Raw genomic sequence first — 144179 nt, forward strand, 5'->3', positions numbered from 1 at the left:
TGGAAATGGCTCTTGGTTGGGCTGAGGGGCAAATAAGGAGCTGTGATGTTCCTTCAATACACCAGGGTGATTCCACACAAAAATATGTAACCCTTCCCTGGTGCAGAGCTGAAGGGATTGGATACTGTAGCCTAGAGGTTAATTCTCTGCCTTACAAGGCAAAAGTTGCAGGTTTAAGTCCCAGTGAGGGTATAGCTAGCTGATGAGGCCAAAATAAGGCCGAAATAGATCTATCTTAGTCTCCCTTAATTTTCAAATTCAGCACTTTTGTAACAGAGCCAGGCTATTGCCCCCACAATCCGGGTCCTCATTTGACCCACCTCGGAAGGATGGAAGGCTGAGTCCGCCTTGAGCCGGTGTTGAGATTTGAACCGCTGACTTGCAGATCTAGCAGTCAGCTTTAGTGGCCTGCGGTACAGCACTCTACCCGCTGCGCCACCCCGGCTCTCTTTTTCCCACTTTTGAGCATTGCAGCATCACCTTCGTCACATGATCAAAATGGGCAAGTAGCAGGTTCCTGGGTCAAGTAATTCTCTTTTGCAACCTTCCGACAAGCAAACTCAGAGCCAGATTCACGTAACTGTGTTCCTCAATTAGCAACCGCAGTGATTCGCTTAAGAACGGCGGCAAGAAAGGTCGTAAAATGGAGCAAGATTCACTGCCTCACTTAGCAACGGAAATGTTGGGCTCAACTGTGGCCATAAATTGAGGACTACCTGTATCGTCTCACTATACAGTGTTACCTCCATTTTCGCGGGGTTTGAACTTCGCGAATAGCCTATACTACGGTTTTTAAAAATATATTAATTAAAAAATACTTCGCGAGTTTTTTTCTATACCACGGTTTTTTCTGCCTGATGACATCTTATCTCATCATCAAACTAATAATTTTTGCAAATAAATAACAAAAAAATAATTATTGTTAATAAATAATTATGTTTATAAATATCAGGATCACTAAGTGTCCTATTCAACGGTGAGTACCAGTAATAATGGTGAGTAAATGGTTGTTAAGGGAATGGGAAATGGTAATTTAGGGGTTTAAAGCGTTAAGGGAAGGCTTGTGATACTGTCCATAGCCAAAAATGGTGTATTTACTTCCGCATCTCTACTTTGCGGAAATTTGACTTTCGCGGGCAGTCTTGGAACGCATCCCCTGCGAAAATTGAGGGAACACTGTATTTGAGTCTGCAGAGAGGGGCCGCATACAAATCCAATCAATAATAATAATAATAATAATAATAATAATAATAATAATAATAATAATATTGAAGCCGACAATCTGCTAATCTGCACCAAGGTGAAGAGGCACAACGCAAATCCTGCTGTGAAATATTTTTTTAAAAAAATATTAAAATAAAATAAAATTGCACTCTGCACACGGTCAAGGGAATTCAGCATATGTTATTCCTGGACATCAGAAATAGAAGCAGATTGCAAGGGAAGATTTTTGGGGGAGGCGTTTGATTTAAGGACAACCCAGACCTAGAAAAAAATAATAAAATAAAATAATAAATAAATAAATAAATAAAAATAAATAAAAAAATAAAAAAGTAAAAAACAAAATAAAATACTAAAACAAAAAAAATAAAAAATGAATGATAAAATAAATAAAAATGAAATAAAATGAAATAATAAATAAAATAAAATTTGGAGGTTATTCTTCCGTTTCCTGATCTTTCTGTTGTGTGATGTCTCTATGTATATCTTGCCATGGTGACCTGTTTAGGTTTGAAACCAGCATTTTCCGTGATTCGTTTTCCTTGATTCTATCTTGCTCTCTACCTGGCTAAACCCCAGAGTCCAATTTGCATGGATGCAAATATTTTACTATTCCCCGAGAAAATCACCTTCACTTTCTTTCCACTGCACCACAAACACACAAGGACGTAGCTAACCAGATGTAATTCTGCATACGTGCAGGTCAGCAGCCGTATGAATTAATCTCCTTTTCTTCTCTGGGTCATTTTTGTAGTGTGTGTGGGGAAAAAAAACAGCCTAATTGCACAAATATTTCCTCCCTTGTTGTGACAACACAGAAGCCCCGAGATGCAGAAATTTAAAAAATAGGCAGAAATTGAAGTTTTAAAGTTTTTTGGGTGACTTATATAACATACTCTAGTGCAGTATTTCTCTTTTTTGGGGAGAAGGGGGTATAAATTTTTATTGTTTTTCAACATTTTCAAATTCACATACCTCAAATTAGAATACAATACAATATAATACCAAATGTCAAATTCTTAATCCAAATTTCCTAATTATTTATCCAATTTATTCTGGTACATATCTTTCATCCTGTGCTACCTCCTTTTCAAATCCTATCATCCGGATTTCAGATATTCTCCCTCGCCCTGATTTGAATTCAAAGTGCCTTTAGCTATCTCAATTTCTTGTGGCTATTTGCTGTTTGTCTACCAAAACTGTGCCGTCGTGCTATAATCCATTTCTTATATTCTTAAATTCATGCATACTTTTTGAAAACCCTCATCTTATCGAAACTGCCCTTAACAAAAGAAATTTCCAGATTTACTTCTCTTTATATCCCAGGAAGGAAAGATAATGCAGTGTTTCTCAACCTGGACCTCTTTAAGATGGGTGGACTTCAACTCCTAGAATTTCCTAGCCAGCCGTGCCAAATCAGCTTTCTCATTGCCTCAATCCATTATCCATCCATCCATCCATCCATCCATCCATCCACCCATCCACCCATCCACCCATCCATCCATCCATTTGTTCAATTCAGCTATGGACATTTGGTTTCTTGATACAGCTAGTCTTCAACTTACAACAGTTCATTTATTTTATTTATTTTTTATTTATTCATTTGTCCAATACACAAATACATAGGAAGAAAAATAGACATGTGATAATATAAAAGAGGGTGAAAGTGAACTTAGAGGAGAGGATATATGAAAGGAAAAGAATATATAAGATAGGTGAAAGAAGGAAAGACAATTGGACAGGGGACGAAAGGCACACCAGTGCACTTATGTACGCCCCTTACCGGCCTCTTAGGAACCTGGAGAGGTCAATCATGGAGAGTCTAAGGGAGAAGTGTTGGGGGTTAGGGGTTGACACAATTGTGTCCGGTAATGAGTTCCACGCTTCCATAACTTGATTGCTGAAATCATATTTTTTACAGTCAAGTTTGGAGCGGTTCGTATTAAGTTCGAATCTGTTGCGTGCTCTTGTGTTGTTGCGGTTGAAGCTGAAGTAGTCATTTAAGCAATATTCACTTACCAGTAGTTAATAGCGAGTGTCTGGCGGAAACGTAACAGATATTATCACCGATCCTTCTATGAATTATGTTGACTATCCTATTATTTTCACTAACTGTTGTATCTCATGTTTTATGTCCCAAATATGTTTTTTTTTCCCAAAGAGGCAAACTGGACATTCTGTATTTTTTTTTGAAGACGTCTCGCTCCCCTCCCAAGAGCCGAGGAAGCTTATTGAATGGGAAGTGAAACCTCTTCAAAGAAAAAACCCCCCAGCAAGCCCAGGTTGCCTCTTGAAAAAAACACCTTTGGGACATAAAGCATTAGATTCAACCAGTTGGGTGTTCCACTTACAGGCTGCTACCGGTATGCCCTCCGGGATTGTCGCGGGGACGAAATCTCAGGCAAGGATGCTCGTGAGATTTCACCAATTTCCGTGCATGCACAGAAGCAAAAAACCCTGAAAATCAGAATATTATGTGCAAGAGCATCCTCACATAAGATTTCGCTTGCTGCGCATGGGCAGAAGCCAAATATCATGCAGGCAACATGCGTGTCGTCAGGCATGGGGCAATTAGATCAAGCCCCTTTCCCCTGTTTATAAGTTGTAATGTGTGATTGTGTTGGCTGACTGATTTTAATATATATGGGATATCAGTAGTAATTTTTAATTCATTAGATTTATTGTTGTGTTGTTTTGTGTATTCTGTGAGCCGCCCCAAATAATAATAATAATAATAATAATAATAATAATAATAATAATAATAATGAAAAGACCAGGTCATGGCTTACAAGTGGAACACTCAGAAAGGAGACAGAAGGACAAATACTGGTGGCACAAGAACAGGCCATTAGAACAAATGCTATCAAAGCCAGAATTGAAAAATCAACAGACGATCCAAAGTGCAGACTCTGAAAAGAAACAGATGAAACAATTGATCACATACTCAGCTGCTGCAAAAAGATTGCACAGACTGACTACAAGCATAGACATGATGCTGTGGCACAGATGATCCACTGGAACTTGTGCCGGAACTACCATTTACCAGTGGAAAAGAACTGGTGGGATCATAAGCCTGAAAAAATGGTCGAAAATGAGCAAGCAAATCTACCGTGGGACTTCCGACTTCAGACTGACCGAATTCTGAAGCATAACACATAAAAAGAAAGTATGGATCATCGACATCGCAATCCCAGGAGACAGCAGAATTGAGGAGAAGCAGCTAGAGAAATTAGTGAAATACGAAGATCTAAAAATCGAGCTGCAACGACTCTGGCATAAGCCTGTGAAAGGGGTCCCAGTGGTACTTGGCACGCTGGGCGCAGTGCCAAAGGATCTCAGCGGACATTTGAAAACCCTTGGAATTGACAAAATCTCCATCTGTCAATTGCAAAAGGCGGCTTTACTGGGATCGGCAAACATAATTCGCCGCTACAACACATGGTCCTAGGTGCTTGGGAAGCGCCCGGCTGGTGATGAAATACGAAATCCAGCAGAGTGATCTCATTTGCTGTGTTGTACTGACAATAATAATTGTAGATAATCTAAGATAAAGATTTTGGAACTAGGAGTAGAAACCACAGAGTCAGGTAGTGCATTCCAGGCGTCGATCACTCTATTGCTGAAGTCGTATTTTTGGCAGTCTAGTTTAGAGCGATTGACATTTAGTTTAAATCAGTTACGTGCTCGTGTGTTGTTGCGGTTGAAGGTGAAGTAGTCACTAAGTGGAGATCCTCATTTTTATCATCAGAGTCAGGCTGAAGCATCTGATAACTGCAGCGGTGGAATGCCTGCTGACTCACCTGAATCTTCCTGGAAAAGGTGATATAATTAGACGAGGAAACCCGGGGTTCCTAAACCACAAGGAAATCCCTTTCCGAGAGGGCATTCCCAGGTTCCCCTCACTGCTTATTGTCAGGTGTGAATGTTGTTGCTAGGACACCTGCCAATAGACCTGGGTTTGCTGTTGTTGCTTCCTCTTCCCTATTGTTCCCCTTGGCAACCCTGATGCGGTTGTTGTTTACATTGGGATTCCTGCCAGAGCAGGGGGTTGGACTAGAGCAGTGATGCCGAACCTTTTTTCCCTCGGGTGCCAAAAGAGCATGTGCGTGTGCTGTTGTGCGTGTGCCAGTGCCCACACCCATAATTCAATGCCTGGGGAGGGCGAAAACAGCTTCCCCTGCCACCCTGGAGGCCGAAAATGGCCTGTTTCCCAACTTCTGGTGGGCCCAGTAGGCTCGTGTTTTGCCCTCCCCAGTCTTCAAAGGCTTCCCTGGAGCCAGGGGAGGGTAAAAACGCCCTCACAGAGCCTCTGTCCAAGCCAAAAATCAGCTGACCGGCACACACATGCATGTTGGAACTGAGCTAGGGCAACAGTTCACATGCCAGCAGGTATGGCTCCGCGTGTCACCTGTGGCACCCATGCCACAGGTTCACCATCAATGGACTAGAGGACCACTAAGGTCCCTTCCGACTTTGTTATTCTTTTACCCTAACAGTCGGTCCTTTCTTTATCCCATTTTCATCCATTAAAAACCACCACAGGTACAGGAAGTTCTCAACCTACAACCAAATTGAGCCTAATTTTTTTGTTGCCAAGGCAAGCGTTAAGTGGAGGACTATTCCTTTGCAACCACAACGGTCAAGGGCCTCTATATACAGCCCTTGACTTGCAACAGTTTCGTTTAATGACCATAAGAACTTACAGCAGTCCTGAGAAAAGTGATGCATGGCTGTTTTTTTCATACTTATGACCGCCACAGCTTCCCACATGATCAAAATTCGGACACTTGGCAACGGGCTCGTATTTGCGATGGTCTCAGTTCTGCGCATGAGCAGCAAGCAAAATCTCACGTGAAGATGCTCGCGTGGGCGAGATTTCAATGATTTTTGGTGATTTTTTGCTTCTGTGCATGTGTGCAGGTCTTCAGAGAAGGACGGCATACAAATCTAAATAATAATAATAATAATAATAATAATAATAATAATAATAATAATAGTAGTAGTAGTCAGGGCCACCATCAGGAATTTTGGGGCCCCATACAGCCTAAGTGTCTGGCCCCCCCCCGGCCATTTTAAAACTCCCGTGCCATGCCCACCATGGCCACACACCCTGGGCAAGCCCTCCCCCGGCCCTCTGAGGTCAAACACAGCCCTGATGTGGCCCTCAATGAAATTGAGTTTGACACCCCTGGCCTAGAGGCTAAATCCTATGAACAAGGGCTAAGAGAATGAGTATGTTTAGCTGAACGAATAGAAAACTGAGGGGGAATATAATAGTATTCCCAATCCTTAAAGGGCTGCCACAGAGCAGATGGCATCTATTTATTCTCCATGCCACCTGAAGGTAGTACAAGAAGCAATGGGCGGAACCTCACCAAGAAGAAATGCAATCCGGAAATAAGGAAAAACATGGGACTGGGCGGCATAGAAATAAATAAATAAATAATAAATAAATAAATAAATCCCTTCTTTTTTATTAAAAGAAATTAATAGAAACATAGAAACATAGAAGACTGATGGCAGAAAAAGACCTCATGGTCCATCTAGTCTGCCCTTATACTGTTTCCTGTATTTTATCTTAGGATGGATATATGTTTATCCCAGGCATGTTTAAATTCAGTTACTGTGGATTTACCAACCACGTCTGCTGGAAGTTTGTTCCAAGCATCTACTACTCTTTCAGTCAAATAATGTTTTCTCAGATTGCTTTTGATCTTTCCCCCAACTAACTTCAGATTGTGTCCCCTTGTCCTTGTGTTCACTTTCCTACTAAAAACACTTCTCTCCTGGACCTTATTTAACCCTTTAACATATTTAAATGTTTCGATCCTGTCCCCCCTTTTCCTTCTGTCCTCCAGACTATACAGACTGAGTTCATTAAGTCTTTCCTGATACGTTTTATGCTTAAGACCTTCCACCATTCTTGTAGCCCGTCTTTGGACCCGTTCAATTTTGTCAATAATAATTTAAAAAAACCAAAATCCATTACTATTAAAACTAAAACAACCAGCAAAACTATTAATAAAAACAGGTGAGGGCTGGGTTTTTTTCTCTGTTATTATTTAAGTGCTTTTACCATATGCTTTAAATCAAGAATCACTTCTCTCTCTGTTTCTCTCTCTTTTCTGTCATTCTCTGCCTCAATCATTTTCTCATTTCTCTTTTTTTCTCCCCTTTTTTCTATCATTTCTCTCTCTCTTCCTTCCACTCTTCTCCCTCTCTCTTTCTTCCTCTCTTTCACTCTCTTCCTTCCTCTCTCATCTCTTTCTTTCTTTCTCTTTCTCTCTCTTGCTTTCTTTCTCTTTCTCTCACTCTCTTCCTTCCTCTCTCATCTCTTTCTTTCTTTCTCTATCTTGCTTTCTTCCTCTCTCTTCCGCTCTTCCTTCCTCTCTCATCTCTTTCTTTCTTTCTCTTTCTCTCTCTTGCTTTCTTTCTCTTTCTCTCACTCTTCCTTCCTCTCTCATCTCTTTCTTTCTTTCTCTATCTTGCTTTCTTCCTCTCTCTCACTCTCTTCCTTCCTCTCTCATTTCTCTCTCTCTCTTTCTATCTCTCTCTCTCTTTCTCTATCTTGCTTTCTTCCCCCCCCCTCTCTCTTTCTCTCTCTCTCTATCTTACTTTCTTCCACTCTCTGACTCTCTTCCTTCCTCTCTCATCTCTCTCTCTCTCTCTCTTTCTCTCTCTCTCTCTTTATCTTGCTTTCTTCCTCTCTCTCTCTCTTCCTTCCTCTCTCATCTCTTACTTTCTTTCTCTCTCTCTTTCTCTATCATAGAAACATAGAAACATAGAAGTCTGACGGCAGAAAAAGACCTCATGGTCCATCTAGTCTGCCCTTATACTATTTTCTGTATTTTATCTTAGGATGGATATATGTTTATCCCAGGCATGTTTAAATTCAGTTACTGTGGATTTATCTACCACGTCTGCTGGAAGTTTGTTCCAAGGATCTACTACTCTTTCAGTAAAATAATATTTTCTCATGTTGCTTTTGATCTTTCCCCCAACTAACTTCAGATTGTATCCCCTTGTTCTTGTGTTCACTTTCCTATTAAAAACACTTCCCTCCTGGACCTTATTTAACCCTTTAATATATTTAAATGTTTCGATCATGTCCCCCCTTTTCCTTTTGTCCTCCAGACTATACAGATTGAGTTCATTAAGTCTTTCCTGATACGTTTTATGCTTAAGACCTTCCACCATTCTTGTAGCCCGTCTTTGGACCCGTTCAATTTTGTCAATATCTTTTTGTAGGTGAGGTCTCCAGAACTGAACACAGTATTCCAAATGTGGTCTCACCAGCATTCTATATAGCGGGATCATAATCTCCCTCTTCCTGCTTGTTATACCTCTAGCTATGCAGCCAAGCATCCTACTTGCTTTCCCTACCGCCTGACTGCACTGTTCACCCATTTTGAGACTGTCAGAAATCATTACCCCTAAATCCTTTTCTTTTGAAGTATTTGCTAACACAGAACTGCCAATACAATACTCAGATTGAGGATTCCTTTTCCCCAAGTGCATTATTTTACATTTGGAAACATTAAACTGCAGTTTCCATTGCTTAGACCATTTATCTAGTAGAGCTAAATCATTTACCATATTACAGACCCCTCCAGGAATATCAACCCTATTGCACACTTTAGAGTCATCGGCAAATAGGCAAACTTTCCCTACCAAACCTTCCCCTATGTCACTCACAAACATATTAAAAAGAATAGGACCCGGAACAGACCCTTGTGGCACACCGCTTGTAACCTGACTCTGCTCAGAATACTCGCCGTTAACAATAACTCTCTGATGTCTATGCTTCAGCCAGCTGCAAATCCATTGAACTATCCAGGGATTAAGTCCAATCTTCACTAATTTATCTATCAGCTCTTTATGTGGAACCGTATCAAAGGCTTTGCTGAAGTCCAGGTAGGCAATATCCACGGCACCACCTTCATCCAACACCTTTGTGACATAGTCAAAGAAATCAATGAGATTAGTCTGACATGATTTGCCTTCAGTAAAGCCATGCTGATTTGGGTCCAATAAGTTATTGTTTTTTAGGTGCTGATTTATCCTCTTTTTGAGTAGAGTCTCCATCATTTTAACTACAACTGATGTCAAGCTAACTGGCCTGTAGTTACCAGCTTCTTCTCTACTGCCCTTCTTGTGAATAGGCACAACACTGGCCATTCTCCAATCCTCAGGAACTTCTCCTGTTAACAAGGATTGGTTAAACAAATCAGTCAGGGGGATAGCAATGACAGATCTGAGTTCTTTAAGAACTCTGGGGTGGATGCCATCTGGACCCATTGCCTTATTTATCTTTAATCGTTCAAGTTCTTCTAAGACATCGGCTTCTAAGATCACTGGAGCTGAATCCGTACAGCTGGAAGCAATGCTATATCCCTCTATAGTATTATTTTGTACGGTGTCTTTTGAGAAAACTGAACAGAAGTAGCTATTGAAATGGTCAGCGATCTCCTTATTCCCATTAATGCATGTATTATTCCCGGTACTAAGCTTCGTGATGCCGCAGTTTTTCTTCTTCCTATCACTAATATATCTGAAGAAGGTTTTATCCCCCTTCTTTACAGATTTGGCAATTTCTTCCTCTTTTGAGGCTTTAGCAGCATATATTATCTGTTTCGCCTCCTTCTGTCTCATTTTATACACCTCCCTATCAGCTATCTTGCTTTCTTCCTCTCTCTCACTCTTCCTTCCTCTCTCATCTCTCTCTCTTTTCTTTCTCTCTCTTTCTCTATCTCTCCCCCTCTTTCTCTCTCTCTCTTTTTCTCACTTTCCCTCTCTTGTTTTCTTTCTCTCTCTCTTGCTTTCTCTCTCACACTCTTTCTCTCTCTCGTTCTCTTTCTCTTGCTATCTCTTTCTCTCCCCCTATTTCTCTCTCTCTCTCTCACTCACTTTCTCTCTATCTTGTTCTGTCGTCACTCTCACTCTCTCTCGTTCTCCGGAGGCTGGCGAAAGTAATTTTCAATGTCGGGCGAGCGGGCTGACGCGCGCTCTCCCCACCCCTGCTGCCAGCCCAACCCGGAAAATTCAAAGTAAGAAAAACTTTCGCTCTTACTTTGAATCTTCCGGGCAGGCTGGCAGGGAGATGGAGAGAGCGCGCGTCAGCCTGCACGTCCGACATTGAAAATCGCCTTCGCCGGCCGGCGGCCCGCACTGTGAGAATGCCTGCAGAGAAGAAAGAGAGGCGGAGCGGGCGGGCGGGCGAGGGCAGCAGCGAGTAGCCACGGGGGCGCGAGGGGGCTAGAGGTGCGGGGTGGGGGTGGGGGGCAGCCGCGGCTTCGTGCGCGCCCTTGGAAAAGGGTGCACGGGGGGGCCTTTTGGGGGATGCTGGCGCACGCATGCGAAGCCTACAACTTGCGCTTGTGTTAAATTTTGTTTCTTTCCTAAGCAGCCTTCTGTGTAAAAAAATCCATTTGGGAACGACTCGTTCCCAAATGGATTTTTTTACACAGATGGCTGCTTAGGAAAGAAACAAAATTTAACACAAGCGCAACTAACATAAGCGCAGCCGCCACCCCGAAGGGGCTCCTACCTTCGCCGCATGCTTTATTCTGGGACTGGAGGACCGCGCTGCCAAAGGCTCCGTCGGGGCTTCGAGTCCTGCCTCGCGATGGCCAAGGGCCCGCCTTTTTCGCTGGTGAGGCAGGCGGCCGGCAAGAGAGGGCCGGTACTGCGCATGTGCGAGGAGCTGCTCACTGGGCATAAATTACTGTAGGTGCCAGGAGGCCGGCGGGCAAAACCGGGGGCCCCTCATTGTTCAATTTGGCCGGGCCCGTGACCAGTGTTCCCTCTAATTTTTGGGCGGTGTGGGCGGAAAAGTATAGTGTCTGAGCGGCAGTCCCTTTGGGACTGGGCGGCACAGAAATAATAAATAAATAAATAAACATACAAACAAACAAACAAACAAAAAACCCACCCTGTTTTGCCTGAGAGAATTTCAAAATAAAATACTGTACTGCGTGTCTATAACAGTGAGCTCATAATAGGGCAACTCTATCAATATCAAAATGCCAGTTAAATAGTTGAGCTAGTTTCAAACTAGATTTTGATTTTCTTTCTCTCTTCCTTACTCCCATTCTTTTTCTTTCTCTTTTCCTTCCTCTCTTTTTTCTATCTGTTTCTCTCTCTTCCTCTCTCTCTCCTTCCCTCTCACTCTTTCCCTCTCGGCTTCTGGGCAGGTTTGGAAAACTCTGAGCTGATGATGATTTTTAAGTGAGCGATTGCTCACTGCTCAGCTTAGAGGGAACTATGCCCGTGACAACACTCCCAGTAGTACCGCCCTATCGGCGGCCCTGGTAGTAGTAGTAGTCTGTTGCTGAAGTTGTATCTTTGGCAGTCTAGTTTAGAGCGGTTGACATTTAGTTTAAATTTGTTACGTGCTCGTGTGTTGTTACGATTGAAGGTGAAGTAGTCGCTAAGTGGAGATCCTCATTTTTATCACCAAGGTCAGGTTGAAACCATCAGTTTTATCACCAAGGCCAGGCTGAAGCATCTGATAACTGCAGCGGTGGAATGCCTGCTGACTCACCTGAATCTTCCTGGAAAAGGTGATATAATTAGACGAGGAAACCCGGGGTTCCTAAACCACAAGGAAATCCCTTTCCGAGAGGGCATTCCCAGGTTCCCCTCACTGCCTATTGTCAGGTGTGAATGTTGTTGCTAGGACACCTGCCAATAGACCTGGGTTTGCTGTTGTTGCTTCCTCTTCCCTATTGTTCCCCTTGGCAACCCTGATGTGGTTGTTGTTTACGTTGGGATTCCTGCCAGAGCAGGGGGTTGGACTAGAGCAGTGATGCCGAACCTTTTTTTCCCTCGGGTGCCAAAAGAGCATGCGCAACAGTTCGCATGCCAGCAGGTATGGCTCCGCGTGTCACCTGTGGCACCCGTGGTGAAGGAGAAAATCCCTCCGTTTGAAAGCAAATTCTTTCATTTGCAAAACAAAGTATGGAAGGAGCAGATCTCCCCCTCCCCACACGCCAGGGGGTTCCCTTCCCAACCCCCCCATTTCAAATTCCATCAAGGTTTAGATGGAATTCTTTTTTTTTAAAAAAAAGAACCCTATTTCCCCCCCCAGAAAGGGCTATCCCGCCTCCTTTGCAAATCACCTTAACCACAGTTCATTTGCCAAACGTGGAAAATTCTGACCATAAAATAAGGATTCCCAGCGCAGAGCTGAAAGGACTCACCTGAGAGGCCCGAGAGAGAGACAGGAGCTTCCGCACCATGCAACACCTGTGGCTGGTAAGTCCTGGAAAGCTCTCCGTGGGCCTGGCAGGCCAGCCGGGTTGGGCTGCCTCTGAGCTTGGCACTTGGTGGGCAGAGGGCAGGGGACCAGGTTTGGTTGTGTTGCATCCTTCCTTCCTTCCTTCCTTCCCATCCTTTCCTTCGTTTCCTCTCTTTCTTTGCTTCCTTCCTCCATTCCTATCTCCTTTCTTCTTTCCCTCCTTCATTCTCCTCATTCCCATCTCCTTTTCTCCCTCTCCCCTCCCTTCCCTCCTTTCTCCCTTCCTTCCCCCATTGCTCCTTCTTCTTTTCCCTCCTTCCTTCTCCTAATTCTCACCTCCCTCCCTCTCTTCCTCCCTCCCTCCCTCCCTCCCTCGCTTCTCCCTTTCTATCTCCTTTCTTCTTTCCCTCCTTCCTCCTCATTTCCATCTTCCTTTCTTCCTCCCTCTCCCCTCCCTCCCTCCCCCATTCCTTTCTTCTTTCCACCCTTCCTTCTCATTTTCACCTTCCTTCCATCCTCCCTTCCTCCCTTCTTTTCCCCATTTCTATCTCCCTCTTTCTTTCCCTCCTTCCACTCCCTCATTCCCATCTTCCTTCTTTCCTTCCTCCCTCCCCCTCATTTTTATCTCCTTTCTTCTCCTCATGTCCTCCTTTCCTTCCTTCCTTCCCTCCCTCCTTCCTTCCTTCCTTTCTTCTTTCCTTCCTTCCTTCCCTCTTTCCTTCCTTCCTTTCTTCCCTCCTCCCTCCCTCCCTTTTCCCCTTCTTCCATTCCTATCTCTTTTATTCATTCCCTCCTTCTCCTCCCTTCCTTTCTTCTCCACATTCCCATCTCCCTCCCTCCTTTCTTCCCCATTCACATGTCCTTCCTCTCCTCTCCTCTCCCCTTCCTTTTCTTTCCTTCCCCAAGTCAGTCTTGATCCCAGCAACTCTCAGTTAATCCCTGAAATGGATTATTCCCAAGTCAGCTTTCGTGGGTACTTTAGTATCCAACTTTGGCCACTTGAACACCTGTGTATTTCAAGCGATCAAGGTGAGGCATCCTTTCTTTAGATTCACGGGGGCTCTGTCTTTTCCAAACCCTTTTGCCCCAGTGTGCTGTGGAAAGGGATTGGAGTGTGGCTGTTGACCAGGGTTGTGAGTGTGTCAGTGAATGACTGCAACCCAAACCGAACACAGCGAGCCAGCCTGTGTTTGTAAACTCCTGCAAAAACGTTCATTCGGTGAAATGGGTGTTTAGCTGCGATCTTCCTTTCTTTAAGATGGAGGCACCCAAGAGAGGTGAAATGCTATCGGTTCAGACCAGTTCACCCGAATCGGTAGTAAAAAAATGCTACCAGTTTGGGTGAATCGATATATCCAACGATCAGCTGTGCAACGATCAGCTGTGCTACAGCATCTAGATCAGTGGTTCTCAACCTGGGAGGTCAAACGATTGTTTCACAGGGGTCACCTAAGACCATGGGAAAAGACAAATTTCCCATGGTGTTAGGAACTAAAGCTTCTATTCTGGCGCCTTGGGACCAGGGGTGGGCTACCGCCTGGACCGGGATAGGTGGGGTGGGAACCCAGTGGGGTTAAAAAAATGGAGCTCCACCCAGAGTACCCAATTTGCACTGAAAGATGTTGAAAGAAAATGCATAAGTCATGCCCACAGTGTGGTTGTAAAAATTTTGGTAGCCCTTCACTGCTTGGAACATATTTTCACCATCCGACCAATCAGGTGTTAACAGTGGAGGTATCCCTCTGACCTTCCTGCCAATCAGCTTAAAGCTCTGTTGGGAGAATTGGCGCTAGACTTATGGTTGGGGGTCATCACAACATGAGGAACTGTATTAAAGGGTCACGGCATTAGAAAGGTTGAGAACCACTGATCTAGATTATCAAGAAAGCAGGATTTGCTCTTCCTTTGCTTTCTTGCTACCTGCCATTGCAGACTCTGACGGCTTCAAAATGCTTCTTTTTCCATGCTGCATCAGTGGTGGGCAGCTGCTGGTGAGCCCAGGTGCAGGGCTCCAGTAGGTTGCCAAATAAAAGGAGTTTTTATGCATATGCTCTGGGAATGTGTTGAAGTTCCAAAACTTTGGAAGGAAGTACAGAATGAAATAAATAATATGCTAAACATTAATTGGATAATTACGAAAGAATTAGCAATACTAGTTAAATATGGGGAATTACGAGACTTTAAAGAAATCAAAACAGCAGCTTTGGAAAGCGCTGAAAGTAGTGGTATTAGGGTGGAAAGATAGCAATAAATGGACAATCCAGGATTGGTATGGGTACATGGTGGACCACATTCATTTCAAAATTATGGAAATAAGACTAAATAACTTTGATGCAAATAAATTGGAGAAGCTGATGGCACGATGGAATAAAGTGAAAAATTATATCTTAAGTACAATTTATGACGACAATGTGAAAAATAAATTCCAATCACTTTTTGCATGAAATGTAAACCGGAGCTAAGGAAGAAATTGAAACTTATTGTAAAAAATATAACCCCCTAAATGGTGGGGGGGGGGGTTATTGGTGTTGGGCACGTCTTCTTTTATGCATTTTTTGTTTGTTGTTAATTTAGTAAATAAACCAATTAAAAAAAATTTAAACAGTAGGTCAGCAGCCATGCACATGTGCAACCGAAATATTGGTGATTTTCGGCTTTTTTCCCCCACCGCGTTTTTGCTTCCATCCATGTGCGGAAGCAAAAAGGTGGTGAAAATTGACACAATCTCACACGAGGACACTTGTGTGTGAGAAATTTGGACGATTTTTGGCTCTTTTTTGGCTTCCGTGCATGTCTGAAAGCAAAAAAAGCCCAAATCTCCGACACACGAGCCCATGCGCCAGATGTGCACACGCATGAAGCGCATCATCATCATCAGCAGTGGCAGCCCATCACTGCACTGCACGGTTGCAGACTTCAGAGGATTTCACCCCTGGTGTTCAACGGTGGCGTCTTTAAGACTTGTGGACTTCAACTCCCAGAATTCCCCTCATCAGCAAGAGTTTACCAGCATTCAGCATGGATAGGATAAGAAGAAACATGGGTAGACTATTCTATTCTTTGATGTGGGTAACTTTCATAATAGATAGAGGGAATGCGGACGACGTAATATATCTTGACTTCAGAAAAATGGGAATGGTTAGGGAATTCTGGCAGTTGAGGTCCATGAGTCTTAAAACTCAGCAACGCCTTTGGAAGAGTCAGGAAAACCTCAAACCTCTGGAAAAAACCCCGATTTGCAGACTGGGACCCCTGCCCCATTGCCAGCCTGCCCTCCACTGCCCCCACCTCCAATCCTCTTCTTCCTCTTTCAGGCCGTCTTCACCGTCCTGTTCTCAGTGCCCCTGTTACGCCAAGCGCATGGGTGCTTTTCAAAGCATGACTGTTGCAATCACAACCGGATTGACCAATTGGGGGCGGGCCTCCGAGTGCCAGAACCAATCCCCACCCCTCCCTCCCCAACGGATTCAGCCACGGGTTGCCGAGCGACGTCGAGCGGCACCGAGGCCCAACGATCCACCTCTCCTTGGAGTTACAAGTAAGGAAAAAAACCATCCATATAATTGAGATCCATTGGGAATGGGGAGTTTTGCCCCATTTGTTAAGTGAGGGACATGGTTATTATTATTATTATTATTATTATTATTATTATTATTATTATTAATTAGATTTATATGCCAACGTGAGAAAATATTATTTTACTGAAAGAGTAGTAGATGCTTGGAACAAACTTCCAGCAGTCGTGTTTGGTAAATCCACAGTAAGTGAATTTAAACATTCCGGGGATAAACATAGATCCATCCTAAGATAAAGTACAGGAAAATAGTATAAAGGCAGACTAGATGGAGACTAGGAGGTCTTTTTCTGCCATCAATCTTCTATGTTTCTATGAATTACCGGTAAATTGCTAAAACTCCATTCATTTTTCTAAGACAGCCTTTGGATAGAGCAGGTTTGATTTCAGTGCAATTCCTCACGAAGCTGTCATCGAAACCTCATCTTCTACTAAACCTAGCTGCGTGTTTTTTTCAAACATGGCCCCTTTAAGATGGGTGGACTTCAACTCCCAGAATACCCCAGCCAGCATGAATTCTGGGAGTGAAAGTTCACCCATCTTAAAGGGGCCATGTTTGAAAAATATTAACCTACATAAATTGGTGCAATCTCTTCTGGGGGTCTCTCCTTCTTCTCTGTCCCCACCTCTAGGGGTCTCCTGCTTGAGCAGGGGGTTGGACTAAAAGACCTCCAAAGTCCCATCCAACTTTCTCATTCAGTTGATTAAATTCTTACCCATCCCGAAAAACCGAACGGGATCCATCTTGAAATTATTATTATTTTTATTATTTTTATTATTTTTATTATTTTTATTATTTTTATTATTTTTATTATTTTTATTATTATTATTATTATTATTATTATTATTATTATTATTATTATTATTATTATTATTATTATTATTATTATTAATTAGATTTGTATGCCGCCCCTCTCCGTAGACTCGGGGTGGCTCACAACAGTGATAAAAACAATACATGGTAACAAATCTAATAATTAAAACCTAAAATAACAGTTTTACATTAAAAAGTCTAAAAAGAAAAAAAACCCCAATAGATAAAATAAATACACACAGGCATATAATGCACAAAATTACATAGGCAAGGGGGGATGTCTCAGTTCCCCCAAGCCTGACGACAGAGGTGGGTTTTAAGGAGTTTATGAAAGGCAAGGAGGCTGGGGGCAATCCTAATCTCTGGGGGGAGTTGATTCCAGAGCGTCAGGGCCGCCACAGAGAAGGCTCTTCCCCTGGGTCCCGCCAGACGACATTGTTTAGTCGACGGGACCCAGAGAAGACCAACTCTGTGGGACCTAATCGGCCGCTGGGATTCGTGCGGCAGAAGGCGGTCTCGCAGATATCCTAGTCCGGTGCCATGAAATCCCTAAGGTGCTATTTTTGCAATAGGCAATTTGGACTTTTTTGTTTGTGTTTGAAGATGTTTTGCTTCTACTCCAAAAAGCTTTGTCAGCTCTGACTGGATGGTGGGGAATGGAAAGATTTTTTGGACTTCTTTTGCTCTTTTGTAATTTTTATTGTTGTAAGCTGCCCCGAGTCTTTCATGATTGGGCGCCATAGAAGTCAAATAAAATAAAATAAACAAATGTGCGCACAGCCACGTGGTGTGGGACGAAGCGAACCGACAGTGAGGTAAGTTAGAACCAATCCGTGAGCAAAACATCTTGAGGGAAAAAAACGAGGAAGTCCAATTGCCTCTTGAAAAAAAAACCCAGCACTTTTGAGACAAACATGAATTGGGTGACTGCAAATCTCCGCAGGCCTCCATCTTGGAAAGGAGGGCACCACTTCCCACAACCTCAGCTGGGCTTCTGGTGTGGTTGTTACCTGACTCTCCTTGTCTCCCCCAGGAAGGATTTCATCCCGACACGTTACCCGCAGAACCTCTGGCAGGCGTCTTGCTCCTGCGACCATTGTCTGTCCCTCAAGCCTTCCGTGCCACACCAGAAAATGAAGACCTACAACTCTTTGGACCCGAGGGGCAACTCCGTCACGGTGACGAGTAGCATTCTTGTCTTCTATCGGGTACAGTGTCCCGACCATCTGGGCTTGTATTATCTGCAACCTCAGAATTACGTGGTCAACGTCTCTTGCGCTTGCGTGGTTCCCATGTACTCGAGCAAAGGGCAGGAGATTGTGAGGTCTTAAGAAATGAGAACAGGACCCGTCGCTTATGAACGGACTCCACCATTAGCAGCTCTTCAAATTTAGAATGGCGCTGAAAACAAGCCACTTACAACTGGTCCTCACATTTACATCCCCAATGTCGCCCAAGGTCAAAATTCATGCACAGGTCATCCTCAACGTATGCATGAAAGCAACACAGCCGGAGAACAGCTCTAACCAGTGAAGGACTGCAATGTTTTTTACTCCCATTCTGTGGCCGTGGCTTATTTTGTGGGCGTGGTTTGACAACCATGTGACCAGGTAGGAGTGGCTTGACGATCATGTGATTGGGGGGTAGCTTAAAGATCATGTGACTGGCTTAAAGGTGACTCAGTCAAGGGTTTGCGCTAGAGTTAGGGTGCCTGGCCTCTCCTCGCCTCAAAGAGATACAATTTCCCTCTCTATTTATTATTACGGAACATCCAAAATATGCTATTTAATTCCATGTATATACAGTATACCATATGTGTTCGTACATATTACACACAGGCACACAAAAATATACATTATTTACTATATAAACTGTATGTGTATATACAGTACACACACACACACGCGCACAGCTTTTCTAAAATTATACACATTCAACTCCATTTACTGTGATAGGAAAAACATACCTAGAGCCTAGAAGGGGGAAAAAAAGGAAAAAAAAGGAAATGTTTTTCTACTGGTACTGTGTACCTGATCAATTTTTTTCTACCAGTTCTGCGTACCTGACCTGTACCTGTAGCAGCCCATCACTGGGTCTAGCCAAACTCCCCTTTATTGCTCCAACTTTTATTTTATTTATTTTTATTGATTGATTGATTTTGTCCAATACACAATGAGGGTTTTAGTGCTCCCAAACATCCCCATGTTTACTACAAGTCCTGGAGCAAAGCTCACAGACGAAACCTTCCTCAGCCCTCTGGCTGGCAGTAATCGAGTAAGCCAGGTTTGCAAAACAGTAACCAAGGCTAGAAGTCCAGTAAGCCAGGTTTGCAAAATGGTAACCAGGGCAAGAGGTTCAGCCACGCAGGCAAATCGGGCATAGCATCACAAAACAGCGCATCATCTCCCGGTGTCGGCAAGTACACACAAGGCTCCACAGATGCCCCTCCTATTGGACTAACGGCGTAGCTAAATTTTATATTTTATATATAATAAAATACGCGACTCATACAGTCTGCAGTATGATCGCAAAGGAGATGAATTAGAAATACCTGTGAATTTGAATAATATTTGAAGTATGATCACAAAGGAGATAGTGGTTTAAATGTATTAGAAATATCTGAATAATTTTTGTGGTTGGACACCCGGAATTGTAATTGTATATTGTTATGATGATGTGATGCCATATTTATTTATTTTTTGCTTTCAATTTATTTTATGTAGTGACTTTTTATGTTACTGATGTTACTTATCTTGGCTAATGAAATTTCTTCGGCTAAGATTCGAGAGCACCCTTTTTATACGTTCCTTTTCCCCATTCTTTTTGATAATGTATTTCCAAGAATATTTTCTTTGCACATTGCTCCTTTTCTTCTTCTTTTTTGGTTATTAATGAAACAGCAATAAAATATAACTAAATTAAAAAGCAGCTTGTTCCTTCCTTGGCAACCTTCTTAGACAGACCAGATAGGAAATGAGACCTAATGAACGAATTCTAAATTTATTATATTCACTGCAAAATTTTGGAGAGAATTCCTCAAATCGGTCAGATCCACACAGGGACATATATATATATATATATATATATATATATATATATATATATATGTCACATGTTTAAGCTGAATTTGAAAATTAAGGGAGACTAGGATAGATCTATTTCGGCCTTATTTTGGCCTCATCAGCTAGCCATACCCACTGGGACTTGAACCTGCAACCTTTGCCTTGTAAGGCAGAGAATTATCCTCTAGGCTACAGTATCCAATCCCTTCAGCTCTGTACCAGGGAAGGGTTACATTTTTGTGTCGAATCACCCTGGTATATTGAAGGAACATCACAGCTCCTTTTCTGCCTCTCGGCCCAACCCAGGGCCATTTCCAAGGCAGTTAATATAGATAGATAGATAGATAGATAGATAGATAGATAGATAGATAGATAGATAGATATAGATAGATAGATAGATAGATAGATACATAGATAGATAGATACATAGACAGAGATAGATACATAGATAGATAGATACATAGATAGATACATAGATACATACATAGATACATAGATACATAGACAGATATAGATACATAGATAGATACATAGATACATAGATACATAGATACATAGACAGAGATAGATACATAGATAGATACATAGATACATAGATAGATATACTGTAGATAGATAATTGAAATGAAATGAAATAATGAAATAAAATAAAATAAATAAATAAATAAATAAATAAATTTTGCAAGTCTCAAAGTACAAATCTCCTCTTTTATGGCCTGAGATGTTCCTTCAGAACATCTTTATCCATCCATGAGGCAGCTCTGGGCTAGGCTGTCTCTTATTTTATTGCAAAGAAGGGCAACTAAAAGCATTAAAGGCCTGGGGATTAAAACACACAAAGAATGGGTTTGACCAGTCTAGAGAAAAGAAGGATTTAGGGGTGACATAATAATAATAATAATAATAACAACAACAATAACAACAACAACAACAACAACAACAGTAGTAGTAGTAGTAACAACAACAACAACAGAGTTGGAAGGGACCTTGGAGGTCTTCTAGTCCAACCCCCTGCTTAGCCAGGAAACCCTACACTACTCCAGACAGATGGTTTTCCAACATCTGCTTAAAAACTTCCAGTGTTGGAGCATTCACAACCTCTGGAGGCAAGCTGTTCCACGGATTAATTGTTTTGATTGTCAGGAAATTTCTTCTTCATTCTAAGTTACTTCTCTCCTTGTTTAGTTTCCACCCATTGCTTCTTGTTCTACCCTCAGGTGCTTTGCAGAATAGCTTGACTCCCTCTTCTTTGTGGCAACCCCTGAGATATTGGAAGACTGCTCTCATGTCTCCTCTGGTCCTTCTTTTCATTAAACTAGCCATGCCCAGTTCCTGCAATTGTTCTTCATATGTTTTAGCCTCCAGTCCTCTAATTATCTTTGTTGCTCTGCTCTGCACTTTTTCTACAGTCTCAATATCCTTTTTACACCGTGGTGACCAAAACTGCAGTACTCCAAGTGTGGCCTTACCATGGCCTTATAAGTGATATTAATGCAATCCATTCCATTCCATTAATGGATTGATGAAATTTTAGAGGTTAATCTAGAAAAAACGCCGCAATGTTTTCTATTAGGTATTATTCGCCAACATTTAAATAAAAATTATAGTATATACTTGATCATTCACATAACCACCGCAGCAAGACCAGCCTTTGCCCAAACCTGGAAAAAAGAAGAAATCCCAAAAGATGAATTAGTACTAGGAAAAATCATACAATTTGCAGAAATGTCCCAATTGACCCTAGAAATAAAAGGTAACGAGGTTGGAATTTATTCTATTACTGGCTCGAAAATAGAAACAAAACTCGCTAAGAATACCATAAAACATCTAACTATGTAAAAAAAATTACACCTGGTGAAAGCTTATTGGATTATATAAGATAAAGTTATGAATTATTAATTAAGACTACTGTTTGTATCTCAGGCTACACATATCTTTGCTTCTATTCTTTGTAAACCTTATAAGCTATATAGAATTTCGAAGTTAGCCATAACCTGGCTAAGGAGAATATACATAGTTCAGAATAATATATAGACTTGTTGAGCACTCGCCCATATTTTATTATGTGTTTTTTCCCCCTTTTTAAATTGATGTATTGTTTTCTTTTTTCCTTTTCTTTTTAGTATTGTCCTTTGTATTGTTCTTTTCTGTATTTTTGTATTTATAATTGTAAATAAAAACTTTATTTTAAAAAATATAAATAAATAAATAAAGTGGTCTCCTCTGGCCTCTACATCACCATGTTTTTGAAGCCATCTGTGCTCCAAGGTCCCTTCTAGTTTTATTCTGATGGATTGATCAATCCATTATCTGACATTTCTCCAAGCAGCATTTACGGCAAGAAAGGTCATAAAAATGGACATGTTTTGCTTAGGAACAGAAATTCTGGTCCCCATTGCGGTTGTAATTCGAGGACAACCTGTAAAAGACATCTCTGATCATGTGCAAAGTTCCTTCTCTTGTAAGTCGATGATCCCACGCCTGCTGAAATCTAACTTTCATACTTACAACCGGTTCTGAAGTTATGAAAAGGACCCCCTTGGAAATATATAGGATCATATTTTGGGAACCTGGCGACTAGTCTGTATTTACAGATGCTTGTAGCATCCTATGGCCTTGTGTAACTGATTTATGACAGTTCCCCCTCCCCACTTATTTATTTTCAGGTTTTGGGAAAAATACCCATAGGAAACATTGGGTAGCTTAACAACTGCAACAAAGAAGATCCTGAACTCAGGTCTGATCATATGACTTGTTTTATGACTCTCATTCCAGAATATCATTTCATTTATGATACACCATATGTGACAGATAGATAGATAAATAGATAAATAAATAGATAGATAGATAGAGAATAATAAATTGATAGATACAGTAGAGATAGATAGATAGATAAATAGATAAATAAATAGATAAATAGATAGATAATAATAAATTGATAGATATAGTAGAGATAGATAGATAGATAGAAAGATAGAAAGAGAAAGATAGAAAGATAGAAAGATAGATAGAGAATAATAGATAGATACAGTAGGTAGGTAGGTAGGTAGATAGGTAGATGGATGGATAGATAGATAGATAGATAGATAGATAGATAGATAGATGATAGACAGTCAGAGAGAGACTGATAGATAGGCAGCTAGCTAGCTAGCTAGACAAATGATAGATGATAGACAGACATAGATAGAGATAGATTATAGATGATAAATGATAGACAGATAATAAGGCAGCCAGTCAGGCAAGAAAACAGACAGATAGAGATTGATTAGGTATAGATTCGGTAAAGAGGTAGACAGGTGGATACATAGGTAAGAAATAATATTTAAAAATAGCGGCGCCCCCTCTTGGAAGCGAGGGAAAGCGCAGGCGCTCTGGCTCGCTCCCCGTTGCCCTCGGGCGCCCCCTGCCGGCTGCCGGCTCGCCTCTCCTTCCCCTCTCCCCGCTATCCTTCGTCCAGCGTCGGGACAATCGAGCGCTTGTTCTCCGGTCGTCGGTCGCCTCCTGGCCCGGCCGGACAATCCTCTTTTGTCCGTCCCCGGTCGGGATGCCAGGGCGAAAGTGCAGGGGAAGGCGGCGGGGCTGGGTCGGAGCCCGTGGCTTCTCCTCCTCCGAGGATTTGCCCGGCCCGAAGCCCCCCGAGGCGGCAGGATGGGCGAGCGGGAGCCGGCGAACGTCGAGGATGGGGGCTTCGCGCTGGACAAGGACTTTCTGCGCTCCCCCAAAGGGGTCCTGATGGGGGCCGAGCTGGTAAATCACCCAAAGGACCCCCCCTCCGAAACCCTCCCCCCATTCTTTTTCCAAACTTTGCCGGCGGTCTCTTTTGGGCTTTTTTTTTGCCTTCATCCCTTCGCTTGACTGAGAGCATCCTTCCTTCTCCTCCTTCCTGCCTTTTTCTTCTTCTCCTTCAATTTTCCTTTTTTCCTTTCTCCCTCCCTCCTTCCTCTACTTCCATTTATTCCTTCTTCTTACTTTTTCCCCATCCTTTCTCTTTCAATCTTCCTTCCTTCCTTCCTCCCTTCCTTCCTTTTTCTTTCTTCTTTCCTTTTCCTTTCTTCCTTTTCCTTCTTCCCTCCCTTCCTTCCTATATACCTCTCCTTCCATTTTCTTCCTTCTTCCTTCCTTTTCCTTTCTACCTTCTTCAATTTTCCTTCGTCACTGCCTCCCACTCCCTCTCCTTGTTTTCCTTCTTCTATTTTCTTCTTCCCTCTTCCTTTCCTCATTTCTTTTCTTCCTTCTTTTCCCTTCCTCCTTTCTGTTTTTCTTTCTTCTATTTTCACTTGTTCCACTTTCACATTTTTCTTTTGCTTTCTTTTCTTTTCTTTATTATTTATGTTATTAATTAGATTTGTATGCCACCCCTCTCCGTAGACTCTATCTATCTATCTATCTATCTATCTATCTATCTATCTATCTATCTATCTATCTATCTATCTATCTATCTATCTATCTATCTATCTATCTATCTATCTATCTATCTATCTATCTATCTATCTATCTATCTATCTTTATATTTATAAATATAATATTTATATATTATATAATATTTATAGTTATAAAACCTATATTCCCTAATTCTTGGTTGCTTGGAAAATGCGTGGACTTCAGTTTCCAAAATTTTCCCCATCCTGAACAAAACCAGGTAAGTTCAGCTGGAGAAAGCTGCTCCTGTTGAACATCTGCCTGTCCTTAAAGCTCTAAAAAGCACAGGTGACCAACAGAGAGGTTAAAAATGTGTGGACTTCAAATCCCAGAATTCCTCAGTCAGCCATGAGAGACCTTCACAGTCATTCAAGGCAACCAGATTTCCTGGGGAATTCTGGGAGTTGAAGTCCACCATCCATAAATGATTATGATTATTTCTTGATTGATTTTGTCCATTACAAAAGAGTCGGGGTGGTGCAGCAGGTGGAGTGCTGTGCTGCAGGCCACTGAAGCTGACTGTAGATCTGAATGTCAGCGGTTCAAATCTCATCACCGGCTCAAGGTTGACTCAGCCTTCCATCCTTCCGAGGTGGGGAAAATGAGGACCCGGATTGTGGGGGCAATAGGCTGGCTCTGTTAAAAGTGCTATTGCTAACATGTTGTAAGCCGCCCTGAGTCTAAGAAGGGTGGCATAAAAATCAAATAAGTAAGTAAGTAAGTAAGTAAGTAAGTAAGTAAGTAAGTAAGTAAGTAAACAAACAAACAAACAAACAAAAACAAACAAATTAAACAATGAGGGTTATAGTGGATATACATATAGTAAATATATAATGAAGGTTATAGAGGATATATTCATAGAAAGATATATCTAAGAAAGAATAGAAGATATAGGAATAGAACATATCAAGGAAAGAATAGAAGAAGAGATATAGGAATAGAAGAAAGGAATAGGAGATATAGGAGAGCAATAGGACAGGGGACGGAAGGCACTCTAGTGCACTTGTGCTCGCCCCTTACTGACCTCTTAGGAATTTGGATAGGTCAGCCGTGGATAGTCTAAGGGTAAAATGTTGGGGGTTTGGGGATGACACTATGGAGTCCGGTAATGAGTTCCACGCTTCGACAACTCGGTTACTGAAGTCATATTTTTGACAGTTAAGTTCGGAGCGGTTAATATTAAGTTTAAATCTGTTGGGTGCTCTTGTTGTAACTTGTTGTTGTTGTTGTCGTAACTTTGAAAAACGGTCACCTAACTTAGACACCTTTTCCCATGCTGTTGTAACAATCACTAAATTAAATGACAGAGTAATTTTGGGCTGGGGAATTCTGGGACTTGAAGTCCACATATCATCAAGCATCCAAGGTTTTGTAGCGTTTACGGTGAGTTCCAGTGTTGGATTGCTACCGGTACAGATCATGACGTTGCACCGTTAGTGAAAGCTGTGCTGCGCACACAGCTTCTGTTCTCCCGTGTACGTGTGCGCACATGTACATATTTTGTTTCTGTATACGTGCAAGAAGCAAAATCGGTTTGCGTGAGAGATATTTTGGTGATTTCTTGCTTCTACGCATATGCAGCAGCAAAAAAATTGCCGAAATCTCTCTCTCTCGTGCGTCTCCTCATGAAATTTTGCTCCCTGAGCATACGCAGAAACAAAAAATTGCCAAAATCTCTCTTGCGCACGCATCCCCTCTTGAGATTTTTTTTTTTAAAATAAATTTTACTAAACATTGAAAACATTAATTCACATAATTCAGACTTATATGAGATTTTCATACGCACGGGAATTCATTAGACTGCCATTTCGTATGTGCAGGAAGCAAAAATCTCACGAGGGGACACATGCGCACAAGAGAGTTCAGTGATTTTTTGCTTCTGTGCATGCGCAGCAGCAAAAAAATTGACAAAAATCTCTTTCTGCATGTGCCCGCAACAAAAACACGCCGAGATTTATTTATTTATTTATTTATTTATCTATCTATCTATCTATCTATCTATCTATCTATCTATTTATTTATTTATATTTATCAGATTTGTATGCTGCCCCTCTCCGCAGACTCGGGGCGGCTCACAGCAATAAAAACAAATCTAATATTTAAGTTTAAGTTAATTTAAAACTCCAATTTAGAAACCAATCATACATATTAGCATACCATGCATAAATTTTATAAGCCTATCGGGAGGGAAAGTATCAATTCCCCCATGCCTGATGACAGAGGTGGGTTTTAAGGAGCTTATGAAAGGCGAAGAGGGTGGGGGCAACTCTGATATCTGAGGGGAGTTGGTTCCAGAGGGCCAGGGCCGCCACAGAGAAGGCTCTTCCCCTTGGTCCCGCCAAACGAAATTGTTTAGTTGACGGGACCCGGAGAAGGCCAACTCTGTGGGACCTAATCGGTCGCTGGGATTCGTGCGGCAGAAGGCGGTCCTGGAGATATTCTGGTCCGGTGCCATGGAGGGCTTTATAGGTCATAACCAACACTTTGAATTGTGACCGGAAACTGATCGGCAACCAATGCAGACTGTGGAGTGTTGGTGTAACATGGGCATACTTAGGGAAGCCCATGACTGCTCTCGCAGCTGCATTCTGCACGATCTGAAGTTTCCGAACACTTTTCAGAGGTAGCCCCATGTAGAGAGCATTACAGTAGTCGAGCCTCGAGGTGATGAGGGCATGAGTGACTGTGAGCAGTGATTCCCGGTCCAAATAGGGCCGCAGCTGGTGCACCAGGCTGTGCGTGCGTGCGTGCATGCAGGAGATGTGCGTGCATGCATGCATGCAGGGGATGTGCATGCGTGCATGCAGGAGAATAGAAATTCTGTGCACAGCTCACTGGTAGAGGCAGTAATGGGAATCTACCCCTGGTGGATTCCCATTGAATCAAAAATCTGTAAATTCAGATTTAGGGAGAAATGTTTCACCGTTCACACATTACCTTGTACCTCCTTCTTCCAGGGTCTCTGTTTCCTGGTTTTCTTGCTGCTCACGGTTTCTGTTTCGGCCTACATGGGTGCTGCCTTGCTGGAGATGTTGGTCACTCTGACTTTCCTGGGTTTGAGAGCCACGTACTACCACGAACGTCTGACCCGGGTCAACTGGCCCTGCCTGGTGGGTAAACCTCTGGGTTAGTGCTAATAGTGGATTCCTACCGGAACGTAGCAGTAGCAAAAGTTGAGCTTCATGCGCAGCTTTGGGTGTCTTGCGTGCTAGTGTTTTTGCTTCTGTGCATGCACAGGACACAAAATCTCATGAGGGGACACACATGTGAAATTTCAGTGATTTTTTGCTTCTGCGCATGTGCCGAAGTAAAAAAAAAACCCCACCGAAATCTCTTGCGTATGCGCAGGACGCAAAATCTTAAGGAGGGATGCACATGTGAGATTTCAGCAACTTTTTGCTCTTGCGCATGCGCCGAAGTAAAAAAACCCACCGAAATCTCTCACGTATGCGCAGGACGCAAAATCTCAAGGAGGGACGTACATGTGATATTTCAGTGATTTTTTGCTTCTGCGCATGCGCCAAAGTAAAAAAAATCACTGAAATATCTCACGTATGCGCAGGACGCAAAATCTTAAGGAGGGACGCACATGTGATTTTTTGCTTCTGCGCATGGTCAGGAGCAAAACCCCACACAGAAATCTCTCGCGTATGTACAGGATGCAAAATCTCAAGGAAGGACGCACATGTGAGATTTCAGCCATTTTTTGCTACTGCGCATGTGCCGAAGCAAAAACTCACTGGGATGCACACATGTGCATTCAAGACATCCAAAGCTATGCACTAGTAGCGGCGATAGGAGCAATCCGCCCCTGGGTTAGTGTCAGCGAAGTCCCTGCTGTGCCTCTTTCCCTGACAAGTAGCATTGGAGATAACTGGACAGCACTCAACGGCATTGAAGAGCATGGCCCATAATTTTCTGCCTTTAAAAAAAAAATCATTTTAAGGGGTTTTAGGGTCTTGGGAATGGGCTTCCACACTGATTTGGGGACTTTCCCCCCCCTCTCTGCAGGATTTCCTTCGGTGCGTCAGCGCGGCTATCGTCTTCGTCGTGGTGGGCTTCGCCGTCATTGCCACCAACCATGAGGGATCGGCCGTGTCAGCCTTTGTGAGTGACCGCTGTTCCCCCGGATCGGCTCCTTGCCATCGGGAGTTCTGGGAGATTTGGAACTCAGAATCTCAGATTCTGAATTTGGGAATTCTGGGAGACCATATTCCAGATCTCTGATTGGCTCACAGGGAGGGGTGGAAAATGTCCATTTGGGGGTTGTACCTGTTGAACCAAAGCTTTTTACAACCAAATCCTTTTTACACTTGTATTTCATTATTTTGTTATTTTATTTACTTATTTACTATTTTATATTTATTATATTTTAGTTTAGTTTATTATGTTACCTTAGGGTTTTTTTGTTACATATTTTAATTTAATTTTATTACGTTTTACTTTATTTTATTAGTTTAGTTTATCTGTCTTTATTTTATTTATGTTATATGAGATTTCTATTCTATTTTTTACTTTGTTTGTAATTATACTTTACTTTAATTCAGCATTTTATTTTATTTCAATTTAGTTGATTAGTTTGTTTTATTTTATTTATAGCATGTTTTTATTAGTTTCATTTCATTTTATTACTATAGTTTATTTCAATTTAAGTTTGTTAGCTTCTTTTATGCATGTTGTTTTTATTTTATTAGTTTATCTTATCTTATTTTATTATATTATATTTCAATTTATTTTATTAGTTTATTTATGTTATGCATTTTATTTTATTTCAATTTAGTTTAATTTATGCTATATGTTTTTTATTTCCTTTTATATTTCCTTTTATATTATTATTTTATTTCATTATATTTTAATTTCACTTTATTACTTTATTTATCATTTTATTTAATTCTTTATTGTGTTTTACTAATAACTGCAGATAACTCAATAGCCAACACTACAGCCTCCTCATATTTTCCCTGTAATAACAACTCTCTGCAGCAGGCTGACCTGAGAGAAGAATCTCAAACAAATCTGGGCAGCCTAAACATTGAATAAGTAAATTTATGAATATTTATTTATTATATACAAGACCTAAAGGAGCAGAGCTTGGGTCAAATGGGTGCCATTATGATTTTTTAAAAACTCCTTCCATTCCCGACTGCAAATTACCGGTAATTTTTTTCCCGGAGGCAAATCTAAGAAAATTCCCATGCAACTGTCCATGAACTAAGAGGTGGAGAAAATGTGTATTTTTTTCCAATTTGGAGAACCCTTCAAACTCTCAGGCTTTGCTTCTCTGCTCCATGCCAGGTTTTCAGTCTTATTCTAATTGGAATTTTCTGCTTGGACGCCTACAAAACCTACCAAGCAGAGATGGGACCGGAAGAAGGTGAGCAGGTCGAATGAATTTATAGAATTGGTACTTGTTTTGCTGCGGCCGTGCTGAGTAACTGGGATGGAGCTGGTGTGAAAAAAGCCAAAAGGCCACGGAGTGTTGTAAAAATATGGGCAAATCTGGGAAGCCCCACAATGGCTCTCGTGGCCATGTTCTGCACAATCTGGAGTTTCCGAACACTTTTCAAAGGTAGCCCCATGTAGAGAGTGTTGCAGTAATTGAACCTCAAGATGATGAGGGCATGAGCGACTGTGAGCAGAGACTCCCGGTCCAAATAGGGCCGCAACTGGTGCACCAGGCGAACCTGGCAAACGCCCCCCTCACCACAGCCGAAAGATGGTGTTCCAATGTTAGCTGTGGATCGAGGAGGACGCCCAAGTTGCGAACCCTCTCTGAGGGGGTCAATAATTCCTCCCCCAGGGTGATGGACAGACAGATGGAATTGTCCTTGGGAGGAAAGACCCACAGCCACTCCGTCTTGTCTGGGTTGAGTTTGAGCTTGTTGACACCCATCCAGGCCCCAACAGCCTCCAGGCACCAGCACATCACTTCCACATCTGCAGAAGTGCTCCAGGTGGGTGGGTGGAACTCCCATTGCCAATACTACCAGTTCTTAAATGGGGCCAAAACAGGAGCAACCTACCGCTAGGAGACCATCAAGCAATGTCTGGAGTGTTGTGAGTGGTGAGGAAAGTCAAATCATGGCTTTCCTGACCACTCACTTTGGGGAGGAAAATTGGGGATTACAAGGATATATCCTTGTAATTCCCAAATTTGGAATGAAATCTGATGACAGATTCTCCTGAAAGGTGGAACCATGATTTAATTCGGACAACGAGCTGGGGAAAGAATGAGAGAGAGCTGTTTGGAGACTATGTAGAGGTCTTGATCGATATTTAGTTGGCGTAATTATCAATAAAAATGGATACTCTGTCATCTCCACTGCCTTTACTTAATCTCCACAACATTAAGACGTGTGGACTTCAATTCCCAGAATTCCCTAGCTTTGAATTCACCCAGCTGTGTTGGCTGGGGATTTCTGGGAGTGGAAGTCCATCCTCCTCCTCATCTTTTAACGACCCCATCATCCCTTGCAGGGTGGACTTTGGGCAACTGAATGGAACTAGAGGAGTGTTCAATGGCCAGATGCTTTTCCTGTCGCCAATGTGAAATTTTGCTCAGCAGATATATTCTCATTGTGCCCAGAGAGAGAAAATTATCCCCCTCTACCTAGGATCGAACTCATAGCCTCCTGATTGTGAGAGCTCCAACCAAGTTTCTTTTCCTCTTCTCTTGCAGACCCAGAGCATCGGTGAACTTGCATGTTCACAGGTCCCTGCCTCAGTTCTCCAACTTCCATATCCACCTATGGAGCTAACTCCCATCTTTCCTGGAGAGTCTGGATCCGTGATTTTTGTAGATTATTTCCAGATTTAATTTGCCGAAAAGACAAGATTAAAATTGCTTCGGATGTAATACAATAGGTTTCACGTTTCCAGCAACTAGATACGTGCGTAGGAAGAAGTGAACACAGATGTCTTTTACTACTAAACATATCTACACTACTAAATCTCTCGTGTCTGTCAGTTTGTAACCTTCAACGGTGCTTCGTAGGGCAACAGTTTGTGGATTCATGTGCTTCAAAGTCATGTGACTTAAAGCCGGCGGGGTTCCCACCTATCGGCGCTACTGGAACGCTCCTGGAGATGGGCGTAGGCGTGTGGGCATTTAGCAGAATCCAGGCTACTAGCTGGGGAGAGCCCCCCCCAGGGGTCTCAGGCTGCTCTCCCTCCTCCTCTTCCTGACGTTCCTCTCCCCCGTCTGCCTGGTCCTCCCCCTCCTGTTCACTGCCATCCTCCTCTGGGCATGGATCCGGCAGAGATCCAGCCGGTCCCTGAGGAGCCTCAGGCTGAATCACAACAGTATGTGCCTTTCAAAACTGGGTGTGCAAGTAGAACTGATCTGAAGGTTCAAGGAACTCCTAACCCTGGCTCCAATCAGACAAAAGTGCAGAAAAACCAAGCAGAATTCACCCCAGCCGTAGTATAATATTTTGCATTAATATTCAGAAATCCAGGAACAAGAAGTCCTTTGACGCTAGAGTTGGACACAGATGTGAATTGCGTCGTACATTATTACGATGGAAAGGCCCGTAATATAGAGTGAATGGCCTTTTGTGTAGCAGTGGGCGTGAGGGCTGGGCTCGGCTGAACATCGGCCTGCAGAACGAGTGTGAATTGAGTGTTTGTGTGTGTGTGTGTGCGAAAAGGAGGTTTCAAAACTTTTGCGAGATGTGGAATCTCTCAATAAAAGAATCTGAAGAAATTCCTCCCCAATGAGATGAAATTGGACGGGGTGGAACTTTTGAATTTCTCTTCTGCGTCTCCAAAAAAATCTAATCAATTCACACAATAAGCCAAAATTGTGGGAAAGCTAGTCTTAGAGAACTAGATTTGATGAGCTGCCCAGGATGAGGCCAGGCTACAAAAAATTGTAGTCCTTGACTTACAACCTCTCGTTTAGTGACTGCTCACAGCAGTGAAAGAAGTGGCTTATTTTTCACACTACGTGTGCGTGGTCATTTTAATGACCCCTGTAATCTCTTGCAGAGTGGAGTCTTGAGCAACTGAATGAAGCTAGCAGAATGTTTTTTACTGGCCGGATGCCTTACCTGTTGCCAATGCGGAGTTTTGTCCAGCAGATATATTCTCATTGTGCCCAGAGAGAGAGATTTATCTGCTTCTACCTAGGATCGAACTCACAGCCTCCTGATGGTGGAGTGAGAGCTCCGCCTCCACCGTACCACTCACTACATATGCATGGTCATGTGATTGACTGTGGCCAAACGGGGCAAAGCTCATTTAACAACTGTTCTTGCTTAACAATGGAGATCTCGTGCTCAAGTGCGGTTGTTAAGTTGAGGACGAGCTGTAAAAAGGGGAACTGTACAGCTAGTCCTCAAGTTACAGCCTGAATTGAACCTGGCAATTATGGTCACAAATGGTGATACTGGGTAAAACACCCTGAGTGTGCTTGCCCCGTTTTATGACTTTTCTTGCTAAGTGAATCACTGCTGTTGCTAAATGAGGAACATGGTTGTTAAGTGAATCCATTTTCTCTGCTGACTTGGTTTGTCAGAAGATTGCAAAAAGAGGAATCGCATGACCCCATGAGGCTGTGAACTGTCGTAAATGTGAATTAGTGGCCAAAGAGTTCGAATTTGGGTGGCATGGCTCCGGAAATGCTGCAATGGTCGTAAGTGTGAAAAATTGTGATAAGTCAATCTTTCAATGCTGTCACTTTAAATGGTCAGTAAGCAAACTATTATAAGTTGAGGACTCCCTGCATCTGTTTTTCAGTTGCTTCTCAACACTGTTCTTTCTTTCTTTCTTTCTTTCTTTCTTTCTTTCTTTCTTTCTTTCTTTCTTTCTTTCTTTCCTTCCTTCCTTTCTTTCTTTCTTTCTTTCTTTCTTGGTTTCCTCCCTCCCTCCCTCCCTCCTCCTTCCCTTCCCTTTCGTTTCTTTCTTTCTTTCTTTCAATTTTTTGCAGGTTGTGCCTCAGAAAAAAAATTTGGCTGCCAAATCCACTGTTAATTTCTCATCTAAATCAATAATTATTACCAAATTAGATGTCAGCTTGTTCTCACTGTTAAATAATGCACCAGGTTGGAAGGGGGAATAATTCCAGTTTTGATGGTTAAATTCACTCCAGTCCAATCCTTTCCTTTCCATTTATGGAAAACTGACTGTAATACTTAACATTGCCCCCCAGGGGAGCCATCTCCCAAGGAATAACTCTAGGGCAGTGATGATGAACCTATGGCATGGGTGCCACAGGTGGCATGTGGAGCCATATCCACTGGCACATGAGCTGCTGCCCTAGTTCAGCTCCAAGTGCATGTGTGTGCAGGCCAGCTGATTTTTGGCTCACACAGAAGCTCTGAGGGGCGTTTTTGGCTTCCAGAGAGCCTCCTTTGGAGCCTGGGGAGGGCGAAACACCAGCCTACAGGGCCCACCAGAAGTTGGGAAACAGGCTGTTTCCAGGCTCCAGAGGGCTTCTGGGGGTGGGGGAAGCTGTTTACATCCTCCCCACACATTGAATTATGAGTGTGGGCACTTGCACATGCACAAAAGTGCATGTGCACACTCTTTCGGCACCCGAGGGGAAAAAGGTATGCCATCACTGCTCTAGGGCATGGAATCTAATTTCGCCTGCAGATGCCAACTCTAAACATCAGGGGGTGCTGTCGACCAATGCAACTTTAGAATTAAGAGCTAGGAAACCATTAATTTTTTTTTTTAAAGTAACCTTGTAAGATATTAGGAAAATATTCTCTTCTCTCACTAATTTTCTACCAGGTAACGTAACTCAAGGGCACATTTGTTTACAAAAACTGCAATCCACGCATCACATAAATACAGGCAGTCCTCCACTTTCGACTACTATTGGACCCAAAATTGAAGTTGCTAAGTGAGAAATTGGTAAAGTGAGTTTTGATCCATTTTATGACTTATCTTGCCATATTTATTCCGTGAATCGCTGCACTTCTTAAACCAGTAACATGGCTGTTAGGTGAATTGTTTTGACTGCATCTCTCAAACCATCCATCTGTTAAACTAATGAAGTTTGTAGATGATGCAACAATGATTAGTTTCATTTAAGACAATGATGAAATCGCATACAGAGAGGAGGTTGAACAACTATCTCAGGGACTGCCTTCTGCTGCACGAATCCCAGCGACCAGTTAGATCCCACAGATTGGGTCTTCTCCGGGTCCCGTCAACTAAACAATGTCGCTTGGCAGAACCCAAGGGAAGAGCCTTCTCTGTGGTGGCCCCGACTCTCTGGAACCAACTCCCCCCAGAGATTAGAATTGCCCCCACCCTCCTTGCCTTTCATAAGCTGCTTAAAACCCACCTCTGCCGCCAGGCATGGGGGAATTGAGATACTCTTTCCCCTAGGCCTCTACAATTTTATGCATGGTATATGTGTATGTATGTTTGGTTTTTATAATAATGGGTTTTTAACTGTTTTTAGTATTGGATTATTGTTATATGCTGTTTTATTACTGTTGTTAGCCGCCCCGAGTCTGCGGAGAGGGGCGGCATATAAATCAAATAAACAAACAAACAAACAAACAAACAAACAAACAAACAAACAAACAAGCCTCGTAGTGCGACTGGAACAATCTGGAACTGAACACACTCAAAACTGTAGAAATGATGGGAGACTTTAGGAGAAACCCTCCCACCTCTCACAATACTAGACAACACAGTATCAGCAGTGGAGACCTTCAAATTTCTAGCTTCTATCATATCAAAATGGTCACCTAACATCAGAAACGTAATAAAAAAAGTACAACAAAGAATGTTCTTTCCGCACCAACTCAGGAAGCTCAAACTGCCCAAGGAGCTGCTGATACAGTTCTACAGAGGAACCATTGAGTTCTATCATCTGCACCTCGATAACTGTCTGGTTGGTTCTGCAACCCAACAAGACCGACACAGACTTCAGAGGAGAATCAGAACTGCAGAAAAAACAATTGCTGCCAACCTGCCTTCCATTGAGGACCTGTATACTGCACGAGTCAAAAAGAAGGCGGTGGAAATATTTACGGACCCCTTGCATCCTGGACATAAACTGTTTCAACTCCTACCCTCAAAACGTCGCAATAGAGCACTGCACACCAAGACTACTAGACACAATAGGAGTTTCCCCCCCGAACACCATCACACTGCTAAACAAATAATTCCTTCACCACTGTCAAATTAGACTGCATTACTATTAGTCTTCTCATGGTTCCCATCACCCATCTCTTCCCAGTTGTGACTGTATGACTGTAACTTGTTGCTTGTATTCTTACAGTTGATATTAATATTGTTTCCTGTCTGCTTATTTGTACCCTGTGACAATCATTTAAGTGTTGAATCTCATGATTCTTGACAGATGTGCCACTTATTGTTGTGGTTAGCTCTGGCCCAGCTCCTGCCCCAAGGAATGTGCAGGTGGATGTGGGGGAAACATCCACATGCCGCAGGCCTGTTTTGCTCCCGATGGAATCTGACGACGAAGCCTCCTCTGACCAAGGAAGCGTGAGTGACAGGGAAGAGGAGAGTTTGGCTGACAGCCCAGGAGGAGATCAATCATCTGTATCATCCCTGGATTCTGAACAAGAATTAATGACACATCCACGCATGCATAGAGTGATGCATAGGAGACAACAACTGAAGGATTATTACAAGAGAAAACGAGGCCACCTGTGGTTGGGTGGGGTTGCTGTAATTAGTGCTACAGATAAAAAGAACAGCGTGCTGGTTTAGCCTCCTGGAAGTTTATCTGATTCATTGTTTCGTCAAGATCGTGGTTTTTGTGCTGTTCAAGATTGTGTGTGGACTCTCTGGACTTTAGAATTGGACTCAATTTCCCAGTTATTGGGTAAGCAATTGGATTGCATTTAACCTGTGCCTTGTGTGTACCAGAAAATCCCTTTGACATTTAAAAAGGGAGCTGTTTCTGTTTTTCTGTTGATAAAAACTTTTGGGTTTTCCTTTTATCGTGTGGTGTGTGTCTTCCTGGACTAATTACCCTGTAATTACGGGCGGTTGAAACATGCCGGCAGAACACTTATCTTGTCTTTTTATGTACACTGACAGCATCTGCACCAAAGACAAATTCCTTGTATGTCCAATCACACTTGGCCAATTACTGTAATCTACTCTATTCCTATTCCTATTTCTGTTCCTAGTTTTATTCTAGCCTGTCCACTGATTTTGCTTTTCAGAAGGTTGTCAGAAGTTACAGAACTGTGTTTATTGGGAATATTGAATTGGAAAATTCCAAAAGATAAACAGTACTTAACTCTTCACATATTAACTGCGGCCTGAATTACCTTTGCACAATACTGGAAGCAAAAAAAAAAGATTCCCTTGGGATGAAATGGTGATCAATGAGATTTTAGAACGTGCCAAAATGGATTGGATGACAATGGAATTAAAAGGGGGAAAAAAAAGAGGAATTGGACTATTACAGAATTTGGAATAGATTTTACAATTGGCTAGAAATTAGGAATCAAAGTAAGGAACAGAAAAAACTAAAACCTGAATAATAAAATATTCATGTATATATGACACCTATAGTTAAATTACTAATGGCAAAAAACAAGTACCAACTTAAATAATGAAGGAGGGAAGTAGTAGGAATATATTTTGACATGAAATACTATAAATATACATATTGCATAGTGTTCTTAATGTTTATATTTGTACATCGTCTTTATTTGATCACTTTTATTGTTGTCTTATTATTATTTACTTTTATTAATTTTCTTTGTTTTTTAATTTTGTATTTGTGTTTTTTAGCATTGGAAAATCAATAAAGATTATTTTAAAAATAATAATAAAAAAGAAGTGGTATTCTACCAGTTTGGCCTAGTTCAACTGAACTTGTAGGGGTGATCAGCGGGTGGGTCTGCCCCAATTTCTATGTTGTCTTATTTCTCATGTTGTGAAGCCATATGTATGCCTGGCAAGCAAAGCACATGCGCAGAAGGTCGCACGCTCACATTTGTGAACTGACAAAGTTTGTAACAAAAGGGGAATTACGTGACCAGTCGTAAATGTGAGTCAGCCATCAAGCATCCGAATATAAATCCCGTGATGTTGCAATGGTCATCAGTGTGAAAAACGTTCACATGTAGGTCATTTTTTTAAGTGTTGTCGTAACTTCGAACGTTCGCTAAGCCAACTGTCATAAGTTGAGGACTACCAGTACGAGATTTGGAAATTGGTTTCCCCCTGAACATGATTCTGGTATGGATTTATTTTAATGGGGGGGGGGATGTAGCTGCCATAGCATAATGTTAGGATAGGATTTGATATCTGGACTTCTGACATAAATGCCTCATACACTCCGACTTCATTAGCCAGAACAGGACTGTACATAAAGGTCACATAGTTTGCATTTCTGGTAAAATCTGCTTAGGAAGTGACTGGCCATAAAACGGTTCAAAGCAACTCTCCTCGAATAACAAGAATGTAAACAGGACGAGGACTGTGATAAAAAGACCTTGCTTTGTGGTAAAGAGGAGATAGCCGTATTAACAACAAAGGGGCCCAGGAAATTGGCCACGAGAGACATTTGTTCAGTAGAAACTAGTTACGTGCCATATGTAGATAGGAAGGACTTGGAAGTTGTGTCATATCTTAGAGTTACGTTATTGGATGTTTGTATATCACTTGACATGTGCGTATAATCAATCCCATTTGCATATTCCCCGCAATAAAAGGAGGTGCACAGCTCAGTACTGTGTCATTTCACTCGGAGAGAAATGTGTCCAAGTTTTCTTTCTAGGATTCGCATTTGTGAGTGACCCCACGCGGCTGGGTTGCTTTAAGTCCCTCTGAAGACCTTGTTCCCCTCAGGGACTTTGCAGGACCTCAGGGGTGAGTGTCACTTTATTTGATGTCACTTTACTGATTGGCTCTTCACACACATTTCAGACTTGAGCAATAGAAAATGCACGGGAAACGAAATTCGTGTTGCTCTTCAGATTTATTTCACTGCACTATATTGACGTTAGGGCCTCTCCGGGCAAAAGGTTGTCGCTAAATGGCTACTTTGGCTAAAGTGAGTTTTTTCAAGGCCTCCTCACTCTTCGTCGAGAAGTTTCTGGAAGAGAGAAGCAGGGAAGAAAAGTGTAAAAAAAGCAGAAATGAGAAAGCAGAAATGAACCACAATTCTTTGCGAGTGAGAATTACATATATGTTTTTCTCATTTGTGGCATTTTCCCCTGGGGAATGGTGAAGGAACCTTTGTTATTATGATTATTATTACTTTGTTATTTTGCACATAGACTTAAGAGCTTCTGCAGCTGGAGAAAAATTCCCGGTGTGTCTAATCACACTTGGGCATTAAAGAATATTCTATTCGGTTCCATTCCCTATTCTATTTTATCCTATCCTATTCCTTGGAATAGGATAAGAGTATTGTATTTAATTCTCTTTTCTGTTCTGTCTTCTCTTCTTTTTTCTTACCTTCTCTTTGATTAAGTTCCAGTATGTTAAAGAAAATTTAATTTTGGTGAGAAGCATATATTGCCTATTCTATAGTCAATATCTTCCTGGTAGCTGTCTGTCCCACAATGTGGAGCAAACCAGGAAATTCATTTCACAAAAAAGCTAAAAGCTCTCTCTTTCCATCTGTCTCTCTTTCTCTGTCTCTGTCTTTCATCACTGTCTCTGTTTCTGTCTGTCTTGTTCTCTCTCACTGTCTCTCTGTATCTGTCTGTCTGTTTGTGTATATCTTTCTTTCTTTCTTTCTTTCTTTCTATCATCTATCTATCTATCTGTCTATCTGTCTATCTATCTTTCTGTCTGTCTATCTATCTATCTGTCTGTCTGTCTGTCTGTCTGTCTATCTTTCTGTCTGTCTATCTATCTATCTATCTATCTATCTATCTATCTATCTATCTATCTATCTATCTACCTACCTACCTACCTATTTATCTATCTAATATTAAGTGCTCCAAACTTGACTGTAAAAAATACGACTTCAGTAACCGAGTTGTCAAAGCATGGAACTCATTACCGGACTCCATAGTGTCATCCCCAAACCCCCAACACTTTACCCTTAGACTATCTACGGTTCACCTTTCCAGTTTCCTAAGAGGTCAGTAAGGGGCGGGCATAGGAATTGTTTCTCTTATATCTCTTATACCATTCTTGTTTCCTATATTTATTCTATTCTTTCATTGATATATATTTTATTCCTATTTCTTCTCTTCTATTCTTTCTTCAATGTATATTTCTATATCCTCTATAACTTTCATTATATATTTACTATACGTATACCCAATATAACCCTCATTGTGTAATGGACAAAATCAATCAATCAATCAATCAATCAATCAATCAACCAACCAACCAACCAACCAACCAACCAACCTACCTACCTACCTACCTACCTACCTACCTACCTACCTACCTATCTATCTATCTATCTATCTATCTATCTATCATCTACCTATCCTCCCCATCTCTCTGTCTCTCTGTTTCTGTCTTTATCATCCATCTGTCATCTTTGTCTGTTTATCTACTATCCATTTGTCCATTCCGTCTCTCTCTTTCTCTATATCTATATCTCCCTACTCCCGCCACATCTCTACCAACCAAGTAAGCCAAAACACAAAATAAGGCCCAGAAAGAGGCCGTTTTTCAGGTGCTCACTAGTTAGAAACATAGAAACATAGAAGATTGACAGCAGAAAAAGACCTCATGATCCATCTAGTCTGCCCGTATACTATTTCCTGTATTTTTATCTTACAATGGATCTATGTTTATCCCAGGCATGTTTAAATTCAGTTACTGTAGATTTACCAACCATGTCTGCTGGAAGTTTGTTCCAAGCATCTACTGCTCTTTCAGTAAAATAATATTTTCTCACGTTGCTTCTGATCTTTCCCCCAACTAACTACAGATTGTGTCCCCTTGTTCTTGTGTTCACTTTCCTATTAAAAACACTTCCCTCCTGGACCTTATTTAACCCTTTAACATATTTAAATGTTTCGATCATGTCCCCCCTTTTCCTTCTGTCCTCCAGACTCTACAGATTGAGTTCATGAAGTCTTTCCTGATACGTTTTATGCTTGAGACCTTCCACCATTCTTGTAGCCCGTCTTTGGACCCCTTCAATTTTGTCAATGTCTTTTTGTAGGTGAGAAAGTTCTCTCTTTCTCTTTTTGAACCCCCCCCCAAAATAAGGACTCACCTTTCCTCCCACGTCCCGACTTTTGGCCTTCAGCTTGTTGACCTGGGACTCAGCGATGTCCGCCCTCTCCTCGGCTTCGTCCAACTCGTGCTGGACCTTCCGGAATTTGGCCAGGTTGGTGTTGGCCTGCTCCTCCTGCGGAAGGGAGTAGAAAAGGAGCGAGGGACGTTTGTGGCATGACAAAAACCCTCCCTTGTTGTTTTTGTGTTACTGCTAAATCTCCATCTCTTCGTTTGGAGTCTATTGTCCAGTTTGCTGACGCAACACTCCAGAAGGGACAAGAGATGGAGTTCTGAGGAGGACTAGCCCAGATGGCGAAGGAGTGGACGTCGAAGTCCTGTGAAGCAGTGGTGTGTTTCTACCCGTGTGGTCCAGTGTGCTGCTCTGGTAGCGGCCTGCCAATTGTGTAATTCTGGTGCAACAGCTGCGGTCTGTCTCTGCCCACCAGTGCATGCCGCCATCTTTTTCCCCCTATAATTTTATGTGATTTCTGGCTCTCTGAGCATGCGCAGAAGGAAAAATTGTCCCTCTGCACATGCACAGAAGCTTTGCGAAAGATAGGAAGGGAGGGTGCGGTGCGAATCTCCTGGGGAGAGTTGAGTCCAGTGGGCCGGGGCCACTAAAGAGAAGGCCCTACCCCTAGGCTCCGCCAGACAGCACCGTCTGGCTGATAGGATCTGCAGAAGGCCTACTCTATGGGACATAATTGGTTGCTGGGATATGGATGCGGGTGGTTCATCACTGGAAGTTTTTAAGAAGAGATTGCACAACCAATTTGTCTCTGAAATGGTAGAGGGTCTCCTGCTTGAGCAGGGGGTTCGTCTAGATGACCTCCAAGGTCCCTTCCAGCTCTGTTCTGATTGTATCACCGTTGTGACTTCGGATGACACTACAAAAGGCTTTGTTGAGACTTTGGAAAAAGTGCGGAGAAGACAATCAAAGGCCCAGAGACTAAAACTTACGAAGAAGGGTTATGCAATTTGGGTCTGGCTAATCTAAAGAAAAGAAGAATTAGGGGAGAAGTATCCCAGTATTGGAGGGCCTGCCCCAAAGAAGAAGGTGGGTGAAATTATTCTCCAAAGCACCGGAGGGCAGGACGAGAAACAATAGATGGAAACTAATCAAGGAGGAAAGTAACTTGGAATTAAGGAGAAACTTCCCTAATAGTGAGGACAATTAACCAGTGGAACAGCTTGCCACCAGAAGTTGTGGTTGCTTCATCACTGGAGGTTTTTAAGAAGTGACTGGACAGCCATTTACCTGAAATGATACAGGGTCTCCTGACAGAGCAGGGGGCTCTACTAGAAGACTGCCAAGTTCTATTCTATTCTATTCTATTCTATTCTATTTTGTTCTGTTCTGTTCCATTTTGAACAGTCACTAAGCAAACAGTCGCAAATCAAGGACTGCCTGTAATAAAGAACAATTTTTTCCCTTGTTTACTTTGCTCAATCCTCCGTGGTTTCAATCCCAAAGTTATCCGGGGCTTAAAGAGATCATGCCAAGCTGTTTAAAGTCTTGTAAAAGTCTTTAAGATTGACAAAATCTCCCTCAGCTACCTGCTGACTTTGAAAATCACCGGCTTGGTGGATTGGAAAAAAACCCCCATATCAATAAAGCGGCAGATGAGCTTCAGCGAAGCAGTTTTACTAAGTGGAGAAGCTCTTTGGCAAATAGAAAAATCTATAATCTCTCATCTCTGCCTCTGTCTGTTTTATCTATCATCCATTTGTCCATTCCATCTCTCTCTCTCTCTCTCCCTTCCTTCCTCTCTCCCCGTTCTCTCTCTCTCTTTCTCCCCCTCTTTCTCCTCCAGTCTATCATCCCTTTGTCCATTCCATCTCTTCCTCCCTCCCTTTCTCTCTCTCCCTTCCTTTCTCGTCTCTCCCTTCCTCTCTCTTTCTCTCCCCACCATTTGTCCATTCCATCTCTCTCTCTCTTTCTCCCTCTCCCTTTCGCTCTCTTTTTCCCTCTCTCCATTTCTCCCTTTCTCTCCCCTTCTCTCTCTCCCCCCAACTATCATCAATTTGTCCATTCCATCTCTCTCCCTTTCTTTCTTTCTTTCTTTCTTTCTTTCTTTCTTTCTTTCTTTCTTTCTTTCTCTCTTTCTCTTTCCTTCTCCCTCCCTCCCTTTCTCTCTCTCTCCCTTCCTATCTCTCTTTCTTTTTCTCTCCCCATCTATCATCCATTTGTCCCTTCTATCTCTCCCTCTCTCTTCCTTTCTCTCTCTTTCTCCCTCTCTCCCCATCTATCATCCATTTGTCCCTTCTCTCTCTCTCTCTCCCTTTCTCTCTCTCTCTTCCTTTCTCCCTCTCTCCCCCTCTCTCCCCATCTATCATCCATTTGTCCATTCCATCTCTCTCTCCCTTTCTTTCTCTCTTTCTCCCTCTCTCTCTTTCTCTCTCCCCCTTTCCTCATCTATCATCCATTTATCCATTCCATCTCTCTCTCCCTTTCTCTCTCTCCTTCTCCCTCTCTCTCCCCGTCTATCATCCATTTTTCCATTCCCCCCTCACCCTTTATCTCTCCCTTTCTCTCTCTTTTCCCTATTTAACACCCATTTGTCCATTCCATCTCTCTCTGTCTCTCTTCCTTTCACTATCTCTTTCCCTTTCTCTCCCCCACCCACTTAAATGTACCTATTAGAAATAAGCAGAGAATAATTCAAAAAACCCAAAATAAACTGGAGAGAGAGGAGCTGTTAACAACCATTTGCTAGTTCTGCCTTTCCTCCTCTTAGCCTCGACTTACGACCATAAGGGACCTCAAAATTCCCGTTGCTAAGCAAGGCAGTTTTCAAATGAGTGCCGTCCCATTTTACAACCTTCTTTTTTTGCCACTGTTGTCAAGCAAATCTCCACTATGGTTAAGTGAGCAACAGTTGTGAATTTGGATCTCTCGCCCTTTGATTTCACTCGTCGGGATGTTGCGAGAGGGAGACACTGCGACCGTCGTAAGTACGAACTGATTGCCAAGGGTCTGAATTTGGATCACACAATGACGGGGATGGTCGTAAGTCTGAAAAACGGCCCCCAAGCCCCGTTTCCCAGTGCCGCGGTGACTTCCAACGGTCGCTAAACAGGACTGCCACAAGTCGAGGACCAGCTGCTGGGCTTTGGAAACTCACCGCTTCCTCAGCTTGCCTCTTGTAGGCTTTCACCTTCATTTGCAATTTGTCGACTAGGTCTTGAAGCCTCAACAAATTCTTCTTATCTTCTTCCGTCTGCAGATCAGGGGGAAAAAATGGAGAAAAGGGTTTAGAGGTTAGGACCATCGTTACCTCCTTCTCTTCGAGATCGTGGTTTGTTTTTGTTTTAAATTTTAAAAAGGTCTTTATTTAAACAATTAAAATAAACAAAATTAACAAACGTGCTTAACATTGGTCGACATTCTTTGGCTTACATTTCAGTTTACCGTTCTTTGTTTCTATCTATCTATCTATCTATCTATCTATCTATCTATCTATCTATCTATCTATCTATCTATCTATCTATCTATTCGATTTTTATGCCGCCCTTCTCCTTAGACTCAGGGCGGCTTACAACATGTTAGCAATAGCACTTTTTAAACAGAGCTTGGCTATTGCCCCCACAATCCGGGTCCTCATTTTACCCACCTTGGAAGGATGGAAGGCTGAGTCAACCTTGAGCCGGTGATGAGATTTGAACCGCTGGCCTTCAGATCTACAAGTCAGCTTCAGTGGCCTGCAGTACAGCACTCTACCTGCTGCGCCACCCCGGCTCTATATATATACGGCTCACCTCGGCTCATATATATACGTTTTAAATCAATTAAATATGTTTATTACAATTACCCAGTGATCACTTAAGCCAAAATTAAATTTATGCATAATAAAGAGAAAAGAAAGAAAAGAGAGAGAGAGAGAGAAAAGAAAAGTAGGAAAAGGGAAAGAAGGAAAAAGAAAGAAATACTAGTGGTCAACTATTTCTGTTGGCTCACGTATTTAAGTGAACTGTCTCTAAGTATATTGATGCGATTAGTGAGTTCTTAATTTGAAAATACAGTTATTGTACAGTAAGATATGTGGTTTGGATGTCTGAATCATATCATCCATGGTGGAGTTTCAAAAGTCCATCTAACGAGTCGATTTGCAAAAAAAAAAAAAAGGGGGGGGAGATAGAGTTTTGTGGGGATTTCTTCAGTGATGGGCTCCTACGGGTATGGTCAGGTATGCAGTACCGGTAGCCATAGTTCCCTCTAAGCAATCGCTCACTTAAAAATCATCATCAACTCAGAGTTTTCCAAACCTGCCCAGAAGCCGAGAGGGAAAGAGTGAGAGGGAAGGAGAGAGAGAGGAAGAGAGAGAAACAGATAGGAAAAAGAGAGGAAGGAAAAGAGAAAGAAAAAGAATGGGAGTAAGGAAGAGAGAAAGAAAATCAAAATCTAGTTTGAAACTAGCTCAACTATTTAAGTGGCATTTTGATATTGATAGAGTTGCCCTATTATGAGCTCACTGTTACAGACACACAGTACAGTATTTTATTTTGAAATTCTCTGAGGCAAAACAGGGTGGGTTTTTTGTTTGTTTGTTTGTTTATTTATTTATTTATTTATTATTTCTGTGCCGCCCAGTTCCGAAAGGACTGCCGCTCAGACACTATACTTTTCCGCCCCCCCCAAAAAAAATTAGAGGGAACACTGCCAGTAGCCAAATTTTGATCCCCCCCCTTTTTTTCCCCTTCTGGGCTCTGGGTATGTTTTTCCTATCACAGTAAATGAGGTTGGATATGTATAATTTTAGAAGAACTGTGCATACATACACTTTATATAGTAGATCAGTGTTTTTCAACCAGTGTGCCGTGGCACACTAGTGTGCCGCGAGACATGGTCAGGTGTGCCGCGAAGAAGGAAGCTCAGGTTCTGGTCTCACAACATTTTGCTGAGAGAGAGAGTGAGAGAGAGAGAGAAAGAAAGAGAGAGAAAGAGAGAGAGAGTGTGTGAGAGAGAGAGAAAGAAAGAGAGAGAAAGAAAAGAGAAAGAGAGAGAGAAAGCAAGAGTGAGAGAGAAAGCAAGAGAGAGAGAGAGAGAAAAAGAGAGGAAGGGAGAGAGAGAGAGAGAAATGAACAAAAAGGGGAGGAAAAAAGAGAAATGAGAAAATGATTGAGACAGAGAATGAGAAGAAAGAGAGAGAAACAAAAGAGAGGGAGAAGTGACTCTTGATGTAAAGCATATGATAAAAAGCACCCAAAGAATAAGACACACACATGGGTGGGGAGGAGACAGGGATGGAAAAAGAGAGGAGAGTGTCTTGGGGTGTCATTTTGGTTGGTGGTGTGCCCCAGGATTTTGTAAATGTAAAAAATGTGCCGTGGCTCAAAAAAGGTTGAAAATCACTGTAGTAGATAATCAGGGGTGGGCTACTGCCTGGACAGGGGACGGGACGCAGTGGGGTAGCGAAAATGGAGCTCCACCCCAGAGTACCAATTTGCACTGAAAATTTTGAAACAAAATGCATAAGCCATGCCCACAGTGTGGTAGTAAAAATTTTGGTAGCCCATTACTGGTTTTCTTTCTTTGCAAACATCTTGCGACCCAGCTAGGTATCATCATCAGGGCTAGAAGGGAGGAGGGTTTAGGGAGTGGAGGAGGAGAAGGAGGGCGAGGGAGAGGATGAATGTGCCCTCCTTGGTGCTCCTTTGCTGAGCTTGGTGGTTTTATTGCAGGCGTTTGGTGACCCAACTAGGTAGCATCACTGGGTGCTCGAAGGGAGTGGGGTTTGTGGCGTGGAGGAAAAGAAGGGGGCAGGGGAGGAAAAGGAAGTTGGAAGGAGGAGGAGGAGGACGGTCTGGTCCTTGGTGCTCTCTGAGTTTGATGGTTTTCTTGCAGATGTTTCATGAAAGAACTATGGAACGTTATCAGGGCTTGAAGGGAAAGGAGGAGGAGGAAATATGAGGTCCTTGGTGCTCTCTGAGTTTGATGGTTTTCTTGCAGATGTTTCATGAAAGAACTATGGAACGTTATCAGGGCTTGAAGGGAAAGGAGGAGGAGGAAATATGAGGTCCTTGGTGTTCTCTGAGCTTGGTTGTTTCCTTGTAGTTGTTTCCTAACCCAACTAGGTAACATCATCAATGCTAGAAGGGAGTGGAGTTTGTGGAGTAGAGGAGAAGGAAGAGCAAAAGATGGTGGTGGAGAAGGAGGTAGAAAGGAGGACAGGAGGGAAGGAAGAGGAGGAGAAGGACTGTGGGATCCTTGGCTTTCTCTGAGCTTATTTGTTGGAGATATTTCATGACCCAACTAGCGAACATCATCAGTTCTAGAAGGACATAAGCCAGCAATGTGCAGCAGCAGCCAAAGAAGCCAACACAATCTTAAGCTGCATCAACAGGGGGAAACACTCTTCTATTCTTTCATTGATATATTTTACTCCTATATCTTCTATTCTTTCTTAGATATATTTCACTATGAGTATCTCCTCTATAACCTTCATCATGTATTTTACTATGTGTATACCCACTAAAACCCTCATTGTGTATTGGACAAAAATCAATCAATCAATCAATCAATAATAAATAATAAATAAATAAAATCTTTGATCCTTCCTGAGCTTGCTTGTTTTCTTTCAGCTGTTTCACAACCCAACAAGGTAACATCTTCAGTGCTCGGAGGGAGTGGGCTGTGTGGAGTAGAGGAGAAGGGGAGGTGGAAGGGAGGGGCAGGAAGTGGAAGAGGCGGACTCCGGGGTCCTTGGTGCTTCGTGAGCTCCTCCCCACCTGGTAGGTGAGCTCCTTGATGCGCCTCTCGCACTTGCGCATCCCTTTGACGTTCTCCACGGTGCGTTTCTGCTCTGCTTCCAGCTCGTTCTCCAGCTCTCGCACTCGGGCCTCCAGTTTCTGGAGCTGCTTCTTGCCGCCCTTGAGGGCCAGCTGCTCCGCCTCGTCCAGGCGCAGCTGGAGGTCCTTGATGGTCTGCTCCATGTTCTTCTTCATCCTCTCCAGGTGGGCGCAGGTGTCCTGCTCCTTCTTCAGCTCTTCCGCCATCATGGCCGCCTGCCCCGTTCAAGAGGACGAGAGAGAGAGAGAGAGAGAGAGAGAAAGACGTCATTCGTTGTGTGAATTGGGAAATTTGTCCTAAACTCAATGGGCTAATTATTCATGTCAACATTAAGGATCCTCTTTTGATCCTCCTGGTGGACCAAAGCCAAGGAGGACCTGGAAATGTGTCTCCTTTTAAGACTGCTGGACTCCAACTCCCAGAATTCCCCAGCCAGGCATGGAATTTTTGGAAGCTAAAGCCCGCAAGTCTCAAAAATTGGACACCCCTTGATTTAGGGAGAAAGAATCTAAATTAGTAATGGGTTGCTGCCCCCACAAGGGTGGGGGATGCAGTGGGGGTAGTAGGTTTATGCACTATTTGTTGAATATTTAATAGTTTTTTTAATTGTCCTTCCATCTCTAGTACCATAGCATGATCTTTAATTACTTTTAAAATAAGAAATACCATTGGATCAAGCATATAAAAACAAAAATGAAAGGAAAGAGCTAAAATAGTTGTGAGCCGCCCCGTGTCTGTGGAGAGGGGCAGCATACAAATCTAATAAATAAAATAGAAGCATAACATGTAAATATGTATATAGAAATGTGCAGTGATTCCTCGTCATACGAACTTTTCGAGATACGAACACGGGGTTTAAGATTTTTTTGCCTCTTCTTTTGCCTCCTTACGATCTCGCTGCCGCCGCTGGGATGCCCCGCCTCCAGACTTCCGTTACCAACGATTAATGCGTGCAAGCCCAAAATTCACCCCTTTTGCCAGCCGAAGCACCCGTTTTTGCGCTGCTGGGATTCCCCTGAGGCTCCCCTCCATGGAAAGCCCCACCTCCGGACTTCCATTTTTTGTGATGGTGCAGGGGGATCTCAGCAGGAGAATCCCAGCATCACAAAAACGGGCGCTTCGCTGGCAACGGAAGTCTGGAGGTGGGGTTTCTCAGCAAGGGAAGCCTCAGCAAAATCCCAGCATTGCAAAAACGTGGAAGTCCGGAGGTGGGGATTCCCATGGAGGGGAGTCTCAGGGGAATCCCATTGATTCCTATGGGAAACATTATTTTGTCTTATAAACTTTTCACCTTACGACTTCCTGGAACCAATTAAGTTCATAATACAAGGTATCACTGTATAAGTATCTTAGCTATTGTAACAACATAATATTAGTACAGTACGTTCAAATATATAAAATGTGATGAAGCTCAAAAGAAGAAGATGCAATGATTTAATAATGCAGAAGCACTTACTGTATTATATTATTGTTTTTATTAAAAAAAGACTGGAAATTAATAAATTCTATTTAAAATAATAAAATAAGAAATAATTAAATAGTATGTTTTTACCATAAATGCTTTGATCATTGTAATCATTATTTAGCACTGAATTTTTGTAGCAATTAAAGAAAATCAAACTGCTTGCCTAATCTGTTATCATATTGAACCTTGTGGGTTCAGTATAAAACCTGAAAATGTTCCTGTGCTCCTCAACAAATAATGCTGTCTATCATTTGTCCTTTTTGTGGCTATTCAAATAATGTGACTTAACTGAAAAAGAGTCCAAGCACCTATTTGAAAACTTATCTTGGTCGGTAAGCCACTCCCACCCAGTCACATGACCTTTAAAGTCATCCCCGGTCACATGATTGTCAAGCCACTCCCACCTGCTCATATGGTCAGCAAGCCACTCCTACTTGGTCCCATGTCCATCAAGCCACACCCAAAAAATTTGTAGTAAAAATTTTGGCAGCCCCATCACTGATCTAAAGGGTCCTGATGAACCATTGACGGTCAACCTCTGCCTAGGATCCCACTCTCACGCACATCTGTGATGGCTTTCTTGGCCTTCTCCTCTGCGTTTCTGCACTCCTGCACAGCTTCTTCCACTTCTGATTGGAGCTGCGTCAGGTCCACCTCCATCTTCTTTTTCTGATTGATGAGGCTGGTGTTCTGGAAAAAAAGGGGCAATCAAAACAGTGAGTCAAGCCGCAACAGGAGAAACGAAAGAAGATCAACTGGTAAGTCCAAACTGCTTGGTGTCTTCATGTACCATGGGACGTATGAAGGTCAAAGATGGTTTGAAACCATCCAAAATCTATTTTATTCCCTCAGAAGCTACATCCAGAAGCTACTTTATTCCCTCAACCTTCATCCAGAATCTATTTCATCCCCCTAGAACCTATATGCAGAACCTATTTTATTCCCTCAGAACCTAGATCCAAAATCTACTTCATCCGCTCAGCACCTACATCCAGAATCTACCTTATTCCCTCAACCTTCATCCAGAATCTTTTATCTCCTCAGAACCTTCATCCAGAACCTACTTTATTCCCTCAGAACCTAGATCCAAAATCTACTTCATCCGCTCAGCACCTACATCCAGAATCTACCTTGTTCCCTCAACCTTCATCCAGAATCTTTTATCCCCTCAGAACCTTCATCCAGAACCTACTTAATTCCCTCAGAAGCTACATCCAAAACCTATTTTATGCTCTCAGAAGCTATATCCAGAACCTACGTGATTCCCTCAGAACCTACATCCAGAACCAAATTGATTCCCTCAGAAGCTACATCCAAAACCTATTTTATGTCCTCAGAACCTACATCCAGAACCTACTCGATTCCCTCAGAACCTAAATCCAGAACCTACTCGATTCCCTCAGAACGTACATCCAGAACCTATTTTTTCCCTCCTAGATCCAGAACCTACATGATCCCCTCAGACGCTACATCCAAACCTATTTATGTCCTCAGAAACTATACTCAGAACCTACTCGATTCCCTCAGAACCTATATTCAGAACCTACTTGATTCCCCCAGAATCTATACCCAGAACCTATTTTATTCCCTGAACCTTCATCCAGAACCTCCTTTATTTCCTCAGAATTTACATCCAAATCCTATTTTATTTCCTAACCTACATCCAGAACTTATTTTATCCCTAGAACATATATACAGAACTTATTTTATTCCTGAGAAACGATATCCAGAGTCTATTTTATTCCCTCAACCTTCATTCAGAACCTACGTTATTCCCTCAATCTCCATCCAGAACCTATTTTTGGAATTCTGGAAGCTGAAATCTATTCATCTTAAAATTGCCAAGTTTGAGAAACACAGCCGACGTGACTCTTTTTCCTAAAACATGCACCCTTCAGCCTCTGTAGTTATCTGAGCAGGCTCTGGATAGCTTCTCCAAGGGTCCCTCTGTGGTTCTTTAGCGAACCAGATTCAAAGAAACGAGAGAAGGATCCACTGGTTTCTCCTCACCTGAGAATGGAGGAGCTGGACTCTTTCGCTGGCCTCCGTCAGCTCCTGTTCCGCCAGTTTCCGGCCACGTTCCGTCTGCTCCAAGACGCTCCGTAGCTCTTCCAGCTCAGCCTGCAGCAACGTATTCCGCCTTTCCACGATGGCAATGTTCTCCTTCAGGTCTTCGTTGGCTCGAAGGGCATCGTCCAGTTGAATCTGGTTGTCCTGGGCCATCAAAAACACGCAGCCTGAAGCCAACCTTTTGACCTGGAAAACTAGGGGCGAGTGAGGAAGATCCGAAGGTCTCCGTATCTCCTTACCTTGAGGTGGGCATGAGCGATCTTGAGGTGCTTCTGAACTTCGGCGGCCACCCGATTCGCTTGGCTGAGCTGGATCTCCATGTCGTTCAGGTCTCCCTCCATCTTCTTCTTGATTCTCAGGGCCTCATTGCGGCTGCGGGTCTCGGCATCCAGGGAAGCTTGGAGCGAGTCCACTGTCCTCAGGTGATTCCGCTTGGCCTGCTCCATCTCCTCGTCCTTTTCGGTCAACTTGCGCTCAATTTCGGCCTTGATCTGGTTGAACTCCAGCTGAGCTCGGAGGATCTTGCCTTCCTCGTGTTCCAGAGAGGCCTGAAGAGTCAAAGAATTATCAGAATGCATCCATCCATCAATCTTTATTACGCTCAACAGACCAGCAAAGAATTATGGGTAAAATGGGAAAGGAGGAAGGAGAAGAATAGGATTGAGACCTGGAGCTTTCTCAGTTCTAGATTAGTTCTCAAGGATAGAACCAACTTAGAAATAAGATTCCTTTAATTAAGCATTTCCTGTTCCACAAGCATTAATTAAGCATTTCCTGTTCCATTTCCTGTTTTGCAGGGCGCAGCCTCTAGTGTAGTATTCCTTGCGCAGGTCAAAGTCATATGGTTGGGCATGCCCAGATGTGATGGAAAACCATGCATGGAGTATTTAAAGTTCACATTATGCTGTTAGTATAAATTAGCATTTATTTCATTCAGGCTTTGTAATTGCGGACTTCTGGGTAGGCCTGGAAGGTTCTGGGAAAGTTCATGTTCTCAGAAACGGACAGCTTTGAATGAGATCATGAGAAAGTTATGGGAGTACTGGCTGGCACCAATAAGCACCTTCTTTTATCTAGCTTCTCACAAGCTTTCTGTAAACATCTATGCTGTACCTGCAGCCTTATCTATGATGTTGGCAGGTTCATGAATTACAGTATCATTTAGAACTGAGCATGTGTATTAGCTGCATTATGTCATAGAAAACTGTTGTGGTTGGTTCTAGCCCAGCTCCTGCCCCAAGGAATGTGGAGGTGGATGCAGGGGAAACATCAACATGTCATAGGCCTGTTTTATTGCCAACAGAGTCAGGTAGTGCAGTTTTCTAGGACAAAGAAGAAGGTGGGGGTGACAAAAATGTCCTGGGCTTGGCACACAGCCCAGGAAGCCAATCTCCATTATCTTCGGTCTATTCGGATGAAGAAGTATTAGACCCACGCATGCACAGAATTATGCATAGAAGAGACCAATTGAAGAAATATTACAGGAGATAAGAGAGGCCACCTGTGTTTGGGTGGGGCTCCAGTAATTAGAGCTGCTGATTTAAATAGCAGCGTGCTGGCTTGGCCATTGTGGAAGATTATCTGTTGTTCTTGAGGACTGTGCTTTGCTGTTTCCAGACTTTGTTGATTTTTCACGACTTTGAAACCAAAGCAGAACAAAATGTGTGTGTCTTACTTCGGGGAAGAAGGAGGGCTGTGACGTTCCTTCACAGCTGCTAGTTAAGTACTTAAGGGCTGATTAAGGGAAATTGTACAGACTACCAGGTTGTTTTGGGACGAGTGCTCTTTGCAATACAAAAAGGGTGCTTTGTTTCTTTTGAATTTTTGTGATAAAGAACATTGTTTTTGAACTTTCAAGTGTGTGTGTGTCTGAAATTTGTACCCTTGAATTTTCGGGAGACTCATACCACAGAGCCCGGGAGAACAGAAAACAGATTATTATAAACAATGCTGTGTGAAATAAGTTAGCGTACAGTTAGGATTAAGAAGTTAGCATACGTATACGTTTTAGGATTAGTTAGAATAAGTTAGGATAAGTTGATTCTTTTGGTTCTTTTGGTTCTTTAGGCTTCATGGCCTCTTCACTAATAAATTAAGGCCTTTGGCTTTTTTCACCCTCTGATGCTCTTTGTCTATTATTGAATCTATGGCGATTCAATACTCCGGGATCGATCCGGTAGGGTCGGTGAAACAGGAGAGACATAAGCTAGGGGAAAAACCTGGGTGATTTGGGGAAGGTAAGCAGGAATCCTCACCTCCGCCTCTTCCAGCGCGGCCTGTAAGTCCACTTTCTCGGACTCCAGCTGCTTCCTCACTTTTTCCAGCTCGTGCATACTTTTGGCGCCTTGGCTCAGCTGTTCGGTCAGATCCGAAATCTCCTCTGTGAAAATATTTATTTATTTTTTTCCTTCTATAAATACTGGTGGCTGGGTGTGGTTTGATGGCTCAGCAATTGCCTGCTGTGTAGAAACTTCCTGGTGAGTCAGAGGGGTAACAATTGGGGTCGTTGATGTAGCTGAGGTATGCTGATTAGTTAATGGTTGTAGATTAGGCGTGATATCCTGAGTAGTTGGAACTTGCAAGTTGTAGCAAAAAACCGGCAAAATTTGCCAAAACCTCACTCGTGCGTGCATACCTCCTATTTATTTGTTTATTTGTTTGTTTGTTTGTTTGTTTGTTTATTTATTAGATTTGTATGCCGCCTCTCTCCGCAGACTCGGGGCGGCTCACAACAGAATACAACAATTCATGACAAATCTAAAATATAGTTTAAAATATTTAAAAAACCCCATTTACTAAGCAAACATACACACAAATACACACAAATATACTATGAGATTTGGCTTCTGCGCATGCACAGAAGCTGACTCTTACATGGGGGTGGGGCATGTGTCCGTGCATCAGATGCCTGCGCGCCCGTCTCCGGGACCACACCAGTAGCGTGGACGTCCTCAACATCTGGCACCAGCAAGCAAGGGGACTTTGTAGGAGTCACCTCTGCCCTCCCCCTCCCCCCTCCACTTGCAAACCCACCTTGCAAGTTCTTGTTTTCTCTTCTTAAGGTCTCCAGGAGTTCCAAGGACTCCTCGTAGGCGTTCTTCAGCTTGAAGAGCTCTGTGCTGAGGGAACGGGACTCTTTCTGGGAGGCCTCCAGCTCCGCTTGAGATTCTTCGTTCTTCTGTTTCCATTCGGCGAGGACCTGAGGGGGGCAGGAGGGGTGAGGAAGGCAAAAGAGCTTCTTTCTTCTTCTTTTTCTTTTATCTCCTTTCTTTCTCCTTCCCCCCTTCTTCCTCCTTCTCCATCTCATTCTCCTTTCGTCCTTCTCTCTTTCTCCCTTTCTCTTTCCCCGCCTTCTCCTGTCCATCTAAGGTACCATTTCTTCTGCTTGTTCTTTTTTCCTTCTTCTTCTCTTCCTTCTCTTTTCCTCCTCTTCTTCCCTTTCTCTTTCCCTCCTATTCTTCCTCCTCTCCTTCAACTTCCCCTCCTCTTTCTCCTCATTTCCATCTCCTTCTTCTTCTCCCCTTTCCTTTCCTCTCTCTTTCTGCCCACCCCCATACAAGATAGTCCTCAACGTACCACAGTAATTTACGTTGATCAACGACGTAGCCTAAAGGGTGACGGCATTGCTTAGCGACAGCAATCCCTAAAGTCCTGGCGGTTGCCATTGTTAAACTGAATCCCACAGCCCTTAAGCAAGAAGTTGGCCTTCTCCGGGTTCTGTCAACTAAACAATGTCGTTTGGCGGGACCCAGGGGAAGAGCCTTCTCTGTGGCGGCCCCGGCCCTCTGGAACCAACTCCCCCCAGAGATTAGAATTGCCCCCACCCTCCTTGCCTTTCGTAAGCTCCTTAAAACCCACCTCTGCCATCAGGCATGGGGGAACTGAGATATTCTCTCCCCCTAGGCTTCTACAATTTATGCATGGTATGTTTGTATGTATGATTGGTTTTATAACAAGGTTTTTTAGCTGTTTTAGTATTGGATTTTTACATTCTGTATTTATCACTGTTGTTAGCCGCCCCGAGTCCTCGGAGACGTACGGCATACAAATCCAATTAAATAAAAATAAATTAAATAAATAAAAATAAACTTCCTGCTGGCTTTTCACAACTAAAGTCATTGGGGAAGCCAGAAGGAAGTACCAAGCCCTTGACACGCAGGCAAGTGAATGCCTCCAACTGAACTGGAGCAGTATCCCCCATGGGACCCAGGGAAGGGTCGGTTCTGTCACCTGAACCAGTAGTGACCCACTGGTGATGTCACAATCAATGCGGTCCGCAGGTGTTGCCATCTTTTTTTTTAATTTTTAGGAATTTCCCCCCTATTTGGATGGCTTCTCTTCTTCCGTTGCTTGCAAAAGGGTTCTCCCACTTGCTTCCAGGTTAATACTGACCTTTAATTCTTTGCCCGAAGCACAGCTGATCATCTCCTCGGCTGTGTTTCGGGCTGAATCCTGCTACTGAGCATATGCAGAAGCGAAATAGCACGAGAGGATGCGCGCAGTATCGGGTTCCTACCGGTACGGGCCATGGCGTAGAGAAAATGGAGATGCGCAAGAGCTCTGCATCCCTGGTGCTAGCACATGCATGCCTCAGTGAGATTTTGCTCCTGCACATGTGGAGGAAGCAAAATTTTACCAGGAAATGCATGTGCGAGTGAGATTTCGGTGACTTTTTGCTTCTGCGCATGTGCGGAAGCAAAAAGAATTGTCAAAATTTTGCTCATGCGCATGTCCCCTCACAAGATTTTGCTTCCTGCGCATGCAAATAAGCATGTGGATACTGTTCTGATTCAGGCTAGTGAGATGATAGTTGAATAATTTGCTTCTCGGACACTTAATGTTCAAATAGTAACACTTCTATTTATTTCTTCCACTTCATTCAGTACAATAGAATTCTGTGATGTAGCAGAATTACTTTCAGTTTTTCTTGTGATAAACTAGATCATTTATCTCTATAATTGCTTCACTGGCTGCTAGAAGGCATACTTTAATTATCTGGCCGATTTCGGCTGATTAGAAAGGCAATAAAAATGCAATAACTCACATAATAAAAACTTCACATTCCGGAGCTTTTTCAGGCAGGATCTATGTTGGCTGGATGTGAGATTGACACAAGCAGCTACTGTTTCTGTCCAACTCCGGAGATGGTGTAATTAATTAATTAATTTACTACGCTCTAAACTGCATCTTAAAATCCCTTCCCAGTAACTTCTTCTGACCTTTCCTGCTGCCTTCTGAATTTTGGATCTATCCATCTCAAATCCTGACAGCTGGAACTGTCTGAAGACACTTCTGTCTGGAGGCTTTCACTCGAAAGCTCTTCTCCCATTTCAACTTCTCCCTTGCTAAAATTATCTACATCTCCTAAATAAGGTAAACTGACAGGTTCTGTTTCACCTGCCCCCTCTAAATTTGAGCATTCCAATGGCTGACAGGGATCACACACAAACAGGTGCATGCCAGGGTCACGGAGGTACACAGGTAGTGCACTAGTAGCGGCCATAAATGGAATCTGCCCCTGGACGCGAGGGATGCAAACTAGTTGTGAAGGCAAGTGGCACCCACTCTTGGACCCAAGAGAGAGGGTCTCCGCGAACCTCACCTTGTCGAAGTTCCTTTGCTTCTTGTCCAGGGCCGCTGCGGCCGCGTTCGAACGCTCCACATCCACCATGAGGTCTTCGATCTCGTTCTGCAGGCGGTGTTTGGTCTTCTCCAGCGAGGAACACTTGGCGTTCACCGCCTCCACCGCCTCTTCAGCTTCCTGCAACCGCTGGGCCAGCTTCTTCCTGGCACACGAGGACAACCGAGAGAAGGTTACCCTTGGAAGAGACCTTCTCTTTCCCATAGCTGATGAGGGAAGTGAATCTCCCATACTTTTCTGAAGAACACCTTGAGTGGCCAGTCATATTGGCTCCCAACCAATCATCTCATGCTCTGCGGTAGATTCGTAAGTAAAGTGGAAACCACAAGATGGCATCCCTCAGCAAAACCATCCCTATCTACCTACTGTTCTGCCCGGCCCTGTTAATTATCAGCAATTAATCCCCAATGAAGTCTCGAAAGCAAAGTCACTATGTATATTTGTCTATTTACAAATGTATTTGTCTATTTACAAAGAAACTGCTGGAAACAGCAATGAAATCATAGGAATGTCAGTCCCGCTGCCCAAAATCCAGCGTTATCAGGACAGTTAATAACGAGCATCCAATATCAGGTGATAAATTCAAGTCAATAGTTTTTGGCATTGACAGACACTCACAAATGCCTTCAAAAACCAAGATTTCAGGTTTGCAGAAGGATTGAAGAGAGAACCTCTAAGGCTGCTAGTTCTCTCTTTCTATATATATAGGAATGTTGAACTTCTGCACTGGGGGTTCCCATCATCCTCCCTTTTATACTATCAGTGATGACAAGCGGTGCATAGACGTATTCAATGCCTAGGTCTACGTTGCCAGAGATATTCTTGTCTCCCTGGCATTCTTCTTACTCTAGCGTCTAATATTGAGTCCACAATATCCCCCTCCTTATCTGACTCAAATATAATCACAGCTGGGGGTTTTGCAGTCTCTGGAGGTTCCCCAGGTTCTAACTCTCCCTCACTTTCACTTTCTGATTCATCTGGTAAGCACACTGGCCTATGATACCCAGATGGACCTCGTTCATTCTCCTCAAAGCCTGTGATCAAAGGAGCCGGATGCGAGCCAACCACAACACCTACCTTGGTGTTTTTAAATGGGGAAATCTCCTCCAACCAACAAGCTTTTTGCTCGTCTTATACACTGTCAAGTTCAAATATAACTCGAGCCAAAAGCTTCTTCATTAGAGGAAGCGCCGGTGAAAGGAAATGCCCGAGATCTTGAGGGGAGGGATGGAGAAGGGAAGGGAGGAGGAGGGAGGAGAAACGTAAATACAGGGTCCACGTTTGTGAGGGACAAAAGATATGGAGGCCAAAAAGGTCCCCAATGAGGGTTTCAAGACTCAAATGTCCTTCCTCAATAGCTCAATCTCATCCTGGAGATGCCGTCAAAACACACAATAGTCCCGGTAGAAAATATTGCCATTTTATAAGCCCTTGTGAAATCAATTTGGTCTCTCTCTCTCTCTCTCTCTCCATCTATCTGACTTCTATGCCACCCAATCCTGTGGGGCAAAGGGTGGCTTACAACAATATAATGATGTGAGGACTTTGTTGGAAAAAAGATTAGTGACAACTGGTGCTCATACTTATGACCTCAGATCCCAGGATCAGCAACTGGAACGTATGTATGTATGTATGTATGTATGTATGTATGTATGTATGTATGTATGTGTGTGTATACATATGTGACAGTCATACTGTCCCAAGGTCACATAATAACCATTTGTGACTTCAGACATAAGCAAAGCCAATGGGTGAAGCTGGCATGCTTGACCCAACAACCACAGCAAAAACCACTCACTTAACAACCATCCCGATTAGCAACCTGAGTCATTACGTTGAGGGCTACCTGTATTTGGTTGACATATTCAAAGGAACGGTACAAGACTTGAGTTCCTCCCGGTTCGGACTAGATTGCCCGGACTGTTAGCAACCCATTGGTGACATAAAGATGGCGCCATGGATCCAGTGCTGCCTGTGCTGGTTCTTGCGCGACACCAAATCTTCCGGGTTTCCCCCCCCTCTGTTTGGATGGCTTCTCCTCGTCTTCTTTTTTGGGAAAAAGCCCTCCCGCCAGCCTCCGGGTTAATACCCACCTTTATTTCATTGTCCGAAGCACAGCTGAGCAACCTCCTCAACTTTTGTTTTGGGTTGAAGCGACCCTCTGCGCATGCGCGGAAGTGAATTCAGATGAAGGGGCACGCGCATGAAATGTCGCGATGCAAACCGGTGAGAAAGATAAGTGGAACCCACCAAGCGGGGGTTGCCACTACTGCCGCTACCGATGCACTGTGCGCATAGCTTTGGGTCTCTGGCGTGCATGCATGTGCCTCAGTGAGATTCTGCTTCTGTACATGCGCAGGAAGCAAAATCTCATGACGGGACGCACGTGTGAGAGAGATTTCAGCAGGGTTTTTTTTGCTTCTGTGCAAATTGCTAAAATCTTGCGCGCAAGCGCATTCCCTCATGAAGTGTTGCTTCCTGCGTATTCAATTCAATTCAATTCAATTTATTCAATTTCTATGCCGCCCCTCTCCGAAGACTCGGGGCGGCTCACAACAACAATAAAAACAATATTCTAGCAAAAACAAATCTAATATTAAAAAGCACATTAAAAACCCTATCATATTTAAAAAGCAAACAACACATACATATCCAAACATAAATATAAAAAAGCCTGGGGGAAAGGTCTCTCAACTCCCCCATGCCTGGCGGTATAGATGGCTCTTGAGTAATTTACGAAAGACAAGGAGGGTGGGGGCAGTTCTAATCTCTGGGGAGAGTTGATTCCAGAGGGCCGGGGCTGCCACAGAGAAGGCTCTTCCCCTGGGGCCCGCCAAATGACATTGTTTAGTAGAACGGGACCCAGAGAAGGCCAACTCTGTGGGACCTTATCGGTTGCTGGGATTCGTGCGGTAGCAGGCGGTTCCGGAGATACTCTGGTCCAATGCCATGTATGCACAGAAGCAAAATCTTTCTGGGATGCATGCACACACACACACCAGACCCAAAGCTCTATGCGCAGCCCCCAGTTTTACTACCAATGTGGTGTCCTCATCCGTTCCGGTAGGAATCCGCTACTGGAACTCACCCAAGCTGGAATGGTATCGTCAAGCATGAACACCACATCAAAAGCCAATGTTTGTTGACGGCGAGCTACTTTGTCCATCCTGAAGGTCAAGATGCGACCTCTGGAATCCACCTCCCTCACTTACTTGGCCTCCTCCAGCTCCTCCGTCCTCTGGATGGCATCCGTTTCATATTTAGTTCTCCACTGGGCCACCTCCGAGTTGGCCTTGGAGAGGACCCGCTGGAGCTCCGCTTTGGCTTCCATCTCCTCCTCATACTGTTCCCTCAGAAGGTCGCAGTCATGGCGGGAGGACTGAAGAGCGTGCGCTAGAGCATTTTTGGCCTATGTCAAAGGGGGAAGTCCAGTGTGAATTTGGTGGGTGTCCATCACACCTCCTGTCCCCCTCTCCCCCAAAACCCAAGATCCACAATTCCCAAGCAGGGGTGGAGTCCCATTACTGCTGCTACTGGTGCACTGTGCGCGCAGTTTCAATTCTCTTGCATGGCGTGCGCCCCAGAAATATGTTTTTGCTTCTGTGCATATGAAGGAAGCAAAAATGTATTGAATTCTTGTGAGGGGACGTGCATGCGAGAGAGATTTTGGTAATTTTTTTGCTTCCGCGCATGCACAGAAGCAAAAAAAAAAAATCACAAAAATCTCGTGTGCGCATGCGTCCCCTCACTGGATTTTGCTTCTGTGCATGTGCTCAAAGCAGAAATACGCTGGGACGTGCATGCAAGATAACTGAGGCTGCATGTACAGCACCGTGTTCACTATCAGTGTGCCAACCTCTACCGTTCTGGTAGCAACCCACTGCTCTTCCCAAGTGACTTTTCTTCACCTTGGTCTCCTCTTCCAGCTGTCTCTTGAGGTCCTCCATCTGTTGGGTGTAGGATTGTTTCCCGCGAGTCAGCTGGGAAACGAGGGCCTCTTTCTCTTCGAGCTGTCGGGAGAGTTCCCCTGAGGGTGGGAGAGGAGAAAAGTTGAGTTCCAGAAACTACACCCAATAGTAGCTTCTTCTGGGTGTACCACTCTACTACGCCCTGCTCCGACCACACCTGCAGTACTGTATACAGTTCTGGTCACCACAGTTCAAAAGAGACATTGAAACTCTGGAGAAGGTGCAAGAAAGAGCAACCAAGATGATTAAGGGACTGGAAACCAAGACTTACGAAGAGAGACTGAGGGAACTGGGCATGGATAGCCTAGAGAAAAGGAGGGCCAGAGTGGACATGATAGCAGTCTACAAGTATACGAGGGGATGTCACAGAGAGGAGGGGATCACTTTGTTCTTCAGGGCACCAGAGGGCCGGATGAGGAACAACGGCTGGAAGCTGACCAAGGAGAGATTCAACATGGAGATAAGGAGGAACTTCCTGACGGTCAGAGCGATCAACCAATGGAACAAACAACCAGCGGACATTGTGAACTCCAACACTCTGGACATTTTTAAGAGAAGATTGAACTGCCACTTGACTGGTGTGCTATAGGGTTCCTGCTTGGGTGGGGGGTTGAACTTGATGGCCTTCATGGTCCCTTTCAACTCTAACAAACAAACAGACCTCATAAAGAGGTGTAGAAAAACAAGGCAGAGACCCAAAGAAGCAAATGGACTATCTTTTGTTTTTTCCTTGAAGAGCTTTTGCTTCTCATCCAAGAAGCTTCTTCAGTGCTGACAGAATGCTGGAGAATGGAAGGATTTAGATTCATTGCAGTCATCTGGTTGTTAGTAGTCATTGCGGCCCCTTGGAAGTTTATCTGGGCCCTCAGGGTCTCTTGAGTAGTGTAAATGGGTTATAAATGTTTACAACTGTTCTGTCCATACCACCCATCAATCAGAATAAAAAGTCCACACACTCACAGGATAATACTTAAAAAGTATATTGCTTATAAAACATTCAGGCAAAAAACTGGTTTAATAGTTCGAAATCTAATTTAGTCCATGCTAGCAATATTCCCAGCTCAATTGCCTCGAAGATAAGAACAGGAAGACAAAGCTCAATTATGGGAATTCCTTTGAATTGATTCTGTCCGTCAAATAGACATACTGTGGTCTTTTTCACACGATGAGGTTACATGACGATGAGCTTACATGGGTTAGAGTGATCTGCAAGAAAAGTGTTTCTTGAACTCCAGAGCTCCCACAGAACCATAATTTTTATGAACCTTTTCACCATGCTCACTTATTCCCAGACTGTCTCTTATATAGTGACAAGGTGTGGCCAAGTGTTCCCTAGAGTTATGAATGCCAAGACCCTATTCTTTTCAGATACTCTTGCCTGGACATAGATCTTCTGACTCTGGCATCTAACATCAGCTCGTCTTCTAATTCATCTTTCTCCTCTGACTCAGTCCATATTCTAACTGGGGATGCTACAGTCTTTCTTTCTTTCTTTCTTTCTTTCTTTCTTCCTTTCTTTATTATTTATTTCTTTCTTTCTTTCTTTCTTTGTTTCTTTCTTTCTTTATTTGTTTGTTTGTTTGTTTGTTTGTATGCCGCCCCTCTCCGTAGACTTTACTTGATCCTCAGTCTCTAACTCTCCCTCACTCTCAGACTCAGATGACAAGAACATTGGCCTAGGAAACCAATATGCATCCGTCGCCTGGTTCTGGAAATCCATGATCAGCTGAGCCAGTCGTGGACCAGTCACAACAACAACATGATCCCTTCAGTAGTTCCAAGAAGGTTCCACACTCATTTGCACTATTTGGGAGACCCGATAGGCATTGATAAATCTTCAAGCACCTACACGCAAGGAGATGGGAGTTTCTGCCAAGTTGGCAAATGATGATTGGTCAATGTGATGGACTTGGGGGTATGGCTTGAACTTTCAACTGGGTGGAGAAACCCCGGGACTTCAGATTCGGGTTTCTCCCAGAAGTACCAATATGGTTCTGTTAATAAATTGGATCTTTGAGGAATACTTTGCCTTGGACTTTGATTTAGTTTTGGATACTATTTGGAATCAAAGAAGGAAGGAAGGAAGGAAGGAAGGAAAGAAAGAAGGAAGGAAGGAAGGTAGGAAGGAAGGAAGGAAGGAAAGAAAGAAGGAAGGAAGGAAGGAAGGAAAGAAAGAAGGAAGGAAGGAAGGTAGGAAGGAAGGAAGGAGGGAGATGGAGAGAGAGAGAGAGAGACAAGAAAGAAAGAAGAAAGGAAGGAAGGAAATAAAGGAGGGGAAAGAAAAGGAAGAAAGAAAAAAGAAAGTGAAAGAGGAAAAACTTATGACCACAATTTTGGTTGCTAAGCAAAAGCATTGTTAAGTGAATTTCACCACATTTTACAAGGCCCCGCTCACCTGACCACCAAACCACATGCACCTGAAGCCATGCCCATCTGCCCTCAAGCCACACCCACAAAATAAGCCACACCCACAGAACCGATAGGGAATTCTTTTTCACGTTTCACCCCTTGCCGGTACCGTTTTCAGTGAGCAGTTTCGCCCGCTGGGTGTTGGTGTCATTGAGGGTTCGCTGCGTCTCCTCCAACTTGGCGCGGTTATCTGTCGATTGGTCCTCGAGGGTACGGCACATCTTCTCCAAATTTGCCTGCCAAGAAATAGAAGAATTAAACTGGAATAAAGCCTGGCAGAAGCTTGAGCGTGTTTTCCAATGAAACCACATGGTTGATTAACTTGAAAAGACCCAGGTGTGGAAAGCATCTTCATACCTGGCGATACAGGTGGGTCTTGAGTAACTTGCGAAAGACAAGGAGGGTGGGGGCCATTCTAATCTCTGGGAGGAGTTGGTTCCAGAGGCCTGGGGCCGCCACAGAGAAGGCTCTTCCCCTGGGGCCCGCCAAAGGAAATTGTTTGGTCGACGGGACCCAGAGAAGGCCAACTCTGTGGGACCTTATCAGCCGCTGGGATTCGTGTGGTAGAAGGCGGTTCCGGAGGTATCCTGGTCCAATGCCATGTAGGGCTTTAAAGGTCATGACCAACACTTTGAATTGTGATCGGAAACTGATTGGCAGCCAGTGCAGACCAAGGAGTGTTGTAGAAATGTGGGTGAATCTGGGAAGCCCCACGATAGCTCTCACGGCCGCATTCTGCACAATCTGAAGTTTCCGAACACTCTTCAAAGGAAGCCCCATGTAGAGAGCATTGCAGTAATCGAATCTCGAGGTGATGAGGGCATGAGCGACTGTGAGCAATGACTCCCTGTCCAGGTAGGGCCGCAACTGGTGCATCAGGCAAACCTGGGCAAACGGCCCCCTCGCCACAGCTGAAATATGATGTTCCAATGTTAGCTTTGGATCGAGGAGGACGCCCAAGTTGCAAACCCTCTCTGAGGGGATCAATAATTCCCCCCCCCCAGGGTAATGGACGTACAGATGGAGTTGTCCTTGGGAGGCAAAACCCACTGCCACTCCATCTTGTCTGGATTGAGTTTGAGCTTGTTGACACCCATCCAGGCCCCAACAACCTCCAGATATTCTGGTCCGATGCCATGTAGGGTTTTATAGCTCATTACCAACACTTTGCATTGTGACCGGAAACTGATCGGCAGCTAGTGATAATATTTCCTAGTTGTGTCTTGAAATATTTCCAAGAAAACAACCCAGCTCAGAGATCACCAGGAACCCGAAATTTTCCTCCCAGTGCCCACTATTATACCCTGAAGCAACTATCTACCCAAAAGTGAGTTTGTGTTATCCATGGCATTGTTTGGCTGGTTTTTCGGAACCCTCCCCTCAGTAAAGGTCAGCCACTCACGGCCCTACTGGAATGCTCCGGTGGTGATGGGGTGCATGTGCACATACAGAAGCCAAATCTCGCATGCACGGCAATGTGCACAGCGTGTGTATGGTCCATGATGATGGAGCTGCGCATGAAACTCCATTTCTGCCGGTGGAACAGTGTTCGACCCTGTCCCGCCTCTTGCCCACCCCTGCCTCCCCTCCACAGACGCAACACCTTGGCCTTCAGAATCTGCTCCATGTTGGAGGCCACATCGTCCAGCTCTAGCTTCAGCTCGCTCTTCTCCTTCTCCAGCTTCTGCTTGACCCGCTGCAGGTTGTCGATCTGCTCAGCCAGCTCGGCCACAGAATCCGCGTGCTTCTTACGCAAGGCAGCCGCCGTGGCCTCGTGCTGCAGCGTGGCCTCTTCCAAGTCACGCCGCATCTTCTGGGACTCGGCCTCCCGCTTCTTGTTCAGCTCGATCTGCACCGAGTTGGCCCCGCCGGCCTCCTCCAGGCGCTCGCTGATCTCCTCCAGTTCTCGCGAGAGGTCCGAGCGCTGTTTTTCCACCTTGGCGCGGGCCGCGCGCTCTGCCTCCATCTCCTCTTCCAGCTCCTCAATGCGTGCCTGAACGGTGGGAAAAAGATGAATCATTAGATTTTATTTATTTATTTATTTGTTTGTTTGTTTGTTTATTTATTTATTTATTCATTTGTCCAATACACAAATACATAGGAAGAAAATAGACATGTGTTAATATAAAAGAGGGTAAAAGTGAACTTAGAGGAGAGGATATATGAAAGGAAGAGAATATATATGATAGGTGAAAGAAAGGAAAGACAATTGGACAGGGGACGAAAGGCACACCAGTGCACTTATGTACGCCCCTTACTGGCCTCTTAGGAACCTGGAGAGGTCAATCGTGGAGAGTCTAAGGGAGAAATGTTGGGGGTTAGGGGTTGACAAAATTGAGTCCGGTAATGAGTTCCACGCTTCGATAACTCCGGTGTTATTGTGGTTGAAGCTGAAGTAGTCATTGACCGGTAGGACGTTGCAGCATATGATCTTGTGGGCAATACTCAAACCGTGTTTTAGGCGCCGTAGTTTTAGACCCGGATTGTTAGGGGCAATATACTGATTCTGTAAACCGCTTAAGAGAGATTTGCAAAAGCACTCCAAAGCAGTATATAAGTCCAATGCTTTTGCTAAGGGGTCATTAAAAGAGGATAAGTGGTGTTTTTATATTCCTGTAAGCCACCTCGAGTCGCTGTAGATGAATAAGTGGCAATATAAATTTTCTGAATAAAGAAACGAACTTTGCTTCCAGTGATGTAGGAAGGGGGCAAAAACAGACTGACGATCCAGAATTTTGGAAAATTTCTCTCTTTTTTTCCTGGCTCGAGCATCAAAGAAGGGTTTCCCTACCTGGAGCTCCTTTAGTTTCTTCTGCATCTGGGAAGCCAGGGCTTGTTCGTCTTCAATCTTGCTGTTCTGTTGGTTGATATCAAACTCTTTCCTGCCAAAGAGAATTCATTGGGAAGTTAAAAACCTGGTCCATAAAATATAGATAGTCCTTGACTTACAACAGTTTGTTTGGTGACTGTTCAAAGGTACTAAGGTAAATGGTTTTGGAACTGCTTCTCAGACTTACATCCCCATGGTCTCACCTGCGATCAAAATTTAGTCACTTTGCCCATGGATTCATATTTATGATGCATCCCAGGTGTTGTGGTTGGCTCTGGCCCAGCTCCTGCCCCAGGGAGTGTGGAGGTGGATGCAGGGGAAAATTCAACATGTCACAGGCCTGTGTTATTGCCGACAGAATCAGTTCAGAGTTTAGTTTCCTCGGACGAAGAAGAAGGTGGGAGTGACTCGGCAGAGGAGGGCTTGGCGCACAGCCCAGGCAGTCAATCTTCCTTATCTTCTATAGCTTCAGATGATGACATTTTGGACCCACGCAAGCGCAGAATTATTTATTTTATTTATTCTTTTATTTATTATTTAGATTTGTATCCGAAGACTGCATAGAAGAGACCAAGTAAGGACATATTACAGGAAATAAGGGAGGGCACCTTTGTTTGGGTGGGGCTCCGGTAATTAGGGCTGCTGCTATAAATAGCAACATGTGGGTTTGGCCGTTGTGGAAGAATATCTGTTGCAGTATCGTCAGGAATCTTGTGTGCTGGACTTTGTTGCTTTTTCACGCCTTTGAAACCAAAGCAGAGCAACATGTGTGTGTGTATCCCTTCGCTGGAAGAAAAAGGGGTGTGAAGTTTCTCCACAGCTGCTAGCTAAGTACTTAATGACTGTTTAAGGGACATTGTACAGACTACCCAGTTGTTTTGGGAAGAGTGCTCTTTGCAATACAAAAAGAGTGCTTAGTTTATTTTGATTTTTATGATAAAGAACATTGTTTTGAATTTTCAAACGTGTGTGTGTCTGAAATTTGTACCCTTGAATTTTCAGGAGGCTCCTATCAGAGAGCCTGACAGAGCACCGGGGGTGTGTGTAGATCAGGTGGTCCTCTTTTTGTGACCTTCTGAGATGATCAGCAAGATCAATGGGGAAGCCCAATTCACTTAACAACCAGGCAACCCCCCAGTTTTCTATTACTTTTCAAAATTTTCCTTTGTATTTTATATTTTCATAAGCTAATAAAAATGTGTAGGGGAAAAAAATCTTCAGCCACAACAAAATCAGGCACAGTCTTGTGGTGCCTCAATGACCAACCACTTAATGATGGTTGTAAGTCAAGGACTACTTTTGTTCTGTATTTCCCCCATAAATTTCTGGCATTTCTGGATTCCATGAACAATGAATCTTGGAGAAGGTTGGAGAAGGAAGCTACTGTATTTTTCAAAGTGCGCCTTAGTTTTGGGGCAGGAAAATAGAGGGGGGGCGGAATCTACCTACCAAGTATTCACCTGGCTAGTCTGATCAGCTTCAGCACATTATTTTATCCCCTGGTTAGGGCTGGGAAGAAAACCTTTTTCAGAGGGAATAGCAGTGAAAACCAGCCTGCAAAGACTTAAGTCTGGAAAAAAACTTGGGAGTAGCAAATGAAAAAATCTTGCAAGCCAGGAGGATCGTTAGCATCTTGTTAGGACTGAAAAAACATTTTTAGAGGGAATAGCAATGAAAACAATCCTGCAAAGACTTAGGGCTGGGAAAAATATTTGAGTAGCAATGAAATATTAGTACTTCCCTGGTCTTGGAGGGATACACTCCAAGACCAGGGAAGTACTAATACCACTCTACTACGCCCTGGTCAGGCCACATCTGGAGTATTGCATCCAGTTCTGGTCACCACACTTCAAAAGAGACATTGAAACTCTGGAGAGGGTGCAGAAAAGAGCAACCAAAATGATTAGGGGACTGGAAACCAAGATTTATGAAGAGAGATTGAGGGAACTGGGCACGGATAGCCTAGAGAAAAGGAGGGCCAGAGCAGACATGATAGCTATATACAGGTATATGAGGGGTTGCCACAGAGAGGAGGGGGCCACTCTATTCTCCAGAGCCCCAGAGGGCCGGACGAGGAACAACAGCTGGAAGCTGACCAAGGAGAGATTCAACCTAGAAGTAAGGAAGAACTTCCTGACGGTCAGAGCGATCAACCATTGGAACAGCCTGCCTGCGGAGGTTGTGAACTCCCCAACTTTGGATACTTTCAAGAGGAGATTGGACTGCCACTTGGCTGGGGTGCTGTAGGACTTCCTGCTTAAGCAGGGGGTTGGACTTGATGACCTGCATGGTCCCTTTCAACCCTAACAATAAATAAAAATAAAATAAATAAATAGAAAAAAAATCCTACAAGCCAGGAAGAATGTTAAGCACCTTGTTAGGGCTGAATAAACCTTTTTCAGAGGGAGTAGCAATGAAAACAAGCCTGCAAAGATTTAGGGTTGGAAAAAAAAACTTTTTTGAAGTAGCAATGAAAAAATCATCCAAGCCAGTAAGATTGTTAGCACCTTGTTATGGCTGGAAAAAAAGCTTTGGAAAAGCTGCGTTAGGAGTGTAAGATGCGCCCAAATTTTCAGCCTTTTTTAGGATTGGATAGGTGCATTTTATACTCTGAAAAATATGGCAATTCCTTCCCAATCAGTTGTGTGGATGACACAACACACAAATTCAGATGTGGAGGGATAGTGAAACCAGTTTTATTTCCGTCCTTATTTTGGAGACAAATAGGAAAACTCTTGAACTTGGTCATTTTTGTGGGGTGACCCAATGAGACCCCTAAACCCAAAAGCACAGAGCTGGCTCTTCCCTTACTTTTTAATTTTCTCTTCCAGCTGCTGCTTGTCGTTCTCCAAGTCCATGATGTTCTCTTGGGCCAGCTTTAGGTCTCCTTCAATTTTCCTTTTGGACCGTTCCAGATCCATCCGGATTTTCCTCTCCTGTTCTAGTGAACCTTCTAGCTGTTGATGGCAAGAGGGGAAGAGAAGAGGAGAGAGAGAGAGAGAGTGGAAGGAAAGAAGAAAGGAAGGAAGGAGAGAAGGAGCAAAGAAGGTAGGGAGGAAAGGGAGAAAGGAGGGAGTAAAAGAAATAAAGTAAGTAAGGAGGGAAAGAGCAAAGAAGGGAAGGAAGAAAGGGAGAAAGGAGGGAGTAAAGGAAAGTAAGAGAGAAGTAAGTAAAGAGGGAAGGAGCAAAGAAGGGAAGGAAGAAAGGAGGGAGGGAGATAAGGAAATAAAGAAGGAAGGAAGTGAGTAGGAAAGGAGCAAAGAAGGGAAAGATGAAAGGAAGATAGGAGGAAGGGAAGGGAGGGAAGAAAAGAAATAAAAAGAAGGAAGGAGGGAGGGAGGAGGAAAGGAGGGAAAGAGCAAAGAAGGGAAAGAAAAAAGGGAGAAAGGAGAGAGGTGTATTTTGGGCTGGACCAACCTTCTGAGCATGTGCAGAAGTAAAATTGCATGAGTGGAACGAGTGGAAACATCGCAATGTGCACCAGTAGCGAAAGCAAGTGGAACCCATCCCTGGGTTCTCCTGAATCCCCGAGAACCCCCAGCAGCCCACTCCCGGACAGACTGCCTCCTGCCTCAGTCCACTGCTGTATCGGGCTCCTACCAGTACAAATGGAGCTGTGTGCACAACTTTGGGTCTTTGAGTGTGCATGCATCTCAAGGGATGCACGCGTGCGTTAGATTTTGGTGATATTTTTTTTGCGAGGAAGCATAAAAATCACTGAAATCTCTTATGTGCATGTCCCTTCACAAGATTTTGCTTCCTATGCGTGCACAGAAGCAAAATCTCGCTGGGACATTTATTTATTTATTTATTTATTTATTTATTTATTTATTTATTTATTTATTGATTGATTGATTGATTGATTGAATTTGTATGCTGCCCCTCTCCGTAGACTCGGGGCGGCTAACAACAATAATAAAAAACATCATGTAAATCCAATACTAAAACAATTAAAAACCCTTATTGTAAAAACCAAACATCCCTACAAACAAACATACCATGCATAAATTGTTAAGGCCTAGGGGGAAAGAATATCTCAGTTCCCCCATGCCTGATGGCAGAGGTAGGTTTTAAGGAACTTACAAAAGGCAAGGAGGGTGGGGGCAATTCTAATCTCCGGGAGGAGTTGGTTATAGAGGGCGGGGCCATCACAGAGAAGGCTTTTCCCCTGGGCTCCACCAAACGACATTGTTTTGTTGACGGGACCCGGAGAAGGCCCACTCTGTGGGACCTAACCGGTCGCTGGGATTCATGCGGCAGAAGGCGGTCTTGTAGATACCCTGGTCCGGTGCCATGAAGGGCTTTATAGGTAATGACCAACACTTTGAATTGTGCCTGGAAACTGATCAGCAACCAATGCAGACTGCGGAGTGTTGATGTAACATGGGCATATTTGGGAAAGCCCATGATTGCTCTCGCAGCTGCATTCTGCACAATCTGAAGTTTCCGAACACTTTTCAAAGGTAGCCCCATGTAGAGAGCGTTGCAGTAGTTGAGCCTCGAGGTGATGAGGGCATGAGTGACTGTGAGCAGTGACTCCTGGTCCAAATAGGGTCGCAATTGGTGCACCAGGCGAACCTGGGCAAACGCCCCCCTCGCCACAGCTGAAAGATAGTTCTCTAATGCACGCACACACATGCCAGAGACTCAAAGCTGCGCGCACAGCACACCAGTAGTAACAGTAGCGGCAACCCCTGCCTGATCCACTCACATCGTCCACTTGCTGTTCCAGCTTCATCTTGGCTTTGCTCAAGCTGTTGACTTTGTCTTCTTCAACCTGGAAGTCATCTAACGCTTGTTGGTGGGCCTCTTGGAGGGTTTTCTTCTCCTTGGTTAGTTTGGCGATGATCTCATCCAGGCCCGCCATTTCTTCGGTGAGGTTTTTCACCTGAAAAGAGCACCAATCCGAAGGGACCGTTACCATACAAACAAATGCTTGGCTTATGGTCATTCTATTAAGGGACGAGTTCAGAGCTACGACAGGGACCGACCAATGCGAAACTGTGTTGCAACCGTCCTCTCAGTCACGGGATTGAAATTTTGTATTTATTTATTTATTAGATTTGTATGCCGCCCCTCTCCGGAGACTCGGAGTGGCTCACAACAAAAAAACACGGTACAAATCCAATAGTTAAAAAGCAATTTAAAACCCTTAATATAAAAACAGTCATACATCCCAGACAAGAACCATACATGAAGCGGGAACGGCCCGGGGGAATCAATTTCCCCCATGCCTGACGGCAGAGGTGGGTTTTAAGGAGTTTGCAAAAGGCGAGGAGGGTGGGGGCGGTCCTAATCTCTGGGGGGAGTTTATTCCAGAGGGTCGGGGCTGCCACAGAGAAGGCTCTTCCCCTGGGTCCCACCAGACGACATTGTTTCGTCGACGGGACCCGGAGAAAGTCAACTCTGTGGGACCTAACCGGTCGCTGGGATTTGTACGGTAGAAGGTGGTCCTGGAGATATTCTGGTCCGGTGCCATGAAGGGCTTTATAGGTCATAACCAACACTCTGAATTGTGACCGGAAACTGATCGGCAACCAATGCAGACTGCGGAGTGTTGATGTGACATGGGCATATTTAGGAAAGCCCATGATTGCTCTCGTAGCTGCATTCTGCACGATCTGAAGTTTCCCAACACTCTTCAAAGGTAGCCCCATGTATGATCTTCAGGAACCGGTTCATACAGGCAGACGTTGACTTACGACAGTTTTAGTTACATAGAATGACTGGTGAATAACATTAATGGAAAGGGACTCTGGAGGTCTTCTAGTCCAACCCCCTGCTCAGGCAAGGAATCCTATATCAGTGATGGCTAATTTTCTTTTTGGTCATGTGCCAGGACCCATAATACAATGCATGCAAGCTACCCATGCGTGCTCCCCTGGTCCCCAGCGCATGTGTATATGCTCCTCCACCCTGGAACATTTGTGTGGTCCCCTATGCTTTCCCCACCCCTACACATACACACACGACCCCCCTGCCCCATTTTGGGCCTCCCTGCAGCCTCCTGAGATCATAAACGGACCGCCCGCGTGCCTGCAGAGAGGGCTCCGTGCGCCACCTGTAGCACATGTGCCCCTGCTTCGCCATTACAGCCCTATATCATGTAAGACAAATGGTTATCCAATCTCGTCTTAAAAACTTCAGTGTTGGAGCATTCACAACATTCATTTAACGTTCATTCCAAGTTGGGAGGATTAAAAAGCAAAATTGTGACCGTGTTTCCTACTTACGGTAGCAACATTATTATTATTATTATCATTGTTGTTGTTGTTGTTGTTGTTATTATTATTATTATTATTAATTATTAGATTTGTATGCCGCCCCTCTCCTCTTGGCCACGTGAACAAAATTAAGACATTTGGCTACTGGCTCATTAAATGACCACAGTTCATTTACATAGAAACATAGAAACATAGAAGTCTGACGGCAGAAAAAGACCTCATGGTCCATCTAGTCTGCCCTTATGCTATTTTCTGTATTTTATCTTACAATGGATATATGTTTATCCCAGGCATGTTTAAATTCAGTTACTGTGGATTTATCTACCACGTCTGCTGGAAGTTTGTTCCAAGGATCTACTACTCTTTCAGTAAAATAATATTTTCTCATGTTGCTTTTGATCTTTCCCCCAACTAACTTCAGATTGTGTCTCCTTGTTCTTGTGTTCACTTTCCTATTAAAAACACTTCCCTCCTGGACCTTATTTAACCCTTTAATATATTTAAATGTTTCGATCATGTCCCCCCTTTTCCTTCTGTCCTCCAGACTATACAGATTGAGTTCATGAAGTCTTTCCTGATACGTTTTATGCTTAAGACCTTCCACCATTCTTGTAGCCCGTCTTTGGACCCGTTCAATTTTGTCAATATCTTTTTGTAGGTGAGGTCTCCAGAACTGAACACAGTATTCCAGATGTGGTCTCACCAGCATTCTATATAGTGGGATCATAATCTCCCTCTTCCTGCTTGTTATACCTCTAGCTATGCAGCCAAGCATCCTACTTGCTTTCCCTACCGCCTGACTGCACTGTTCACCCATTTTGAGACTGTCAGAAATCACTACCCCTAAATCCTTTTCTTTTGAAGTTTTTGCCAACACAGAACTGCCAATACAATACTCAGATTGAGGATTCCTTTTCCCCAAGTGCATTATTTTACATTTGGAAACATTAAACTGCAGTTTCCATTCCATTTAATGACCATTCCAAGTTATGACAAAAGTACTAATTGTGACTGTGTCGCTTACATTGGTAGCAGGGCCCTGGTGATCAGGGGATCAAAACCCAGACGCTTGGCGGCTGACTCATATTTACGATGATTTTGAAGGGTCCTGGGGTCAAGTGACCCTTCTTTTGCAGATTCACTTAACAACCATATTTCTCATTTAACAATGGATTGTGATTTATTTTAAAAAATGCGACATAAAGTGAGGCAAAACTCAACCACTCTCTGGCTTAAAGCAACGAAGGGAAATTTGGAACTCAGTTGCGGACGGTCGTAAGTTGAGGACTACCTGTGTTTTCAACGCACCTTGTTCTCGGTGGCGTGCTTCTCCTTCTCCACCTTGGCCAAGGTCAACTCCAGGTCATCGATATCCTTCTTGAGCTCCGAACATTCGTCTTCCAGCTTCCTCTTCTTGGCGGTCAGTTCGGCGTTCATCTCCTCTTCGTCTTCGATCCGCTCGGTCATCTCTTTCACTTTGGCCTCCAGCTGGATCTTGTTCTTGATCAGCTGGTCGCAGCGTTCCTCAGCGTCGTTCAGATTGTCTTGTTCCTGGGGGGGTATGGGGTGGGTGGGGGGGTTGGGTGAGGCGGGAGAAGGAAAGGAAAGAAAAGAAGAAAGAAAAAAATAGGTTCCTATTATCATCAATGGTGGATGTGTTAAGCTTTATTGGAAAATGATAGAAAGAATAATAAAAGAAATAGTAATGCAAGGGATAGAAAACCCCCCAGAATTTTACTTAACCAAACAGAAATATAAAAAAGAAATTCTACATTTAGTTATACATATTTTGATAGCGGCCAGGATAGTATATGCGCAAAATTGGAAAGGGGAAAATATTCCCAAAGAAGAAGAGGTTATTAAGGAAATACAGTGATGCCTCGTCTTACAAACGCCTCGTCACACAAACTTTTCGAGATATAAACCCGGGGTTTAAGATTTTTTTGCCTCTTCTTACAAACTATTTTCACCTTACAAACCCACCACCACTGCTGGGATGCCCTGCCTCTGGACTTCGGTTGCCAGCGAAGCACCCGTTTTCCCCCTCCCAGTGAGGGGAGCCTCAGTGAAATCGCAGCATCGCAAAAACACAGAGGTCTGGAGGTGGGGTTTTGAGGACTTCGGTGTTTTTCTGATGCTGCGATTTCACTGAGGCTCCCTTGGCTGGAAAACCCCACCTCCGGACTTCCATTGCCAGCAAAGCGCTCGTTTTTTGCGATACTGGGATTCCCCTGCAGCATTGCAAAAACACAGAAGTCGGGAAGTGGGGTTTCCCATGGAGGGGAGCCTTAGGGGAATCCCAGCAGCGCAAAAATGAGCGTTTCGGCTGGCAAAAGGGGTGCATTTTGGGCTTGCACGCATTAATTCAAAGTGTTGGTTATGACCTTTAAAGCCCTTCATGGCATCGGACCAGAATACCTCCGAGACCGCCTCCTGCCACACGAATCCCAGCGACCGATTAGGTCCCACAGAGTGGGCCTTCTCCGGGTCCCGTCAACTAAACAATGTCGGTTGGCGGGCCCCAGGGGAAGAGCCTTCTCTGTGGCGGCACCGGCTCTCTGGAACCAACTCCGCCCGGAGATTAGAACTGCCCCTACTCTTCCTGCCTTCCGTAAACTCCTTAAAACCCACCTTTGCCGTCAGGCATGGGGGAATTAAGACACCTCCCCCTGGGCACGTTTAAATTGTGAATGGTATGCTTGTGAGTGTGTCTGTTAGTATATGGGGTTTTTTTTAAGCTTTAAATTTTTTTAACTGATGGGATTTTTTGTGATTTGTACTGATTGTTGTGAGCCGCCCCGAGTCTTCGGAGAGGGGTGGCATACAAATCCAAATAATAAATAAATAAATAAATAAATAAATAAATTGCTTTTCCATTGATTCCTATGGGAAACATTGTTTCGTCTTACAAACTTTTCACCTTAAGAACCTCATCCCGGAACCAATTAAGTCTGTAAGACGAGGTATCACTGTATTAGATTGCGCTGAAATGGATATGATGACAAGACGGTTAAAAGACCAAGAGGAATCAGAATTTTATGCGGTTTGGAATAAAGTGTATATATGGATAGATAAGAAGAAGATGTAAAAGTAAAACTTATGTGAGAAACGTAGAAGTATGGTTATGACTTAAATTTTGCATTCTACTCAGTTTATATATGAAGGGTTTTTTTTATACAAGGTTAAACAAAATTTCTTCTTTTCATTTAAAGTAATAAGTTGATTTAAAGTATTAATAAGGTATTCCTTTTTCTGTATGGAAATTTGACTTCTAGAATAAGTGGGGAAATTGCAACCCCAATTTTATGTTAAATGTATGTTTGTCAGTTTTGTCTTTTTTATGAAAAATTAATAAAGTTTATTATAAAAAAAGAAAAGAAGAACCAATAGAATAGAAGATTTGCAGCTCAGGGTTGAGCGATGGGGTCCGTGGTGGTCTCAGGCGGATGGTTTTCTCGTAGACGTTTAATTGACCCTACTAGGATACATCATCAGTATCGGGTTCCTACCGGAACAGGAAGGGGAATAGGACGCCGCACCAGTAGCGGAAACGGAGCTGCTCATGCACCTTTGGGTGACTGGCGGGTGGACGTGGGCATCAAAATGAGATTTGGCTCCTGCACATTCGCAGTCTTGTGAGAGGATGCACGCGTGCATGAGAGTTCGGTGATTTTCAGCAATTGTTTTTTTCACTGAAATCTCACGCCTGAAAAGTTTTGCTTCCTGAGCATGAGCAAAAGCCAAATGTCGCTCTGTCATGCACACAGCGTGGCGGTTTACTTGCAGACATTTCATGACTCAACTAGGGAACATCATCAATGCCAGATGTTTGCTCCAGTCTCCCTGCCTTCTATCACTGATGATATTATCTACTTTCATGATGGCGAACCTATGGCCCGCATGCCACAGGTGGCACATGGAGCCATATCTGCCAGCACACAAGGAGTTGCCCTAGCTCAGTGCCAGTGCACATGTGTGCGCCAGCCACTGATTTACTGTGAGCTGCCCTGAGTCCTCGGAGAGGGGCGGCATATAAATCTAATTAATAATAATAATAATAATAATAATAATAATAATAATAATAATAATAATAATAATAATAATAATAATAATTATTATTATTATTACTATTATTATTATTATTATTATTATTATTATTATTATTATTATTACTGCTGCTACTACTACTACTACTATTACTACTACTACTACTACTACTACTCCTGGTGCGGAGGCTCTGGGATGGCATTTTTGGTCTCCAGAGGACCTCGGAAGGAGGAGGCTTCAGCCTCTGGAGCCTGGGTAGGAGAAAAACGGGCCTATCAGGTCTACTGGAAGTCAGGAAATGGGCCATTTCTAACCTCCAGATGGCCTCTGGGGGAGATGGGGAGGCTGTTTCGGCCTTCTCCAGACACCAGGGAAGTCTCTGGAGCCTGCGGAGGGCAAAAAATGGGCCTACTGGGTCCACCAGAAGTTGAGAAATGATCCGTTTCTGATCTCCAGAGGACTTCTGGGAAGCGAAGAAGGCATTTTCATCATTCCTGGGCTACATGGAAGTCTCTGGAGCCTGCGGAGGGCAAAAAATGGGCCTACTGGGTCCACCAGAAGTTGAGAAATTATCCGTTTCTGACCTCCAGAGGACCTCTGGGAAGCGAAGAAGGCATTTTCATCATTCCTGGGCTACATGGAAGTCTCTGGAGCCTGCGGAGGGCAAAAAATGGGCCTACTGGGTCCACCAGAAGTTGAGAAATTATCCGTTTCTGACCTCCAGAGGACTTCTGGGAAGCGAAGAAGGCATTTTCATCATTCCTGGGCTACATGGAAGTCTCTGGAGCCTGAGGAGGGCAAAAAATGGGCCTACTAGAAGTTGGGAACTGGGTGAACATTAGGGGGATCGTGCATGGATGTCTGAGGGGGTGAGGTAGCACGGGGAGGGGTCACACATGCATGTGCAGGGGTGGGTGGTGTGGGGGCATTGAATTATGGGTGGGATAATGCACATACGCGCAACAACACACGTGTGCGCGCTTTCAGTACCTGGTGGGATACGATGTCTGTGAGAAAAGCAGCCAAATTCTCAGTGTAAAGGATGAACGTCAGAATGAGGAGCAAGGATTATGTAAACCTTTGAGTGTCAAGATGGTGAAGGAGTTGGTGATAATTTAACGGCTTGCCGTATTATCTATAGAAGGCCTGGTGTTTATGGGGGGGGGGATTTTCATAAGGGAACAGATGAAGCCACAAAGCATTTTTTTTGAGGTGTTCAAGGCCATCCTATGCCCACCCACCTGGGCGGAAGCAGAAGGAGGACTGCCCATGCTGGCACAATCTGAGTGGGCAACATGACAAGTTTGTGGGTGGGGGACAAGTGATGTGAAACTTTCAATTGTGTGGGAAACTCGGATTTTGGTTTCCCAGTGTAGGTGCCAGGATGGCTCTGGAAATAAATTGGAATTTTGGGGAGTACTTTGCCTTGGATTCTGATTTAGGTGGGATGCTACTTGGAACCTTGGCATTGAGTTGCAAAGTGGCCTAAATGTACTCACAGCTTGGACTTGCAACTGGAGGTCATTCTTCTCCTGCAGCAAGGAGACCATCTTCTCCTCCAGCTCCTTTCTCCGGGCTTCTGACTTCTCCAACGCTTCCTTCAGCCTCCCGAATTCCTCTTTCATTGTCTGTGAAGGATACATAAGAGTCACCTTGGTCAAAATAGAGCTGAAAGGGATCTTAGAGGTCTTCTAGTCTGACCTCCTGCTCAAGCAAAAGAACCTATACAATCTCAGATAAATGGCTGACTAGTGTCTCCTTAAAAGCCTCCATTGATGATGTGTCCATAGCTTCTGGTGGCAAGTTGTTTCAGTGGTTAATTGTTCTCCCAGAGCTGGGATTCAAAAAGTTTATCAGCCGGTTCTCTACCGGGTTGCTGTGTGCACATGGCCATGGTGGGAGTAGCCTACTCAATCTCCTTCACTACAGTAGAGGGGGTGGGTGGGCATTTTCGATCTCCCAAGGCTCGGGAAGCTTTCCGTGAGCCTTTGGGGGTGTAAAAACAGCCTCCCCTGGGTTCCGGAGACCCTCAGGAAGCAGGAAACATGCCTGTTTCTGGATTTCCAGAACTTCCAAGAGGCTCGTTTTTTGTCCAAACATTGCTGTTTTTGGCAAACACCCAGGAGCAATTTGCAGGCAACTTTCATGAGTTCAAGCAGAGCAGAGACAGAAGCTTGAATGCAGAGATCAAGATGCAAAATGAACAAAGTTGTTTCCCGCAAATTGGTCAGTCCTTTTCCTCACTTAAATAGGCCATGGGGTGGCCAATTAACCCCAAGTCTTACTTCCGAGTAGAACGTCTCCTGAGCACACACATTCAGGGCAGCCTCCTCCCCCTCCCTTTCTTCTTCTTCTTCTTCTTCTTCTTCCTCTTCCTCTTCTTCTCTTCCTCCCTGGTGCCAGCTGCACAGGCCGATGGCGAATCATCACACCAGCCCTCCTCGCGGGTCAAAATCAGTTACCAGCTGCACAGGCTGCTGGCAGGTGACAGCAGAATAATCATCCTTCTTTTAATGATCCCCCATAATCCCTTACAGTATGGAGTCTGGGCAATTAAATGGAGATGAACTTTTACTGGCCAGATGCCTTTCCTGTTGCCAAGGCAGAGTTATACTCAGAGGCTCTATATTCTTAAGAGAGAAATATCTGTCTCTACCTAGGATTGAACTCACAGCCTCCTGATTGTGAGGTGAGAGCTCCATCTCACCGCACGACTCAATGAATGAACGAACGAACGTACGAACAAATTAATGAAGGCGGTCACCTGCATTTCTTTCTCAGTTTCCGCGCTCTTCAGCAAAGGTTTGATCTTGAAGAACAGCTTCATCCAAGGCCAATTTTTCACCCCCATGAAAGCCCGGATGTTGTACTGGATAATGAGCAAGGCATCCCTGGTGGGAGGAATCAAAGAGAAATCACGCCGTAATTTTTTTAGAAACTTCTTTCTTTCCTCTTCCACCCTCCGCCCTGTGGAATTCACTCCCACAAAACACTCAGAATGTCAGAGCTAGGAAAACGCCCATTAATCAGCATTTCACATTATTATCTCAACATTTCAAGACCTTCCAACGAACGTCCCCGTTTTACACCTCACTAACCAGCTGCTACTCCTATGCCCCCTGGGATTGTTGCAGGTGCGTGCGTGCCCATCGGCACGAGATTTCACTTCTGCACATGCGCAAGCAAGCGGAATCTCGCGTGGGGACACTCTCTCGTGTGCGATTTTGGCGGTTTTCAGCGATTTCTTTCCTTCCGCGTATGTGCAGAAGCAAAAAAACTGATGAAAATCGGCGAAATTTCACATGTGAGAGCATTCTCATGCTATCGCATGTGCACGAGGCCTCCTGCAGCACTCTGCCAGTCAAAATCAGGCAGCAGGTGGGCCACACAAGGCCCCCATGTGGCCCGGTTTTGGCCTCCATGGCCTCCTGCAGCACTCTGCTGGCTGAAAACGGGCTGCAGGTAGGCCCCATGAGGCCCCCAATCAGCCTATTTTGGCCTCCGTGGTCTCATGCAGCACTCTGCTGGCTGAAAACGGGCTGCAGGTGGGCCACACGAGGCCCCCAATCAGCCTATTTTGGCCTCCATGGCCTCCTGCAGCACTCTGCTGGCTGAAAACGGGCTGCAGGTGGGCCACACGAGGCCCCCAATCAGCCTATTTTGGCCTCCATGGCCTCCTGCAGCACTCTGCTGGCTGAAAACGGGCTGCAGGTAGGCCACATGAGGCCCCCAATCAGCCTATTTTGGCCTCCATGGCCTCCTGCAGCAGTCTGCTGGCTGAAAACGGGCTGCAGGTAGGCCACATGAGGCCCCCAATCAGCCTATTTTGGCCTCCGTGGTCTCATGCAGCACTGCTGGCTGAAAACGGGCTGCAGGTGGGCCACACAAGGCCCCCAATCAGCCTATTTTGGCCTCCGTGGTCTCATGCAGCACTCTGCTGGCTGAAAACGGGCTTCAGGTGGGCCACACAAGGCCCCCAATCAGCCTATTTTGGCCTCCATGGCCTCCTGCAGCACTGCTGGCTGAAAACGGGCTGCAGGTGGGCCACACAAGGCCCCCAATCAGCCTATTTTGGCCTCCGTGGTCTCATGCAGCACTCTGCTGGCTGAAAACGGGCTGCAGGTAGGCCACATGAGGCCCCCAATCAGCCTATTTTGGCCTCCGTGGTCTCATGCAGCACTCTGCTGGCTGAAAACGGGCTGCAGGTAGGCCACATGAGGCCCCCAATCAGCCTATTTTGGCCAAGGGGGTAGGGTCATGTGCGCCGCCTCATGCCCTGTTTTGGCCGACAGAGGCACAGTGGGCTAGTCCAATGGGCTAGTCCTTTGATTTTTCCAGGTCAGCCCCACGGCCAGATCTAGCACCCCATGGCTGGATTCAGCCCACGGGCCTTGAGTTGGACAAGCCTGCTGTAGACACTAGTTTAGGAATTCTGCAATCTGGGTAACCAAAGGTCTCCATAACCTCAGCCTTCTTCCCTAGGGCTCACCTCCGCTCCATGATCTTCTTGAACTCAATGCGCATGAGTTGGCCCCTTGCTCGGGCTTGGATGCGGGTGATAATCCTGGACAGCCGCTCGTCTCGCAATTCCTCCAGTTGACCCAGCAGACCTGCCTTGAAAAACACCTGTGGGATGGGAAGATGGTTTTGGTTTCATTTGATTCGCTAAATTTAAAACAAAACAAAATAAGCAAAGAGAAAGAAAAAAATGTGGTTGTAAGGTCCTCTGGTCCAAAATTGATTTCTGATTTGGTGGTCGTTTGTGTGATGGTGACTTTGAAACAGGGATTTTCTCCAGCTTGGCCATTTGAAGAGGGGTGGACTTCGATTCCCATAATTCTCATGCAGGGTGGAGAATTCTGGGAGTTGAAGTCCACAGAACTTCCAGTTGCCAAGATTGAGAAACCGTTCTTCAGTCTGAAAGCAAAAGGTTTTAGCTTAAAGACCATGTGGTGATTAAAAAAAGGAAGCTCTTCTTTAAATTCACTTACAGATCCTTCCTTCCTTCCTTCCTTCCTTCCTTCCTTCCTTCCTTCCTTCCTTCCTTCCTTCCTTCCTTCCTTCCTTCTTTCCTTCCTTCCTTCCTTCCTCCTTCATTTATCCCATTCTCCCCTCCACTCCTCCCTCTCCCCCCTCCCTCCCCTCCCTCCCTCCTTCCATCCTTCCTTCCCCCCTTCCTCCATCTCATTCTTCCTCTCCTTCTCCATCTATTGTCTGTCTGTCCTTTCTTTCCTTCCTCCATGCATCCCATTGTCCCCCTCCTCTTCCCTCTCAAGCCCCTCCCTTTTCCTTTCTTCCTTCTCTCATCCTAGACTCCCCTCCTTCTCCTCCCTCCTCTTCCTCCCTCTCTCCATCCTATTCTCTCCCTCCTTCTCCTCCCTCCCTTCTTCCTTCCTCTATCCCTTTCTTTCCTTCCTTCCTTCCTTCCTTCCTTTCTTTCTTTGTCAAACAATTATAAGGTGATAATTTGTACAAACATTAGATAAGTAATGATAAAAAGTAGACAATAGGACAGGGATGGTAGGCACAATGGTGTACTTATGCACGCCCCTTATGCACTTATGCTTATGCACTGCCACCCTCCTCCATCCCTCCCTTTCTTCTCCTTTCCTCTCCTTCTTTCCTTCATCTATTCTATTCTCTCCCTCCTCCTCCTTCACTAGCTTCATCCCTTTTCTTTTCTTGGTTTTCCTCCCCCCTCTCTCTCCCTCCCTCCCTCCATCCTTTGCTTACTTTCTTCCTTCCTCCATCTATTCTATTTTCCCCGTCCTCCTCTTCTCTAGGTCCACCTTCTTTCCTTTCTTCCTTTTCCTCCCTTCCTCCCTCCTTCATTCCTTCATTCCTTCCTTCATCCCATTCTCCCCCCTCTCCTTCTCCTCCTTCCCTTCCTAACTCGAGGACTCTCTGCATTCTAAAATTCCCTTCCCAGCCTCTTTGTGGGAAACGGGATTTTCATGCCTCACCTTGGTGTGTCCAAACTTGTACTGGTTGTGGTCAATGTCCAGGGAGCCTAGAAGTTTCTCAGCCCCCTTCCGGCTGTCGATGAACTGACCCTCTGGAATGGCCATCGGGTTAAGGATCCGGTACCTGGCGAGAAAGCAAAAATTGGGCTGTATTCCTTTGCTAAAGTTTAACTGAAATTTGACTGAGAAAGAGAAGCATCCAGATGCTTGTGGGGTTCTCACCCCAAAAACCTGCTGCTTAACCATTTCAGCATGTGACGGAGTGGACAGTTAGTCCTCAACTTATGGCTGGGCTAAGAACCAGCACTAAGCAAGGCGTTTGCTAATATCTATCATAATAATCATAATAATTGCAGAAAAAATAATTGCTGCCAATCTGCCTTCCATTGAGGACCTGTATACTGCACGAGTCAAAAAGAGGGCGGCTAAAATATTTACTGACCCCTCACATCCTGGACACAAATTGTTTCAACTCCTACCCTCAAAACGTCGCTACAGAGCACTGCACACCAAGACAACTAAATACAAGAACAGTTTTTTCCCGAACGCCATCACTCTACTAAACAAATAATTCCCTCAACACTGTCAGACTTTCTACTAAATCTGCACTTCTATTCTACTAGTTTTTCTCATCATTCCTATCACCCATTTCCTCCCATGTTGACTTTATGACTGTAACTTGTTGCTTATATCCTAAGATTTTTATTAATATTGCTTCTTCATTGCTTATTTGACCCCTATGACAATCATTAAGTGTTGTACCACATGATTCTTGACAAATGTATATTTTATTTATGTACGTTGAGAGCATATGCACCAAGACAAATTCCTTGTGTGTCCAATCACACTTGGCCAATAAAAATTCTATTCCATTCTATTCTATTCTATAATAGCAAAGCATTTTAGGCTTATATTTCAGTTCATAATTCTGTCCAACCCTCCCTGAGTGGTTTATAGAGTCAGCCTCTTTCCCCCCCCCAACTTCAGAAGGATGAAAAGCCAAGTTGACCTTGAGTTGGTCAGGATCGAACTATCCTGCTCGGGGGAGGGGGGGTTGGACTAGGTGACCTACAAGGTACCTTCTCACTCTTTCAATCTGTTATTATTGTCTGTATCTCTGGAGTCTTTCTAGAGTCTCAACATGCTTTTAACATCGTCGCTGCTAAAACTGGATGCAGTATTCCAAGTATGGCCTTACCAAGGCCTTATAAAGTGGTATTAACACTTCATGCGATCTTGATTCTATCTCTTGATTAGATAGTCTGAGCTGATCCACCAGAGGGAGCTATTGAGCGCCAGAGGAATGGGATTTACCTCAGGGGTGAAATGCTACTAGTTTGGGTCAGTTCGAGCGAAATGGTAGCAGCAGCCACCTATGATTCAGAGAACTGGTAGCAGCAGCAGCACAAGGCTCCACCCACCTGCCCAGATGTTACAATTTTCAATTTTTTAAACAAGAAAATGATGTTCTTTTTTAACAATGATGTTCTTTTTTGATATCCCTGGAGGGGTGTGTAATATGGCAAATGATTTAGCTTTACTAGATAAATGGTCAAAGCAATGGAAACTGCAGTTTAATGTTTCCAAATGTAAAATAATGCACTTGGGGAAAAGGAATCCTCAGTCTGAGTATTGCATTGGCAGTTCTGTGTTAGCAAAAACTTCAGAAGAGAAGGAATTAGGGGTAGTGATTTCTGACAGTCTCAAAATGGGTGAACAGTGCAGTTAGGCAGTAGGGAAAGCAAGTAGGATGCTTGGCTGCATAGCTAGAGGTATAACAAGCAGGAAGAGGGAGATTGTGATCCCGCTGTATAGAACGCTGGTGAGACCACATTTGGAATACTGTGTTCAGTTCTGGAGACCTCACCTACAAAAAAATATTGACAAAATTGAACGGGTCCAAAGACGGGCTACAAGAATGGTGGAAGGTCTTAGGCATAAAACGTATCAGGAAAGACTTCATGAACTCAATCTTTTCTGCCGTCAGTCTTCTATGTTTCTATGTTTCTAACAAGAAAAAAAATCTTTTTTCCCCACTCTTTTTGAATGAGTGCACTCTTCCGAACTGGTACGGAAAATAAGTTGATTTCCCCGCTGACTCACCTTTGCCTGAAATCCCCGTAGAGGATCCGGTTGGGGAATCCTTTCCGACAGATCCGGATCCCTTCCAGAACGCCATTGCAACGTAACTGGTGCATGACCAAGGGGTTGTCCATCACACCTGAGGAAGAAAACGAGAGACAGAGAGAAATGAAAAGGGGGAAAATATATATTACTGCCAGTATTTTATGAATTTTATTTGGCTGCTGTTGTGGTTCCATCTGAGGCCCCTCAGGGAACGGCTGATCTTCTGTCGGTTTCCGGCTCAGAGGGGGAGGATGAGGAACAGGAGGTGCAGGCAGACGAGGAGGAGGAATCTCAGGCTGAAGAAGAGGGGGGACAGCCAGAGTCCCCCCAGAGGGAGCTCTCCCCAGCAAGCAGCCTGGATTCCTTAGAGGAAAATGCCCAAGCAATAATCGATCTGCGACAGAGAAGAGCAACCCAGCGAAGGGACCAATTAGCTAGGTACTTTCAACACTAAAGAGGCAACAGCTGGATTTGGGTGTGGTGCTCTCTGGAAAGGCTAAAAGGCAGACCCACCCTTCCTGGCTTGTGGAGTATTATCTTTGGAAGTCCTGGGACCTGGCTGTGATCTTTGGCGTCTTGGAATTCTGGTTTGTGACTTTGAATACTGAAACCTTGGGAGAAAAAGGTGGGGGTCTTATTCTCTACAGTGGTGGGTGTGCCAGCAAGAAGGCTGCTGTATTGTCTGGACATCAGGACTCTGCTGTAAAGTCTCATAGCCTGTCTGTTGGGAAGAACAGGTTTTTCTCTGTGTTTATTTTTCAAGCTATAAAGTACTTTTGCTTTTACCAGCGTGTCTGGCTGTTTTTCCAGTTGGTGTTGAGGTCTGGGGGAACCCAGACAGAACAGCTGCCGATCAGTTTCCGGTCACAATTCAAAGTGTTGGTTATGACCTATAAAGCCCTACATGGCATCAGACCAGAATACCTTAGGGACCGCCTTCTGCTGCACGAATCCCAGTGACTGATAAGGTCCCACAGAGTTAGTCCCGTCGACTAAACAATGCCGTCTGGCGGGACCCAGGGGAAGAGCCTTCTCTGTGGTGGCCCCAACCCTCTGGAATCAACTCCCCCCAGAGATCAGAACTGCCCCCACCCTCCTTGCCTTTCGCAAACTTTTGAAAACCCACTTTTGTCTCCAGGCATGGGGAAATTGATTCCACTGGGCCGTTTCCGTTTTATGTATGGTTTGTTTGGGTTGTATGATTGTTTTCAATTAAGGGTTTTAAAACTGTTTTTTCCTTTTAACATTGGCTTTGTATATTATATTACTGTTGTGAGCCGCTCCGAGCCCTCGGAGAGGGGCAGCATACAAATCTAATTAATCTTGTGGGCAAGAGTTCCCCAGACTGAATGTGTGGTGCCCCACCCACTCAGCCAATGCCTTTGGTTCCCCCATTGGATTACCGGGGGCCTTTCGCTCATTGGGGATGAGACACCGGACGAAATGAGGGTGGGTGGTCTTGAGGTTGGCCATCAACTTGTTGAGGTTCTCCTGCCAGAGGAAAAGGAGAGGAGGGGGGCAGGGGGAGGGGAAGAAGAAAGGAAGGGAGGGGGAAGGAAGGAAGGAAAGAAAGAAGGAAGGAAAGAAGAAAAGAAGAGAAGAAAAAAAGAAGGAAGGAAGGAAGGTGGAAAGGAGACACAGTGGGAGGGAGGGAAGATAGGAGGGAGGGAAGGAGAGATGAGAGAGAAGGAACAGAGGGAGGGAAAGGAGATGAGAAGAGGAAGGAAGGAAGGAAGGAAGAGATTGAGGGAGGGAGGGAAGGAGGAAGGATGGAGGGAGGGAGGGAAGGGGAGAAGAAGAGAGAGAGAAGTAACAAAGGGAGGGAAAGGAGATGAGAGGAGGAGGAAGGAAGGAGAAAGAAAGAGGAAAGATGGAGGGAGGGAAAGAAGGTGGGTGAGCGGAAGGACAGAAGGAAGGAGAGAGGAGGAGAGATAAAGGAAAAGAGGGAGGAGGGAATGAGAGAAAAGAGGAGAAAGAGAGGGAAAGAAGGACAAGGATAGAAGGAAGGAAGGAAGGAGGAGAGATGGAGAAGAGAGAAAAGAAAGAAGATGGGAAAGAGAAAGGAAAAGGGGGAGGAAAGAAAGGAAGAAAGGAAGGAGAGAGGAGAGATGGATGGAGGGAAAAAAGATGGGAGAAAGGAAGGAACGAAGGAAGGAGAGGAGGAGGAGGAGGAGAGAGAGAGAAATATTAATTGTTTCTCCTTGCAAATCCCAGTAAGGTAGAAACCAACATTTGGCCACCAACCTCCATGGCCCTCAACTCCCAGCATCCCCCAGTAGGCACGCCACGTTTGGGTGGCCCTACGACACAGCAATGTCCCAAAACCCCAGCTGTGGGTTCTAGTCCAGTGTTTCCCAACCTTGGCAACTTGAAGATATCTGGACTTCAACTCCCAGAATTCCCCAGCCAGCATTCGCTGGCTGGGGAATTCTGGGTATTGAAGTCCAAATATCTTCAAGTTGCCAAGGTTGGGAAACACTGTCCTAGTCCCCTCCAAAAGCCGAAAGCGTGGCATCCAAACGTCCCTAAATAGGATGGCGTAGTGACTACCAGTTCGCCAACCAGATAAAAACATGCACCTCTGAATGGCCCCAGCCCCAAGGTTTCCCCATAGCTGCCCTTCAAAGGATAGGTAGAGGCCCCCCTTCTTCATCCTCGTGGGTTCCCGCCTCGTACCCGGTGAAGCGCTGAGACCGTCTGGAAGGAGGAGCCTTTCTTCTTGGAGCCTTTGCCCTTCCCGCCGTCTCCGCCTGGGGGGGGAACAAGAGAAGGTTGACGGAAGGAGGCCGCGCCAGGACTCCCTCTCATCTGCACCAGCATAGGGAGTCCTCCACTTACAGCGATTTGCTTAGTGACCAAAGTTAGGGCGACCTTGAAACAAGGGATTTTACAACTAGATCTCACACTTATGAACTTTCCTCTTCTTTTCTTTCCTTTTTCTATCTTCTTTTCCTTTTAATATTCCTTTGTTCCTTTCCTTTTTATCTATCTTCCTTTCCTCTCTTATCCTCTCTTCTCCTCCCCTCCCCTTTCCTTCCCCTCTCCTCTCCTCTCTCCCTCCCTCATCCCTTATTTATGGCTTTCTAAATTAGACTCCACCACTTTCTGGTTTGTGTCTCTTCTAATTGTCCTCCAGGGCATTTCTGAGATAGTATGAGTTCTCAACAGCAGAAGACAAGACCCTCAACATTGGAAGCTGGTGAGCAAAGAAATCTCACACAGCCACATGTCCACTTACAATATTTCACTTCCTGCACATGCATAGAAGCCAAATCTCGCTTGGATGCACATCCCTGCTGGACGCATGCACCCACTGGTCATCTAGAGCTGCACGTGCATTGCACCGGTAGCCACGGTAAGTAGGAGCCCCTACCTGCATACACACCACCATCACATCACATGCAATTTGACCCTCTGTGCATTTGTAAAAGGCTTTACTCATGAGCAGAGGGTTAAAAATAATGGCAGAATCTGGGTGAGTAAGTGGAACACTGTGCTGCCGTCACTACCAGTCCTCCAAACCACCAGTGGCTACCGCTACTGGTAAGCCCGAACAAGGCTGAATCGGTAGCATTTCACCCCTCGTCCAGGCCACCCCTGGAGACGCAGAAGGTCCAAGCCAGTCAAGACAAAATTCTCCCTTTCCTCTTCCTTCCCCAATCTCACCCGCCTCGCTGCCAGCGTAGCTCGAGAAGAGCGTGGCCAGAAGCTTCAGGGCCGACTTCTGGAAGAGTCCCACCACGGTCTCGTTGAGAGGGTCCTTGTTCTTCACTAACCACCCGTTGATGTTGTAGTCCACGGTGCCAGCATAGTGGACCAGGGCGAAATGTGCCTCTGGTTTCCCTTTGGTGTTGCGAGCTTTTGCAAAGTTGGAGGACTTGCCCAAGTGGTTATCGTAGAGTTTGGCCTTGAAGGTCATGTCGCTGGCTTTGGGGAACATGCATTCTTCTTCAAGGATGGACATGATGCCCAGAGGCTGAGCCGAAAGGAGGGAAAAAGAGAACAATGAGGACAGAAAGGGTGGGAAATTTTAACCTGGACAGCTATTTCTCGGAAATGGTGCAGGGAGATTGTGATCCCGCTATATAGAGCACTGGTGAGACCACATTTGGAATACTGTGTTCAGTTCTGGAGACCTCACCTACAAAAAGATATTGCTAAAATTGAACGGGTCCAAAGACGGGTTACAAGAATGGTGGAAGGTCTTAAGGATAAAATGTATCAGGAAAGACTTCATGAACTCAATCTGTATAGTCTGGAGGACAGAAGGAAAAGAGGGGACATGATCGAAACATTTAAATATGTTAAAGGGTTAAATAAGGTCCAGGAGGGAAGTGTTTTTAATAGGGAAGTGAACACAAGAACAAGGGGGCACAATCTGAAGTTAGTTGGGGGAAAGATCAAAAGCAACGTGAGAAAATATTATTTTACTGAAAGAGTAGTAGATCCTTGGAACAAACTTCCAGCAGACGTGGTTGGTAAATCCACAGTAACTGAATTTAAACATGCCTGGGATAAATATATATCCATTTTAAGATAAAATATTACAGAAAATAGTAGAAGGGCAGACTAGATGGACCATGAGGTCTTTTTCTGCTGTCAATCTTCTATATTTCTATGTATAGGGCAGGGGTGTCAAATTCAAGGCCTGTGGGTCGGATCAGGCCTGCAGGGTGTTTAAATCTGGCCCATGGGGTTGGCCTAGAAATATAAAAGGACTGGCCCATGGTGTCTCTGCTGGCTGAAAAATAGGCCCCATGTGGTACTGATGTAGCCCATTTTCAACCTCCATAGCCTCCGGTAGCACTCTGCCAGCTGACAACGAACCACACAGGGCCCATTTTGGGCCGTCAGAGTGCTGCAGGAGGACTGGATTGGATTGGATTACAATTATGTGGCTTCAACTAAGTGCCTAATCTGGATAGAAAACAAGCAACCTCTTGTGTTAATACTACAGTTTAATGCCAGATGTTATATACTGTAGATCCATTTAAATCTACAATCAACCGTCTATCATTGACAGCTGTTTCTATTTATTATCCTGGAAATTTACTTCCGCTGTTAGATCTTGCATTATCATTTATGCTATTGTATTTTTATTCTGCAACTAACGATAAAAATACAACAGCATAAATAGCTTTTCTGCCTGGAAAAGCAATTTACTGTCTAAACCATGGGGTATAACTTTAGAAATAAAAAGTTTAGGGGGGGATGAAGAATAAGTAACAAATGTTCGCCCATCATATCTAGTAGAAGAGATGGGGAAATGGTTATAGTAAAGAACTGGGGAAAGAAAGAAGAGAAAGGGGAAAAAATGTATTTTGAGCCTGGGTCAAAGGCCCAGCATGGCCAAGCCCATCACAGGCCACACACCCTTTCCCCAGCCCTCCAAGGTCAAATACGACATTGACACTGTCCTCGGTGAAATCGCGTTTGTCGCCCCCAGCATGGGGTCTCTTGCTTGAAAAGGGGGGTTATTTATTTATATTTATTTATTTATTGGATTTATATGTCGCCCCTCTCTAAGGACTTGGGGCGGCTTATAACATATATATATATAAAATAAAATATCCTAAATCCAATTATAAGATTAGCTAACAAATCTAAAATCCCAATTTCTTAAAAACCAATCACTCTCATTCAAAAAAGATAACATGCATTCCATTCATTAACCAGGGGCTATTATTATTATTATTATTATTATTATTATTATTATTATTATTATTATAACAATAACAATAACAATAACAATATTGTTGTTGTTATTATTGTTGTTGTTATTATTTTTGTTATTAATAATAATAATAATAATAATAATAATAATAATAATAATAATAATAATCAGATTTGTATGCCACCATTCTCCCAAAACATGGTGCAGCTCACATGATAAATATAGAAACAAAGTGTACAAAACAAATCTAATACATTAAAAAACTACAGCTAAAAACCCTATATGTTACTCAGTCAGGCAATCCAATGAATAATATCTAATGGTCCCAGGCCTCTTGGCACAAGTGAATCTTCAAGCTCTTGGGGGAGGGTGGGAGCAGTACGAATCTCTAGGGAAAGTGGTTCCAGAGGACTGGAACCCCCACAGAGAAGGCTCTTCCCCTAGCTCCTGCCAAGCGACGTTGTCTAGTTGATGGGACCTGGAGAAGGCCGTCTCTGTGGGACCTTACTGGTCGCTGGGACTCCTATGGCAGAAGGGGGTCCTGTAAGTAATCTGGCCCAATGCCATGTAGGGCTTTTACCAACACTTTGAATTGTGCCCGGAAACCAATCAGCAACCAATACAGCCCATGGAGTGCTGGAGAAACATGGGTGTACATAGGAAGTCCATGACCACTCACGCGACTGCATTTTGCATGATCTATCATTTTTGAACGCTCTTCAAAGGGTTGGATTAGAAGACCTCCAAAGACCCTTCCTGTCTTTCGTAAACTACTCAACACTCACTTATACCTCCAGGCATGGGGGAGTTGAGACACCTTTCCCCCAGGCTTTTGTATACTTTGGTATGTTTGGTTTGGTATGTTTGTTATGGATGTGCTGTTTGGTTTTTTAAAAATAATGATAGGGTTTTATATGTTTTTAATATTAGATTTGTTCCACCACTATATTGTTTTTATTGCTGTTGTGAGCCGCCCCGAGTCTGCAGAGAGGGGCGGCATACAAATCCAATAAATAAAAAATAATAAACTCTATTAATTTGTTAAACCAGAAGAATCAGATCTTCCTAGAATCTGTAACCTCTTTCTTCTGCTCTCAGGTTATCGAGAGGTTGTGTGTCTGCCCTCCAAACTGTCGTTCAGAAAAGCTGACCTGAGATGCGCTTCGGAGAACCAATGATGGAGGATTTAACCCAATTTTCCCCACAGCTTACCTTCTCAATCAGGTCAATGCAGGCCTGGAGGTCCATGCCGAAGTCAATGAACACCCATTCAATGCCCTCCTTCTTGTACTCCTCTTGTTCCAGCACAAACATGTGGTGGTTGAAGAACTGTTGCAGCTTCTCGTTGGTGAAGTTGATGCACAGCTGCTCAAAGCTGTTGAACTGGGACGGGAGGGGGAATTGTGGGTAGGGGAAACAAAATTATGGACCATCCAAAGTCAACCCACCAATGTAAGACATGTAGGCCTCACCCTGTTCCCTGTAGACACTGTTGCAACGAACTTACATCAAAAATCTCAAATCCTGCTATGTCCAACACGCCGATGAAATATTGCCGAGGTTGCTTGGTCTCCAAAGAGTTGTTGATTCTGATGACCATCCAACTGAACATTTTCTCATACACGGACTTGGCCAGGGCCCCTATGGAATAATACACCTGGGTGGACAGGAGAGGTCGGATATAGTGACACATTAGAATAATCCATTCGCAACAGAATACCTTATTCCACCAGACATGAAATACTGCAATTAGACAATTTACAACTATGTTGCTTCTGATCTGATCTAAATACAGTTCATAAAATCATATACCAAAATGTCCTTCCTGTTAATGTCTACTTCACCTTCAACTGCAGCAATACAAGAGCACGTAAGAGATTCAAACTCAATGTAAACTGCTCTAAATTAGACTGCAGAAAATAGGACTTCAGCAATAGAGAGATCAACACCTGAAATACACTACCAGACTCTGTGATTTCTTCCCCAAACCCGAAAAACTTTAACCCTAGATTGTCCACAGTTGCCCTCTCTCCATTTCTAAGAGGTCTATATGGGGCTTGCATGAGTGCACCACTTTGCCTACCACCCCTGTCCTATTGTCTTTTTTTATCATTACTTTTTACTTACCGTATATACTCAAGTATAAATTGAGTTTTTCAGCACCAAAAATGTGCTGAAAAATCCGACCTCGACTTATACTCGAATCACTGATGGCACTCGCTATCTATCTATCTATCTATCTATCTATCTATCTATCTATCTATCTATCTATCTATCTATCTATCTATCGATCCCTCATTATCCATCATCTTTCTATTATCTATCAATCTATTATCTCTACCTACCTTCCTTCCTTCCTACCTACCTACCTACCTACCTATCTATCTATCTATCTATCTATCTATCTATCTATCTATCTATCTATCTATCTATCTATCTAATCTATCAATCCACCCATCTGTCCATCTGCCTGTTTCTATCTATCTATCTATCTATCTATCTATCTATCTATCTATCTATCTATCTATCTATCTATCTGTCCCTCATTATCTATCATCTATCTATTATCTATCTATTATCTCTACCTTCCTATCTACCTACCTACCTACCTACCTACCTACCTACCTATCTACCTATCTACCTATCTACCTATCTACCTATCTACCTATCTATCTATCTATCTATCTATCTAATCTATCCATCCATCCATCCATCTGCCTGTTTCTACCTATCTACCTATCTACCCATCTACCCATCTACATACCTACCTACCTATCTATCTGTCCCTCATTATATATCATCTATCTATTATCTATCTATCAATCAATCAATCTATCTATCTATCTATCTATCTATCTATCATCTCTACCTTCCTTCCTTCCTACCTACCTACCTATCTATTTATCTATCCATCCCTCATTATCTATCATCTATTATCTATCAATCTATCATCTCTACCTACCTTCCTACCTACCTTCCCTCTCTATTTTTTATTTCCCACAATGCCCCAGGATTCTGCTCTACTAGTGCATTGTGGGACACGGGAAAGGCTTCCTCCATCTCTCTTAAAAGCCCTTTCCAGGCCTCGAATGGCCCCGATTTAGCAATGGCATTTCAATCCCCTTTTGGCATTTTGACTCCTTCTTGATCTTCTGAAAGAACGCGAGAGCCAAATCGGCTGAAACCAATGTTGGTTTAGCTCCCCCATGGCCGGACAGTCGCCTCCCTAAAGCCAGTAATCGGGGTTTAAGAATAGCAAACTTCCTCTAATCCTGCGAGCATCCCTCTTATTGATTGATACTTCTATCTAAACCCCTGGAATGCAAATCTGGCAGAAGAACAAATCTATCAGGATTTTAAGACGGGGTTTTAAGACTTGAATAAAAGAGAGATAAATCCCGCCTGGGATCATCTCAGCTGCCGGTTTGCTTGTGCATGTTAGCCGTCGGAGAGCTGGTTGTGAAGGGAGTGTGAGGCTCCGCGCCCCCCATTTGGATGCCACCATTTGGGTTCTTTTACTTTCTGCGCATGCGCAGAAGGCTTCGTGCATGTGCAGAGGGTAAAAGAACCCAAATGGCGGTGTCCGGGCCGGTGGGCGGAGCCTCACACTCCCTTTGCGAGTGGCTTTCCGATGACTGACAGGCACGAGTGAACTGGGCACATTGCACCCCTGGATCACGTGCAATCAAAGGAATCTCTGAGACCGCCTCCTGCCGCACGAATCCCAGCGACCAATTAGGTCCCACAGAGTGGGCCTTCTCTGGGTCCCGTCAACTAAACAATGTCGGTTGGCGGGCCCCAGGGGAAGAGCCTTTTCTGTGGCGGCACCGGCCCTCTGGAACCAACTCCCCTCGGAGATTAGAACTGCCCCTACTCTTCCTGCCTTCCGTAAACTCCTTAAGACCCACCTTTGCCGTCAGGCATGGGGGAACTGAAACACCTCCCCTGGGCACGTTTAATTTATACATGGTATGCTTGTGTGTGTGTCTGTTAGTACATGGGGTTTTTCTTAAATCTTTAAATATTTTAATTAATTGGATTATCATGATTGTTTCACTTGTTGTGAGCTGCCCCGAGTCTTCGGAGAGGGGCGGCATACAAATCCAAATAATAAATAAATAAATAAAAATAAATAAAAATTAATTAATTAATTAATTAATTGATTGATTGATTAATTGGATTTATATGCCACCCCTCTCTGTGAACTCGGGGCGGCTTACAACATTTCAATAAATAATACAATATATAAAACACTTCTATATCCAATTACAGTGTTCCCTCGATTTTCGCGGGTTCGAACTTCGCGAATCGCCTATACCACGGTTTTTCAAAAAATATTAATTAAAAAATACCTCGCGGGTTTTTTTCTATACCACGTTTTTTCCCGCCCGATGACCTCATCACCAAACTAATAATTTTTACAAATAAATAACAAACAAAAAAATTATTGTTAATAAATAATTATGTTTATAAATATCAGGATCACTAAGTGTCTTATTCAATGGTGAGTACCAGTAATAATGGTGAGTAAATTGTTGTTAAGGGAATGGGAAATGGTAATTTAGGGGTTTAAAGTGTTAAGGGATGGCTTGTGATACTGTTCACAGCCAAAAATGGTGTATTTACTTCCATATCTTTACTTCGTGGAAATTCGACTTTCATGGGCGGTCTCGGAACGCATCCCCCATGAAAATCGAGGGAACACTGAATTTGATATTGGATTAATTAGTTAAATGGATATGAAAGTTTCAATTAAAATTTAGATATATGAAATTTTCCTCATGTTTATATTTAGGTAATGTTTTACTGTAAGGTGGAGAATTTTTTTTTTCTTTTTTGATGCTTAATATTTAATAATGTTGAATTTTATTGAATTTTAAATGAGGAGAGAGATACAAGGGCCTCCATTGAATGTTTAGTAAGAAAAAGAAAATTTGTTATATCAGTTTTATGATAAGCATTATTGCAGTGTTTGTGTTTATGTATTGTTTTATTTTAAGGTGGAGAAAAATAAAAACTTATCCCCCCCCCCAAAAAAGGAATCATGAAATCAAGGCTAACTTTTTAAAAACGCTGTGCCACTTTGCAAAATTGCTTAACAACGAAGGTAGCCTTTGATTTAACCACATCCATGGACTCCAAAGTTGCTAAGCGAGGCACCTGTTGAAGAACATTTTGCCCCATCTGGATTTTCTTTTGCCAGAAGATTTTTTTCTTGCCAGAGTTGTTAAGTGAATCGCTTTCCGTTGTTAAATCAGTAACATAGTCATTAAGCGAATCCGGCTTCCCCGTTGGCTTTGCTTGTCAGAAGGTCGCAAAAGGGGGATCGTGTGTGACACCCCCACCCTCCCTGGGGTCACTGCGACCGTCGTAAATACGAGACAGTGGCCAAGCAGTTGAATTTTGATTGCATGAAATGCTGCAAAATCCATAACTGTGAAAAATGGTTGTGAGTCATTTTCTTTTAATACGGTTTTAACTTTGATCGGTCACTAAATGAACAGTTGTAAGTCAAGGACCACCTATAACAAACTGGGGGTTATTTCCCACCCGCCCAGTTTCCAATACAGTCGTACCTCTACTTACGAATTTAATTCATTCTGTGACCAGATTCTTAAGTAGGAACGTTTGTAAGAAGAAGCAATTTTCCCCATAAAATTATTTGTAAAAGCAAATAATGTGTGTGATTGGGGAAACCACAGGGAGGGTGGAGGCCCTGTTTCCTCCCAGGAGATTCCTAGAGAGGCCCCAAGGAGGCTTCTCCCTGCCTTTTCTGGCCCTGTTTCCTTCCAGGAAATTCCTAGAGAGGCCCCACGGAGGCTTCTCCCTGCCTTTTCCGGTTACAGTTTCGGAGGCTCGGATTTATAAGTGGAAAATGCTTCTTCGGAAGAGGCAAAAAAATCTTGAACATCTGGTTCTTATCTAGAAAAGTTCGTAAGTAGAAGTGTTTGTAGGTAGAGGTATCACTGTATTTGAAAGAAGAAATATCTGAGTAGGATGTCCATTTTTCAGTTTCTGGATACCCATGCCTTAGAAGGAGACAAAGCTATCAGCCAGGGTTGGCAAGCTGTTGTGTATTTGTGGCGTGCTTTTGGGTTTTGGGTTCCAGCTGTCGCGGACATAGCTGAAAGACGTTGGTGGGACAGGTGTTTGCTGAGCCTGGCTGCCCCCAAATCCACAGCTTCAGGCCTTCTGCTGAGCCTGGGTTTCCACACTGAAAGGAAAAAATTATAAGGCCTTGGTAAGGCCACACTTGGAATACTGCGTCCAGTTTTGGTCGCCATGATATATATATGTATGTATGTATGTATGTATGTATGTATGTATGTATGTATGCATGTATATAAGATGTTGAGACTAGAAAGAGTGCAGAGCAGAGCAACAAGGAGGATCAGGGGACTGGAGGATAAAACATTTTACTGTATTTTGTTTCATTTTATTTTATTTATTTTATTGTTTTGTCAAGTACATATTGTTGGTATACAAGATATAACAATGTTTATATACATGATACTAGTAAAATAGAAACATTAGGACAAGGGACGGTAGGAATTGGATATGTCATACAAATCTAATAAATTGAATGTCTATTGTGAAAATGATAGGAAAATAGGTAGGTAGGTAGGTAGGTAGGTAGATAGATAGATAGATAGATAGATAGATGATGGATGGATGGATAGATAGATGGATAGATGGATAGATGGATAGATGGACAGATGGACAGATGGATAGAGGGACAGATGGACAGATGGACAGACAGACAGACCGATTGATAGATAGGGAGCTGGTAGGTAGGTAGGTAGATAAATGTAGGTAGGTTGATAGGTACGTAGGTAGGTGGGTAAGATAGATAGATAAATAGATAGACAGACAGATTGATAGGTAGGTAGATATAGACAGACAGATAAGTAGATATAGAAATAGACAGACAGATGGTTGGTAGGTAGGTAGGTAGGTAGGAATAAGACAGAGACAGGATAGATAGATAGATAGATAGATAGATAGATAGATAGATAGATAGATAGATAGATGATTTGAATGCAAAAAAATTGACCAGCAACAGAGTGATCAATGCCTGGAATGTACCACCACACTGTAGTTTCTTCCCCAAACCCCCAAAACTTTAACCTTAGACTGTCTACCGTCAACCTCACCATATTTCTAAGAGGTGTGCAAGGGGCGTGCATAAGCGCACTAGGGTGCCTACCGTCCCTGTCCTAAAGTCCCCATCTATTTTGTAAAATATCATGTACTCAAAACTATGCTTGTACTTTTATATATGGACATTAATGTATATACAGTACTCAAAAAAATAAAGGGAACACTCAAATAACACATCCTAGACCAGAATGAAAGAAATAGTCTCATTGAATACTTCGTTCTGTTCAAACATAACAAAATGAAATGGATTGTCAATCAGTGTCGCTTCCTAAGTGGACAGTTTGATTTCACAGAACTTTGATTCACTTGGAGTTATATTCTGTTGTTTACGTGTTCCCTTTATTTTTTTTGAGCAGTATACTTTATTCATATTCATATATACACTTGACAAATAAATAATACATAAAAAAGATAAAAAGTCAATGGGGAGGCCAGATTCACTTAATAATTATGTCACTAACTTAAATAAATGCAGCAAATCACTTAACAACTGAGGTAAGGAAGTTCATAAAGTCACTTAGCCAATGTCCTGCACTTAGCATCCTAAATTTTGGGCACAATTGTGATCGAGGAGTAGCTGTACTGAGGAAATTAGCCCTTTAAAGAATTGCAAGGTAGAAGTTCAACAGATGCTGCTTTCTCAGTTTGTGCAGCTCTGGGATAAATTTGGTCAAGTCCAAAGACTTTCCTGTTTAACAACTCCGACTGAGCCTAGGAGAAGACAGCACCCTTACCTGTTGGACATTTTGCCCTTTGGTGACATATTCATTGCCAACCTTCACTCGGGGGTGACACAGCCCCTTGACCAAGTCAGCTGAGTTGAGACCCATCAAGTAGGCAGATTTATCCGTGGCTGGAGAATAAAAGAAATGGTTTCTATAAATTTCATGGGAATGTAAACAAGAAAGGTTCCCAACCCTGTGAAATATTCCTTGCCTGATGTTTTTCTTCTGCAACACTCAGAGAAGTCTTCCTTCAAAAAATGTTTTTCTCAATCCCTAAAATTCCCAAGCACCAATGGAATTATTTTGCCAGACCCATCCTCGAATACAGCTCATCTGTTTGGAACCCATATCGCATCTCAGACATCAACACCCTTGAAAATGTCCAAAGATACTTCACCAGAAGAGCCCTTCACTCCTCCACTCGAAACAGAACACCCTATGAGACTAGACTTTCAATCCTGGGGCTAGAAAGCCTAGAACTAAGACGCCTTAAACATGATCTAAGTATTGCCCACAAGATCATATGCTGCAACGTCCTGCCTGTCGGCGACTACTTCAGCTTCAACCACAACAACACAAGAGCACACAACAGATTTAAACTTAATATTAACCGCTCCAAACTTGACTGTAAAAAATATGACTCCAGTAACCGAGTTGTCGAAGCATGGAACTCATTACCGGACTCCATAGTGTCATCCCCAAACCCCCAACACTTTACCCTTAGATTATCTACGGTTGACCTTTCCAGATTCCTAAGAGGTCAGTAATGGGTGAGTACAAGTGCACTAGAGTGCCTTCTGTCCCCTGTCCTATTGCTCTCCTATATCTCCTAAACCTTTCTTCTATTCCTATATCTCTTCTTCTATTCTTTCATTGATATGTTCTAATACAGAACTATATCTTCTTTTCTATAATTTCTTAGATAGATTTTACTATGAGTATCTCCTCTATAACCTTCATCATGTATTTTACTATGTGTATATAGATATATACCCACTAAAACCCTCTTTGTCTATTGGAATAAATAAATAAATAAATAAATAAAAATAAATAATAAATAATAAACAAATAAATAATAAACAAATAAACAAACAAACAAATTTGCTTTTAATACGGTTAATACGGTTAAAAATAAAATTTTCTTTTAATACGGTTATAACTTTGATCAGTCACTAAATGAACAGTTGTAAGTCAAGGACCATCTATAATAAACTGGAGAACGTTGAGAAAACCTTTTCAGACCATCTATAACCTCCATCCATTTTCCTTTTATCCTAGGATCTATTACTTTCTCACTGTTAGGCATGCTGTTTATATAAAGCACCACAGAGCAAACAAATAGTCACCATGTGCTTTACTGCTTAACTTACTTAGAACCAAAGAGCACAGAATATATACCACAGATCCAAACTTATAAACACTGCCATCTACTGGTTGAATACCGCTGTAGTGGTGTCGTAGAAATACAGTGCTGTACATTCCAATAATGAATCCCAAGACTTACCCTCAGTCCCATCAGGCTCAGCCTGTTCTTCACGCTGCTTCTGCTTGAACTTCATGTTCCCGTAGTGCATGATGGCGCCCGTCAGCTTGTAGACACCCACTTTCTCCTCAGGGGTGAAGCCCAGGACGTCAAAGGCACTCTGAGCGAAAAAGAGGTGGGTGAACAGAAAGAGGCAATGTCCACGGAACGTGAAAAAGATTGATCAGCTTTGCTACCCATTCCTGAAAAGCTGGTGAACATCAACCCAAATTCACTTACATCGGTAGCCATTAGCTCTTCAGAGTCGTCAATGGAGGCCACCGTTACTTCTCCTTGGGAGATGTAGTGGTAGTCGTAGGGGTTGTTGGTGACCAACAGGAGATCTGTTAGGAGAAGATGGGAGGAAAAGCAAAGTTATGAGATAACATAGAAACCTAGAAGACTGACGGCAGAAAAAGACCTCAAGGTCCATCTAGTCTGCCCTTATACTATTTTTTGTATTTTATCTTAGGATGGATCTATGTTTATCCCATGCATGTTTAAACTCAGTTATTGTGGATTTACCAACCATGTCTGCTGGAAGTTTGTTCCAAGGATCTACTACTCTTTCAGTAAAATAATATTTTCTCATGTTCCTTCTGATCTTTCCCCCAAGTAAGCTCAGATTGTGTCCCCTTGTTCTTGTGTTCACTTTCCTATTAAAAACACTTCCCTCCTGGACCTTATTTAACCCTTTAACATATTTAAATATTTCGATCGTGTCCCCCCTTTTCCTTCTGTCCTCCAGACTATACAGATTGAGTTCATGAAGTATTTCCTGATACGTTTTATGCTTAAGCTTATTCATAAGAGAGGCAGTCCTCAATTTACAACCACAGTCGAGGCCAACATTTTTGTGGTTAAGCGAGACATTTGTTAAGTGAATTTTACAACTTTTCTTTCCATAGTTGTTAAGTACTGTTGTCATTAAATTAGTCACACAGTTTATAGATAAGTCTGGTTTCTCCTTTAACATAGCTCAGAAGATCACAAAAAGGGACTGAGTGATCCCAGGATGCTGCAACCATCATAAATGTGAACTGGTTTTCAAGCAGCCAGATTTTGATCATGGGCAACAAGGGCAGCAGTAGGTTGGTCCCAGTTGGGACCGGTTCTTAGAACTGGTGGTGCTGGTGGCAGGACACCTCACCCATCCACTCTGGAGTGCTTCGCCCATCTGTCCAGGATGTTGCGCCCACCTGCCCGGTATGCCCCGCCCACCTGCCCAGGACACTCCATCCATGTGCCCGGGGTGATCCGTCCATCCGCCCTGGACACTCTGCCCACACACCCAGGATGCTCCAGCCAGCTGCCCACAACACTCCACCCACCCATCCAGGATGCTCCGCCCACCAGCCAGGAACTCCACCCACATGCGTCAAATGCTCCTCCCACCTTCTCCAGACACTCCGCCCACCCTCGTGGGACCCTTCTGTGCATGTGTATCTGCTAACCAGTAGTAAAGGATTAGAACACACTAATGACCAAGGGGATGGTGCAACCATTGTTAAGTTGTTAACCGTCGTTAAGTCATTAACCGCCTTAAGACCCTTTGTTCAGTGCTCATTGTAACTTTGATAAGTCTCTAGATGGATGTTTGTATGAAGCCCCTCTCCCCCCCAAAAAACCCTATTTGAATCCACCAGGAGAAGAGCGGCCTAGAAATCTAAAAAAAAAAGCAGCAATCAATCAATAAGTAAAATAAAACTTGCCCAGAAGTTCTGGTTTCTTGTTGGACAAAATCTGATAGAAGATGTGGTAATTTCTCTCAGATTTCAGCTGAAAAATCACCCGAGACTTCTCTAAGAGATCTAAAAAAAAAAAGGGAGAAAGAGAGAAAAGAGAAATAAAATGGAGGATACGTAAACATGAGGAGAAGAGGAAGAAGGAGAAAAACAAAAACAAAAGACTGAAGGAGATTGGAATGAGATACAAAGAAGAGCTTCATTAATACATAATAAAGATGGCTGGGGGAGCATCTGTCAACAAAAGCGGTCAAGTGAGGGATGAAATATTTGGAGAGGGAAGTTAAAGGTTGGATGGAAAGATGGACGGATGAGGGTTTTATTGAGTTCAAGGTGATTCCTGGTTAGCTGGTGCCCCTCGTCTTAATCGCCTCTGGGAATAATGGATAGCCCTTCCGGTGACCTCGCTCACCTCATCCATCCATCTTCTCTGCTGTCTCCCTTCTTCTTCTGAGTTTTTCTATTTTCTAGTATATAAATCAGCTAGACCAGGTTTGTCCCAAGGGTGCTTTTTTTTTTTTTTATCAAAAGGCAACTGGACTTTCTGGGATTATTTTTTTTTAAGACGTTTCGCTTCTCCTCCAAGAAGCTTCTTCAAGTCTGACTGGATGGTGGGAAATGGAAGGGTTTAGGTCAGAGCTGAAGAAGAATGGAATGGAATAGAATAGAAAATAGAGTAGGGTGGAATAGAGTAGACTACAGTGGAGTAGACTAGAGTAGAGTAGAATAGAATATAGAGTAGGGTGGAATAGAGTAGAGTAGAGTAGAATAGAATAGAATAGAATAGAAAATATAGGGTGGAATAGAGTAGAGTAGAGTAGAGTAGAATAGAGTAGAATAGAGTAGACTAGACTAGACTAGAATAGAATAGAATAGAATAGAATAGAATAGAATAGAAAATATAGGGTGGAATAGAGTAGAGTAGACTAGAGTGGAGTAGACTAGAGTAGAGTAGAATAGAAAATAGTGTAGGGTGGAATAGAGTAGAGTAGAGTAGAATAGAATAGAATAGAATAGAAAATATAGGGTGGAATAGAGTAGAGTAGAGTAGAGTAGAATAGAGTAGAATAGAGTAGACTAGACTAGACTAGAATAGAATAGAATAGAATAGAATAGAAAATATAGGGTGGAATAGAGTAGAGTAGACTAGAGTGGAGTAGAGTAGAGTAGAATAGAATATAGAGTAGGGTAGAAAAGAGTAGAAAAGAAAATAGAGTATAGTAGAGGAGAGTAGAATAGGATAGGATGGAATGGAATAGAATAGAATAGAATAGAAAATATAGGGTGGAATAGAGTAGAGTAGAGTAGAGTAGGATAGGATAGGATAGGATAGGATGGGATGGGATGGAATGAAATAGAAAAGAAAATAGAGTAGAGTAGAATAATATAGAATAGAACAGAATATAGAGTAGGGTAGAGTAGAGTAGAATAGAATAATATAGAATAGAATAGAATATATAGGGTAGAGTAGAGTAGAATAATATAGAATAGAATATATAGGGTAGAGTAGAGTAGAGTAGAGTAATATAGAATAGAATATAGAGTAGGGTAGAGTAGAGTAGAATAGAATAATATAGAATAGAATAGAATATAGAGTAGAATAGAGTAGAGTAGAATAGAATAGAATAATATAGAATAGAATAGAATAGAATATAGAGTGGAATAGAATAGAATAATATAGAATAGAATAGAATATGGACTAGGGTAGAGTAGAGTAGAATAGAATAATATAGAATAGAATAGAATATAGAGTAGAGTAGAATATAATAGAATAGAATATAGAGTAGGGTAGAATAGAGTAGAGTAGAATAGAATAGAATAGAACAAAACAAAACAGGAAGGGACCTTGGAGATCTTCTAGTCCAGCCTCTTGCTCAAGCAAGAGAACTTAAACCATTTCAGCGAAGTGACTGTCCAGTCTCTTCTTAAAAACCTCCAATATGAAGCACCCACAATTTCCAGTGGCAAGCTGTTCCAGTGGTTAATTGTCTTTGCTGTTAAGAAGTTTCTCCTTAATTCTAGGTTGCTGCTTTCTTTGATTAGTTTCCAACTAGCATCAATGGGTTGGTTAGGAGGCTTTATTGGTTAGGAAGGCTTTAGACTGGACATTGGGCAGGGAAAGAAGACGGACAGGTGGATAAATAGAACTTTTATTAACCAGGGGTGGACTTACACGTCTCAATATCCGCAGAGGCCAACTTGCCTGTTGCCCCAAAATGAATTCGGATGAATTTGCCCTAGGTAGAAATAACAGTGTAAATGGGGGGTGCAGTGGCCTAGAGGTGGATCTCTCGCCTCATAATTAATAAGCTGTGATTTCAATCCTTGAATGGTTACTAAATGAATTGTTGTAAGTCAGTGATGGCGAACCTATGGCACAGGTGCCACAGGTGGCACGTGGAACTATTCCTGCTGGCACATGAACCATTGCCAAAGCTCAGCTCCAACATGCTTGTGTGGGCTGGCCAGCTGATTTTTGGCTTGCACAGAGTCTCTGGGAGGTCGTTTTTGGCTTCCAGAGAGCCTCCAGGGGGATGGGTGAAGGCATTTTTACCTTCCCCTCTCTCCAGGGAAGCCTTTGGAGCCTGGGGAGGGTGAAACACGAGCCTACTGGGCCCACCAGAAGTTAGGAAACAGGCTGTTCCTGGCCTCCAGAGGGTCTCCAAGAAGGCAGGGGAAGCTGTTTCCACCCTCCCCAGGCATTGAATTATAGGTATGGGCACTCATGCATGCACAATGCTGCATGTGCATGCTCTTTTGGCACCCAAGGAAAGAAAGGTTTGCCATCACTGTTGTAAGTGGAGGACCGTGTTTCCCAAAAATAAGACCTTGTTGCCATGCACCCAAAAGCCTGATCGGGCTTATTACTAGGGGTTGTCTTATTTTGGCAGGAAGCAGGGTAGTATGGGATGGACTGATGGCCTCTGCAACAGAGGTGGGTTCCTTCCAGTTCAGACCAGTTTGCCCGAACTGGTAGCAAAACACTAATGACGTCACAATGATGTAATGGAACTGATTTGGTCGGAACTGATTTGGTCAGTCCATGGGTGCCGCTATCTCTGTTTTGAATATTTTTTGAAATTTGGGGGGGAAATCCCCCCCCTGTTTTTTTTCTTCTGGCACTGTGCATACATCACCATTTTGTTTTCGGTTTTTTTGGGGGGGGGGGATTTTTTTGGGGATTTTACTGCCACTGCACATGTGCCATACAGCGTGGGAAGAAGCAAACCAGCAGCCAGGTAAGTTAACACCCCACCCCGCTCTGCAAGATGGCTGCCCATTCAAGGTCGACCTAACCTTGCAGAGCAGGAAGACGAATGAGATCTCTTCCATCTTAATGCCCCGCCCCCCCAGGGATTCTAGAATGGCTTCTGGATATCCTTCTTACTCAAATCCAACTTTAGATTTGGAGCACTCACAAAACGAGAAGAATTGTCATTCCTCAAAGTTTTGGCATTGCCGAAGGCCTCCAAAGCAGGGTTGGCCTGGATAATTTGATCTTCCAACGTCCCCTAAAGAGGAACCAAAGAGATGATGATGATGATGATGATGATGATGATGATGATAATAATAATAGTAATAGTAGTAGTAATAGTAATAGTAATAGTAGTAGTAATAGTAATAGTAATAGTAGTAGTAATCATAATAATAACAATAATAATAATAATAACAACAACAATAATGCTGTCCCCAGAGACAGAGATAGTTGGACTGTACTTAGGCATGTTTCTTTAAGATATTGTATTAGGGGAAATGTAGTGAAATTGCACTCTGGGTAATGTAGTTTACATGTGACCACATTTGTGTATTCCTATTGGCTCTGACTCGGGTAATTGGAGAGAACATTCCAGTGGGTCTTTTGTCTTCACTCACTAAGCCAGCCAGCATGTAGATGCTACACCTAGAGCTGGGGTCAATTCAACCTCTTTTTACCTCCATAATGGGAAAGATTTTACTGCAGAAGAATCGCATCATAACTGTGAGTTATTGTGAGAATTCCTGCAATAAAATGATATGTGATATCTCGTTGTGCTGAGTTATCTGACTGGGAAAAGTTGAGCTTATACCAGAACAGTAAAAAGAGGTTGTAAAAAGGGGTAGTAGCTGCAAGCCTTCAAAGCAATCACTGCTGACCTAAAGAAGTAATCAGCCTACTAAAAAAGATTAAACCTCCCTCTGGTTCCCTGCAAACTTAATAGCCTGAAAGAGGTCTGACCCCTCTTCTGATGACCAGAAGCCTTAAATTCTCATCCTGAGGTTGCTGCATGCTATGTTACTGCCTTCTGAAGCCTTAAGAATAAGAGAAAAGAAATCCCCCCCCCACTTACTGCCTTGGAAAAGTGTTGCTCTAATCTGTTCAGCATAAGGGTAGAAGGGGGGCATGTTTGCATTTAAAGGCTATTGTTTTTGCCTGTTTCAACTATTTGTGGATCTACAAACTCAGAGTTTTTGCCTCTCTCCATAACACTAACCAAGAAGCCGATATTAAAGTTATGCCTGAGAATTGAATGCTTGTTCTAGAAAACAGCACACTGCTCCCTTTAGACAAAGGAATTAAAGGGCCAGTGCACCTAAGCCTTTACTAGCAAACGGCGCCATCTACTGGTTGAAGTGGAAATCCACTTGAATATGCCCAAGCCTGAGCAAAAAAGCAGAGCCATCTGGTGGTCACACTATGAATCGCCAAAGATTAGAATACGCTTGCTGCCTCCCTCTACTGGCCACCAGCTGAATTTTGCTAAGGCTTGGGCGTATTCAAGTGGAATTCCACTTCAACCAGTAGATGGCGCCATTTGCTAGTAAAGGCTTAGGTGCACTGGCCCTTTAATTGCTTAATATTAACAGCTCCAAACTTGACTGTAAAAAATACAACTTCAGTAACTGAGTTGTCGAAGCATGGACCTCATTGCTGGACTCTGTAGTGTCATCCCCAAACCCCCAACACTTTACCCTTAGACTATCCACGGTTGACCTCTCCAGAGGTCAGTAAGGGGCGTACACCAACGTGCCTTCCGTCCCCTGTCCTTTTGCTCTCCGATATCTCCTATACCATTCTTCTTTCCTATATTATTATTTCACTGATATATTTGATTCCTATTTCTTCTCTTCTCTTCTTTCTTAGATATACTTTTCTATGAGTACATCCTCTATAACCTTCATTATATATTTACTATATGTATACCCAATATAACTCTCATTGTGCAATGGACAAAATCAATCAATCAATCAATAAAAAGTTGATGCTCTCCAGATGTTAAGCTACTAACCATAGCTAAACATATATCTGGAGAAGCAGATTGGAGAATATTATCTATCTTTATCTCTCTACCTATCTACCTATCTCTCTCTCTCTCTCTTTATTGCATTTATATGCCACTCACTCCGAAACAGACACTGATTGGCTAACAACAGTTGTAAATACAATACAAATAAAAAGAGCAATAAAAACATAGATGAAATCTGCAATACCATAAAAAGTACTATATCAAAAAAACCCAACAACATGCGTACTAACAGTCAATCCTAATTCCAGGCCTGCTGGAAAAGCCAGGTCTTCACGTTTTTTTGGAAGACTGGTAGAGAGAAGATATTTCAAATCTCTGGAGGCAATTGGTTACACAGGGTCGGAGCCACCACAGAGAAGGCTCTTCCCCAAAGTCCTGCCAACCATCATTGGTTGGAGGACGGGAACAACAGAAGGCCAACTCTGTGGGCTCTTACTGGCTGCAGTGAGGTATGAGGTAGGAGGCGGTCCCGTAACTGTTGAACCCCAAAACCAGAATAAGAATTACCTTGGGGGAGTTGGCGGCCTCTTTTTTGCGGTCCCCAATGGCAGCGATGCTCGCAAAGTATTGGATGACCCGTTTCGTGTTGACCGTTTTCCCAGCACCGGATTCTCCACTGAAAAGGAGACAGAATGAGGTGTGTGTGTGTGTGTGTGTGTTTGTGTGCAAGGGAACCGAGTAGCTTTCATCAATATTTTCTAAGCCATCCCATCCTACAGCTTTTAAAACTTTGAGGAGAAGGTGCATTTTAATACTCACGTGATGAGAATAGATTGGTTTTCTCGATCTGAAAAAAAAATAGCAAAATATCAAGAAGGGCTCAGAGCAGAGCCGAATTTGACAATTCGTTGTCATCTTTGACAATAAATGGGTAGCTGAGGAGGTGGGCTGCTTCGTTCAGAATGGATTCTCCTAAACCCCTTGTTCTGATTCTGTGCAGTTTGGAGAACCGGTAAATCAGACCACCGGTTAACACCCCTCCACCTGTTTTGGGGCCATTTTTGAGGTAAAAAATGACCTGCGTAGTTTGCAGAACCGATAAATCGAACCACCAGTTAACACACACCCCCTCGCCTATTTTTGGGCCCTTTTTGAGGTTAAAAATGACCTGCGCAGTTTAGAGAACTGGTAAATAGGACCACCGGTTAACACCCCTCCGCCTGTTTTGGGGGCTTTTTTGAGGTAAAAAATGACCTGCGCAGTTTGGAGAACCGTAAATCGGACTATCGGTTAACACCCCTCCGCCTGTTTTGGGGCCTTTTTTTGAGGTAAAAAATGACCTGCGCAATTTGGAGAACCGGTAAACCGGACCATCGGTTAACACCCCTCCGCCTGTTTTGGGGGCTTTTTTGAGGTAAAAAATGACCTGTGCAGTTTGGAGAACTGGTAAATTGGACCACCGGTTAACACCCCTCCACCTGATTTTGGGTCCTTTTTGAGGTAAAAAATGACCTGCGCAGTTTGGAGAACCGGTAAATCGGACCACCAATTAACACCCCTCCGCCTTTTTGGGGGCCTTTTTTGAGGTAAAAAATGACCTGTGCAGTTTGGAGAACTGTAAATCGGACCACTGGTTAACACCCCTCTGCCTGTTTTTGGGCCCTTTTTGAGGTAAAAAATGACCTGCGCAGTTTGGAAAAACGGTAAATCGGACCATCGGTTAACACCCCTCCACCTGTTTTGGGGCTTTTTTTGAGGTAAAAAATAACCTGAAAAACAAGACATTTTCTCGGCCATTTTCAAGCCAATTTTAGGCTGAAAATGGCCCCCCAAACAGCCTGAGGAGGAGGAAGAGGAGGAGGATGAAGAAGATGCAATGATTTAACAATGCAGAATCTCTTATTGTATTTATTGTATTATTGTTTTTGCAAAAGAGACTGGAAAATAATAAATTCTATTTTAAAAATGAAGAGCTGTGCGTGTTTATATGTGTACATACATATACAGTTTATATAGTAGATAATGTACATTTTTGTGGGCCTGTGTGTAATATGTATGTACATATATGGCATATATACATAGAATTAAATAGCATATTTTGGATGTTCAGTAATAGTACACAGATAGGGAAATTGTATCTCTTTGAAGCGAGGAGAAGTCAGGCACCCTAACTCTAGCGCAAACCCTTGACGTGAGTCACCTTTAAGCCAGTCACATGATCTTTAAGCTACCCCCAATCACATGATCGTCAAGCCACTCCCACCTGGTCACTTGCCCGGCAAGCCACACCCACAAAATAAGGCACACCCACAGAATGGGAGTAAAAAATTTTGCAGCCCTTCACTGGATTGAAGCTTCCTACCTGTCAACATGTATTGATACGCGTTGTCGGAGATGGAGAAAATATGGGGAGGGGCTTCGCTTCTCTTTTTTCCCCTATAGGCAGCCACGACCTCAGCGTCGTAGACGGGGAGCCATTTGTATGGATTGACCGTCACGCAGAAAAGGCCAGAATACGTCTGGGAAGGAGAAAAGACCAACCCCCCCACAAAATATTCACTCAAAATTGCATGATTCGGAGCATTTTTTGGGGGGTAGGGGAAATTGGAATTGCTCAGCTTCCTCCATATCTGATATTCTCCACACGGGGATGAGGGGTGAACTTCATCTCCCAGAATTCCCAGCTGTGGCAAATTCCTTGACCAGCAGTGGCAAATTTGAATTTATGGTGGGACCATCAAGGTTGTGTTTTACCTTAGGGGGCGTGGTCAGGGCGGGTGTGACTAGTTTGGCAGCTGTGGTGGTCAAGTGCTAAAGCAAGACTTCCTCAGACCCTCACTCACTCTCAATTTAATCCCCTCCCTCCCTCTTTCCTTTAATCCCTTCCTTCCTTCCTTCCTTCATTCCATTCTTCCCCGTCCTTTTCTTCTTTTCCCTCCCCTCTTCCTTCTCTTTTCTTCTTCCTTCCCCTCTACCATTTTTTTTTCTTTCCTTGCTCTCTTCCCCTCTTTCACCTTTGGGAGCAATCTGGATGACTGAGAATCTCCAAAGACGACATCGAGAAACATTACTGATGGTCGGGAGAGGTGTTTGCTTTGGGGAGAAAATAAATCCCGATTTCCAGTGGGCCCCCACAAGGTTGGACATATCTTTACTCACGTAGATCATCCAGGAGGCGTAGCGCTCCTTCAGGTTGTACAGCACAGCCGGTTCGTGGAGAAAGGTCAGCATCGCCATGTCCTCGATCTTGTCGAATTTGGGCGGGTTCTGCTGATGGACGTCGGCCTCCCTCACCGTCACGGTCTGAAAAAAAGGTTCAGGAAGAAGGAATGGAGGTTGGCCGGGTGTAGCGGACAGTGAAAATGATGTCGGTAAGTAGGAAGAAGAGCCGCAGGTGAGGCAGATGAGACATCATGCCAGAAATAAGTTTATTTCTGAAGGTAATATTACAATACAAGTAAATGGTTTGTAATTGTAGCGATAGGAAAGGCTGATGTAAGCCATAATCACCATGTAATCATGCGTTTGCTAAACATACTGCAACTTGATTGGCTGTAACCTATACAGTAATACCTCGTCTTACGAACCTAATTGGTTCCTGGGGGAGGTTCGTAAGGTGAAAAGTTCGTAAGATGAAAGATTGTTTCCCATAGGAAACAATGTAAAATGAATGAATGCGTGCAAGAAAAAAAACTGCAAAAAAACGCCGCCACCTGGCTGTCACCTTTTGAAACAGCCGGGGGGCTTTTGGCGTCCTCCCGAACCCGAACGCCAAACCTGAACTTTTGCCGAACTTCCGGCCAGGAAGGACGTCCTTGTGACGTCAAAGCTCCGCCCATGGAATTCCCTATTGGGATTCCCCACCTCCTTTTCAGCCTCCCGACTAGCCTGACAACTCCGCGGCTCTTTTGAAAAGCTAACAGCCGGGCGGCAGGGCTTCTCAGCGTCCTCCTGAACCCGAACGCCAACCCCAAACTTTTGCCGAACTTCCAGGTTCAGCGTTCGGGAGAACACCGAGAAGCCCCCCCCCCCCCCCCGCGGCTGTTTCAAAAGGCGACAGCCAGGCGGCAGAGCTTCTCGGCGGCCACCCGAACCCAAACTTTTGCCAAAGTTTGGAAGAAGAGGCAAAAAATTTCTGAACCCCAGGTTCATGTCTCAGATTATTCGTATGGCGAGGGGTTCATATCACGAGGTACCACTGTATAAGGAGGAACACCCTTGCATGGGTGTGGTTTGCTACAGAGTGGTTTGTTATAGTAGAGAGTGATTTCTTATAGAGTGTTTTGTGCTGGGTGGTTGCAGTGATGGATATAGTAAGAGTTATATGAAAGTATTGTGGATAGCTTGTTATAGTGATTAAATGTAAAAGCGATAGTTTATTTAGAGAAGCATTTTGACAAGAAAAAAAATAAATAATATTTTTACAAGAAAACCTTCTGCAGTGTTTTTTCAATTAGGTATACAGTGATCCCTCATTTTTCGTGGGGGATGCGTTCCAAGACCACCCGCGAAAAACTAATTTCTGCGAACTAGAGGAAAGATATTTTTAATGTATTTAACGAGTATTTGGACTTTTAAAATTCTCCCTGTATTGTTAACAACCCACCGCTGCTGACCGCTGAGAGAGACCGGCTTCTCTCAGCGGTCAGCAGCGGTGGTAGCCGCTTTCCTGTAGTCAGGCGGCAGTGGACGATCTTCAGAGTTGAGAAACATCCGCGAACTGGAGGACAAGACAAGCTGAGCCTTTCCCGTGATGCGCGGGCTGAAGGAAGTCACCACTGCAATTCCCTCCCACACACACACACACTAACCGTCCCTGCCCCGGCGTTCTAAGACGCGAGGCCTCTGCTGAGAATGAGGATGGAGGGGGGCACAGCAATCACCATGAATACAGTATTTTGGACATTCAACTTTCACGGTTTTCCTGGATTTTCCTTCATTATCTGCGATATAGCGGCCACAAGCCCCCTTTGAAAAAACCCGTGAAGTAGCGAATCTGCGAAAGATGAACCGTGAAGTACCGTGGCTACTTGGTGGATTAACTTCTGCATGCGCAAAACTTTCCCCCAACACATCACAGCCAGGCAGGGGTTGCCGCTACTGCTGCTACCAGTGCACTGTGCGTGCAGCTTCGGATATCTGGCACGTGTACGTGCGTGTCGTGGCAAGTCAAATCTTAGGACGCGGGTGCGAGTGACAGTTCGGCGATTTTCGTCTATATTTTTGCTTCCGCGCAGGTCAACCCGTTGTCCTCCATTGCCACCCTTCTCTTGGGACCCAGCTTTTCCACATAGAAACATAGAAGTCTGACGGCAGAAAAAGACCTCATGGTCCATCTAGTCTGCCCTTATACTATTTTCTGTATTTTATCTTAGGATGGATCTATGTTTATCCCAGGCATGTTTAAATTCAGTTACTGTGGATTTATCTACCACATCTGCTGGAAGTTTGTTCCAAGGATCTACTAATCTTTCAGTCAAATAATATTTTCTCATGTTGCTTTTGATCTTTCCCCCAACTAACTTCAGATTGTGTCCCCTTGTTCTTGCGTTCACTTTCCTATTAAAAACACTTCCCTCCTGAACCTTATTTAACCCTTTAACATATTTAAATGTTTCGATCATGTCCCCCCTTTTTCTTCTGTCCTCCAGACTATACAGATTGAGTTCACGAAGTCTTTCCTGATACATTTTATGCTTAAGACCTTCCACCATTCTTGTCGCCCGTCTTTGGAGCCGTTCAATTTTGTCAATATCTTTTTGTAGGTGAGGTCTCCAGAACTGGACACAGTATTATTCCAAATATGGTCTCACCAGCACTCTATATAGCGGGATCATAATCTCCCTCTTCCTGCTTGTTATACCTCTAGCTATGCAGCCAAGAATCCACCCACCTTGCCGCTCTCCGTCTGCACGGTGACCATGCCCGCTTCCCGGCTTGTCACTTTGCCCTTGATGTATTCCTCTTTTTCGTCGGGCACAAAGCACTCGCTCCGGCTGTCGAAGGGCCGAGTCTGGGCTTCGAGACGTTCCTTGTCCGACTTGCGAAGGTAAGGAGCCGCTGCCCCGAATTCAGCCATGACTGCGTCACCCATTCTGCGTGGCAGGAGGGAAGGGAGAAGAATTTTTTTTAATTTGATTTGATTTAATGTAATTTAGATAGTTATGTAATTTCAAATTAATTGGATTTAATCTTATTGCAATCTACTGTTTTTAATATGTTGTAAGCTGCCCTGAGTCTTTGGAGAGAGGCGGCATAGAAATCAAATCAAATCAATCAATCAATCAATCAATAAGATGTGATGTACTGTAATTTAAAATTTAATTTAATTTAATTTAATTTAATTTAATTTAATTTAATTTAATTTAATTTAATTTAATTTAATTTAATTTAATTTAATTTAATTTAATTTAATTTAATTTAATTTAATTTAATTTAATTTAATTTAATTTAATTTAATTTAATTTAATTTAATTTAATTTAATTTAATTTAATTTAATTCAACTCAACTCAACTCAACTCAACTCAACTCAACTCAACTCAACTCAACTCAATTTATAGGCCGCCCAACTCCTTTTGGACTTTGGGTGGTGTACAGCAATAAACAAACAAACAAATAGAGATAAGAGAAGGAGATTTAAGATGAGGGGAGGCACAAACACACCGCCTGGAGTGACAGAGGTACCTTGCAGGTGATAAAACCGGAAGCAACTTTGACTAGGCAGAGGGTTTTTTTAAAAAAGTTATTCTACAGGTAGTCCTTGACTAACATCAGTTCATTTAGTGACCAATTGAAGCATGAAGCAATTTTGTCCTAGGCCTGTGATGGCAATCCTAAGGCACACATGCCAGAGGTGGCACGCAGATCCCTCTTGGTGGTCATGCGCAACATTGGCAGTGGCTTTTTGGCATACATATGTGTCCTGGCCAGCTCGTCTTCAGCCTGAAATGTTTGTTTGTTTGTTTCTTTGATCGATTGATTTATAGGCTGCCCTTCTCCTCTCGGACTCAGGGCACCAAAACCATCCTGAAAAATGGCCCCAAAAATGGCCTGAAAACTGCCCCCAATATGACCAAAACCAGCCCCCCAAATGGCATGAAAACAGCCTGGAAATATTTATTTATTTATTTATTTATTTATTTATTTATTTATTTATTTATTTATTTATTTATTTATTTATTTATTAACATCTCCCCTTGCCTATGTAGTTTTATGTATGGCATGTTGTATGTAAGATTTTTAAATAATGGGACTTTTAGACTTTTAATGTTAGATTTATTATTATAGACTTTTAATATTAGATTTGTCATTGTATACTGTTTTTATCACTATTGTGAGCCGCCCTGAGTCTGCAGAGAGGGCGGCATACAAATCTAATAATTAATAATAAAATAATAATTTAAAACAGCAAAAACAAACAAAAAAATGGCTTGAAAATGGCCCAAAAGCAGCCTGAAAAACAACCAAAAACAGCCTGAAAAACAACCTGGAAAACATTGCAAAAATGGCCTGGAAAATTGTCTGAAAACAGCCCAGAAAATGGTCTGAAAGCAGCCCGAACAACTATCAAAAACAGCCCCCAAATGGCCTGGGAAAATACATATGCTTTGTTTTGCTCTATCACATAAAGTGTCTGATATAGAAGCATTTTTGTTATTGTATTATTATTATTATTGTTGTTGTTGTTTTGTTGTTGTGTTGTAATCGTTATCGTTATCGTTATCGTTATCGTTATCGTTATCGTTATCCTTATCCTTATCGTTATCGTTATCGTTATCGTTATCGTTATCCTTATCCTTATCCTTATCCTTATCCTTATCGTTATCGTTATCCTTATCCTTATCCTTATCCTTATCCTTATCCTTATCCTTATCCTTATCCTTATCCTTATCCTTATCCTTATCCTTATCCTTATCCTTATCCTTATCCTTATCCTTATCGTTATCGTTATCGTTATCCTTATCCTTATCCTTATCGTTATCCTTATCCTTATCCTTATCGTTATCCTTATCCTTATCCTTATCCTTATCCTTATCCTTATCCTTATCCTTATCCTTATCGTTATCGTTATCGTTATCGTTATCCTTATCCTTATCCTTATCCTTATCCTTATCCTTATCCTTATCCTTATCGTTATCCTTATCCTTATCCTTATCCTTATCCTTATCCTTATCGTTATCGTTATCCTTATCCTTATCCTTATCCTTATCCTTATCCTTATCGTTATCGTTATCCTTATCCTTATCCTTATCGTTATCGTTATCGTTATCCTTATCCTTATCGTTATCGTTATCGTTATCGTTATCCTTATCCTTATCCTTATCCTTATCCTTATCGTTATCGTTATCGTTATCGTTATCCTTATCCTTATCCTTATCGTTATCGTTATCGTTATCCTTATCCTTATCCTTATCCTTATCCTTATCCTTATCCTTATCCTTATCGTTATCGTTATCGTTATCATTATCATTATTAATTAGATTTGCATGCTGCCCCACTCCGGAGACTTGGAGCAGCTCACAACAAAAACAACAATCTGAAAAATCCAATATATTAAAAGAGATCTAAAAACTCATTATTAAAACCATGCAACCCAATCATACCATACATAAACAATATAAGCCCAGGGGTATTTTAATTTCCCCATGCGACATAGGTGGGTTTTCAATAGCTTACGAAAGGCAAGGAGGATGGGGGCAATTCTGATCTCTGGGGGGAGTTGATTCCAGAGGGCCGGGGCCGCCACAGAGAAGGCTCTTCCCCTGGGTCCCGCCAGACGACATTGTTTAGTCGACAGGGCCCGGAGAAGGCCAACTCTGTGGGACCTAACCGGTCGCTGGGATTCGTGCGGCAGAAGATGGCTCTGGATATTATTTCTACATTTTCAATGTATTACTGTGTAATTACTGTTTTGTTAATGTCGCCAGGATATTTCCTATACCTTATAATAATAATGATGCTGCTCCATGGAAATTATACCTGCTACAGAAAAACTATATACATTTTTGAAATCAGAACAAAAAAAAAAGATTCAGAAAAGTACAAAGTCAACGGAGATAATTACAAAAAATATTTTTTGGGGTAGACCTGTGTGATTTAAGTCTTACCTTTAAAGAAGTTCGCGGAAAGATGGAACGAAAAAGAAATCGAGGCTGGGGAAAGAAAAGAGAGGAAAAAGTGAAGACCCCTGGAGGAGGTCAGGTCAAAGCATCGAGGATGGGGAGGGGGGCATAGGGGGAATCAGAGATCGACATTTCTAGGCGCAGTTCAGAAAAAAGCAGCTGGACTTGGATGTCAAAGTGGGTGGACAGCAGCCCTCAGAAAGCTGTTATATGGGGTGGAAGAAAGGGGGCGCTGTTGGCAAACTTCGGATAGTTGGGGGTTAGGGGGTGAAAAACCCCCCCACGCCAAAGGAGTAAGAAATGACAGAGAAAAAAATTCTAGACTTATTCATAATAATAATAATAATAATAATAATAATAATAATAATAAAATTAAGATTAAGATTAAGATTAAGATTAAAATTAAAATTAAAATTAAAATTAAAATTAAAATTAAAATTAAAATTAAAATTAAAATTAAAATTAAAATTAAAATTAAAATTAAAATTAAAATTAAAATTAAAATTAAAATTAAAATTAAAATTAAAATTAAAATTAAAATTAAAATTAAAATTAAAATTAAAATTAAAATTAAAATTAAAATTAAAATTAAAATTAAAATTAAAATTAAAATTAAAATAATTAAAATTAAAATTATTATTTATTAGATTTGTATGCTGCCCCTCTCCGAAGACTATGGTTTGGATAGAATGACGGAACAATGGAACGATGGAATAACCGAAGAATAGAATAGGATGGGAAGGGACCTTGGAGGATTTCTAGTCTGACCCCACCAGCCCCGCTTAAGCAGGAGACACTCTATTCCATTTCAAGCAAGGATGGTCCAATCTCTCTTGGGGGGGGGACCCTCTGGTTTTGGAGCACCCACAACTTCTGGAGGATGAGTTGTTCCACCGATTAAGTCTTCTTGCTGTTAGGAAATTTCTCCTTGGCTCTAAGTTACTTCATTCCTTGATGAATTTCCATCTTGCTCAGCAATCTCAGTAGCTGATATTCTACATCAAAATTCATCCCATCTACAACCCTCTCTCTCTCTCCATCCCTCTTCTTCCCTCTCTCTCTTACTCCCTCCCCCTCTCTCCCTCTCTCCATCCCTCTTCCCCCCTCTCTCCCTCTCTCCATCTCTCTCCTTCCCCTTCTCTTTCTCCCTTCCCCTCTCTCTCCCTCCTATTTTTATCCCTCTCTTTCTCTCTCCATCTATCTTCTTCTCTCTTCCTCCCTCCCTCTCCCTCCTCTTTCACTCTATCTTGCTCTCCTCCTCCCTTCATCCCTTCTCTTCCTTCTTCCTTCTCTCTCTCACACACATCTTTCTCTCCCTCTCCCTTCCTCTCTCTCCCTCTCTCCATCCCTCTTCTTCCCTCTCTCTCTTCCTCCCTCTCTCCCTTTCTCCACCCCTCCTTTCCCTCTTTTTTCCTCTCCCTCCCTCTCTTTTCTTTCTCTCCCTCCCCCTTCCTCTCTCTCCCTCTCTCCATCCCTCTTCTTCCCTCTCTCTCTTCCTCCCTCTCTCCCTTTCTCCACCCCTCCTTTCCCACTTTTTCCCTCTCCCTCCCTCCCTCTCTTTTCTTTCTCTCCCTCTCCCTCCCTCTCTCTCCCTCTCTCCATCCCTCTTCTTCCCTCTCTCTCTTCCTCCCTCTCTCCCTTTCCCCACCCCTCTTTCCCTCTTTTTTCCTCTCCCTCCCTCTCTCTTCTTTCCCTCTCTCCATCGCTCTTCTTCCCTCTCTCTCTTTTTCTCTCTCTCCCACCGTCTTTCTCTCCCTCCTGCTTTTCCTTCCTCTTTTCCTCTTCTTCGCACTCACTCTCTCTCATTCCAGCTCAGCCGCCCAGCTGGGAGTTCCCCCCCCCCCCACCATCTTCAATTGACTGATATGGTTCCCAGGTTTTCTTCCCTCCTCCTCCTCCTCCTTCTTCTTCTGCTTGCTTACAATTAATCTTCATTTTCGTCATCTCTGCTTCCTTCCTGTCTTCCTGACCATTGCTTCCACTCCACCCAAAATTTCTGAGACACCTTTTATTTCTCATATGCAAACCTCCAGGGCTGAAATCAATGGATTCAGAATAACGGGGTTGAAAAAGGGACCTTTCAAATAGTTGTCTGATCTCCTCTTAATTCTAGCAAGATTTCTTGCTGTAGTACCTGCTATGGGTTGTCCTGCCCTGATTCCCTTTTTACTACTCAAGAATTTCTCAAGATTTGGCCACTTTAAGTTGGGTCTGGACAAATTCCCAGAATTCCCCAGGCAGCTGTGCTTTGTTTGGGGAATTCTGGGAGTTGAAGTCCAGACAACATGCGCAAGCCTTGAGAAATTATTATTATTATTATTATTATTATTATTATTATTATTATTACTATTATTACTATTATTACTATTATTACTATTATTACTATTATTACTATTATTACTATTATTACTATTATTACTATTATTACTATTATTACTATTATCACTATCACTATCACTATCACTATCACTATTATTATTATTAATTTATTTATTAGATTTGTATGCTGCTCCTCTCCTAAGACTCGGAGCAACTCACAACAATAAAACATAAATCCAATTATAAAAAACAGTTTAAAAACCCTTAATATAAAAACAATCATACACCCCAAATATAGCATGCATTAAACGGAACGGCCCAGGGGAATCAGTTCCCCCATGCCTGACGGCAGAGGTGGGTTTTAAGGAGTTTGCAAAAGGCAAGGAGGGTGGGGGCAATCCTAATCTCCGGGGAGAGTTGGTTCCAGAGGGTTGGGGCCGTCACAGAGAAGGCTCTTCCCCTGGGTCCCGCCAAATGACATTGTTTAGTCGACAGGACCAGGAGAAAGCCAACTCTGTGGGACCTAACTGGTCGTTGGGATTCATGCGGCAGAAGGCAGACTTGGAGATATTCTGGTCTGATGCCATGAAGGGCTTTATAAGTCATAACCAACACTTTGAATTGTGACCGGAAACTGATAGGCAACCAATGCAGACTGCGGAGTGTTGGAGTAACATGGGCCGCCCCGAGTCTGCGGAGAGGGGCGGCATACAAATATAAATAAATAAATAAATAAATAAATAAATAAATAAATAAATAAATAAATAAATAAATAAATAAAATACCTAAGGAAGCCCATGATTGCTCTCGTAGCTGCATTCTGCACGATCTGAAGTTTCCGAACAGTCTTCAAAGGTAGCCCCATGTAGAGAGCATTACAGTAGTCGAGGTGATGAGGGCATGAGTGACTGTGAGCAGTGAGTCCCGGTCCAAATAGGGCCGCAACTTGTGCACCAGGCGAACCTGGGCAAACGCCCCCCTCACCACAGCTGAAAGATGGTTCTCTAATGTGAGCTGTGGATCGAGGAGGACACCCAAGTTGTGGACCCTCTCTGAGGGGGTCAATATTCCCCCCCCCCAGGGTGATGGACAGACAGATGGAATTGTCCTTGGGAGGCAAAACCCACAGCCACTCCGTCTTATCAGGGTTGAACTTGAGTCTGTTGCACCCATCCAGACCCCAACAGCCTCCAGGCACTGGCACATCACTTCCACTGCTTCGTTGAAATGCCAAATAATTATATAGATCTTTAACCAATACTCTCCCTGTGATAACCCATGTTGGATGAAAAGCTCCGCAAATGCTCATTTAATTTTCCAACCCTGCCCGGCCCCCCATTCTTATAATCCATGGGTCCACCCTTCTCTCTTTTTTTTAAATCCGGACCCAACTACTCCAACCATGCATGTCCTCCAAGAAGTCTTTCAATACTGCTTGGACAGAAGTCCTCCTTCCGTTAAGGTCTCATAAGAACCTAAGAACCTATGAAGAGTCATGCTGAATTGGGCCAAAGCCCTTTGAGTCCAACATTCTGTGGCCCACAGTGGCCCAACAATTGTCCATGGGGATTTTGAGCAGAAAGAGAAGGCAAAACCCTCCATTTCTCTTGACCCCCAACAAATGGTACCCAAGGGAATCCTGCCTGCCTCAACCAACATAGAGGTGGCACATGGACATCCGTTTCAATAAACACCATGGATACACTTGGCATCCATGAATCTGTCTAATCCTGCCTTGAAGCTCTCCAGGCTGACAGCTGTCACGACCTCTTCTGGAAATGAATTCCATAAACCAAGGACCCTCTGGATGAAGAAATATTTCCCTTGATTTGTCCTCGCTTTCTTACCTATGAGCTTTAGGGAATGACCCCTCGTCCTAGTATTGTGTGATAGAGAAAATAATTTTTCCTTATCCACCTTTTCTATCCCATGCATGATTTTATACCCTTCGATCAAGTCAACCCTTCAACGCCGTCTGTCAAGGCTGAAGAGACCAAGGCGTTGCAACCCGGTATCCTAAGGGAGGGGCTCCATTTCCTTGATCATTCTTGTTGCCCCTTTTTTATCTCCTCCTCACAATGGTCAGCTTCCATCAAATCCTCTGATGAAGGCAGGGATGCAATCTACCACCTCTAAATCTCCAGCTCAACTTGGTAGGATTGTGTGGGGAAAAAAAGCTCCAAGATGGGACACGGGTTTCAACTTGCTGGGTCTCTCCAGATCTTCCTGGGGAAACTCAACCATCCAACCCAGAGAATGCCATATACTTACGCGCTGTGGAGGTTATCTCGCTCTGGTGTCCCAGCAAGATCTGTGGCTTTTGACGATCGCCCCTTTCCTTATATTCCTCCTTCGAAAATAGCATCAGCTGCTGCCCCCCCCTCCAACCTCAGGCCGCTTCAGCTGTGAGTGACATGTTGACAAGGAAGCGGCGAGATGGGCCCGCAGAAAAGCCATCTCTGACCATGAATGGTGGTGCTCTTTATCCTCCGCCTTCCTGCATCCTTTGATGCTCCGAGGAGAGAGACACATTCCAGAGGACGGGGTGAGGGATGGACAGACACACACAACTTGCAGGGCGCCCGTGGTGGAGGTTGCAGCTGATAAGCGGGCAGAAGCATCTGTTGGGGGAGACTACACAGATGGCAATGCGGGAAGGAGGATGGCAAGGAGGAAGGATTATAAAATCGCCCCCCAAAAATTTCACTTTCCCCTGTATGTTGTTGGATGGACGTTGTGTATTAAAGAGTTCTCATGCACACATCGAGGATGTTGGAGCCAAAGTACACAAGAGAGGCAGGGACTCCGACTCCCATAATCCCCCCTCCAGCTGACCATCCCTCTTTCAAACTTTTGGAAGTTTGAAAAGGCCAACGCTTTTTAAAATTTGCCCAGATTTTTTTTTGGGGGGGGGGAAGTAGTTTAGAAGGATTCGCTGGTTATGAAAATGCGTGTTTGAGTATCTGCGGGGTTGCTTACCCTGGTTTGAAGTGAGGTCTATTTTTAAATAAAGTTTTTATTATTTTTCTGCACAACACATCCAGTAGAGCAGTATTTCCCAGCCTTGGCCACTTGAAGATATTTGGACTTCAACTCCCAGAATTCCCCAGCCAGCAAACGCTGGCTGGGGAATTCTGAGAGTTGAAGTCCAGGTTTCTTCAAGTGGCCAAGGCTTGGAAATACTGCAGTAGAGGGTTCCTTCCGGCTGACCCCATCACACTGGTAACGCAAATTGAGGTTTGCATGCAGCCCTGCAGATTAGATTAGATTAGATTTATTGGATTTATATGCCGCCCCTCTCCGCAAACTCGGGGCGGCTCACAACAATAATAAAAAACAGTACATAATAACAAATCCAATGCCCACCAATCTAATACAATTTAAAATTAGTAATTTCATAAAACAATCCCAATATATATAAAAAACAGGCACACAGTCAATCAATCAACAAAACAGCATAGGCAAGGGGGAGGTGTTTTAGTTCCCCCATGCCTGACGGGAGAGGTGGGTCTTAAGGGGTTTACGAAAGGCAGGGAGGGTGGGGGCAATCCTAATCTCAGGGGGGAGCTGGTTCCAGAGGGTCGGCCCCCCCACAGAGAAGGCTCTTCCCTGCAGCTCTGATGTGCGTGAGTGCGTGTCCGAGCACATGCGCAGAAGTAAAATCTCTCTTGGACATGTGCTCATGCAAGATTTCAATGATTTTTTTTTTGCTTCCATGCATGTCCCAGATGGCTGGGGAATTCTGGGAGTTCAAGTCCAGCTCTCTTAAAGTTCCTAAATGTAAGGAACATGGAATAACAATGATATTCCTCCCTTGTCCCTCCCTTTGTCGGTTAGAGACTGAACTTTCAGCGATAGAAGAGTGGGTGGTAGATAATTATAGCTTTAATTGTCTTTTCATTCTCCTTGCATCCCCCGGAGGAGATCAGATATTGTTGTCAATAAAGATGATCTTACAAATTGATGCCTGGTTTTGGAATTCATTTCTTTATGGGCTTGTTTGGAAAAAATATTTTTTTTAAAAGATCCAGCTCTGTGGGCAGAGATGAGATGAGATTACGTAGATTTGTTGGGTTTATATTTTATTTTATTTATTTTTATTTATTATTTGAATTTGTATGCCGCCCCTCTCCGAAGACTCGGGGCGGCTCACAACAAATGAAAAAGCAATCCAATACATAATCCAATTAATTAAAATATTTATAAATTTAAGAAAACCCCTATACTAACATACACACATACAAGCATACCATATATAAAGACTCTGGGCGGCTCACAACAATGGTAAAAACAGTACATAGCAACAAAACTAAATTATAGTTTTAGGTTAAAAAGTCCATAAAAGAAACCCCAATATATAAAAAACAAGCACACAATCAATCATAAACCAAAACTACATGGGCAAGGGGGAGATGTTTCAATTTCCCCCATGCCTGATGGCAGAGGTGGGTTTTAAGGAGTTTACGAAAGGCGAGGAGGGTGGGGGCAATCCTAATCTCAGGGGGGAGCTGGTTCCAGAGGGTTGGAGCCACCACAGAGAAGACTCTTCCCCTGGGTCCCACCAGATGACATTGTTTAGCCGACGGGATCCGGAGAAGGCCAACTCTGTGGGACGTAACCGGTCGCTGAGATTCATGCGGCAGAAGGCGGTCCCGGAGATATTCTGGTCCGGTGCCATGAAGAGGCAGAGAATCAGGAATGTCCAAAGTTGTGTTGTGTGCATGTATTTGTGCGTGTTTGTAAAAAAAAAATCAAAATGGCTGCAACCACATTTTTTTTTAAAAAAAACACATGTTTCTGGAGACATGTGGAAGAAATTTAAATACTACTACCACTTACCACTAATAGTAACTGCCACTTACCACTGGTAGTTACTGCCATTTACCACTAGTAGTAACTACTACTATTTACTATTACTGCTACTACTACTAATCAGCTTTTTCAGTCAACAGTTGAATTTCTTTAAACAAGTTTCTTTTCTACTCATTTACTCAGGATTAAGAGTGGTTTGACCCTCATAGGAGTGGGGTCTTAGGGCATTTATGATGCCCTTTTCCACCTGTACATTTTTCATCCCTCTAAACAAGATGCCAGTGAGAAACTTGGGTCTTACTCTAGCTAAACAAATGACCCTATGGTCCATCTCTGACCTTGTGCCTGGTGTCACTCTCTTTCCTATCTTTGACCTTGGGAATGTCTATGGTTAACCAGTTGTTCCTTACCATCTTCCCAACTCTGATCGCAGGGCTAACTGTGGTCACTGTGTTCTCTACCTCTGACCTTGAGGTTGGTTGGAGTCAACTAGTTGGCTTCAACTTTTTCCTATCTTTGACCTTGGGGCTGGTTGGGATCAACTAGTTGACGTCACTCCATTCCCCATCTCTGACATGGGGGCCAGCTGTGGTCAACCAGCTGGTCTCACACTCTTCTCCATCTTTGACCTTGGAGCAAACTATGATCAATCAATTGGTTTCACCCTATTCTCCATCTTTGACCTTGGAGCTGGCTATGGTCAACCAGTTGACCTCATTCTCTTGTCCATCTCTAACCTTGAGGCTGGTTATGGTCAACCAGATGGCATCTCCCCTTTCTATCTTTGACTTTGGGGCTGGCTGGGATCAACCAGTTGATCACACTCAATTCCCCATCTCTAACATTGCGGCTGGCTGTGGTCAACCAGTGGATCTTACCTTCTTCCCCCTCTTTGACCTTTGAATCAGCTGTGATCAACCAGTTGCTTCCACCTATTCTCTATTTTTGACCTTGAGGCTGGTTGTGACCAATCAGATGACACCTCCTTCTTCCTCATTTTGACCTTGGGAGTTGGTTATGGCCAACCAGTTGACCTCATTCTCTTGCCCATCTCTAACCTTGAGGCTGGTTATGGTCAATCACATGGCATCTCCCCTTTCTATCTTTGACTTTAGGGCTGGCTGGGATCAACCAGTTGACCTCACTCTGTTCCGCATCTCTGACATTGGGGCTGGCTGTGGTCAACCAGTTGACCTTACCTTCTTCCCCATTTTTGACTTGGGAATGGCTGTGATCAACCTGTTAGCTTCCACCTATTCCCTATCTTTGACCTTGAAGCTGACGATAGTCAACCCAATGACCTTGCTCTCTTCTCTACCTCTGACCTTGGGTCTCCCTCTTCCCACCTTTGATCTCAGAGTTGGCTATGGTCAACTCCAACCTTGAGGGTGATTGTGATCCACCAGGTGTCATCTCTTCTTCCCTTGTGGCTGGCTGTGGTCAACCACTTCTTCCCCATCTTCAGGTTTGGCGTCAGCTGCGGTCAACCAGTAGGCCTGACCTTGGACAGCTCAGCAGGTTGCAAAGAAGCGATGCTAAGCAGGTTGTTTGAGGGGAGAGGGTCTGGCGAGGGCAGTTCAAGCAGGGAACGGGGGATCTGGAATTAGCTCGGCCTTGAAACCCTGCACCTCACCTCCTGTGGTCTTTGGACCAGGGGCCGATGCTCAGCTGCTTTTGTTGACCCACCAAGGGTGGAATGGAGAACGAGACAGGTGTCAGGAGCTGGGATAAACCCAGGGGTGGAATTAAAATGGTGGTTGGAAGGGCAGGACCGAAGTTTTGACAATGTTGGGAGATTAACACCTCCTTTGTTTGTGACACCAGGCTGGTCCTTTCTTCAAACATCCTCCCTTTTGGGGTAGGGATAACTTGGAAAGAAAACATGCGAATCCGTGTAGAAAACGAGATGCAGCGATTTTTATTTTATTTTAAACTCAAACCGCAACAGTGTTTTGCATGTCGTGAATCTATTTTGCCGTGAGTCTGGAGGAGCCAGCTTCTGTTGTGCCGAAGGACAAGCTTCTAGTCCTCACCGCGGATGAGACTCTGCTTTTCCGTTGCACGATGCTCAAGTAGGTGAGTCAGATTTGCATCCCATGGTTCAAATTTAACTTAGCTTGGTGAGGATCCCTCAGGGTTATTGTTATTATTATTTTCACTTCTTGCATTGTTCTTCGTAAATTCGATTGGTGGCAACGCATGTAAACGCGCACAATAGAAGTGGATTGCACTGTGAGGTCAACACATTGTGTGAATCAGGGGTGGGTTCCATCTACCTTTCACTACCAGTGCACCCTGTGACATTTCATGCACGCATGCGAGAGCACATGCACAATTTCACTTCCGCACATGGTCAGAGGGACATTTCAACAAAAAAAATCACGAAAAAATATGGTTAGTGGCTGCAGTGGTGGATGTAATAAGAGCTATATAATAGTATTGTGGATAGTTTGTTATAGTGGCTAAATGTAAAAGTTATAGTTTATTTGGAGAAGCAGATTGAAATGTAAAATATATTTTTACAAGAAAGTCTGCTGCAGAGTTTTTTCATTGAAGATTTCGATTAGGTGTAGTTGTGTGCTCTGGCTACTTGGTGGGTTATTTATTTATTTATTGGATTTGTATGCCGCCCCTCTCCGTAGATTTGGGGCGGCTAACAACAGTAATAAAAAACAGCATGTAAATCCAATACTAAAACAACTAAAAAACCCTTATTGTAAAACTAATCATACATACAAGCAAACATACCATGCATGAATTGTAAAGGCCTAGGGGGAAAGAGTATCTCAGTTCCCCCATGCCTGATGGCAGAGGTGGGTTTTAAGGAGCTTACGAAAGGTGAGGAGGGTGGGGGCAATTCTAATCTCCGGGGGGAATTGGTTCCAGAGGGCCAGGGCCGCCACAGAGAAGGCTCTTCCCCTGGGCCCCTCCAAATGACATTGTTTTGTTGATGGGACCCGGAGAAGGCCCACTCTGTGGGACCTAACCGGTCACTGGGATTCGTGCGGCAGAAGGCGGTCTCGTAGATACCCTGGTCCAGTATGCGCAAAACTCTCCCAACAAACGTGTGGTCCTTCCGAATCTTCAGCAGTATCTTCTCAAACAAGAAGTCCAGATGTTCTCCAGATGTGTTCCTAAATTGCTCACATCACACCTACCTTCCCAAAAAAGAAGGACAACATCTAGAGCATTGATAGAGAACCTTTTTTGGTTCACATGCCAAAAGGGGGGGGGGTGCTAGCATGCGTGTACGCACCCACACCCCTTCCCCCCTCCCCACACACATGTGTACTCCCTCGCACTGCCACTGTGTATGTACACAATCCCCCTCATCCCCGCATATGCGCATAGGCCTCATTGGAGTCAGTAACAGTGAAAAAATGGTCCAACAGGCAAATTAGAAGTTCAGGAAAACGTACACCCAGTTTGCCCGTTGTGCTGTTTTTTGCACTCCAGAGGGTTCCAGGAAGCTTAGTGAAGCCCCAGAGTGCGAAAAAAAGCACAATGGGCAAACTGGAAATGCGTTTTCCGAACATCCAGTTTGTCCGTTGGGCTGTTTTCTGCAGTCCGGGACTTCGGGGAAGCTTCCCCAAAGCCACGGAGTGCCGAAAACAGCCCAACAGCTTCCCTGAAGCCTCCAGTGGGCGAAAGAGCCTTTCCCAAGGCAAAATATCAGCTGGACAGCACATGCATGCAAGCTGGAGCTCACATAAGGCAATGTCTTGTTGCCCACCGATATGGCTTCATGTGCCACCTGCGGCACCTATGTCATAGGTTCCCCATCACTGTGCTAGATGTTCTCCAAATGTGCTCCTAAATGTGTTCTCAAGAAGGACAGTTTAGATGTGCGCCAAACGTGTTTCTAAAATCCTCACATCACAATTCCTCAAGCAAGAAAGACAAAGGTTAAACATTCTCCCAAGGTTCCTCCTAGGTTCCTCACACAAGAACTACTGAAACAAGAAGTTCAGAATTTGGATGTCCTTCAAGCCCTCAACCAATGGCTGTGGATGATGGAAGTTGTGGTGGAAGAGGCTGGCTGGCCCCCAAACCAAAGGAGTTCAGGACACATAGTCTCCCATAGACTCCACAGAGCTTCTTGTCCTGCCTTCAGGTGCTCTAGAGAACAGGTGGACCTCCTCTTCTTTATGACAGCCCCTCAAATATTGGAAGACTGCCATTGTGTTACTCTAGCCCAGTGATGGTGAACCTATGGCATGGGTGCTACAGGTGGCACACGGAGCCATATCTGCTGGCCCTCAAGCCATTGCTCTAGCTCGGGTTCAACATGCATGTGTGTGCCGGCCAGCTGATTTATGGCTCACACAGAGGCTCTGGGATGGCGTTTTTGCTTCCAGAGAGCCTCTGTAGCAGACATGGGCAAAGGGCGGCCCACGGTCAACATCCAGCCCGCCTGCTATCTGTGACCAGTCCATGGAGGTAGGGTTGAGTTTGAGTCTGTTGACACCCATCCAGACCCCAACAGACTCCAGACACCGGGACATCACTTCCACTGCTTCGTTGACTGTACATGGGGTAGAGATGTACAACTGGGTATCATCCGCATACTGATGATATCTCACCCCATGCCCTTGGATGATCTCACCCAGCGGTTTCATGTAGATATTAAATAGCAGGGGGGAGAGGACCGATGCCTGAGCTACCCCACAAGAGAGAGACCTAGAGGTCGACCTCTGACCCCTTTCCGACTCTTGTTATTGTTCTTATTCTCAACATTCTTATTCTTATATCTCAGGGACCGCCTTCTGCTGCATGAGTCCCAGCGACCAGTTAGGTCCCACAGAGTGGGTCTCCTCCAGGTCCTGTCAACTAAACAATGTTGCTTGGCGGGACCCAGGGGAAGAGCCTTCTCTGTGGCGGCCCCGGCCCTCTGGAACCAACTCCCCCCAGAGATTAGAATTGCCCCCACCCTCCTTGCCTTTCGTAAGCTGCTTAAAACCCACCTCTGCCGCCAGGCATGGGGGAATTGAGATACTCTTTCCCCCTAGGCCTTTACAATTTTATGCATGGTATGTCTGTATGTATGTTTGGTTTTATAAATAAGGGTTTTTAATTGTTTTTAGTATTGGATTATTATTACATGCTGTTTTATTACTGTTGTTAGCCGCCCCGAGTCTGCGGAGAGGGGCGGCATACAAATCCAATAAGTAAGTAAGCAAGCAAGCAAGCAAGCAAGCAAGAAAGCAAGCAAGCAAGCAAGCAAGCAAGCAAGCAAGCAAGCAAGCAAGCAAGCAAGCAAGCAAGCAAGCAAGCAAGCAAGCAAGCAAGCAAGCAAGCAAGCAAACAAACAAACAAACAAACAAACAAACAAACACGGGGAGTTTAGCTGTATCTTTGGGGAACTGTAAAATTCCTCGGGGGTGGGACCCCCATCTCGGATGAGGAACGGAGTGAGGGGGCGGGCTCACTGGTGCAGGACACACACACACACACACCCGAAAGAAAACTTGGAATGTGACATTCTGTCGCTCTGGGAAATATCTCTCTTCACGCTCAGCTGCTGCTGACAGCTTCCCACTTTTGGCTGCCGTCCTGGAATCTTATCCTTTCTATATTGAGACAAAGGGAATTAAGGAATAGCTGGAGCAGTGTGTGTGTGTTTGTGTGTGTGTGTTGGCAATTAATGATCTGGCAACCTGGCAACTTTTGTTTCGGGCTTGAAACTAGCCGGGTAGGAGATGCTGGTAGGTGGAGGCGGTGGGGAGGGAGGGGGGGAATTGGCTCGGTTCCGCGAACATAAAGTCCACTTAGTCAGTATAAAGTGGACATTGAAACAACTGTTATCCTGAAAGAGGGGCAGGCGTTCTGGTGGCTTTGGGAAAACACGTGTGTGGACGGTGTGTGTATGTGTAAATGAGCCTGTGCAACGTGACAGGCTAATACAATCGCAGAGTTGGAAGGGACCTGGGAGGTCTTCTAGCCCAACCCCTTTCTGAAGAACCGGGATGGCAAACCTATGGTGCGCGGCCAAGGTGGGCTACTGCCCGGATGGGGGGGGGATGCAGTGGGGTGGCAAAAATGGAGCTCCACCCTAGAGCAGTGGTTTTCAACCTTTTTTGAGCCGCAGCACATTTTTTACATTTACAAAATTCTAGGGCACACCACCAACCAAAATGACACAAAATGACACTCTAACACAGTGCATATTATACATACAGGTAGTCCCTGAGTTATGTCGTCCCTGACGTACGACGTTTTGTCGTTACGACGACCCGGGGACAGCTTCGAAGCCACCGCTGCCGCCACCGCCTCCATTCGGGCAAAGGAATCTCTGCGGTGGGCGGAAGCTTTGGAGACCCCGCGGAGACCCCCTGGCACGAACAGAAGCGGTGGCGGATTCAAGGGACCAAGAGCCGGTCCTTCTCGGCGCTGCATTGCCGCCTCCGTTCGGTTGAGGGGATCTCCACAGTGGGCGGCCTCAGAGGCTGCAGCAACACAGTGCCGAGAAGGACCGGCTGTTGGTCCCTTGAAGATGCCGACGCCGACGCGGCCTCCGTTCGTGACCAAGGAAGCGTGAGTGACAGGGAAGAGGGGAGTTTGGCAGATAGCCCAGGAGGAGATCAATCATCTGTATCATCCCTGGATTCTGAATAAGAATTAATAACACATCCACACATGCGTAGAATGATGCATGGGAGACAACAACTGAAGGATTATTACAAGAGAAAATGTGGCCACCTGTGGTTGGGTGCGGCTGCTGTAATTAGTGCTACAGATAAAAGTGCAGCTTGGTGTTTTAGCCTCATGGCAGTTTATCTGATTCATTGTTTCGTCAAGATCATGTTTTTTGTGCTGTTCAAGATTGTGTGTGGACTCTCTGGACTTTAGAATTGGACTCAATTTCCCAGTTATTGGGTGAGCAATTGGATTGCATTTCACCTGTGCCTTGTGTGTACCAGAAAATCCCTTTGACATTTAAAAAGGGAGCTGTTTCTGTTTTTCTGTTTATAAAAACTTTGGGGTTTTCCTTTTATCGTGTGGTGTGTGTCTTCCTGGACTAATTACCCTGTAATTACAGGCGGTTGAAATACGCCGGCAGAACAGTTTGTAATCTCAGTAGCTGATATTTCTTATTCAAATTTTGTCCGCTCGCTTTCTTTCTTTCTTTCTTTCTTTCTTTCTTTCTTTCTTTCTTTCTTTCTTTCTTTCTCTCTCTCTCTCTTTCTCTCCCTCTCTCCCTTACCCCCCTCTCTCTCCCCCCTCCCCCCCCTCTCTCTCTCCATCTCTTTCTCTCTTCCTTCCTTGTTCTCCCTGTCAGGAAATTTCTCCTTAGTTCCAGGTTCTTCTCTCTTCAATAAGTTTCCATTGGTTCTTTTCTTGCTTTATTTACACTCTTGGTACTTTGGAGCATAGATATGCAATAGAACCGGGCCAGTTTGATTTGAATCCCCGTTCTACAGGGGTTTGTATCTCCTACTCTGAATTAAGAACACGGTAAAGGGTTAGCGCCACCTTATCAAGCCTGGGTAAGACCACACTTGGAATATTGTCTCTGGTTTTCATCACTATGCTATAAAAAGGATATTGAGAGATCAAAGGTGGTTTAATGAATTTCACTTTATTTTAATTTTTTAATTTTTTTAATTTAATTTTTTAATGCCGCCCTTTTCTTTAGACTCAGAGCGGCTTACAACATGTTAGCAATGGCACTTTTTAACAGTGCCAGCGTATTACCCCCACAATCCGGGTCCTCATTTTACCCACCTTCCACCCCTCCACCCCCTTTGTAATTTTCCAAAGATTTGGTGCACCTGCTGATTGTAAAGCCTCTCGTCCCATCGTGAATTGAACGCTGGTTGGTGGGCAGACAGGTGGACGGATAGAAGCTGAGCTTTTGAAAGTGTTGCGTTGAAATCTCCACCCGATTGGAAACTTCGCTCGGATCCCTTTTAATGGTTTCCGGTGCCTCTCTGCCGCACCGGCTCCACAATGTTAAAGCTGCCTCACAGAGAGGCAGATTAACAGATGAACACAGTTGGAAGGGACCTTGTAGGTCATCCAGTCCAACCCCCCCTCCACTTAAGCAGGAGACCCTACCCTATTTCTGACAAATGGCAGTCCAGTCTCTCCTTGAAAGCCTCCCATAACATCTGAAGGCAACTTCTGTTCCATGGGTGGATTGTCCTCATTGTCAGAAAATGTCTCCTTATTTCTGGGTTGAATCTCTCCTTGATCAGTTTTCCACCCCAACCGGATCATGATGAGGAAGATTGTGAGAACGAGGCCAAAGGAAATGCAAGGGAGGGTTTTCCCTTCTCTTTCTGCTCAAGATCCCCATGGACAATTGAGGGGCCACTGTGTGACACAGAATGCTGGACTCAATGGGCTTTGGCCCGATTCAGCAGGGCTCTTCTTAGGTTCTTATATTCTTATGCATTCTGAAGCCCTCTTTCAACAGCAGTATAAATATTAAAAGGATTTTTTAAAAAAGGGTTTAGGGTTTTCCCAAACAAAACTCCTCATTGGCGACAGGAAATGGCGTCTGGCCCTTAAAACGCTCTGCTAGCTCCATCCGCTAGCCCAGATGCCATCGCGCAAGGGATTACGGGAGTCCTTAAACCACAGAATATAATTTCAGTGTAAATCAAACTTCTGTGAAATCAAACTCTCCACTTAGGAAGCAACACTGATTGACAATCAATTTCACATGCTGTTGTGCAAATGGAATAGTTGTGCAAGTGAAATATTCAATGAGAATACAGTGGTACCTCGGTACTCGACCACAATTCGTTCCAGAAGTGTGGTCGAGAACCGATTTGGTCGAGTACCGAATTTATTTATCCCATAGGAAATAATGGAAATGGATTTAATTGGTTCCCAGCCCCTGTTAACTCGCTGGGAACCAATTAAAACTATTTTCTTTATTTCCAATGGGATAAATAAATTCGCTACTCCAAGCTGCAGGAAAGGTGGGGGCTGCTGCAATCCTGGCAGCTTTGGGGGGCTCTTTTCCTCATTGCTTCCTCTTATTACCTGTAAGCAGCTTCAAAAACTTTCTCCTTCCCTGTGGCTGAAACACGCGGCAATTTCCCTTCCAGTAGCAAGAGCGCCAGGAAGTCACGTAATGAAGGGAAGCTGCTGGAGCGGCGGTGTTGTATCCTGTAATGGCTACTTTGTATCATAGTTGGTTTGTTCCTTCTTCTTCTAACGCTGCCTGAGCCAAATAAGGAAGCCGCTCCTGATTGGCTCAGGCGCGGCCGGCTTTCGCTTTGGCGGGAACCGCAAATGTATATAAGAAGCGGTTTCTCCCAGGCAAAGCAGACGGTACTGCTGAAAGTCACTTTCCACTCAGAGCTGAATAAACGTACCATTCTTAATTCACCCGAGTGTCCTGGTCTACTTCACTGGCGACGAGGGCGGCAACTGCTGAGATGGCTCCGTCGGCTTCCCTTCATCACGTGACGTTCCCGGCGCTGTTGCTACTGGAAGGGAAGCCGCCGCTGTTGCAGCCACAGGGAAGGAGAACGTTTTTGAAGCTGCTTACAGGTAATAAGAGGAAGCAATGAGGAAAGGAGCCCCCAGAAGCTGCCAAGATTGCAGCAGCTCCCACCCTTCCTGCAGCTTGGAGCTCTTAGAGAGCTCCTCAGCCCCCTGAAGCTGCCAGGATTACATTTCGGATAATGAACAAAGTTTTATCTGGCTGTTCGGTATCTGAATTTTTGTTCAGATACCGAAGCAAATTTTTGCCGAAAATTTTGTTCGTTATCAGAAATGTACGAGAAAGGAAGCGTTCGAGTACCGAGGTACCACTGTATTTCATTCATTCAGATCTAGGATGGGTTATTTGAGTGTTCCCTTTTTTTTTTGAGCAGTATATTTAATTTCCCATTTGTTGGAAAAGGAAGAGGAGGAAAAAGGAAAGAGATGAGGCGTGAACAGGGGGACACACTCCAAGACCAGAGAGGTAATAATACCGCTCTATGAGGCCCTGGTCAGACCACACCTGGAGTATTGCATCCAGTTCTGGTCACCACCCTTCAAAAAAGATATAGAGACTCTAGAGAGGGTGCAGAAAAGAGCAACCAAAATGATAAGGGGACTAGAGACCGGGTCCTACGAGGAAAGGTTGCTGGAACTGGGCATGGATAGCCTAGTAAAAAGAAGGGCTAGGGGGGACATGATAGCTGTATACAGGTACTTGAGGGGTTGCCACGGAGAGGAGGGGGACACACTGTTTTCCAGGGCACCAGAGGGCCGGACGAGGAACAACGGTTGGAAACTGACCAAGGAAAGATTCAACCTGGAGATAAGAAATAATTTCCTGACAGTGAGAGCGATCAACCAGTGGAACGGCCTGCCAGTGGAGGTTGTGGATTACCCAACTTTGGACACTTTCAAGAGGAGATTGGACTTCCATTTGGCTGGGGTGCTGTAGGATTTCCTGCTCAGGCAGGGGGTTGAACCTGATGACCTGTAAGGTCCCTTTCAACTCTAATAATAAGTAAATAAATAAATTTGCAACAGTAAACTGCCCGTGTTTGCCTTCCCTCACAGGCTGTGGCTTGACTCACTAACTCGAGCTGTGCATCTCTCAGCTCACTTTTTCTGAACCCCGGACTGGAAATTATTATTATTATTATTATTATTATTATTATTATTATTATTATTATTATTTATTAGATTTGTATGCCGCCCCTCTCCGTAGACTGAGGGCGGCTCACAACACTAACAAGAACAATGTAAGAACAAATCTAATAATTTTTTTTAAATGCCCAGCATGGTAGCAAAGTTCAGAAAAAGGGGATTTTTCTGACATGTTTTTTTTACCTCCAAGCCCCAAATTTCCCTGGCTGAATTTCTGACATCCGTCATGGTTCAGTAGATCCGTTCGGAAAAAAGCCCATTCGATGTTTTTCTCCCCCTGCCCCCCATTTAATTAATTTAAAATATCTATCAATAGGCACGGGGTCCTGCCCTTCCTAAGCCCGTTTTAATAGCGGCGACCTATTAAATCAGCTTAATCGGGAAATCCAGCATCAGACAGCCTAATCTGGACCCCGGCGTGCGCTTTCATCTTTCCTAATCTCCTTGTGTATCGAGACTTTTGTGATCCCTAATCAGGTTTGTTCTAATCTCATTTGTACATATGCATGTTTAAGCCGCTTTCTGCTTAGCAGGCAACACGCCTGTCTCCATCTCCAAATGCGGCTTGGCAGCCAATTTTCAGGCCCTTTCGCCCCCCCCCCATCTGGAGCCCACCCAAAAATGGGTTAAAACGGACAGGTGATGTGGGGGATGAGAGAGAGAGAGAGAGAGAGAGAGAAGAGCAAACTCTGTGTTTTTTTTCAGGGAAGGAATGGCTGCTGGGGAATTCTGGGAGTTGAAGTCCACACCCCATTTGCCCAGGTTCACCTGGTGCACCAGTTGTGGCTCTACTTGGACCGGGAGTCACTGCTCACAGTCACTCATGCCCTCATCACCTCGACTACTGTAATGCTCTCTACATGGGGCTACCTTTGAAGAGTGTTCGGAAACTTCAGATCATGCAGAATGCAGCTGCGAGAGCAATCATGGGCTTCCCTAAATATGCCCATGTTACACCAACACTCGGCAGTCTGCATTTGTTGCCGATCAGTTTCCGGTCACAATTCAAAGTGTTGGTTATGACCTATAAAGCCCTTCATGGCACCGGACCAGAATATCTCCGGGACCACCTTCTGCGACACGAATCCCAGCGACCGGTTAGGTCCCACAGAGTTGGCCTTCTCCGGGTCCCGTCGACTAAACAATGTCGTTTGGCGGGACCCAGGGGAAGAGCCTTCTCTGTGGCGGCCCCAGCCCTCTGGAACCAACTTCCCCCAGAGATCAGAATTGCCCCCACCCTCCTTGACTTTCGTAAACTTCTCAGAACCCACCTCTGCCATCAGGCATGGGGGAATTGAAATAGCTTCCCCAGGCCTATATAATTTATGTATGGTGTGTTGTGTGCATGTTTTTTAATCTATGGGTTTTTAACTTCATATTATTAGATTTGTATTGTACATTGTTTCTATCACTGCTGTGAGCCGCCCCGAGTCTACGGAGAGCGGCGGCATACAAATTTAATGAATGAATGAATGTATGTATGTATGTATGTATGTATGTAGATACATACATACATACATACATGCATACATACATACATATATATAAAAGTGTCCCTGGTTGAAAAATTTGGGTTTAAAGCCTCTTTAAAGATAAAAGGTTGCACTTTGGGTGTGTTTGTATGTCTGTCTGTCTGTTCGGAATTTGCTAGCAAGAAATCCTGCCATGTGGTCAACTTTTATCCAGGCAGTCTTCAACATAACGACCGCAACTTGTGACCAAAATCACCATGGTTAACCGTAATATGTCTGTTTAAAGGGAGTTCTGCCCCGTTTGGTGGCTTTTTCTTGCCATCATTGTTAACTGAATTGCAGCGGTTGTCAGCTTAGCTGCATGGGTGGTTGTGAAAGGAATCTGGGTTTTTTACCCTGTTTTGCGACCTTTTTTGCCACCGTCGCTAAGTGAATCACTTGCCGTTGTTGTCAGTAATCCGGTCCTGAAGGGAATCCACCTTTGCCGCTTAGTTGGCTTGTCGCAAAAGGGGATCACGTGGCCTCAGGAGATGGTGAATTTGAGTCTCCCCTTGTTGTGGTTAGCTCTGCCCCAAGGACTGTGGATGTGGGGGAGACATCCACATGCTGCAGGCCTGTTTTGCCCCCGGTGGAATCTGCTGATGAAGGCTCCTCTGGCCAAGAAGACATGAGTGACAGGGAGGAGGAGAGTGTGGCAGACAGCTCAGAAGGAGATCAATTATCTAGCTCCTCCTTGGATTCAGAACAAGAGTTAATGATACAGCCACACATGCGGAGAGCGATGCATTGGCAGCAACAACTGAGAGATTATCATCAAAGAAAATGAGGCCACCTGTGGTTGGGTGGGGCTGTGGTCATTAGTGAGGCTGCTATAAAGAGCAGCCTGTGGGTTTGGCCACCGTGGAGGAGTATCTGATCGTTGTGTTTCGTGACTGCTTTACTGACTTTGACCTTTGTGTGCTGATTTTTCCCCACTTTGAAACTAAACCAGAGCAAAGTGTGTTTCACTTTGTGAAAGAAGAAGGACTGTGAATTGCCTCCCAGCTGCAAGCTAAGTATCACAGAACTGATAAGGGGCTTATACAAATTACCAGTTTGTTTGGAGACGAGTGCTCTTTGCTATACCAAAAGAGGGCTTAGTTTTAAGTGAGTTTTCATTATAAAGAACATTGTTTTGAATTTTCAAACGTGTGTGTGTCTGAAATTTGTACCTGTGAATTTTTGGGAGGAGTCTACCAGAGAGCCCGACAGAACACCCCTTAAGCATGAACGCCAGTTGGGTGACTTTGGGTCAATCGCCAGGAGAGGGTGTGTATTGGTCCCACTCCTAGGCGTGAAATTAAATCAATGAGCCAACATTTGTTTCATCATTTTTATTCTACCTTGGAGAAGGGAGCGATGCTGATATACAGAGCTTGGGAGATGTGGGAGAGGTTTCCCCAGGGCCTTTTAGGTCTGGGGGGGTGCACGGGGATGTCGAGCGGGGTGGTCTTGGAGAGGCGGGCCATCTGGTCTTCGAAGGAGTTACTCCTCGAACAAACCTTTCGGCTGGGGAACAAAAGAGCGAATGTGAGAAAGGAAGAAAAGATACGACTAGGTTGGGTTAGGATGACAGGTAAGGTAGGAATATGGAAAGAGGGTTACGGTTGGGGTAGGAATAAGGATACGGGTAGGGGGGTAAGGATAGGAGATGGGTTAGGGTTAAAGTTAAGGATAGGGATAGGGATAATGTTAGAGGTACCGGTAGGGGTAGGAATAAGAGTAGGGTTAAGGTTAGGGTTAGGAGTAGAGTAGAGGTAGGAGTACGGTTGAGGGTTAGGGTTATGGGTAGGAGTGAAAGTAGGGTTAAGATTAGGAGTAGGGGTAGAAGCAGGGTTAAGGTGGGGTAGAGTTAGGGGTAGGAGCAAAAGTAGGGTTACAGTTAGTGGGAGGGGTAAATTAAGGGTAGGGGTAAATTAAGGTAGAGATAGGTCTAGGTTTGGATTAGGAGTAGAGTCAAGGTTAGAGGCAGGGATAGAGATAGAGTTAGGAGTAGGAGTAGATAGGTAGGGGTTGGGATAAGGTAGAGCTAGTGTTCGGGGTAGAAGAGTAGGGTTAGGAGTAGAGTTAAAGTAGAGGTGGGGTAGGAGTAAGAGTAGGGTTAAGGTTAGGAATCAGGGTAGGAGTAGGGTTAAGATGGGGTAGAATTAGAGGTAGGGGTAAAAGTAGGGTTACGGTTAGTGGGAAGGGTAGGGATAAGAGTAGAGATAGGGCTAGGGTTAGGATCAGAGTTAGGAGTAGAGCTAAGGTTATGGTTGGGCTTAAGGGTAGGTCTTCACCTTTATTCCAATGTCACGACTTTTGGCCCTCAGCTTGTTGACCTGGGACTCAGCGATGTCCGCCCTCTCCTCGGCTTCGTCCAACTCGTGCTGGACCTTCCGGAATTTGCCCAAGTTGCTGTTGGCTTGCTCCTCCTGTGGAGAACCGAGAAGGGATGCGTTGAAAATTATGGAGAACATTTGCCTCTGAGGAGCTCCCACTACGATATGCTCCAGACAAATCGGGATCCAATTCCATTTCAAGATATTTGGCACGTTACAGGCAGTCCTCGACTTACGACTGTTTGCTTAAAAACCGTGAGATGCATGAAAAAAAAGCGTGATTTACACCCAGTCCTCGCACTTATGACCAGTCCTCGTACTTATGACCAGTCCTCGTACTTATGACCGTCACATGATTTTTTAAAAAAAAAATTGGATACTTGACATACAGCATATTTACGACTGTCCATAGGCGCTTCCAAAATGAATCTGAGTTACAAAAAAAATCCCTCGATGTACAAGCATTTCTTTAAAGACCAATGTTATGATTGGGCTGAATTTTTTTTGACTTTCCTTGCATTTACAACATTGTGGGAGTGGTTCTCATACCCACAACATCCTGAACAGCTTGCTTCCAGAAGTTGTAGGTGCTTCATCGCCGGAGGTTTTTAAGAAGAGACTGGACAATCCTTTGTCTGAAGTGGTCAAGGGTCTCCTGCTTGAGCAGGGGCTGGACTAGAAGACCTCCGAGGTCCCTTCTAGCTCTGTTCCGATTCTGATTCTCTCAGTGTCCCCCTTCATGGCACTGGACCAGATTATCTCCGGGACCGCCTTCTGCCGCACGAATCCCAGCGACAAGTTAAGTCCCACAGAGTGGGACTTCTCCAGGTCCCGTCAACTAAACAATGTTGTTTGGCGGGATCCAGGGGAAGAGCCTTCTCTGTGGCGGCCCCGGTCCTCTGGAACCAACTCCCCCCGGAGATCAGAATTGCCCCCACCCCCCTCGCCTTTCGTAAGCTCCTTAAAACCCATCTCTGCCATCAGGCATGGGGGAATTGAGATTCCCTTTCCCCCTAGGCCTTTACAATTTATGCATGGTATGTTTGTATGTATGATTGGTTTTTAAAATAAGGGTTTTTAGCTGTTTTAGTATTAGATTGTCGCATGTTGTTTTTACCACTGTTGTTAGCCACCCCGAGTCTACAGATAGGGGCGGCATACAAATCCAATAAATAATAATAATAATAATAATAATAATAATAATAATAATAATAATAATAACAACAACAACAACAACAACAACACATGAACAAAATTTGAGCATTTGGCAACTGGCAGGTGTTTACAACAGGGCTGCAACTTCATCATTTATGACCTTCTCCCAAAACTTTTCACAAGAAAAATCAATGGGGGAAACTGGATTCAATGAACGACCGTGGGATTTGCTTAATGACTGAGTGAAAAAAAGTTAAAACAAAATTGAGGGTGACTCACTTAACGACCTCATCACGTAGGGGTCGTAAGTCAAGGACTATCTGTATTAACGTTGAGGGGCTGAGAGAGGAGGCTTGGATGAGGGTCCCGATCAATGGGCAGCAGTTGGTGCTGTCCAGTGCTCTGTCCCTGTGGGAAATTCTGGGATGCGCAATCACCCACCCGCGCATGAGATTTGGCTTCTGCACATGCTCAGAAAGCCAAATCTTGTGTGAGCGGGATTTCAGCAATTTCTGCAATTTCTTGCTTCTGCGCGAAAGCAAAAATATAGGTGAAAACCGCCAAAATCCCATTCACATGTGTGTCCTCACATCAAACATAGAAACATAGAAGACTGATGGCAGAAAAAGACCTCATGGTCCATCTAGTCTGCCCTTGTACTATTTCCTGTATTTTATCTTAGGATGGATATATGTTTATCCCAGGCATGTTTCAATTCAGTTACCAACCATGTCTGCTGGAAGTTTGTTCCAAGGATCTACTACTCTTTCAGTCAAATAATATATTCTCATGTTGCTTTTGATCTTTCCCCCAACTAACTTCAGATTGTGTCCCCTTGTTCTTGTCTTCACTTTCCTATTAAAAACACTTCCCTCCTGGACCTTATTTAAACCCTTTGACATATTTAAATATTTCGATCATGTCCCCCCTTTTCCTTCTGTCCTCCAGACTATACAGATTGAGTTCATGAAGTCTTTCCTGATACGTTTTATGCTTAAGACCTTCCACCATTCTTGCAGCCCGTCTTTGGACCCGTTCAATTTTGTCAATATCTTTTTGTAGGTGAGGTCTCCAGAACTGGACACAGTATTCCCAATATGGTCTCACCAGCATTCTATATAGCGAGATTTCATTTGCTCCGCATGCGCAGAAGCCAAATGCGTGCGCACCCACGATAGCCACGGAGGGCACACCGGTAGCGTCGAAGACTAACCACCATTCACTGGTCCCAAATTAGGTCACCATGATTGAGGTGACCATCGAGATGGGAAAGGAGAGTCAACTTATCTAGCTCAGTATCATGAGATGGGCTAAATAAACTAGGATGAGTGATAAACCAGGATGGCCCCAAGAAGGACGGGAAGGTGGACGCTACTTACCGCCTCCTCCGCTTGCCTCTTGTAAGCTTTCACCTTCAACTGGAGCTTGTCAACCAGGTCTTGGAGGCGGATCAGGTTCTTGCGATCCTCTTCCGTCTAGGAACCGGAACAGAACGAGATGGCCAAATCAGGGTTTGTTTTGGCCGTAGAGAAAAGTGGGTTCATACCACCGAGTTTAAATAAGATCACCTCCTGGGCTGCGTCACAAGTTCTCAATTATTTGGAAGCATTTGTGAAATTGGGGGGAGGGGAGACCTTTTTTTTTTTAGGAAATCCTTCTGTAAACCATGGTTATATTCTAGTCAGAAGAGGAAATTTTCCTGGATTCTGAATCTAGACTCACAGGGTACTTTAAGATATGTAGACTTCCTACTCCCAGAATTCTCCGGTCAGCTAAGCTGGAGAGCTTTGGGAGAGGGGAGTTCTGGGAGTTGAAGTCCACCCAACTAAAAGTAGGCAAGGTTGAGGAAACACTACTTTAAAGTATTCTGGACTTCTGGGAGTTGAAGTCCCCTCATCCTATTCAAGGTTGAGGAAACACTATTCTAGAATATTCTGGAATTCTGAGAGTTGAATTTGCTTTGGATGGACAAAACATTATATTTTATAAGATTCTAGGGGGAAAATGGAGTTCAATCCATCCACACACACATCTCAAATCCCTCATCCCACCCGTTTTAGAGGGCTGCCTCAAAAGCACCACAGTTGATCCACTCATCCCTCCACACAAAGCCTTCCGAACCAGGGTTATCCCAATTGGCTTCAGAACCAGGGTTGTCCCGGTCAGATTAACCTGCGTCTCCTCACCTGGTAGGTGAGCTCCTTGATGCGCCTCTCGCACTTGCGCATCCCTTTGACGTTCTCCACGTTGCGTTTCTGCTCCCCTTCGAGCTCGTTCTCCAGCTCTCGCACTCGGGCCTCCAGTTTCTGGAGCTGCTTCTTGCCGCCCTTGAGGGCCAGCTGCTCCGCCTCGTCCAGGCGCAACTGGAGGTCCTTGATGGTCTGCTCCATGTTCTTCTTCATCCTCTCCAGGTGGGCGCTGGTGTCCTGCTCCTTCTTCAGCTCCTCCGCCATCATGGCCGCCTGCCCCGTTCAAGAGGACGAGAGAGAGAGAGAGAGAGAGAGAGAGAGAGAGAGAGAGAGAGAGAGAAAGACTTCACTTGTTGCATGAGTTTGTAAATTAGTCCTAAACTCAAAGAGGGTCAGAACATGGATATAGCACGTGCATGCAAAGTGCATGTTCCGACGCAATGCATGCACTTTCAAACCGGTAGGGAAGGTAAGAGAAACCCATCCCAGGTCTGAAAGCATTGAAGTGACCAGAAGATGGCAGTAAAGAGAGTGTCAATCTTTTTTTTTTTAAGATAACTTCCTTTACTGCCATCCGGGGGTCACTTGGATAGCTACAGCCCAGAAACAATGCTTTCTATATAGCCCCTCATTTGCAATTAGTGCTTTCTAGGAACAGTAGATGTGCTAAAAATTTCACTTACATCTGTGATGGCTTTCTTAGCCTTCTCTTCAGCATTTCGGCATTCTTGAATGGAATCTTCCACCTCTGTCTGCAGTTGGGAGAGGTCAGATTCCATCTTCTTTTTCTGGTTGATAAGGCTGGTATTCTGTGGAGGGAAAAGGAGGAAGGAAGGGAGGGAGGGAGGGAGGGAGGGAAGGAAGGAAGGATGGAAGGAAGAAGAGAATAGAATAGGAGAGGAGGAGGAAGAAAAGAGAGAGGGAAAGGAAGAAGGAAGGAAGGAAGGAAGGAAGAAGAGAATAGGAGAGGAGGAGGAAGAAAAGAGAGGGAAAGGAAGAAGGAAGGAAGGAAGAAGAGAATAGGAGAGGAGAGGAGAGGAGGAGGAAGGAAAGAGAGAGGGAAAGGAAGAAGGAAGGAAGGAGTGAAGGGAGGAAACAAAAGAAAGAAGGAGAGATAGAGTTAGGAGAGAAGGGGAGAGGAAAGGAGAAGAAAAGAGAAAAAGAAAGGAAGAAGAAAAGGGAGAGAAAGAAAGACAAGGGAAGAGGAGAGAAAAATAAAGGGAAAAGTTAAGAGAAGAAAAGCCGAGGAGGGAAAAGAAGAGAAGAGGGGAGAAAAGAGAAAAAGGAAGAAGTTAAGAAAAGGGAGAGGAGAGAAGAGAAGAGATTCTTTAATTTTTGGAACATGAAATAGTTTCGTGAAAGCAGGATCCTCTCTCTTGGTGGCTGACCATCCCTGAGCTTGGAGAAGGCCTCTTTCCGTGCTATCTGACCCTCCTTACCTGGGTGTGGAGGAGCTGGACCCGTTCACTGGTTTCAATGAGTTCCTGCTCTGCCAGTTTCCGGGCTCGTTCTGTCTGCTCCACCACGGACCTCAACTCCTCCAGCTCAGCCTGGAGAAGGTTGTTCCTTCGCTCCACGATGGCAATGTTTTCCTTCAGGTCCTCGTTGGCTCGGACCGCGTCGTCCAGCTGTATGTGGGTGTCCTAGAAAGAGGAGATGATGGACGGGTGGAATCAGCAAGGGGAAAGCTGAACTGGAGATGGACAAATGGATGGATGGAAAGGAGGGAGGGAGGGAGGAAGGAAGGAAGTTAGACAGAAGGAAAAAGGGAGAGAGAGGAAGGAAGGAAAGAAAGAAAGAAAAAAGGAGGGAGGGAGAGAAGGAAAAGGAAGGAAGGAAGGAAAGAAGGAAAAGAGAAGGAGAAGGAAAATAGGAAGAATGGAAGGAAAGAAAGAAGGAAGGAAGGAAGGAAGGAAAAGAGAAGGAGAAGGAAAGAAGGAAGAATGGAAGGAAAGAAAGAAGGAAGGAAGGAAGGAAAGAAGGAAAAGAGAAGAAGGAAAGAAGGAACGAAGGAAGAATGGAAGGAAAGAAAGAAAGAAGGAAGATGGAAAGGAAAGAAAGAAGGGAGAAAAGGAGTGAGGAGGGAAGGAAGGAAAAGAGAATGAGGAGGAAGGAGAAGAGAGGGAGAAAGGAAGGAAGTGGGAAAAGCAGGAAGGAGGAAAAGAAAGCTGGGAATCACAAAGAATCCTTAGGTAAGACAAGAGAAGAAAAGAGAGGAGGGAGGGAGGGAGGGAAGAAAAAGGAAGGAAGATAGAATAAAAAGAAAGGGAGCAGGCAGGTAGGTAGGAAAGAAGGAAGGAAAAGAAGGGAGAGAAGGAGGGGAAAGAAAGAGGGAGGGAAAGAAGAAGGGGAAGGAAGTATGGGAGGAAGAGAGGAAACGGAGGGAGGAAAGATGGAAGGAAGGAAAGGGGAGGGAGGAAGAAGGAGAGGGGAGGGAGGGAGGGGAGGAAGGAAGGAAGAAATGGAAGGAGGGAGGACCTCCTCCAGACCAATGACCAGGCCGTACCTTCAGGTAGCCTTGCAAAGATTTCACTTGCTTCTGGGCTTCGGCTGCTATGCGGTTGGCATGGCTGAGTTGGATCTCCATCTCGTTGAGGTCGCCCTCCATCTTCTTCTTGACCCTCAAGGCCTCATTGCGGCTGCGGGTCTCAGCGTCCAGGGAAGCTTGGAGCGAGTCCACCGTCCTCAGGTGATTCCGCTTGGCCTGCTCCATCTCCTCGTCCTTTTCGGACAGCTTGCGCTCAATTTCGGCCTTGATCTGGTTGAACTCCAGCTGAGCTCGGAGGATCTTGCCTTCCTCGTGTTCCAGAGAGGCCTGGAGGGTTGAGGGACGGAGAGAGAGAGAGAGAACAAGATGGAAGAGAGAATCCTTAGATTCTGGGTAGCCAATATGGTGACCGTGATAAAAACAAGAACTCTAGGATACCAACGTGTTGCCTCCAGAAATGTTCTGGATTATCACAACGGCCAATTTGTCTACACTGACCAAGTTCTCAAGGTTTTCAGAGCCCCCAAATGTTGCTACCTCTATTTCCAAGGAAGAAACTAAAATTCTACTGGTCCTCTACTTACAACAGTTCATTTGCTGAATGTTCCAAGTTATAACAGCACTGAAAAAAGTGACCTAGGACCAGTTTTCATGCTTACGACCGTTGAAGCTTTCCTATATTCACATGATCAGATGTTGGCCTACTGACTCATATTCACGACAGTTGCTGTGTCCCGGGGTCACGTGATTTCCTCTTTAATGACTTTCCAATGAACAAATGGCAATCGGGAAGCCAGATTTACGTAATAATTGCGTTTCTAGCTTAACAACTTGCAGGGATTCAACTTAAAAACCACAAGGAACTGATGTAACAATGGACTGGCTTAGCACCAGAAATCTAGGGCTCAGTTTTGGCCATAAGTCAAACTCAGTTATGGAACTCAGTTCCCATAGACCAGTGCTTCTCAACCTGGGGGTCAGGACCCCCTTTGGGGGTTGAATGACTGTTACACAGGGGTTGCCTAAGACCATGGAAAAAGACAAATTTCCCATGGTGTTAGGAACTAAAGCTTCTATTCTAGAAACATAGAAGATTGATGGCAGAAAAAGACCTCATGGTCCAACTAGTCACCATAAACCCAATTGTTTTATCCCTGTTAAGCTTGATGATCGGTCAGTCAGAATAGAGCTGGATTGGACCAGCCTTCCTTGTCTTTTTGTCCTTGCCAACATTTTGCTTCCTGTGCATGTGCAGAAGTCAAATCTTGTGCCAGCATGCACAGGCCCTTGCTGGTTACTGGTAGCACCAGTGACAGGGAGCCATTCATTGTCCTGCTGGGAGGAACTCAACTGAAAACAAAATAGCGAAGGAACTCAACTGAAAACAAAATAGCGAAGAAACTCAACTGAAAACAAAATGGCAGAGGAACTCAACTGAAAACAAAATAGCGGAGGAACTCAACTGAAAACAAAATAGCGGAGGAACTCAACTGAAAACAAAATGGCAGAGGAACTCAACTGAAAACAAAATAGCGGAGGAACTCAACTGAAAACAAAATAGCGGAGGAACTCAACTGAAAACAAAATAGCGAAGG

At 44.0% G+C, this 144179-nt stretch overlaps 3 protein-coding genes across 3 annotated transcripts in view; 1 reads left to right on the forward strand and 2 right to left on the reverse strand.

The window, feature by feature from the left end:
• The first annotated feature begins 23530 nt into the window (after positions 1-23530).
• LOC139155516 (CKLF-like MARVEL transmembrane domain-containing protein 5) lies at positions 23531-31234 on the forward strand. The gene is made up of 5 exons (XM_070730674.1): positions 23531-23657; positions 27287-27439; positions 28341-28436; positions 29625-29703; positions 31009-31234. The coding sequence occupies exons 1-5, from the start codon at positions 23559-23561 to the stop codon at positions 31023-31025; spliced, it is 444 nt and encodes a 147-aa protein (XP_070586775.1). The 5' UTR covers positions 23531-23558; the 3' UTR covers positions 31026-31234.
• Positions 31235-38355: 7121 nt separating this feature from the next.
• On the reverse strand, positions 38356-112155 carry LOC139155508 (myosin-6-like). The gene is made up of 39 exons (XM_070730662.1): positions 111955-112155; positions 109221-109364; positions 108424-108580; positions 106881-106908; positions 106629-106737; positions 104256-104348; positions 103010-103073; positions 100804-100902; positions 99332-99435; positions 99074-99212; positions 97579-97697; positions 91191-91340; positions 90896-91066; positions 87676-87985; positions 86686-86759; positions 85413-85500; positions 83986-84103; positions 81883-82006; positions 80409-80545; positions 78684-78810; positions 77419-77547; positions 73181-73423; positions 70360-70536; positions 68460-68605; positions 65610-65700; positions 64422-64811; positions 62928-63054; positions 60350-60468; positions 59654-59850; positions 56403-56586; positions 53834-53999; positions 53056-53180; positions 51040-51348; positions 50741-50944; positions 49295-49420; positions 47205-47480; positions 43601-43696; positions 40474-40608; positions 38356-38376 (listed from the first exon to the last, which is right to left on the reverse strand). Exons 1-39 carry the CDS (start codon positions 112153-112155, stop codon positions 38356-38358), a joined length of 5817 nt encoding a protein of 1938 aa, XP_070586763.1.
• Positions 112156-135857: 23702 nt separating this feature from the next.
• The window catches only part of LOC139155509 (myosin-7-like), a gene marked incomplete at its 5' end in the record, with an annotated part of 49066 nt that continues 40744 nt past the window's right edge, over positions 135858-144179 (reverse strand). Inside the window, 7 exons of the mRNA XM_070730663.1 lie at positions 135858-135940; positions 136711-136845; positions 139287-139382; positions 140094-140369; positions 140780-140905; positions 141536-141739; positions 142603-142911. Of these exons, the coding sequence (XP_070586764.1) occupies positions 135917-135940; positions 136711-136845; positions 139287-139382; positions 140094-140369; positions 140780-140905; positions 141536-141739; positions 142603-142911 (1170 nt within the window). The remainder of the gene's footprint in view (positions 135941-136710; positions 136846-139286; positions 139383-140093; positions 140370-140779; positions 140906-141535; positions 141740-142602; positions 142912-144179) is intronic.

This window comes from Erythrolamprus reginae, unplaced genomic scaffold (assembly GCF_031021105.1).
Source record: "Erythrolamprus reginae isolate rEryReg1 unplaced genomic scaffold, rEryReg1.hap1 H_26, whole genome shotgun sequence".
In the NCBI taxonomy this organism is placed as follows: domain Eukaryota; kingdom Metazoa; phylum Chordata; class Lepidosauria; order Squamata; family Dipsadidae; genus Erythrolamprus; species Erythrolamprus reginae.

Excerpts from the sequence above, each read along its gene's own strand:
- LOC139155516 (XM_070730674.1), top strand. The coding sequence starts at position 23,559 with ATGGGCGAGCGGGAGCCGGCGAACGTCGAGGATGGGGGCTTCGCGCTG. Across the intron at positions 23,658-27,286 it reads TCCTGATGGGGGCCGAGCTG|GGTCTCTGTTTCCTGGTTTT; the intron begins GTAAATCACCCA and ends TCCTTCTTCCAG. Across the intron at positions 28,437-29,624 it reads GATCGGCCGTGTCAGCCTTT|GTTTTCAGTCTTATTCTAAT; the intron begins GTGAGTGACCGC and ends GCTCCATGCCAG.
- LOC139155508 (XM_070730662.1), bottom strand. The coding sequence starts at position 112,155 with ATGGGTGACGCAGTCATGGCTGAATTCGGGGCAGCGGCTCCTTACCTT. Across the intron at positions 108,581-109,220 it reads ACGCCTCCTGGATGATCTAC|ACGTATTCTGGCCTTTTCTG; the intron begins GTGAGTAAAGAT and ends TCTCCTTCCCAG. Across the intron at positions 51,349-53,055 it reads CCGCGCTGGAAGAGGCGGAG|GCCTCTCTGGAACACGAGGA; the intron begins GTGAGGATTCCT and ends TTGACTCTTCAG.